This window comes from Condylostylus longicornis, unplaced genomic scaffold (genome assembly GCF_029603195.1).
Source record: "Condylostylus longicornis isolate FDR11 unplaced genomic scaffold, ASM2960319v2 ptg000040l, whole genome shotgun sequence".
Classification (NCBI taxonomy): Eukaryota; Metazoa; Arthropoda; class Insecta; order Diptera; family Dolichopodidae; genus Condylostylus; species Condylostylus longicornis.
The window spans coordinates 16,962,190-17,106,368 of NW_026578009.1; the positions used below are offsets into that span (position 1 = coordinate 16,962,190).

Here is a 144,179-nt window from a genome sequence, read left to right on the forward strand (position 1 = left end):
GCTTTAACCCAAATTCAAAAGATTGATCTATTAGAATCGGCTTCATGATTCCGATAAATTTCGAGTCATCTCAAAGAGTTTGAAACGGATTAATTCCATTATGAAGCGTCAAATAACATGATCTTATTAGAATATTTTGTTTATAACATAAATATTTTGATACTGTTGAAAATATATTGCGTATGTATCACATTATTGTTTCGCAGTATTGTAATTATGAAAAGGCCTCCTATAATGCTTTTAATATGCAAAAAAAAATTTTCATATGTGAAATAATTTTCAGATTTAATACAATTTAATATATTCAAAGACGAAAGTGCGACTGCTTGTTATAAAGTAACATTTAATTAAACTGTTAAATTCGGATTATACCGATGGCTTCTAAAAACCCAAATTTTCCTTGAACGGGTGAAAATACATTTTTGAAGAAAACAATCTCTTTCTTAGAATCTATTATATATCATTGTATAATACACGAAATTTTAGCCAGATTTTTTCAAGTCAAACCTATTCTTGATATTTTCAATAAAACAATGTAAGATAAAACTCGAGACAATTTAGACAAAACTCTACACAATTTAGACAAAACTCTGGACAATTTAGGCAAAACTTTGTTCAGTTTAGAAATTATAATTCTGGACATTTTAGAGAAAATTTTCAGGCACAAACTATTGAACCAATAGAGGTAGATAATATTAATACAGTAAATGAAACAAACAAAGAAGTAAATTTTAGAGAATAGCCTCGCACAACAACACGAAAATAAACTGCTTAATAGATTCAGGGTCAGACGCAACCCTTATGAAACTGAATTTCTTACCCTAGGCAACCCAAAAATAAGCAAATTCCAAAACCTATAACTCTTTAGGAGATCCTAACAAATTAAATCTGAAAATGGTTAAGCCCATCCCACAGATTAGAAAGTATTTCCCCTAAAGATCAAGAAATACGACGCCATTATAGGTATCAATTTTTTTATTACCTGTTGAAGCAAAAATCGATATTGCAAAACAATATTTAGAGTATGCTCTGGGAATAAATTTATTTAGAAATATAAAATACATTTGTGATATCTCTGAGGCGAATCATTTTGAACCTTTTTCTGCCACAAACAATGAAATTACCAAAACCAATTAAACAACAAAGAAAAGAATGAATAACAAGATTTTTTGAAAAAAAACTCTGACTTGCTTTTAAGGAAGGACAGAATTTGACATCTACTCATGAGATAAAACATGAGGTTAAACTCAAAACAAATACTTTGATATATTGTGAAAGTTACCGGTACTCTAAAATACACGAAGAAAAAATAAATAAACAAATCAAAGACATGTTAGAACAAAATAATTAGGGAATTAAAATGGCAATATAACTCACCAATATAACTCTGGATTGACAATTCCTCAGAAAATGGACAATTCCAACGCAAAAAAATGGGAATCATAATTGATTTTAGGAAACTTAATGACATCACCATCGTTGATAAATTTCCAATTCCCAACATTTTAGACAAGCTAGGCCTTGCTCAATACTTCATGACCTTAGACTTAGCAAAAGGTTTTCATCTGATAGAAGCAAAACCTAAAGATTAAAGAAAAACAGTTTTCTTTTAATTTTCACTACACTGGAATGCCTTTTGGATTGAAAAACTCACCAGTCATGCTCTAACGGCTGATGAATTCAGTTCTAAGAGAACATATTATGTAATCGTATTTACATTGTATGTCCCGGCGATATACTTGTTTTTAGTACATTGTTATAAGAGCACATGGTGAGCCTAGGGGAAATTTTTAATGCACTCAGAAAAGTAAATCAAAAATTTAAATAGATAAATGCAATTTTCCATGTAAAGAAACCCAGCATCTCGGACATTTTCTAACCCAATATGGCATTAAGCCAAATCCAAAAAAGATTCAAAACATAATCAATTTAAATAAAAACAGTTTAGCTATTTTTAGTTGTAACAGGTTTTTATAGAAAATTCATAAAGAATAATGCTGAAATTTTGCAACCAGTAACTAAATACTTAAAAACAGATTCAAAATACTCTAGATCCAACTTATATACCTTTGAATAATTAAAAATATTATTAACATCGCACCTTATATTGAATTATCCAGATTTTAATAAGCCATTTAAAATAAACACAGATTCCAGTTAGTTTGCTATAGGTGCAGTACTAATGCAGTAAACCATTCGGTTGAATCCCAACAGAATTCCTATCAGAACGCTAAACAATAGCGAAATTAGGTATAACACAACCGAAAGAGAATTACTTGTTTGGGGAGCTAAATATTTAAGGCCTTACGTTTACGGGAGGGAATTTGAACTACAAACAGAGCAGCAAGCTTCAAAATGGCTCATTCTATATACTTAGCAAAATGGCAATATTTACTTATATATCAAATAATGTGTATAATTCTATTCAAAAAATACTACTAAAATAATTTCCTTGTAGAATAATCACAAACAACTGTGAAATTTGCAACAAAGACAAATACAACGAAATCCTATAAAACCTAAATTTATATTCATCAAGTCGGTTATTTGACTTCGTAGCGAGTAATTGTATAGCGATCGTAAATTTAACAAGTAGAAAAAATAGAAAAATATATAAAAATAAGTCGTAAACGAACGCTCCATCTTTTATCCGATGCTGAATCACCAGCAAAAATGGATAGTAATTCTAAAAAACAACGAGGAAAAGTAAATTTAGATGTACCCACTACTAATTATTATGCTCCTCTAATGCAAATTAGCGTTTGTGATGGTATGGATAGTGAAAAGAGTGATAATTCAATTGCAAATACTAATAATCCAATAGTAGATGCTAATAATAAAAATGTGGAAAATAAATTTATACCACCAGTAACTTTAATTAAAAACAACACTAATTTCGTTCATAATTTAATGAAAGAAATTAAAATAAACAATTATTACATAAAAACAATATCTTTAGGTATAAAAATTTATTGTAAAAACACATTTGATTATACACTACTTTGTGACACACTTAAAACAAAAAAATGTGAGTTCTTTGTACATGATTTTAAAAACTGTAAACCATTTAAAGCCATTTTGTCTGGGTTGGATAAAACTGACCCAAGTGAACTTAAATCAACATTAAAAAACTTAGAGTTAAAATGCATTGATGTTAAGGAAATAACCAAAAACAATTTATATAATAAACAAATATTTTTGTACTTGGTTTACTTTGAAAATAAAAGTATTAAAATGCATGACTTAAAAACAAAATTTTGCTATATTAATCACACTAAGGTTAAATGGAATTACAAACTAAAAAATCAAAACAAATATACACAATGCCACAATTGCCAGTTGTTTGGCCATGGTGCAAAAAATTGCCATATCAAACCCTACTGTGCATACTGCGCTGAAAATCATCTTTCAACAAATTGTCCAAATAAAAATAAACCAAAATGCGCTAATTGTAAAGGCGAACATTTCTCTACCGATAACACGTGTCCGAATAGACAAGCTTATGTCAACATGAGAGCACGAAACAGTACTAAAAAGGCCGCCGGTCCAAATAAAACTAAAAATTTTAATATTGATTTATCTCAAACAAACTTTCCTGACACTCTTGGTAATAAAAATCAACAACAACCTAATATATTCTGGAGTAATTTCCAACAAATTGATAATAATATTAATAGTAACACTAATTTGAATTTAAGTAATTCTAATACTAACTTCAATAATATTACAAATACTAAAGAATCAAATATGAATTCAGGTAATAATAAAAACCTTTTTACACTTGATGAAATTATAAATCTTACAAATGAAATTCTGTCCAAGTTAAGTCTCTGCACTAATAAGCAACAACAATTTTGTGTTATTACTGAATTAGCAACCAAATATTTATATAATAATCATGTATAATAAAACAAGTCTTAAATTAACTCATATTATCGGATGTTTATTACATTCATATTTTTGTAGTTCATTTTTTGAAATTATTTTTATTTTTATAATTTTGAGCATAACTCATCAAATTTTGGTTTATAAATATGAATAATATAAATAAAAAGCTTAAAATTGTCACGTGGAATGCCAGATCATTCTACAAAAAAAGAATTGAAACTTTTAATTTCTTAAAAACATATGAAGTTGATATTGCCTTAATTAGTGAAACATGGTTAACTTCAAAAGATAAAATCAACAATGATTACTATCACATATACAGAGTTGATCGTGATTCCGAGAGGGGAGGTGGAGTAGCTATAATTATTTCAAAACGCTTAAAACACAGTTTATTAAAATCTATTCAAACTAAATGCATCGAAAATGTTGTTGTGGAAATTATCTTGGATGACAACATTCCTCTAAAAATTGTGTCGGTTTATTTTCCCGGAAATAAGGCTAAAGTTATAGGAAATGAAAATTATCCCCTTGATAATAAAGAATTAAAAAACTTGTTCAAATCTGACATTTTGAAATTTTCTAGGATAAGCGGAAGATATTTAATTGGGGGAGACCTTAACGCCAGAAATAAATTCTGGGGATGTAATAGAGCTAATGGCTGGGGAAATATTTTGAATGATCTAAATACTAGACATGACAACTTTTGTATCCTTTTCCCACCAGATCCTACATACATCCCATCTAATGATACTTGTATGCCATCTGTTATTGATTTTTTCCTTACAAATAATTCTAATTTATTTACACAGCCGGTAACCCTAAATAATTTATCGTCTGACCATCTACCTGTATGTATTGAACTAGATAGTACAGTCGCAAATGTTCATGATTATTATTTAGATTATAATAACGCTTAATGGAAAGTATACCAGAGCCATATATGTCAAAATATAGATAAAACTTTCAACAACGATTCTTTGAACAATTCTCTAGAGGTTGACAATAAATTATTCAATTTTGTTGAAATTATAAAAGATGCTATTCAAACATCGGTTCCTATTAAGACAATTAAGACATTCAATAAACCATTTCCTACATCTATACTAACTCTAATTAATAAAAGAAATGTTATTAGAAGAAAATGGATTAAATTCAGGCAATTAATATTCAAAGCTCAATTAAAATATATCAATTGTTTAATTAAAAATAAAATTTTGGAACACAGAAATATAGGCTGGAATAAAACTCTAAACTCATTGGGCACAAATAGTAAACCAATGTGGAATTTGTGCAAAATTATTAAAAACAAAAATCGAAATATTCCTGTTTTGAAAGTAAATAATGATAAATACATTACAATGAATGAAAAAGCCAATGTTCTGGCAGAGTTTTTTCATTCTAAACATAATAAAACCTTGAATTTTAAAAATTCTGAATTAGAAAACACAATTAATACAACGTTACATAATTTTAATAATAATCCTATTAACACTTTTGACATTGAAAATTCTATAACAGTTGATGAAGTAGTTCATCATATTAAAAATCTAAAAAATGGAAAATCTCCTGGCGTTGACAATATCCCTTCAATATGTATTAAAAAATTGCCCAAAGAAGCTACAATAGTTTTTACTGCAATTCTTAATAACTGTTTAAGATTAGGGTACTTTTCCGCTAGTTGGAAAATTGCGAAAGTCATAGCTATAGCTAAACCAAATAAGCCACCTGACGATCCACAATCATATAGGCCAATCAGTTTGCTAAATATATTCAGCAAAATTCTAGAGAAAATAATCAAGGTCAGATTAACAAACTTTCTTGATGCAAATAATGTACTGCCAAATGAACAATTCGGGTTTCGTACAAAACTTTCCACGGTACACCCATTATTAAGAGTTAAAAGGTACATTAGAAATAATCTTGAAAATAAAAAATCCGTAGGGATGTTAGTGCTGGACATTGAGTCTGCATTTGACACGGTTTGGCACAACGGTTTATTGTACAAACTAAAAACTATTGGTGTCTATGATTATTTAATTAAAATTGTCGAAAGTTTTATAAAAGACAGGGAATTTAGAGTTCATATAAAAAAAATCACCTCAGAATCATATTCCATACCAGCAGGAGTACCACAGGGCTCTGTCTTGGGGCCGATTTTATACAATATTTTTACCCATGACATTCCGATTACCAGAAACGTTAATATGTCCATTTTCGCAGATGACACTGCTATATATACATCTGGCATCTCAATTCCGTTTCAACATACTTTTATAATTGGAAAATTTTAATCAATCCTGAAAAAACCAATTCAATATTTTTCACTAAAAGGAAAAAGATTTGTTATCTTCCACTCACCAATTTAAAACTTAATGATGTGTCTATACCTTGGGTTGATAATATAAAATATCTGGGAATTTTTTTCGATAAAAAACTAACATTTAAAGAACATGTACACAAAACGATTGATAAACTTAACCGAACAACCCGAATATTATACCCTTTTATTAACAGAAGGTCCTTACTTTCGAAAGATAATAAATTGACCATCATGAGGGTAATTTTCTTACCAATATTATTGTATGGATGTCCTCTTATTAGTGATATAGCTAATACTCATATTCAAAAACTACAGGTAGCTCAAAATAAATTACTTAAGTTAATACTCAACCTCCCTTTTTACTATTCTACAAGAAAACTTCATACTCAAGCAAATTTCGAACTATTGCCAATTAAAATTAATAATATAACAGAAAAAGTACTAGAAAAATGTTTAATATCCGAAAATATTCTAATTAGAAATCTAGATTATTAAAATGATTATTAAAAGTTTCTTTTCTTTCATTAATGAAATATATTTTTAATAGTAATGTAAGTTAGTTCTAAGTAGTTATAAGTAAAAAAAAAATCAAAGGTAAGGTTTTCTCGTTTTCCTTACAAAAATTTCTTTTATATTCTAAAATCTAACTGTAATTAACTATTGTAATGAAAATATTCCAGTTGTGTAGATTTAAGTAATCTGATCTCTGTAAAGTTATAAATATGCATGTAAGCAGATCCATATATTAATAATAAAATAATAAAATAAAAAAAAAAAAAAAAAAAAAAAAAAAAATTTATATTCATTGATAAGTTTAAGAAATTTGCAACTTCCTATCCATTAGAACAAAAAAAAAATGCAGAAATAATAGAAAAATTAAGAATTTACTTTAACCGTGGAAAACCGAAAAGCTGATAACGAGTTTAAAAAGTTTTAAGTTTATATACATATGTGCAAATAGATCTTTACCAGAAACTTTCCTTTCTAGAGGAAAGTTTTCTCTACATACACTCTCTAAACAACGTTTTTCTCTTCACAAGTCTAAAAATTAGTGCCCCCTAATAATCTGAAATATACCTTTTTTAATAAAATTATTACAACAAAAGTACAAATATATTTTAAATTTCGCGAACGCGGGAAAATAGCAACTTGTTTGATTCCGTTTTTCGAAGTGTTTGACATCGTTTTCCTCTTATAGATGATAAATTTTAGATATCAATGATTTTAACAGTTTATAAAAATTAATAAATGTTTTATTTTATCGGAACAAAATTTTGTTACACCGCCTTCATGTCCAAGTTATCGCCACGGAATCAGCAAAATTAAATTTTTATGTTCTTTATTTTATACAACTTTAAATTAAATTTTTGTAAGGACAACTGGCTAACGCTAGAGTCACACAGACAGAAATGCAATTTTTAATTTCGTACCCGTTTGATTGCTTATTTGTATCTCGTTCTTTCTTTTCCTTTTTTATTAAATTAACAAAATGTTTTATTTTATTGATTTTCTTTTTCATAATTTTCACATCTTTTTTTAGGTGTGAAAAAGGTTTAATTTAAAAAAAACAAGGTTTAATTTATTTCGCAAAAGGTTTATTTCAATTCGAAAATGGTTTAATTCAATTCGCAAAGAGTTTCATTTATTTCGCAAAATGATTAATTTAATCTGAAAATGCTATATATACTCGTAAGTCTCCCTTCGTTAAAGTTAAGATTCTCCTAAATCTTTTTGTTGAAATTTGATGGATCACAGTTGCTTTTACAATAAAACAAGATCATTATAATAGTTATATAATATGTAATCAACATCGTCATTATTATTGCTGTGAGTATAATCAGGTAAACTGATAATGATTTCTTATTTCCTTTTAATTCATTAATTTTATTTATATTTTTTTTTGTTTCTAATACAATATCATTGAATGATAAGCTTGTTTTAAAGGTTTATAACCTAAATTTTTAATTATAAAGTTATTTTTTATTTTTTAATATCATTATAAAATGTTTAATTATTTGTATTTATTGTACAACTATAAAATTTTATGAAGTAATTTCCATTTAAAACAATCTTTCTTTAGTCACAATTTAATGTTAAAATTACGTCTTTTTCAAGTGGGACTTTTATACCATGTCATTGATATTAATTATTTTAAAGTTACAATTTTTGTTCTGTACACAATGGTCCAATTCGTTCAGTTGGTGAAGCGCTTTAGTTTCCTCATATTGGTAAAGTTCATTTTACAAATTTTTTCTGTTTGTTCAGAAGTTTTGCAAACAGGCATACATAACACTGTGAACCTGTAAGCATTTTCCTGTGAACTGTGAACATTTTTTCCATTTTTGTTGGAAATATGCTGAAAGAAAACGATAAGTACAGATAAAACTAAAATTTATTCGTATACTATGGAAAGTGTCACATGTCATTTTTACTTAATTTTCAAATTTTGAGTTGGCGTCGATTCATCTTTCTTTAACAAAATTTTTATTTTTTCTGTTTTACTTCCAAACTGTTCATCAACAAGTGAAAACGTTTCAGTCGGTATAAACCGATTGAATTATACCCTGCACCTTTCGTTGTTGTATAGCAATTACTCAAACCTGTGAAACCATTCTATAGAAATTTCACGGACATGTCTGACCTATAACTGGATATAATCGGAAACACAACTGCGAAGTTTCATGAATCTGACTTTATTATTTTTTCAAATATTTAAAATAAGCTTTTGGAGTTGTATGGCAAGTACCCGAACCTGTCAAGCAATTCCATCAAAACTTCAGAAATATGTCTGACCTATAATTGGACACACGACTGCCAAAGCTCATGAATTTGACTTTATTATTTTTCCAAATATTTAAAATAAGCTTTTAGACTTGTATGGGAGCTACTCGAATCTGTTAAGCAATTCCACCAAAACTTCAGAAATATATCTGGCCTATAACTCGACACACAACTGTCAAGTTTCATGTATCTGACTATATTATTTTTCCAAATATTTAAAATTAGCTTCTGGAGTTGTATGGCAGGTACCCGAACCTGTCAAGCAATTCCTCTAAAACTTCAGAAATATATTTGACCTATAATTGAATACATGACTGCCAAGTTTTATGAATCTGACTTTATTATTTTTCCGAATATAAAAAATTTGCTGTTGGAGTTGTATGGCAGCCATCCGAACTGGTGCAGCTATCCCATTATAATTTTTAGAGCATGTGTAGAATATAATTGGACACACGTATACAAAATTTTATATTTATAGCTTTATTAGTTTTTGAAATATTTAAAATAAACTCTTTGAGTTGTATGGCAGCTACCCGAACCCGTTGTCTGAATTAGTCCAATAACAATAGGGCTCGTCCTTGGCACACAAGAAAAAACTTGTGAAAGTTTGGTGTCGATTGCATTATTCGTTTTTGAGTTATCGTGCGATCGGACGGACGGACGGACGGACGGACAGACGGACATGTCTAAATCGACGCAGAATTTTACGCTGAGCAAGAATATATATATATGTCTATACCGCAGATGACTCCTTCAAGTAGTTACAAACTCCATACCAAAGTTAATATACCCTTCACGAAGTGCAGGGTATAACTAGGCGATTATGTAAAAATGAAAAAAAAATATTTGTTTTGTGAAAAATTTTGTTTTGTGTTAGTAGATTCAAATATATGTATGTACCTCAACAAATTTTGGATTAAAAAAAAGACAGAAATTTCATAACTATAAAATAACAAATTTAGTCCATAGGGATTAGGATGATTCAATCTGACTAGTCTGAAAAAAAAAAAAAGAAATTTGTCTTAAAATTTCGTTTTTGAATTTTTGTAAACTTACCTTTTTGTTGAGTAGGCAACATAATAATTTAAAATAAATTTTTAAATTATTATGGCTTTCCACATGTTTGTCTATAGCAAACCATATGTACAAACATATACAATGTAAGTTATTTTGTTAATTTAAGCATTAGTTTTCTTGGAGTTATGGGGATTTTTTCTAAATTTACAAAAACTCTTTATTTGAGCAAAGTTTTAAAAGAAAATCCTACAACTTCCTAGACGATATTTTTTTATCTCTCTTAATTTTATGAATTGCTTGGTGGATCTTATTTTTGATTAGGATTGTATTTGAAAATGATTTTTGCTGCATACGCTGATCAATCCCTGTTAAATTAAAATATTAATTATTGAAAATTTTTCTGCAATTTTCAATAACTTTCTCGACTATCATTTATCTGAATGTACTTAATTTCCCATTATATTAAATGATTATCCTTTTATCGCAATTTATTAGTGCAGTTACCAATGCTTTATAATTGAAATAGTAAAGTCTATTATTGGCCTTTATAATACACAGATTGCAGTATGAAAAGGTGTTAATTAGATGAATTCCTATTTGGGGAATTGTACAAGGAAAATTGTTTAAAGCAATATGCATTCCAAAGTTAGTATTCATGCACACTGAATATTTAAAACAACTGTTTGAATTCATTTAGTTTACAGGAATGCAAATCTTTTGATCTCTGGTTTGTTTTGAATTTTGGAGAACTAAAAGGCTTTTGTATACAAAACTAAGCAATGATTACTGTGATTTTCAACATGTGTGCAACTACAATTATTGTAAACTACGTTTTGAATTTATTTTTAGCTTTATTAATTAATCAACATTTTTATTAATTAATTATTGCAAAAACCATTTTTCAATTCTTATTAATTATATTAATTACAGTGTGTAAGTGTTCACATTTTTTTTTCAAACATAGTTGCCAAAAATTATTTGAATTTTAAACTATTAAATTTTTGTGAAAATTATATTAATCATTTTTGATATGTACATAAATATGTATGTAGTATATATATGTGTTAACGTAAGTATACTATATGTGAATTGTGAATATATGTATACAAAAGATAGTAGATACATATATATATGCATGTTGAACATGTGTTTTTATGTATTTTTATGTGATTCGTACTTATAAAGTATGTATGTATATAGATTTCCAACTGTTATATTTGAATTTCGAAAATTGAAGCACTCTGTATAAGTCGATTCGCTTTGATCTTTTGAATTTCGAATAAATATTGATCGAAATGCATATGTATGTTATCATTTGTTTGCCTTAGTTTCCAAATCCGGTACTGATCCAATACTAATTATTCATTGAATCCGAATTTTATGAGTTTCAAAAATACTAAAAATTTTATATATTTTGCTAACACAAACTCAATTTTAATTCACGCACCGCTCCCCCACAGTTGATTGACTCATCTCATCTGAAAAACCAAAAATTTTTCGAAATTTTTATAGAAAGAGCGGTACTAACCATAAAAACACTTATCTAGGCAATAAAATGTGAAAGCAAATTAAAAAAATAGAATAATTAATTACCTACATACATACTAATTTTAAAATGACACAAAAATTTCTCAAAACAATAATAATGTATGCACAGACATACATGTGTATAAATAGCGTAATATGTACATACATATTGTATATTTATATATGAAAATTTGTATGATACTGACAAAATTACGGATCCAAATATTATAGCAAGTAGCGAATTTCTATTATTTGTATAATGCTCTCTTTACTGAGGGTGAAAACTTTTTTATCTCATTATTAAATGCTATACTTTTTCAAAAACTATTTTTGGCCGCCACTTGTCGCTTAGAATTTTTTGGCTTGATTTTGGCAACAAGGAAATGTTTGTTTTGTTTTTTTGTTGTATTTTGGCTTTTCTTTTGTAAATAATTCTAAAATACTAAAACAAATAAATTTCTTTTGTAACCTTACTACTTGAAAACGTTTGTCTATTATTAAAGAAATGTAAAATTAGTTCCTAAAAAACGTGGGATAAGAAAGATCGGAAAAATTTGCACGTAAATAAGAATATAATAATTTTTTTCTTTAATTTTCAAGGACAATAACGCTCTCCCAGCCATTTTTTCGCCACTTTCTAAAAGAACTAGATTCGGTCGGCAAAATCAGTTATAATATGAAAATAATTTAGTTTAAATTTCAGAAATATTTTTTATTTTAAATTTAATTATAATTTTATTAAAAAGAATTTAATGGAATTTTTTGCAATATTAAATCGTTTTTTTTCTTGTGAATAAAAAAGTTAATTAGATAATTTGGTGTTACGTAAAAAAGAAATTTCTAATATTTTTTCTTAAAATAAAATAGTCAAAAAAAAATTTACGAAGTTTTTTCTTGGTGATATTTTAGATAATTAAAAAATAAAAAAAATATTAAAATTTTTATACTAAAAATTATTATAATGGAAGAGGAAAAAGTGGAAAATGCGGCGCTAACGAAAGATATAAATAAAAAATTTCCAGAAAATAATGAGGAAGAGCTCGCTCGTCGTAAATTTCCGAATGCCGCTGAAACTATTTCAACGCCAAAATTACAATCTAGCTTTTCACAAAAACTCCCAACGGAACATATAGCCTCTACAGCAAAATTTCCAGTTCTGGAAAACACTGCCTCAGATATTGATTTTCGTCCAAGAAGTAGTTCAGCCCGTTTAATACCACGTCACCGTATGGAAAGTATAAATGAAAATGAATCTCAGGCATTTCAATACCAATCTTCTTCTCCTCAAACTCCAATACCACAGATATCATTGACTAGACCGCCTTTTAATCCCTCGTCATCAATTCCATTATCATCAACACCTCCATCGTTAACATCAAATCGAAGAAAATCTTCATTAATTGAAGAAATTGACAATATTAATGAAATAGTTTCAAATTTACAACAACGCCGAAAATCTTTGCAAATAATGTTGAAGGATCGTAAAGATATTTTAACGTCAACAACATTTAGAGAACGTCCATATCGTCGGAGTATATCACATGTACCTATAATTACATATGAAAGTTCAACGTCACCAAATAATTCCGATTTTTCCAAATTCAATAGAAAATTATCGCAGACATCTCAAACATCACAAACAAGTGATTTTACACCAGAAATGTTAAAAAATTTAACTGGTAAAAGACGACGTTCAATGCAACGATTAATGGATCACTTTCCAAGTGAAACATCGCTAAAAGTCGATTCAATAAATAATTTCCGGGGACGTGCTAAATCTTTGCTGGATCCAAGGAGATTAATAGGATCTAAACCTTTTGATGAACATCGTCGTAGTTCTCTACAAAATTCTGCTGGTATTTTAGATAACAGCTTAGAAAGAGTGTTTGATTTGAAGAAACGTCGAAGATCATCACAAATGTCGAATTTAGAAGAAAATAGAACAAAATCATCTTTATTATCACTTGCTAATTCTCGAAAAGATGAATATAAGTCCAAACAAACATTAAATGAGAATGGTAACATTGAGACAACTGAAAATTATTTAGAAGATTTCAAATCAAAATCACCGAACTTAGTTGAAATTAAAATTGTGCAAGTTCAAGTTGATAAAACTGGTGAGGTTAGTATTAGTTCAAAATTAAATTTTTAAATTAAAACATAGATGATAGATTTAAAACTTGGAGATGGTTGACTAAGTTTTTCGTTTGTTAGTTTTATTTGTCATCATTGTTCAATATATTGATTTGAAAAAGTTTTTGAATAGCTATAATTTCTTGGTAGAGGCTAATTTTCTTAAAATAAAATTTTTCTAAACTTACAATAAAAATTACAATAAAGTTCATAATTATCTCAATAACCAAGATGAGACAAAACTTACACCTTTAAAACAACTCCAATGAAACGTAAGAGTTGCAATTTTCTTAAAGTTATTGCTCTGAAGATCATGCGATTTTAATAATATTGAAAAATTTCTATAAGATAGATAAGATAAAAATTGGTGGGAGAAGTCATTATATTGTCAAGCGTAAACTTCAAATTGTTCACGTTTTCGCAATTATGTTAAAAGATTCAAAACAAAGAGTACATTTATGTATATATTTGATGAAAAATAGAAATTATTTTTATAAAACATTAGAATTATAACGATATATTACTTGAATTTTATGAAAAATAAAAAGTGTTGGCGAGCATGTCAAACAACATTTTCTACAACATAAATTAATTAAAATATTTGGAATTTTACTTTACTCTAAAATTTTGTCAGATTGATAAATTGCGAATGTTTATTTTATATTTCTTGCAAAATGAATTGTATTTCAATATCATGTCTCCTTAATTGTAGTTCTGTCTAGAAAGTGTAGAAAGTATACAAAATTTAGTTATACAGAGACATATATATGTAATTATTGTAAGGAATTTGTCATTATATATGCGGTGACGTAAGGCGAAAAATATCTGTGGAAATTTCTACATTGCTCCCTTTATTTAATTTTTCGGAATAAGAATTCTTGTTAGTCTAAAAATTTGAAATGTATGTATTAATTAATTATAGTAGCGTTATAAATATTTGATAAATCATTTTTATGGGTAAATATTTTTATAGTTGAAGCTGGCACAAAAATCAATTAAATATAAAATTTACAATTACATTTGCGAGTCAGTGATAGAATGTCTCGCAAATGTGATAGAACATTTTTTGTATTGTAATAACCCTTTTGCTTTGTTTATTAAAGAAGATATTTGCTAGGAATTTGGTTGAACAAAATTTGGCTCATACTAACAGAAGTATATAAAATTTATTAAAATATTTTTGGTTCTAATAGAGTTTACACTTTTTATTTTTAAAACCTTTGGCTATTATTAAATTTAGAATTAAATAACATTTCGTAAAATTAATGAATGATTTCGTTCTTCTCGATTAAATGATGTAAGAAACTTAAAGAAATTGAAAATGAATGTAAGAATTTATATTTAAACTTTTTTTGTACCATTGGCATTTAATACTGCGATATTTATGATTGACTGCCTCTTTCAGTTTATTTTTATTATACATTGAGAAATATGCAGCAGCAAATATCAAAATTATTTTCCGAAAAAGATGATTTTGTAAATGAATTGATAACTTTTCGAATCCGTAAATTCCTAAAAAATTTCTAAAATGAAAAAAAACACGTAATAAGTATGTACTTTCAATTTGAACGACAATATTAAGTCGAAAGTTATATTTTTAAGCAACCACAAAACCTCTTGTGTTAGAAATTGATTAATTTAATAAGCCTTATACTAATTTTTCTATAAACATAACTGCTACAACAAAATGGTTTAATAGCAGTGGTAACTGGTACATAGTTATATTGTTGATGTAAATATATATGGGAAAAGTATTTATTAATACTATAGAGGCGGCCATGGTGCATGTTCTCACATTTTAAAAGCATGTACTCGCAGAAATTATCTTTTCCATTTCTCACACTATTTATTCTATTTTAGAGATTTAAATTACTTACTTTCAATACCAAGTTGTACCATGGATAATATCAATAAAGGAAAATTACCATAAATTGAGTAAGTGCGTGCGGTAGAGTAATAAGTTTGTTTTCGCATAAAATTTATTTCCGAAGCATTTTGATTTACTTTGAAAATATAGGTAGGTACTTAATGTGAAAACATTAGATTTTCTCAGAGCTTTCCTAAGAAAAGAGGTTCACAAATTATACTTAACCAAGCGACTATCTGATACAGAAACAGTGTTTTAACTAAAATTTCAAAAAGTAAAAAGTTTTACCTACTCATGGGAGTCCATGCCCATGGCATTTTAAGTGCACTTAGAAAACTATAACTCTGGATAACTAAAATTAATTCCATTTGAGGTAGTTCAATACAAATAATTATGAAAATATCTTTAGTGGGGTTCAATTTCAATTGAATTATTTTGATTAAAATATTTGATTGCGTAATAACCGTAACTCCAATTTAGAGTTTGAAAGTTTTTTATAATATCAAATTATTTTAATGAAAAAATAATAATTGCTGTTAATCCAAATATATGCCAAACAGCTTTCAGTCTAAATAGTAAAACCAGTGCTCTACAGAAATAATTCTCTTGCTGCCATATGGTAATGGCTTAAAAAGCTTTAATGACGTTTGAAAAACGGTTACAACTTAGACGTAGAAAGTTGTCAAAAATATGTATTTTGAAAACTTGCGAAATGCTATGCCTTGAAAGGGCATAAAATTTAAATAAAGCTTAAAAGAAATCTCTTTTACTAAGATCTATTTACCTAAAGAATTTCACGTTTCTCTATTGAAGTGTTAAAATATATGTACAAATGATAAGCATATTATTTCTAAATTTTTAGATCCGTGTTCAATACATTGGTTATTAGAATTTCAAATTATTTTCAGTGAAAGGATTTTTCAACGTAAAGAAGAAAATTTAAATATTCAATAAAAAATTTAAAATGAAGTCCCATGGTTATTTGCAACTAATTTAATTTAAGGTACCTATGCATATATGTATAATATGTACATATATGTGGGTATTATGTTATAAATTTATACTTATATTATTTACAGTATTAAAAAATAGTGAATTTAGTCCAACAAGAATCTTAAGCAAGTTTTATTATTTTCGCAGTGATGATTGTGTGAAAAATTTTTTTCATCACTTGTTTCGTGAGTTACACATGATGTATTGCTGTGAACTTAAAGTAAAATAAGTATACTTACTTTCGTATACAAGGCGAAGAAATATAATTCGTTTACAACATATATAAAATATAAGTATATTTAATGTTTTAATTTCTTAAAAATGTTTAACACCTACATAAATAAATTCGAAAATTTGGAAAAAACGGATTTTAGATAACGGAAAATTTTAACGGTTATTTTGTTTTTTAAAGTTCAAATATAGTATGTCACGATAGAAAAAGCAAACCACTGCTTTTTTGCGTGGTTTGGTTCTTATTACAATAAATTGTTGAAAAATGTTATTTTTAAAGTTTTGGGGGGTATAACTTTTAGAGGAAGTGAGATAGGTAAAAAATTTGTTTTACGGAAGTAAGTTTCTAGTAAAGATCTATGTACATATAAAATTGCAACTTTCTATTTTCAAGAGTGTAGAAGTTTTGTAAACAGGTACACGGACAGAAGGACGCGACGAACAGAGTGAAACTAATAAGCACTTTTCTTCAAACATTTTTTGGAAAAGTGCTAAAAATGAGCAATCATATTGGAAAAATTAAAATATTTGCTTGAAATTGATTAAAAAGGGATGACGGAGGATGTGTAATTAGACTATTAATTTCCAATGCGTCATCGATTTTTCAACTTGTATTTTAGTATTCGACAATGTCCAATACAAAGCAAATGTGTGAAATAATGAATTAAGCTGGAAGATAAAAAAATAGTTTGCGCCTAGCATGAACAAAAATAGAACAAAATTTTTTTGGTAACCAACTTTTCCACTCTGTAAGAATTTTTAAAAAATTGAAAATTTTCTTCGTTAACTTAAAGTTCAAGTTCACATGTCTTAAAAACCATTTATATTGAACATGAAAATTTTACTGCATGCTCAAAATAAGTGCAAGTTATGCAGGGTATTGTTATAATAAATACCATACAACTCAAGGAAATTCATATAGGCTTTATCACATACATAAATATATTCTTTTCACATTTTATATAGGACAGGCGTCAAAGCATTGAATACTCTCATCATCAATGTATACTCAGGAGTACTTTGTGTTTGATATTTTTTGTAATAATTATAGTACGCAATTTCCTTGTGTATGCTTTTTAAAACATATACCACTATTTTGATCGCCGAAGCGAATGGCTAGGCGTGTCGAATGGAATAGGTGAATCGAATGCTATTTTAAATTATGATCAAAAATGTTGCTACCGCAAGACATCAGAACATCTACCGAATATAATAATAAGGTTAGCACCCCATATATGTACATTGTTTTTGCTCTTTTGCGAAAACAATTAAATTTTTCTATCCCTTTAGCAATTACGGGGTTGTTGTCTCTAAATTTATATAAATGGTCGACTTGTTACGCTTAAATTAGTATAAAACCATAAATATTTTTTAAAATAATTTGTAGAATTTGATGAACTTATACTTTACAGATAGTTTCCATTTACAGATTTTTCCATTATATCTCTATAAATGCTATAATATCCAACAAAAAAAAAAAAAAAACATGTATTATTTTGATTTTTGGTTTCATTCGCCAAGCTTGTCACGTAGAATTTTCATTCGACAGATTTGCCTAAAATTTAGACGAATTCGCCAATCATAATATCAAAAATTTATGTTGAATGTTTCGCCTGCATTATAAAACACAAACTTTGTGGTAAAAGTTGTCTGTAATCTTGTAATACCTAAATAAATTAAATGAACAATTTGACTTTGTATATATAGAAGTTTTTTTTTGTAAATTTTAAATGCTATTTTCTATGACTTCAGGTTCTGTCTGAGTACTTTTATTATTCTCATATCGTTACTTTTATTATACTTATTTTAATATCTCACAATATTATGAGACCAAGTGGAAATTATTATTTTCGCCGAGTTATGTTTCACAGACTAATTTGCTGTACGCGTACACGAAAATATATACTATATATACATACGTCTTCTCTCATAATTAAAGGCTATAATGAAATAGGTTTTCACCTTTGCTTAATAATATCAAATTTACTTCCATTTATTTTTTAATTTTTTAGAAGGAATAGAAAAAAGAATAATTAAATATTAAATTGTTTTATAAGAAATTTGTTACATTGTACGTTTTCGGCACGTAATAGTACATTTTCAACAAGTAGAAAGGGCTTATTAATATCATTCTGCTCCTCAATAACGTACTTGCGTTTGCTTAAAAAATTTCTGTAACTTTAGAGATAAAAACCTAAAATTTTAAAAATACAAGTAAATCTCTAATTCTTTATAAGTAAAACATATTTTATCTACGTTATTCCACCAACCTTTAGACTTTATAAAATCTGAAAGTGAAAAAGAGAGAAACCGCGATTTTCTTTTTTTTTTACAATTGAGAAATAACACGTCCCAAATGTTACAATACTAAATGGCGTGTTGATAAAATGTTCCAGTTTGTAGAAATTGATAATTTTGTTTATTTTATTTGAACGAATTTCTTTTCCCTGCTGTACTAAGGTGTCCCTCTTTTTTTTCAAATTTTAATTTTCGAGTTCTTATTCTTTCAAAATTTTATACATAATAGAGCCAACAGTAATTTGTCTTTTCATTAAAAAATATAAATTTATCTTAGCTTTCTTAATTATTTAATTAATTTTTTTAAAAATATTTTTAAAATTAAGACTTCTCCGGAATTTTATAACATAGTTTAAGCAGAGGATTGTTTTTTTTTTAAAGTATTTGCTAGTAAATAGTATAAAACTACTACTTTACAAACCATTGTATTAAAACAAATTTATTTTCATTATTATTTTGTATTGAAATATATTGTATTCAGGATTTTTCCTGAAAATGAAAATATTCAAATTCTTCTTTTAAAAGTATTTTGAATGTACTCGAATATCGAATAAACATATTTGTTATATATAAGCAAGTAAGTAAGCTTATACACATATTTATGTGTATATAATCTAAATAACTTGTTGTTGTAAACCTTAATGTTTCTTCAATATTCATATTGTGTGCTGTTTGGGTAGAGAAAATACATACATATATAAAAGTTATATATTTCGTCTTTATATACATTATAGGAGTTTATGATTTCATTAGCAACACACTAAAAAAATGAGAGTTTAACAAAATTATACAATCATGCTACATGATATACATAAGTGTGTAGTAAAAAAATTAATTTTGCATATGAAAAGGTAAAAAATTGTTGGAGGTACATTTTTAAATATGTACTTTAAAATAAAGAACTTTTTTTATTAAATTGAATTTAATAGAAAACTTTATTCAAGAAAAACATAAACAAAAATAAGTAGATTTGATCGCGTCTCTGTGATACTCGTGCGAATGAATGATTGTGAGAGTGGTGTGATAAAAACCACGCTGCTAATATAGTTCATACTCAATTTTATTATTGGAACTTTAATATTTTTTAACACGATTAAATAACTTAAAGTTATATGATAACTGCTTACTATAAGGACCTATTTAATCTCAAAAATTTAAATCGAAAAAATGTCCAAATTATATAAATAAAGTTCATGTACCTTGCACAGTACAATGTTTTGATTACACTCGTTTAAATATTTTGACATTTGCTAGTTAATCTTTGTGAAAATTTTTTAAATAAATTTAGTTGTAAGATGAAATACTTAAAAATAAAAGTAAGGAGATAAAAGGTAAGGAGATAATTATATAAAAGTAAGGATATTCGGGATACTTTTAAATCTTTCCGGAATAATATATAATTGAGGACAACAATAAAACAAAACATTTCTTAACTGCAAATACAAAAAATGAACTTTTTATTTTTTTTGTATTTATAGCTTCTAATTTGCGAGATATTTACAAATTACGAATAATTTAACTTCGTAAATTGTTGAAGTCATACTACATATTATAATACCTATATCACATTCATATAGGTAATAACGAAAAATGTGAATTAAATAATGTTTAATTTTCTTTCATTAAATATCCATTATTTTCTCACGTTTTTCACTTAATGAAAATTAAATATTTGAAATAACACAACAACAACGCGCACAATGATACATTAGGTATAAAAAAATGTCGGAAGAATATTCAATGTCTTTTTAACACAAGGATTTTTCTCTATGATAAATATATGTTAACGTATATCTGCCCTTGGAAGGTAACAAAAAAAAGGTATACGCACTTTTATTAAATGAAAAATAAATAAATAAGGAGAAAAACGCAAAAAAGCAGAAAAATTAAATTAAATTAGAAAATTAAGAGAAAACTGACCTACTAGCCATCCTTTCTCAAAAAACGGCACTTAATTAACCTGTTTTTCTTTATGACGTTATATTTTCGCAACTTTTATATACATAAGTATTTTTTTCTGTAGAAAATTTTAATACTTTATGCTATATGACAGGCACACGATTTCAACACTATACTTAATTTATGTATTTACTTTCACTCTCACTTTTATTTTTTTTTCTTTGAACACATGTACACATACATATTATACTCGTATATAAAAAATAAACGTTGTCTGCTTCACGATTTTGCTTTATAATTTTTTATTTAAATAAAAGAAACCACCGTCTTCAAGGTAATTATTAAGTACTTATACATAATATGTACATATATATAAAAATTATTCGGACAGGTATGTAATAATATGCTCTTGCCGGGCAAACTTTGTATAATATTCCCATTGGAATATTTACTAACCGGAAAAATATTTTCATTTTATTTCGTATGTATGTCCTTTAATAGTAAGAGTGGAATAATAAAAAAGTTGTAGAGCTTATAGCGACAATAAGATCACACGTCACAACAAAAACTATGTTGATATTATTAACATACATACATACATACGTAAACGTATAATTCACAATTACAATCAAGGTACATATTCCTTCATACGTATACGCTTGCCGCCTTTTTAATACACAATGAGTCAAAAAAACGAATGTCGAAAAGAATTACAGAAAAATTATTATTAAAATGGAAGCTTTGATAGCATGGATGGATAACATAACCAGAAAGCTTTCATTCAGCTGATAATAAAACATTTGGCATTCAGATTTTCATGGTATATAACATTTACTTATTTACGCACGTATGTATATGTAAGTAGATGTAACAATATGTATATAGAAAAAATACTTAATCGCTTTTCATTCTTTTCATTAAAATTATGTATGTAGTTACATATATGTATATAACATACGTATTTATATAGAAACACGTGTGTGGTTGATTTTCATAATCATGTACAACAGTTATGTATCTACATTTATATTGTTGCCTGCCACAAGAATTTTTCTATTTCCTTATAAAATTCAAATTATATAATATTCTCCTCTATGTACAGCATACATACTTGAATATTTTGTTTACAGTACACAGCAAACATGGAGTTTTAATTTTAAGTTAGTTAGAAATTTTTACTAAATTTTAGTTATTACATTTCCTTCAGACGCGCAAGGACATTATTGATAGCAAAAAAATTTAACGGGAATAGAATTTTTATTTTTCTTATTTAAAAAACAATTAAAATTTTTATTTTGATAGCATGTAATAAAAACTCTAAGACGATATAGCGGGAAAATATAAAATTTAATTTAAAATTATAAAAATTTGTGGTAAAATGTTAATTCATACATTCTAATAAGCAGTCAGCATGTATCTGCCAAAATATTATCATTTAAGCTAATTCAGTGTTGCGGAAAATTATTTATTTAAAATATTTTAGTGTTAAAGCTAAATGAAAGCCAAAACGTCTTTACAATAAGATTTAAGAAAAAAATTTGAGCAAATTAATGAAGAAGATGAAAATAATAATAACATAAAAATAAGTGAATGGTAAATTTTTTGTTGTAAAATAAATTAAACTTAATTTAATACTTACCATAGATGTAATTTTCGTTCTAAACATAATCATATATATTTAATGTTTTTCTCTTGTAGTTTAACATTAATAAAATTCACACGTAAAATATTCTTATGAATATACGTTATTAATCGGGGTATGCAATGATAAAAATACAATGATAAATTTGATCTCCATCATTCAGTTTTCATCTCAAACTCTTTTAAAGTAAAAACGAAGCAAATTTAAATATTAAATAATAAAGGATAATTTCATAAAAATGACGAAAGTTAAATAAGATATATAAATTTTTTTAGAAAAAAAAAGGAAAAAATTAAAATTTGAGAACATCCTTGAATAAGAAATTCAATTTTAAATCCCTGTCACATCATTCGTGTATAAGAAACTTAAATTGAAATATTTTTTTTTTTAAAAAAATATTAATTTACTTCTTTACTCGCTCGTTGAATCCATTAGTTGAGCTGGAGATTTTTTTTATTAATTTGTATATCTATATGTGTGCATTTTTAATGAAAGTAAAGATGTTGAAATGGGAACAAGTAAGAAATTTCATATTTGTTTTATTGTGGAAAGAAGAAGTAGATTTTTTTGTGGTGCGAGATTTGACAATAATTTTTTAAAGAGCTGAAGAAAAACACTGAAATTATAATAAAAAAAGCAGTTTTACGTTTTTGTTAGATTTTATTTAAAATTTTTTACATACATACATTTATATAAAAACATGTATTTTATTGAAATTTTTGATAAACTGCAGCGAGTGGGGTGCGATCGCAGAGTACAAAAGTTTCTGTAAAGTACTTTTTTAATAGCAAAAAATGAAAATTTTAAAAGCTTCCAAAAAATTAATATTTCTGATTCCTACAATAAATAATTTGACAATTTTCATTACGTCGTTTTTACCCCATTAAGAATTGTTGCATAAATTTTACTGAGATTTTTGTTGAGACATCACCTTACTAGAACGAGAATAAAGAAATAGAGTACTTTTTATTATTTTTTTCCTCTCATTTTGATATTTTTGCTGTATATACTTATGACAAACTCTCAGGTTCAGAATGATTATGGGAGCATTATAATGAATTATTCTAACATACTATAGCAGTGCGGAACTGTAATATGATAAATCCCAGCATTATTATAAAAGAACTACTATAAATATAAAAAAATATTGTAAATGATACAACAAGTGATTTCAAATGTTTATTGGCTGCAGAGTTTCAAGATCATATAAGTATATACGAATAATGGTGTAGATTTTTTTAGAAAAATGTTGTAGATTTTTTATCTTTCTATATCTTTTAATTTGTGAAAAATTTGTTTAAATATGAAGTAAGTGAATATATACGCATCAGCTATTTGAAAGAACGCAAAATCTTGCAGCAAATACGAACAAACTCTTTAAGTCGATCATTGCATTGATTTTGTGTTGTTTATTAATAACCTGCGAAACTTTTCAAGTGGTCTGAATGTTGTGTCGTTCAATGGTAATTTTTGTTCAATACTGCACACTTTTTACTTAGAATTTTTTTTAAAAATTGTATGTGAGCCTCTTCTGTGTTTGTCCAACTGTTATTACAAAAAGTTTGTCATATTTTAATTTTTCATTCGTATTAATATTATATAATGAATTTTTGTACCCTGTACCTTCGTGAATGAGTCGTCTACGATTTATATATATATTCTTGCTCAACGTAAAATTTTGCATTGATTTAAACAGGACCACCCGTCCTCACGATATCTCAAAAACGAATCAAGAAAATACCACCAAACTTTCATAAAGTGTTTCTTTTCGCCCATGGACGGCAGCTATTGTAATTACAGTGATTCGTACAACGAGTTCGGGTAGCTGGCATATAATTTTCTAAAGGCTAATTTTAAATATTTGCAAAAATAATAAAGTTATATTAGATTTATGAAGTTTGGCAATCATGGAACACGTCTTAAGCATAAGTTTCGTGTCCTTGACATTTTTGGGGTATCGTTTAATATTCCGGGTGAGTGCTGTATAACTTTAAAGGCTAATTCTAAATATTTCAAAAGCAAATTTTCATACTCAGATAGTCAAGGAACAATTTATAACTGAATAAGGTGCAGGTTCTGAACCGACTGACTCGTTTCCACTTTTTTGAAATAATTTTAGCAACTGAATCCTTTTTTAATTTAGGTTTGCATTCTTTTGTATACTGCGACGAGAGTATAAAGTTTAATATGATTCAAAGAGAAATATTTATAGCAAATTGTATAGAATCCTAATTGAATTTTTTTATTATATTTGAAAACTTTTTTTTTTGTTTACACTAAGTACTCAAAATTTAAGGATTGTAATCATATAAAATGCTTAAAAATTTAAAAACATTTAATATGAAAATTTTTGACTCCATTTATAATTTAAATTTTTTTTTACAAAATCTGCATTTATAATAATTATTTTCTAAAAATTTGGAATCTAAAGAGAAAAATGATTATTAATGACCTTTCAAATTTTCTCTTTACTGATTGATTCGCTTCAATGGATTTGCTATATCCATAATCAAAATATACATAAATTAAGTTTTTCCTTTACATATGAATTGGAACAAAATTTGAGGAAAAAAAGGATCCATAATTTTTGACTATTACTCGTTCATTGGTATATGTACATATTTATTTATGAAATAAAACACACACATTTTACTACGGTACGCAACAATTTTTAATAAGAAAACTACCGATTATTTGTTGAATATTTATAAATTTATTTTTTTCGTACATTTTTAATTTTCTAAATCATATAAGGAAGAGGAAAGCTGAAGTTACACTACTAAAAGTAATAACTCTACTAAATTAAAGTTATTACTTTATTTTTAAGCACTTTTCGGGAAAATTTTTGATAAAAGTGTTTATTAGTTTCACTCTGTCCGTCCGTCCATCAGTCCGTGAACATGTTTACAAAACTTCTACACTTTTAAAGATAAAAAAATCTCAATTTGTCGCCCCTCGAAATTAGCAAAATTTGAATTTTTGACACCTTATATAGGAGAAACCGCAAGCTTTTCAAAATTTTTATAAAGGCAAAATTTTTATAATTCCATGCCATTAAAAAATATAATTATTTTTCTTAACTCACGCAATTAACCCTTAAAATCGAACATTATGTTCACCCCTGTCGTTCACCCTAAATATACGAGTATGCTATCCTAGAAATAGTTTCGCATATGAATGAAAATAATAAATAGTGTAGTAGGTATATAGTATAAGTAGATTGCAGTATTTTCATTTGTTGTAGACTAGAGGAAAGTGCAACTTTACAAACCCTTGGTTTGACTCAACTTTATTTTTTTTGATTCTTGGATCAGAAACTTCGGGTACTTCAATTTTAGGTTTGAAGTCAATTCTAATATCACTAATTTCTTAATCTTACAGATAACAGGTAAGATAATTTTTATATGAATTATTACAAAAGTCGAATTAATGAGTAATTGAAATACAATTTTAAACAAGAAATTACACAAGAAACAAATTAATAGGCAAATTTTGCATTAATTATCATATTGTTTTGATATTTTCTAAGCCTATTTTAGGCTTAGAAAATATCAAAACTTAGGCTTTGCATTTTCTTGTAAATATGGAATGATTTGGAATTTAGTTGTTGGGATTTTTAGTTTTTAATTTTTAAAATATTCATAATCTTTCCAATTATTCAAAAATTTTCAAAATTACTCACTCAAATGCTCGGTAGAGTTTATTTTTTCATGATTAGAATTTTAAATACTCAATTTTAAAATTGCATTATATTTCGAAAGATTAAAACACAAAGAATTGTTGCAATATAAGCCAAAATCTTTGGTAATTTCAATCTTTGGTGAAAATAATTTTTATAATTTGTACTTTTTGATTGCTGGGTTAAAATACGCTATTAAAAATTGGATTGCTTTACAAATTATTTAAAACTAATTGAACTTAGTTGAGGTAAATAACTTTGTTTTTATATATCCCTCGTTTGTTGCAACACTGACATAATTGAAAATTTGCACATTTGACAAAATATATTTTAAAATTTTTGGGTTAATATGTTCTTCTGGTTGTAGCATTATTAAATTATTTATTATAAGCGACTATTTTCAAACTTAACTGTAAGAAGTAAAATTCACTTCAATTATTTATGAATAAATAGCTTTGAAATAGTATTTTTTGAGTTATATCACTTTTGCAACAAATGGTCGACATGTATAAGCGAATTTTTATTTATGGGATTATTTTCACTCAGTTACCTCCATTTTTTTTTTAAATATTCATACATACATATTTTGTATGTATATTTTTTTATTTTATATAAATTTTAATTATTTCATTAATTTTTGGTCAAAATTTAACACAGAAATAAAAATTGAAACTATATTTTATATATTATGAAAAATTTAAAACAGAATTTTAAGAAATTATTGTCATTCTTAAAGTCAATTTATTTAATCAGTTTATATTTAAAAAATTATATTTAATAATATTCAAAAAGGTTTAAAATTATTCTTATTTGAATAAAACTTTAATGGAAAAATTAAATTGTACAAAATTAGTTGCATACCAAATCCATGAATTTTTATGATATAAAAATAACTGGAAAAATTACGTGCTTAATATGATTAGCTTTAGGGAATATTCAAATCCTGCTGATTCAACGCATTTGGAAAATGCTGTGTTGGAAACTGCTCAAAAGGAAAATACAGACTGTTATACAGATTACATGGATGAATCTGGGCTAACGGTAATATTGATTTATTAAAAAAATATTTTTTTGTATGTTATATTTAAAAATATTTAAAAATCTTAATAAATTTGCACATATTCATATGTAATTGCAAATATAATGCACGACATGCACATATATTTTCATACTCATATAATGTATACGCTTTTATACTCATATAATGTAATTTTTCTTTAGTCTGAAGAGATCTATTTTAAGCACTTTTCCAAAAAATTTTTAGAAAAAGTGCTTATTAGTTTTACACTGACCATCCGTGGACATGTTTACAAAATTTCTATACCCTTGTAAATAGAAAGCTATTATTTTATATATATATATATATGTAGATCTGTACTAGAAACTTACTATTGCAGCGAAACATTTTTTAAATGCAGAAATGGAGTGTCTAGCTTCTTCTACCGCGGTATATCATATTTGAACTTTTAAAAAACGAAATGACGGGTAAAATTGACCGTTATGTAAAAGCCGCTTTCCCCGAAATTTTTGAAATAATAAATAGTTTTTTTTAATAATTTTTAAAAAATAGTTATTAATTTTTTAATAAATTGTTCTTTTCTTAGAAGAAAATATTTTCCACCTCCTCCTATATTTCCAAAACTGCAAACTTTTCCAAATTTCTATAAGTAGGGAAAGCTATTGAAATGCCATACCATGAAAAATATAATTACTTTTCTTAACTCACGTAATTAACTCTTAAATTCATGCATTATGTTGACGCCTTCTTAATTTATTTTGTTTTATTTCAAAGATTGCATGCATTACTTATTCTAAATTTATGCAATTTTTGAAATGAATGAAAGTAATTTTAGATTTTTGTTAGATTGTTTTTAAAAGCAGTATTTTACACTTACTGTAGGGAAAAGGGCCACATTACGCACCATTGGTTTGACCCAACTTTATATTTTATTTAAAATTAAACTATGTCGTCTAAACAGTTCTAATCATTTAAATATTAGATATAGTGGCGCTATTTTGGGCTGAAGAAATTCAATGTTTATATGTATATGTTTATCCAGGGATATACTTAAATACCATTTCTTCTTATCCTCATCAATAATAAACTATTGTTAATATGTAATGTAAAAGTTAATCATACAGGCCGATTATTTTTTATACCAAGTGAAATATTTAAAGAAAGTAAAATATTTAAGAAAGAACATGGATTTCAGAAAGCGAAACTCTACTAGGTAGCGAAATTTAGATTTTTGACGGTTGGCTTACTAAGCAGAGGTTTCGGAGGGTTGGCCTTACTCCACCACATTTTCTTGATATTTTGTTCTACATCGTTTTAAGTCTCATTTATATAAATGTTTGCAAAATCCACAACTATAGTGGAAATTCTGTTTGAAATTTCCAATTGATTCGCTTTAAAAAACTCAAGTCTGTAAGTATGTATTTTTTATTGGGTTTTGAGCAATATGAAACTAATTTCGTTTTTAATATCAGTAAAATGTAGAGAAGAAATTATTTTACGTAAACTCCTTAATAGTTTTCAAAAACGGCTTTTAGAGAAAAATTGTGAATTAGAAATTTTTCGTTACAGTACATTAGTAAAAGTCTTATGACTTTTTCCCAGAATCTTTTAATAACAAATAAGTTATATGTATACTTGGGTGACTTTAATTGCTTTATACTAATAAAAAAATAAATAGCGTAAACAATTTTTTATAAAATCTAGTTTAAATTTTCCGTGAAATTTTACTTTTTCAACGTTCATACCAACCTATTATTTAAAATTTCTCATATAGGTTATTAAAATATCTAATATTGAATTATGGAATTTTTCGGAATGATTTAAATTCTTTAAGTTAAAACAAATGATTTGTTAAACAGATTTTAGACAAATATTGCGCACATCAGAGTATCGAGAAAATTTATCATAATGACCACTCTAATATTGTTACAATAAACAATTCACAGGTAACTTTTAGTAATTCACAAGTACGTTTGCAATCTTAATTTAGGTTGCATTTCTTTTTCTAAAATCATTTAGTAATTATAACATCTTCAATGTTACAGTTGCCCGGAAAGTAAAAAAACAAATTAAATGCGGTTCACTGGTATTCTTTTATCTTTTTTAGCACTTTTCCAAAAATTTTTTGAAAAAAAGTGCTTATTAGTTTCACTCTGTCCGTCCGTCCGTCCGTGGACACTTTTTTTGTTTACAAAACTTCTACACCCTTAAAGATAGAAAGCTGAAATTTAATACGTACATAGATCTTTACTCGAAACTTATTTCCGCAGAACAAAATTTTTACCTATCTCCCCCCCTCTAGAAGTTATACCCCCCCAAAACCCTAAAAATGGCCTTTTTTAACTATTTGTTGCAATGAAACCATAAACTTTTTTGAAATTTTGCAAACGCAGAAAGGCAGTGGGTTCCTTCCTCTAGCGCGATATACTATAGTTAAACTTTAGAAAAATAAAATTGCCGTTCAAATTTACCGTTATCTAAAGTCCTTTTTTTCCAAATTTTTGATGTCATTTTTCTTCTTGACTCCAGCCTGTAGAAGCTTGAAATTTTAGACTTTTATAAATGGAGCTTTTAGATATTAATAAATGCTTCATTTCGTTAAAAGAAAATTTTTTTCCATCTCCACTCCCTCTCAAGTTATCACCTCTTGAAATTTGTAAATTTTGAATTTTTGACACCCTTTATTTCCGAAACCGCAAAATTTTTTCAATTTCTATAAAGCTAACGGTAAATTCCATGAAATTAAAAAATATAATTATTTTTCTTAACTCACACAATTAACCCTTAAAATCGAGCATTATGTTAACCCCACTTTATATTAATTTTTGCTTTAATTCAAAGACTGCATGTATGCATCATCCTAAATATATGCAATCCTAGAAATAGTTTTGTATATGAATGAAAATAATTTTAATAGTGTGATAGGTATACATAGACTGTATTGAACAGCAGAATTTTCACTTGTTGAAGGGAAAAGTGCTACAATACAAACCATTGGTTTGACCCAACTTTATTATAATTTTGAAACACTTATATATCTATTTTTCACCTTTTAAGATTTCTTTTTTGTTCTGTTTTTGTTTTGTTTTTGCCCCTTTTTGTTCTGGTTTATATAAAATAAAGTTTAAAATTTCCCTAAAGAGATAGCATAACCTTATTATAATTGGACATTGATAACAAGAATTACTGTGCATATTTATATGTAAATTATTCAAATACATACATATGTCTGTATATACACGTATATATATTATATGTATGTGATTGCGTAGAAGGGATTTCTCATATGTCGAGATACTAAAAATTCTATTTTGAATAAATTTACAATATCTACACATACTCATATAGTTCCTTTTTAGTACTTTTCAAAAAAAAAATAAAAAAAAAATAGCTTATTAGTTTTATCTATCTGTCCGTCTGTGGATATATTTACAAAACTTCCACATCCATGAAGATAAAAAGTTGAAATTTCATATGTACATAGATAATATAGTAGTATAATTCTTTTTCTTAACTCACGCAAATAACCTTTCAATTCGTGAAACATTAAGTTAAAGCCTCTTAAATTTTTTTTACTTCATCTCAAATGCATGCAATTTTTGAAATAATTTTGTATATGAACTGAAGTAATTTTTACAATGTAATTGATAGTTTTTTAAAGCAGTTTTTTAAAGCACTTGCAGAAGTGACAAGTGCTACTTTACAAACCATTGGTTTCATCTAACTTTATTTTGTTTCTGTGCAATAAGTATATGTGTATCTGTATGTAACACAATTGACAGTTCAAACATTGTGCGAATATAATATTATCCTTTTCTATTAATTCTCATAATGAAATATCGTATGTGTCGATATAAAAGACAAAAAATTAAGTCATGAATCCTTGAAAATGACATGCAAGGCCATTTGGAACTGTTTAGTTAAAAATAGTTTTATTATCTATTTATATATTCATAATTACATAAACAGTAAATATAGGTAAATGAAACCAATAAGACAAATTATTTATCACATTATGTTCACATATTCTTCCACATTTAATATTTCTATTTGAAATTAAGTTCGTTTGAGCATAAATTAACTAACCTTCAGTTGAAGCTGAGTTAAATAGTTATTCAATTGATCTGCTAAAAAAGTTAGAAAAGTGAAACTCAATAATGTCACAAAAGTGACATTAATAATGAAACTCTCTAAATCCTTTCAGACAGAAAGCTAAAATAACAACACACTGAAACATAAATTTTCTAAGTTATTAGTAAAAGTTTCGTCATTCAATCTGTTGGTCTGTGTCTTTAAATTTGAAAGAAGAGTTTGAAAGGCAGTTTATAAATTTGTGCAACACTTTGGTTGTTTATGTGTTTGGTTGGTTATGTGCTGACCATATTATATTTTTTTAGTTGTACACTGTGTTGATTGAAATATCAAATCTTTTCAAGATAATGTGGCTATTTACTTAATTGTTTTATTATGCTCTAAATAAATTTGCGTCTTAAGTTTTTGAAGGGATATGTACAATTTCATTTTGCTTTTGATTCTTTAATATAATAACAAAATTTTCATTTTAATGAGACACTCAAAGAAATATAAAATTTTTCATATATTTGGGATAATTGTACATATTATGAAATTATACATTCGTATCATATGTTAAGCCCCAAACGTTTTGTTATTATTGAGACCCAGCTTTAGTAGTTGAAATAAAGTAACGTGACACATGTCTTTAATATGTTCGTATGAAAAATAAATTTTGATTTCTTGGTAATTAAATTTATAGGTTAGTTTTTATTCCCGTATTACATAATTTATAAACTACTCTCCACAATATTGTTTCACTTTTTTCTAAATTTAACGCAAATATAAATATAAATATATGTATGAGAATAAAAATTGTTTCACTGATTGCCAATGCAAATATTTGTTTTGGATATACACTGGAACTGAAGCAAAGCTGTGCGAATTAAAGGATGTTTTTTATAGTATGAGAAAGATTTTCAATGCTTTAGGTATATCAGTTTATTTATTCTTATGAATGTTAATATGATATTACAAAGTTTGAAGTTTTTAATTTATATGTATCTTATTGATGTTATTAAAAATATTTTAAGATTTTATTTGTTACAGTGGGCGTTTTTAAAATCACGATGAAATATGGAAAATAAAAATGTTCTTACGTTAACATTTTGTAAAAAAGGCGAATTGTTTTTGAAAATTAGAATTATGTTTTTCCTTCTCAAATAAAACAGTTGTTCTCAAATATTCACATAAATATCAAATAAAGTTATGGTTCGCAAAATGGGACATTTTTCTAAAATATTACAAGTCTAGAGTTTCCATTTATGATTTTATAGAAGTTCGGTATGTTCTAGGGGTGTTAACCCTTACATCTGTGCTTAGAAGCATGCACTGTCAAAGAAACTCGGAGCCGAATATTTTCCCAAATTTGAGGATTAACATGGCAAGATGAAGAAGAGAAAAAAAGAATTTTCGTTCTAGAAAAATAAAACATTTTGAGATATCTATATCAATGGTTAAAACTTAACTCGTGTTTCTGAGTAGTATATAATGAATATTGAAAGGATTGATTCAACTACTTGACATTTATTCTCAGTTTCTCATGATAGAAAAGTGTTGTTATTTTCAACTTATTTTTCAGTAGGATTTTGTCTCAAAAAGGGAGAACTCTAGCGTACTAATTTCGCCTTAACATTAAAACAAAAAGTAAGGCATCTATATAAATTCAGCAATATTATTAAAACTTAAATTCGATTAATATTAATCTAATGTCAGTTTTTTTTCGCGGTAACGTATTAATAACTGGCTTTAAATTTAATAAGTTAAGACTTTAAATTTAATTTTTTTGTTGTATATTTTTTTATAGTAACAATACAAATAACATTTTCATAAACAAATGCAAATACTAATGACATTTTCTAGAATTAATGCAAAAAGTCAGTAAAAATGGCATTGCAGTAGTACAATAGTATAGAATACTAAAATGTAGAAAAAAAGTACAATTGTAGTAAAAATAACAACACTGTATAGCAGAACTAGAAGTCTTCCTCTATTTGTGTTTACAGAGTTTGAAAATTGCTTTTGTGTTTTTGACGGAGAAAATTGTTTTTGCAGTGTTACATATGTTATATATAGACTACATTATGGAGTGGTTTGAGTATCAGTTTTGTATTTCTTTGGACTCCTGTTTCGAGTTTTTTACCTTTAAAGTCTTTTAATTTACTCTTGTCCCAACTGTCTAATGAAATCATCTTGGCTTTATTTATTATAAAAACATAATTTCGAAAAAAATTATTGCAAGTAATAATTTTCAGTTAAACAAGCTAATTAAATAGCTTTTTACAAGTAAAATACATTTTTTTCGTTTATTTTCCTTATTCATAACAATTTCAAATTTAACTTAATTTCTTTTATTTTTTTTCTTGTTTACAAAACTTTTAGTCCTTGAAAAATTGCCTTGAAATATTTTTAAGAATTTTTTTATTAAAAAAGCATATACAAGCTATTTTCAACTGCTTTAAATAATGAACATTTTTTTTGAATACGTTAGAATTATAAATAAACTCCTTCCGCATTACTTTTCCAACTCGTCTAAATATTAAGATCTTTGTGATGTTTTATTAGACTATATAACATATACTATGTACACATACGTATATTTTGTCAATATTCTATTAAATAAATTTTTTTTTAATTTCAAAATCCTCTATAAATAACAACTTTTGCCATTTGTTATGTATTATGTATAAATACATAAATATTTCTTCATATTTTTTTATATGAAAGCTGCATAATTACGGTGGTACAGATATCAGGATCAAAGTAAAAATTGTAAACAAAAAACAAAAAATCTGATGTGGTCAGCACATAACCGACCGCAATGTATGTTGTCAATATAGTAAAAGTTTTCCAGAAGATTATGAAAACTCATTTTAAACTTCTTCACAACTTTAAGGACACTAATAAGCTTCTAATTAACATACCTAGAAAAATGTTCATTTGGCTCTTAGTACAGTTTCATTTTGTGCTACCCGAATTATACGAAAAGTTCATCAGTAACTTCTGGTAACAACAAGAACTCAAATATTAAATTTTAAGAAATTCCATCAATTCGTTCCGTAGATATGGTTAAAAATGTAAGATAAGATAAGTTTCCGAGCCAAATCTTTCCAAAAAATTTATAAATTCAATGTTTTAACTCCTCGAATTCAAATATTAAATTTCAATGAAATTGGTTAATTATTTTCTTTATATACGCAAAAATGTTTATTTGGCCCGTGGTAAACGTCCAGTTGCTGACACCCAATTTCTTCCAAAAGTCAGGAGGTTTTGCGTACGGTCGAATGAAGTTTGTATATGAAATTTCAAGTAAATCTGTTGAATATTTTCTTCAAAATGATCAATAAGGTAAAATAGGCCCGTTAAAAGGCCCAGTTCCCGAGACCTGATATATCCCAAAAATTGATCTATCCGTGACATAGCCAAAACAAACTTACATATTAAATTTCATCAAAATCGGTTCCATCGCATAACCTACCTTATTGTATACACAACGCGGTCTGTAAAAAAGTGAAACGTACCAAAAATAACTTCCTACAGATTTTGTGTGTATTTTCAATTTTAAATACATACATGTACAAATACAATAATAAAAAGAAGTAGTATTGAATTTCTTTGCTGAGAAGCAGGGTTTTTTTGGAATTGCCACATGGTAAATAACAACAAAATGTTAAATTACTAATGATAATTACACCATTGGTGGTAAATAAGAACTTAGTTCGAAATCAAAAATTGAACCAAAAGGATAATTAATTACGTATAATATTCTGTAATTTTAAAAGTTAACATGTTAAAAGATTATAAAGTTAACTTATGCATATTAAAATGTAGATTAAATTGCTTAATAAATTACACTGCGCAGATTAGCTCTCATTTAGTTTAGTTTTATTACAATACCTTTAGTTTAGTTCTATCTCAAATTTAACAGAATATTTTTGTTCGATCTTTTCTTTAATGGAATTGTACACCTGTAACAAGGAAATAAAATTCATAAGGAATCGTGGTCGTACATGCGTACAACTGCAATATTATCACTATGCTTGTGAAACGCCTCAGTTTATAAGACACACTTATCTAATTAATACTAAAATTAGAACAAATTTCCTAACATTATATTAGGAAACTAACGTATATTAGGAAAATGTTCAATATAGCATTGAAACAAAACTATATATTCAATTGAGTCAAACAGTATAGATATGTAAGGAAAACTAAAAATTTGCCATAATTGGAAAACTTCTAAAGGTGATTAAAAGCAATAAATGATGTCTTTTCTAGTTTCCAAACAAAATTAATATTTGAAATTATTTTCATTAAAAATTTTGATTTATTATAACATGCTTATATATAAGGTAGAGATATAATATGAAATGAAAATGTAATAAACGTTAAATTTGTTGACAAATATATAACCTTGTAAACAAGACAAATAACAATGAGTCATAACAAAGTAATTTGGAGAATTATAGAACATATAATTTGAATTGATATATGAAAACAGAATTTAATGGAGTCACTGAAATTTTCGCTTTACTTAGCGGAAATCACAAATGTACAAAGTGTTGTAATTCTTAGAGCGTAATTAAAGATTCGTGTGTATCTAAGTAGCCTATTCTGTTGCAGTTTGGAAAAATGAAAGATCTCATTGGTGTACAACTTTTGTTAATAGGACAGATTTAATGAAATTGATTGATGGATTTTTTCTTAAAATGAATAATTTTGACAAAAAATATAAAAATAAGCCAAAAAAATATAAAATGTGCCAAAAAAAAAATTAATTTTGGTCCTGTTAAGTTATTGCCGTTATTTCTTCTTAATTGAATATCAAGGATAGCATGCACATTTTATGTATTGATTTTTGCGTGACATTTTTGTATTTGCAAATTTGTTTTTGTCAGTAATCAGTTGTTGTGAATAAAGCAGGAGAAAAATTTGTAAGGAATTTCGACTGCACTTCATTTACATACATTCTTTTGCACTTGTTGATTTTTTGGTCATTTAATTTAATACGCTAGAAATTGTTCAAAATGTAACAGAAAAAAGAGCTGAGTAAAAGCTTCATATGGGCTGGAATCGTATAATATCATATGGCTAGTCATCGTTTAAATTGTTTGAAATTTTTTATTGTTTATCTTTGATGAATTTGAACTTTCTTTCTACTTTTGAATGCTTTATAAAAAGTTTAAGTAGGTATTAATACGATTGTACTACCGTCTCAGAGCTTTCAATACCTTTACATTGTAAAAAAAACTGCTAAAGCTTTTGATACATTTTGGAATACAATTTTTACAACATTAATGCATACTTTGACGTTTGTTCGAAATTTTAAATTTAAAGTTCTGTGCAAATGTTAATTTTTAACAAACGTTACCACATCATTAAAAACAGCATTTTTATTCAGCAATTTAGGAAAGAAACTTAATAACTAGCACTTTATTGCTAAAAAATATATGTTAGTTTATTTAATTGGCTATTTCTGGCATTTATATGATATGTATAAGAAAAGCGTGCTCGATTTTTTCGATACCTGATTTACCTTTATTTTACTTATCCACTACGCATTTAGGAAAAGTGTACAATGCCAAGAGCTTTTGCCAAACTTTTTAGAATGCGATACTTTGTAAAATTTACGTTGTAAGCGCATTATTGAAGTCATGGTCCCTGTAATCACACACGAAATATTGAGAGTATAAAGGAAACAAAACGGAATTATTTAAGTAAATAATGTTTTAATCATAATCTTCCAAAGATAGTGAAATATACATACCTGTGTGAAATTTGAAAAAGCTTGCGGTTTCGGAAATACAAGGCGACAAAAACTCAAAAATTTTCAAATTACAAGAGACGATAACTTGAGAGGGGTGAAGATGGAAAAAAATTTTCTTCTAACAAAATAAACCATTTATTAGTGTTTAAAAGTTGATAAAATTTCAGGCTGCTACAACCTGGGGTCTAAATTTGAACGGCCATTTTGTTTTTTTAAAGTTTACCTATAATATGGCGTGATAAGAGAAGCAAGCCGCTGCCTTTCTGCGTTTGCAAAATTTGAAGAATGCTTATGGTTTTACTGCAACAAATAGTTAAAAAATGACATTTTTAGGGTTTTGGTGGGGTATAACTTGTAGAGGGGGGAAGATAGGTAAAAATTTTCTTCTATGGAAATAAGTTTCTAGTAAAGATTTATGTACATATAAAATTTCAGTTTTCTATCTTCAAAAGTGTAGAAGTTTGGTCAACATATCCATGAACGGACAGAGTGAAACTAATAAGTATTTTTTTCAAAAATTTTTTGGAAAAGTGCTTAAAAATCCTTCGTTGTTCGGAACTAAGTTTAATTTTTGTTTTTACATTTGTTGCTCTTCAAATTTTTGGGTTTTATAAGAAAAAATCTCTTTTTTTTAATTTTCAATTCTAAAGAAAAGACCTTTATTGTAAAAGGAAAATTTTCTACGCCATCATCAAGGAAAATCAAATAAATCTCATTTTTATTTTTTGCACTAATGAACCAAAATAAAGAATTGCCTGTATTACATGAAACATTTTGAAAATTTTTATACGATTTCGTGTTATTTTAGGTTCAATAAATTTAAAAAAAATCGAAGAATATTAACTTTTCCGAATTGGGTGCTAAGAAACTGTTTAGAAGTTTAATTTTAACTCAGGATGTAAAAAAATTATTCCGAAATTATGATATGTTTTTTTAAATTATGAAAATATTGTGCAGTGAAGGGCTTTTTTCTTCATTTTCCAGACAGTTTTGTTCTTTAAATTTTAATGCTCTTAAGTAGTTTAATCAAGAGCACTTTGAGCTTCTGACTTAAAATTCGTGCTGGATATCTTATCCTCACATGTTACTAAGAATTGCCACAACTAAAGAACCACTTTTTTGGGCTTAAAATTTTATAATTTAAAAGCCTGTGTATAATCGGATCAAGACCAGAATTAATATCACTTTCGGTTTTGCTTGCACTTTGTTTGTTCTTCGAGTTGTTAATAACGGTTTCTACTTTTTTTATTAATTCCAAAAAAGATTCTTCTTTTTTAATTTCTTTAATTTCATTTAAAACTTGATTCTCATGTTAAGTTAATTTGTTTACACCATTTAAAATTTTTTGAAATTCTTTTTTTTTTTGATCAGTTATTGTCGACCGCATACAATAAGGGAGGTTATGTGATGGCACCAAATTTTGGATGTCGAGTTTTCGGTGGGAACACACCTCTCCATGGTATAGGGAAGCGTAAATAAACTATAACTTTAGAGAGATGTCGGTCTGTCGGCCTGGGTGAGCCAGCTTGTATCTCAAGTTCGGCTGAACCGATTTTGATGAAATTTTGTATGTGAGTGTTTTTTTTGGCTATAGCACGACGTGATTAACTTTTGGGATATATCAGACATCGGGAACTGGACGCGGGTCGATTTTACATTTTTGCGTATATAAAGAGAAATTATTAACCAATTTTCTAGAAATTTAATATATAAATGTGGGGTGCTAAAACAATGATTCTGTAATTTTTTTGGAAACATCACGGCTCGGAAACTGAACTGAAAGAAACCAATTTTACTTTTTTTACCTTATCTACGGAACTAATTGATGAAATTTGATATTTGAGTTTTGGTTGTTACCGAAAATAACTGGTGAGCTTTTCAAGGAATTCGGGTAGCACAAAGCGCCAAATTTACACTTTTCTTAAAATTGAAAGAAAGTATTCAAAAGGCATATTTATAATCTTCTGTAGCACTTTCACTAAACTGGGCAATATACACATTGCGTTTGGTTATAACTGACCATTTCAGATTTGTTTTTTATTCTCATCTATTATCACTAACACAGATTATATCTTATCTATTACAGTTTTCTATAATTGTTTACATTCATCGCATAGAAACATGATATTCGGGTTTAGAGTGATCATTGTCATATTGCAATCATTAACATTCATACACTTCGGATGACCCGCATAAACCTTCATAAAACTACATGGAAGAAAAGATTCATTTATAAAACCACTATCACATTTTTTACAGATTACTGACATTATAAATTCAATTTTAATATGATCAATAAGTTTCAATTTTTTCATGTCACAATTAGACATTTTACTTAATTTTCCAACGACTAATAAGAATGTATATTTTGTAAAAAGATATACAGCTAGGCAAAAAATCGATATTTAATAAAGTTGTTAACAAACATATTGTCTTGGCGTCTTTTTTTAAATATTTACATACATTTTACATATATTCTGAAAATATTACTGAAATGGTTGAACTGGTTCAGGTGGCTGCCATACCACTCTAAAAGCTAATTTTAAATATTCACAAAAAAATAAAATTAGATTCATGAAATTTGTCAGTCATGTGTCCAATTATAGGTCAGACATAAAATTCTTGTGAAATGGTCTGACAGGTTCTAGTAACGACCATACAACCATGAAAACTAATATTAAATATTTCAAAAACAAGTATACTGAGATTGTCAAGGTGCAGGATAATTCAGTCGATTTAGATCGATTCAACAAAACTAAAGAATTTATTTGTCTCACTCTTACACGCCCGTCCGGCCATGTGTTTTTTTTTTTTACAAAACTTTTACATTCTTTGGAATATAAACCTGAAATTTTATACACAAATGGATGTTTGCGCGAAAGTCCAGAGGTTTTTGCATAATAATCTTTTTCTCTAAAAATCATTGCCGCCCAAAATGTTAAAAATGCCATTTTTGGCAGTTTACGATATCGAAACCACTATCATTTTTATTTTAAATTTAAAATTGACGAAATTTCCCGCTATCCTAATCTTGTTTTTAAACTATAAGATAAAAGAGTCTGATATTTTAACATTTAACAAATTAATGGATGACTTATTTTACTATACTCGTAACATCATTTTTTCACATTTACTCCCTTCTGAATTATCGCTTCAAAAAACTAGGAATATATACGGCCCCTTTCTTTTACGGAATTAAAAGAAATTTAGTCTTAAAAAAATGTAATTGGCTATTTATTTTAATTCGATCTTTGAATTTGTTTTTATCTTGAAAGTATGCAACAAATATTTGTTCGCATATGTATATAATTTTGGCGTATTAACGAAAATAGTTTAAATAGAAGGTATAATTGTTTTGTTTTAAAGATAGGCATTTTCTTCTAGTCAGGAGAAATGTGGTATCTTACAATACAAACCATCGTTTTAATCCAGTTTTATTATATTATATTTTTATATTATTCTTTAGTTGTGTTGAATATTAGTTGACATTAATTTGTTTGTAAAGGTTTTAATTATTAAAGGTATATTTTTCTCAAAATACGTAAAATGAAAGAGTTGGTAATTTAATAAATATATAGGATTGCCTTTCTTAAAAAATGTAAAATAAATGTAAAATATAATAATTTAATCGGCATACAGAAGAATTTTAAATTTTTCAAGGGTCAATAATGTTTTCTGATACCTGATTGTGCTTGTTTCCTACAAAATAACCCTTACATACCAAAAAATCTAAAATTTCTGTAATACTGTTAATGCCAAATAGCAGTAAAGTTTTAGAGTTGTTTCAAACCTGTACATTGAGTTCTGAAGGACTTCATTGTAACTAAAATAAATCTGAATTTTTAAATTTGAAATAAAATGCAGACGGTTTTTTTTTGTACTCGTATATGGTCCAAGCAGAATTAAAAGTCAAGATTAATAAGTAAACAAACAAGCTGGTTTCCAGCAATTTTTAGATATAGAGTACTAAAGTTAGATTCGTTATTCAATTAACGCTTATAACAGTTAATTTGATGTAACAGTTCCCAAATTATAAAAGTTTTTGAGCAAAATTATTTAAAAACAATATTGTTCTCATTAACGCTTCCTTGAAAAGTAGACATTGCCTGAAACTGTACTAAAGTTTATATTTCCGATTTTTTTGTACTGAAAAAAATATAAAATGGATTCAACATTTCTTTTTCAGTAATTTATATTATTATATAAATTATGGAAAAGGAAATGTTTAGTCCATTATTTCAAATACTTTTCCTAAAATATAAACCTTGCAACCCCTGTGGTATGAAAAAATACAAATTAAACTTAAAAGGATTTTGTAATTTCCATTGGGTAAAAAATCACAAATTCCAATTTAATATGGCGAACAAATTGTAAAATATAGCAAAAATAAAAGACGATTCCGATAGAGCCGAAATGACGTAGAATTTCTTTTGAGTGTATTCACACAAGTGTTTACACATACTTAGATAACATGTTTATTTGCTAATCGTATAAATGAAATATACGCATAAGTGTCGTTAAAGAAAAAAAAACGTTAATCAAAAAATTGCTGGAAACAAAGTTTAATTCATGATTTTCGTAAATTTTTCTACTAAAGGATAACAAATCACTTTGGGAAATGAAGCATTGCTACAAAATACTCTTTATTTGTTCATTGAAACATTTTCTAATACTCCTTGTAAACTAGAATAAAAGATATACATTAAATCATTTAAGAGGTTAAAATAATCCTCGTTTTTAATATTTTCATTTACCCGTTGTCCTGCAGCGAATGTAATTTTAGTTTTTGTAAATTTTTCTTATATCAAAAGCAAAATTATATATTATAGTTATTAAAATGAAATATGAAACGAACAAGATACAGAAGTCCTTTGGTACTTTGAATGCACTCTGCAGAAAAACTTATCATTGTATCGTTAAAAGAATATTGTATCTCTTATACTAAACAAATTAAAGATATTTGAAACGTGTTATACATGTATACGCATTTATTTATTTAATCAATCATTAAAATTTTATTGCTTTAATATTATTAATAAAAGATCTCAAGAAAAAAAATCTGATGTGATCAGCACATAACCGACCGCAATGTGTATTGTCTGGTTAAGTGAAAGTGTTACAGAATATTATAAAAATGTCTGTTAAATACTTCTTTCCAATCTTTAGGACATTAGTAAGCTTATAGTTAACATACCTAGAAAAATGTAAATTTGGTTGGAAAAATGTAAATCTTAGTAGAGTTTCGCTTTGTGCTACCCGAATTCCCTGAAATGCTCGCCAGTTAGTTTCGGTAACAACCAGAACTTAAATATCAAATTTCAAGAAATTCCATTAATTCGTTCCGTAGATATGGCGAAAAATGTAAAATCGGCCCGCATATCAGTTTTCGAGCTCTGATCTTTCCAAAAAATTTATATGTTAATTGTTTTATTACGAAGAATTTAAATATTAAATTTCAATAAAATCGGTTGATTATTTCTCTTTATATACGCAAAAATATATATTTGGCCCGTAGTAAACGTCTAGTTGCTGACGCCTGATTTCTTCCAAAAGTTAGGAGATTTTGCGGACGGTCGAGCGAAGCTTATATGTATATGAAATTTCAAGCAAATCGGTTGAATAGTTTCTTTAAAATAGTCAAAAATGTAAAACAGGCCCGCTAAAAAGTGCAGTTCCCGAAGCTTGATATATCCCAAAAGTCGATCAATCCGTGCCAAGGTCCAAATTATCTTACATATAAAATTTCATCAAAACACTCGTGCACACACAGACCGACAGATCGACAGGTTGCTAAAAATAGTCTACTTACACTTCCCTACTATGGAGAAGTGCATTCCCACCGAAAACTCGATATGCAAAATTTGTTGCCATCATATAACCTACCTATTGTATACATAATACGGTCGGTAAAAACAATATTTAAGCTAAGTCTGTAGAACTGCCATTAAACAACTTTAATACAACTATGTGTTAGGAGATATTGGAGTTATACGTTAGTCCATTACTGAAATTTTAAAAGCCTAAAATTAAAAAATCCTTTAAAAGTTACAACATTTTCGTGACAAATCTGCATTTTATAATTGCTAAATTTCTACAATGCATACGTAATGTACTTATTTCACGATTACGGGACATTATTGAATTGGCCTAAAATATGTTAAGAAAAAGTCTCTTTGCTTAAGTTTCTATTAGTTTAATCAGTCCGTTCCAATAGGTTTTATTCATCTAGGTTTGTTTTTTTGTAAATAAGAAATTAACATTAATGTGAATTTGCGAAAATTCCATAATAATGGGAAATTTTGAATTGGTCTATTTTTTGTAAATTTTGCATACATATAAACATGATATGCCTCATTTGTTTTATGTAAAACTGGCATGTGGTTCAAATTTATATATAAATGTTTGTTCGTAAAGCATTAGAATTATTAGGTAGTCTACAAAAAGGATAAATTTATTCTCTTTTTAACAAAAAGCTTTTGTTTATTTGCTATTTTTTAAAATAAAGCTGTTATACCTACCTGTTTACATCTATCAAATATAATTGTATATGTATGTATGTCAATGGATGTATATTATACTCGTAACTTCTATCTGTTCATAAAAAATACTTATACATCGTTAATTCAGGGGATTCCTGACCCGGAAAATCTAATATTTATTAAGAATTTTTGTAAGGTTAAAAAATACAAATCAGCAATACAGAAACCAAAAAAATAAATAAAATTTTCCAGATTTGAACACAAGAAATTTGGGTAAAATAAACAGTAATACTTGCGCTATATGTTCGTAAATGTGTGGTGTAGACATGAAATTGTTCACTTGTCTTTTTTTTGTGTTCTCTGTGTTCTATTTTTTAATACATAATTATAGGTACATACGTTCCTTATATTTAAAGCTTGTAATATTCATAATAAACTTTTTAGTTTTTGTTAGCGTTGTTTGTACAAACGTAAAGCCTTAAAGAGATTTTTTAAGCATTTTTCATTTAACGGTTTTCAAATTATTCCCATATATCGGTGTGTTTGAAAGGAAACTTTTTTTCATATGATATGAGATAATGCGAGTATTATGGTAGATATTGAATACATATGTTATAATGCATATACGTAATATTCCTATTAAATTTCAGCACGTTATATAACCACAACATATAAATTTCATCTTTCTATCTTGAAAAACATATAAATTTTATAAACCTCACCTAAAAATTTAAGAAAATATATGCCCTTTAGTTAAAACAAGTCCATTTTAACTAATGGGCATATTTTTTCTAAAATTTTTTGACAAGTGAAACATACATACAGGCTATTCTCCAGGTCAAAATTTTGTAAATTTGAGGGAAATTCGGTTGTTAAGTTGAGCATTTGTATAACAGAAAAGAGACATCATTTTGAACGGTTTTTGCACTTTTTTCTAAGTCATTGAAGAAAAAAATTTCGTATAAAATAACATTTACAGTACTCTATTTTTCTCAATAACTCCTAAACCAGATCAGGAAGTGTGATGACTCATACAGCAAATTGAAGCTCAGTTGTCAAGGTTGACTTTAAGCCCCTGTAGCTCCGAACCGGTTGAGCTGTGAAAATGGTCTCCATCCAAAAGTTTCGTCTACCCATGAGGGCCTATACAATAGCATATAGCAGTGCACTTTGTTACGAGAAACCCTATATAAATAAGATGGTGTAAGCTGCCATAAAAACAGTTATTTCAAGATATGTCAAAAAGAAGAGGAAAATTTGAATCTAATAATCTAGTGCCAATATTGGAAAATAATTTTTTTATTCTTTAACAATTTAACGTTGTACATTTTCAATCTTCAATTATTATTAAATTATTCTTTCTTTAATTTAACCCCAAAAATTTAACAAATTCAAAAATAAATAAAAAAAGCTTAAGTTGTCCAATTTAATTATTTTTATTTATCAGCATAAGGTTAAAAAAAATATAAAACGAGAAAAAAAAGTGTTGGCCGTGTCAATTCTGTGATACCCGTACGAATTTATGCCATAGCCAAAATTTCAGTACTTTCAATATATTCTGAAATATGACCAAACTACTAATGAAGTTGTAAGGCAGCTACCACAATGAGTCAAGAAATTTCAACGACTTTTATCAAATGCATTGGCCCTACTAATATATTTGCTTGTGCGAAATTCCAATACCGCAACCTTTATAGTTTCAGAGATATTGGCAAATAAATTTGGAAGTTATGTGGAAGGTACCCGAACCAGTATCTCGATCATAAACAATTTAAAATTTGTTGAACTTAGCTGAATTAGTTTTTGAGTTATCGTTATGACGGATCAACAGGTAAAGCTAAATCGACTCAGAATTCGACGCTGATCAAAAAGTCTATATCTCAGACCATTATTTCCATTAGCGTTACAAACGGTAAGGCAAATTTAGTATACCCTTCGAGCATACGTTTGTATGGGTAAAATGAAAAATTTATTTTATTCCTAACATGACATTTTAGGTTTTCTGAAAAAGGATATTAGAAATTGAATTCTAGAAATTTTAAATTAATTTCTGTAACCATTTCAATTATACACGTTTTGTTTGTTGCGCAAGGTAATTGGAAAAGATTTTTTAAGTTGACGTATTATAATTGAAATTTTTTAAAAATAAAATTCAGTGTAAGGCGGATTTCTTGTAATTTTATTCACTTTTAACTCCAAACACTGAAAAGCAGTGGCTGACTTTTTCCACCACATCATAGAATATATTAGCATGGAAATGACAAAATGGCCGTTTAAATTAACTGTTATCTGAAAACTGTTTCTTTTTCAAATTTTTGATATTGTTTTCCTTCTAGGCTGTAAGTTGTGCTCATCATTTCTACAATTATCACAGTTCGAAGTTTGTGAACTTTAAATTTTAGACGTCTTATATTTATGAAATATGATCAGTACATAACCGACCGCAATATGCATTGTCTAGTTTAGCGCAAGTGTTACAGAAGATTATGAAAATGCCTTTTGAACACTTTCTTTCAATTTTAAGGAAGTTAGCAAGCTTTTAGGTAATATACCTATGAAAGCGTAATTAGAATTTCGCTTTGTGCCACCCAAATTCCCTGAAAAGCTCGCGAGTCAGTTTCGGTAACAACCAGAACTCAAATATCAAATTTTAAGAAACACCATCGTTTGATATGGTAAAAAATGCTAAAATCGACCGCAAAAGGTCCAGTTTTCGAGTCATTACTTATGCCAAAAGTTAATCAACCGTGCAATAGCCAAAATTGGAAAACATAATGGAAAAATTTAGAAACTCACATATAAAATTTCATCAAAATTGGTTCAGCTGTCTTAATTAATCTTTGAATTTGTCACTTATGTTAACGACTTCTTCAATTTTTTTTTGTGTCATCCTGAATATGTGCAAGCTTCTTAAAAATGTTGCTATATACGTATGAACAAAATTAATTTAAAATGTAATAAACTGTTTTTAGGAGCAGTATTTTCACTTGTTCGAGCGAAAAGTGCTACTTTGCAAACTCTTGCTTGGCTTGGCTCCATTATACCTTAATATACTCCATTATACTAAACTTTATTTATTATTATTGTATGATTAGTACATGATTACCCTTATGGACCAATACATAATTATTCTTATGGACCAATACATAATTATGTATTTGATATGTTTGAAGTTTGTTTTACAAATTAAATATTTAATATTCCAACTAAATGCTGGAAACATTGGAGTACTGCACAACAAGAGATCATACTTCTTCTACCGCGGCATACCATATTTGAACTTTGAAAAAATCGTCCTTCGCAATTTATAAAATTTGAATTTTTGACACATTAAATTTCCGAAACTGTAAGCTTTTCAGAATTTGTATAAATGCAGAAGGCTAAAGGTAAATTCCACGCCACTAAAAAATATAATTATTTTTCTCAATTCAAGCAATAAACCCTTTTATTTGAGCATTAACGCCGCTTTAAATTGTTTATCTCAAAGATTGAATACATAGCTTATCCCAAAAGTATGCAATTTGTGAGTATTATTCATATATGAATGAAAGTAATTTTAATAATGTAGTACAGTTCTAGATTGTTTACAAAAGCAGTATCTGCATTTGTTGAAAGAAAAAGTGTTCCCCTGTCTTGAAATTATCCTTTTCTTGTATCCTGTTGAAAAGCTCATTGCGTCCTTCTATTTTTTGCTGGCTTTATTTATTGCATGCTACAAGAAAAACGCAAACTGTTTTCCTATCAAATTTTGAAGTTGTTAACAGAAGTCAGAAGAAAAAGGCTTTTAGCTAGTCAGTTAAGGAATTTGTTTATAGATAGATATTCTAGTGCCTACTTTTTAGCACTTTGTCCGCCATTCCGTCCCTCCGTGGACAGGTTTACAAAACTTCTACAACCATGAAGATAAAAAACTGAAATTTTATACATATTTACATAACTATTTTCCAGAAACTTATTTCTGAAGAATAAAATTTTTATCTATCCCCCTCCCCTTCTAAAAGTTATAGTCTTTCAAAGTCCAAAAAATGTCGTTTTGTTGCTATTTATTGTAACGAAACCACGAATGTTTTTTAAATTCCGTAACCGCAGAAATGTAGTGGCGAGCTATATCTACACCAGCATAGCATATTTAAACTTTAAAAAAACAAAATGGCCGTTAAAGTTTACTGTTTTTAATATCGTGTTTCTTTTAGACCGCAGGCTCTAGGAGTTTGAAACTTTAGTAGCTTTTAGAAACTGATAAATAGTTCATTTCGTTGGAAAAAATTTTTTTTCCACCTCCACCCCCTATCAAGTTATCGCCTCACGAAATTTGTAAAATTCGAAATTTGGGACCTTATATTTATTTCCGAAACTGCAATCTTCTCCAAATTTCTTTAAATGCAGGAGGTTAACGCTAAATTAACATCATGCCAATGGAAAATATAATTATTTTTCTTAACTCGCGCAAATAGCCCTTAAATTTAAGCATTATGTTAAAACCTTTTCAAATTTTTTTTTCAAAGATTGCATGCAATGCTTTAAATGTACGCAATCCTTGAATAGTATATAGATGTATTGTTTTTAAAAGAAGTATTTTCACTTGTTGAAGAGAAAAGTGTAGCACTTAATACAATCTTTAATTTGAGCCAAACTTATTTATGTAATATAACACTTTCTTAAAAACATTACCCCTAATTAACTCTTAGAGAAGTGATTGGATTGGCATTCAAAAGCAACGATAGTCGTTTAAATAAAATTAGTTTCGATGACCTGAGGTTCTAATATTCACATTTGAATATATGTATATATGTTATCTATACATTCATATATTTATATGAAGTGAATGTTAGTATCAGTATATAATTATATCTCGTAATTTTACGAAAATCATAAAAACTCTTCAACAAATTACATTTTGCTGGGCCGCATATTTCATTAAAAAAACAATGCTATCGTTCCATATAAGTCCATATATATTCCAATCAAAATCTCATGCAATAGTTAGAAATTAAATAATAGCAAATAAAATACCAGTAAGCATTTGATTAATATGAAGCGAAAACGTGTCATCTTAACGTCAAATCAACACCATAATGCACAATAATTTTCGATAATTGATAATTATCAAAATTATTGTGTTATTAATTATGATTGGTTTTGAATGAAGGAAGAGAACAGTAAAAATTTTGAATAAATTTGCCGTTTATTTGGTTTAAACGTTTCTCGAATATTTAACTTAGCATCATATAACAGCATACACAGAAGGCAATATTTAATTATATAGATTGCTATAAAAAAATAAGCGCTAACATCCAGTCCTTTGTAACTTGCAAACGTTTCCCGATTAGGAAACAAAATTTTGAAATTATAGCAACGGTTTGATACAAAAAATTAAAAAAACAAAATAGATATAGTTGACTGTGTCAACTCTGTGATGTCCGTGCGAATTAATGAATTTAAATGTCGGAGATAATTAACATGCAGTCTCATACAACCTCTTGTTTTTTATGTATAGTGCTTTTCATAGATAACTTATGAGATTGTATGGCAGCTACCACAAGCAGTCGAGAAATTTCAACGGCTTTTAGTAAAAATAAACACACCAAACCTCAAAAAAAAATTTTTTTTTTCAATGGCTGATAATTTTTCCGAAATATAATTTTTTTTTTACCGACCGTATTGTGTAAACAATAGGTAGGTTATGTGATGGCAACAAATTTTGCATATCGAGTTTTCGGTGGGAACGTACTTTTCCATAGTAGGGAAGTGTAAATAAACTATTTTTAGCAACCTGTCGGTCTGTCGGTCTGTCGGTCTGTCGGTCTGTGTGTGCACGCGTGTATCTCAAGTTCGGTTGAACCGATTTTGATGAAATTTTATATGTAAGTTTGTTTCCACCATGGCACGGATCGATCAACTTTTGGTATATATCAGGCCTCGGGAACTGCACTTTTTAGCGGGCCTGTTTTACATTTTTGAACATTTTAAAGAAAATATTCAACCGATTTACTTGAAATTTTATATATAAGCTCAGCTCGACCGTCCGCGAAAATTTCTATGTTTTGGAAGAAATCAGGCATCGGCAACTAGACGTTTACTACGGGCCAAACATACACTTTTGTGTATATAAAGAGAAATAATCAACCGATTTCATTGAAATTTAATATATAAATTCCTCATACTAAAGCAATGAACATATAAATTTTTTGGAAAGATCAGGGCTCGCAAACTGATGTGCGGGCCGATTTTACATTTTTCACCATATCTACGGAACGAATTGATGGAATTTCTTGAAATTTGATATTTGAGTTCTGGTTGTTACCGAAACTTACTGGAAAGCATTTCAGGGAATTCGGATAGAACAAAGCAAAATTCTACTAAGAGCCAAATTTACATTTTTCTAGGTATATTAACTATAAGCTTACTAAAGTCCTAAAAATTGAAAAGAAGTATTTAACAGACATTTTTATAATATTCTGTAACACTTTCATTTAACTAGACAATATACAATGCGGTCGGTTATGTGCTGACCACATCAGATTTTTTTCTTTTTTGAGCTACTAAGAAAGAATTTTTCAAGCATATATCAATCGCACGATAACTCAAAAACGAATAATGAAATCGACACTAAACTTTCACAAGTTTTTTCTTTTGTGCCAAGGACGAACCCTATTGTTATTGGACTAATTCGGAAAACGGGTTCGGGTAGCTGCCATTCAACTCAAAGAGTTTATTTTAAATATTTTAAAAACTAATAAAGCTATAAATATAAAATTTTGTATACATGTGTCCAATTATATTCTACACGTGCTCTTAAAATTATAATGGAGTAGCTGCACCGGTTTGGGTGGCTGCCATACAACTCCAACAGCAAATTTTTTATATTCGGCAAAATAATAAAGTCAGATTCATGAAACTTGGCAGTTATGTGTCCAATTATAGGTCAAATATATTTCTGAAGTTTAAGAGCAATTGCTTGACAGGTTCGGGTACCTGCCATACAACTCCAGAAGCTAATTTTAAATATTTGGAAAAATAATAAAGTCAGATTCATGAAACTTGGCAGTCATGTGTCCAATTATAGGTCTAATATATTTCTAAAGTTTTGGTGGGATTGATTGACAGGTTCGAGTAGCTCCCATACAAGTCATAAAGCTTATTCTTAATATTTGGAAAAATAATAAAGTCAGATTCAAGAAACTCGGCAGTTGTGTGTCCGATTATATCCAATTATAGGTCAGACATGTTCGTGAAGTTTCTATAGAATGATTTCACAGGTAATTGTTACACAATAACGAAAGGTGTAGGGTATAATTCAATCGGTTTATACCGACTGAAACGTTTTTACTTGTTTTTTATAAATTTTTTAGATGTGATGTGAATATGGTGCGAATAACAAGCAAAATATATAAAGAATATGGAATAACTATACATATGGAACATTTTTTGTAATTATTTTGAAATATTTATCCCTAATCTAAATTAAAAAATTAGCAAAATGTAAGAATTTGAAGTCGACCAACTAATACTGTAATGGAAAATATTATATAAACAACAAAAAATTGGTTATATGTTCTTGTAAAGAGTCATTCCGTGCAGAATACCACAAAGATCGAAATAATGATAACAATCAATACAGAGTATGAAATGATTTAAAAATCTTTCAGATGCTACCATAAAGCTCTGGATATTAATACAACATTCGGGTGACGTTTTACGAAAATTTAAAAGTTTTATTTATTTTTTTTATATTGATGATTGTGGAATACTATTTCATTCAAATGACTGAAAAAATGAAAAGTGGGCAACTGTTCATCCTATATACAGGGTGTTTCGCATAAGCTGGCCAATAATTTCAGGGATGGTTCTTTGGTCAATTTCCAAATCAATACTCGTTTTTGAGCTACAGCCTGTTGAAAAATAATGGTACCGGACTTTTCCTACATATAAATAAATGCTTTTAACTTCATAGTTTTGCCAGTAAAATATTGTGCATATTTAATACGAAATTCCGAACCTTTTTTTCAACAGAGTGTAACTAAAAAACAAGTACATTTGCGACCCAAATGGGCAAACAAATATGTCATTGGTGACTATGGGATAGAGTATGATTTTGATTACGCTGGTTTTGTTTTAGAAGAAATGAAACGATTTTTTTTTTTGTTTAACTTATCTACGTGGTGTTAAATCATTGGTATCTTATTCAACTAATTAATTCAACTGGGAAATGAAGAAGAAAAATCACGAAATGATTTCAATTTATTGAACAAACATTGGTTCTTATGAGTGTTAAAATATAAGAGCTATTCAATTACTGGCAACTTATTAATTGCGATCGTTCTCTGTTTTTAGCACTTTTCCAAAAAATCTTTGAAAAAAAGTGCTTATTAGTTTCACTTTGTCCGTCCGTCCATCTGTCCGTCCGTCAGTCCGCCCGTTCGTCAGACACTTTTTTGTTTACAAAACTTCTACACCCTTGAAGATAGAAAGCTGAAACTTAATACGTACATAGATCTTTACTAGAAACTTATTTCCGTAGAACAAAAATTTTTCTATCTCTTCCCCTCTAAAAGTTATACCCCCCAAAAATCCTAAAAATGGTCGTTTTTAACTATTTGTTGCAATGAAACCGTAAGCATTTTTCAAATTTTTCAAGCGCAGAAAGGCAGTGGCTTGCTTCTCCTATCCTGGCATACTACAGTTAAACTTTAAGAAAACAAAATGGCCGTTCAAATTTACCGTTATCTAAAATCCATTTTTTCCAAATATTTAAAGTCGTTTTTCTTCTAGACCCCAGGTTGTAGGAGCCTGAAATTAGCAGGTTTAAGATACTAATAAATAGTTTATTTCGTTAGAAGAAAATTTTTTTCCATTTCCACCCCTTCTCAACTTATCGAATCTTGAAATTTGTAAAATTTGAATTTTTGACACCGCAAAGCTTTTTCAAATTTCTATAAACGTAAAGAGCTAACGATAAATTCCATGGCATTAAGAAATATAATTATTTTTCTTATCTCACACAATTAACCCTTAAAATCGAGCATTATGTTAACCCCTCTTTATATTAATTTTTGCTCTATTTCAAAGACTGCATAAATCGTTCATCCTAAATATTTGCAATCCTAGAAATAGTTTCGTATATGAACGAAAATATACATAGACTGTATTTAAAAGCAGTATTTTCACTAATTGTTGAAGGGAAAAATGCTAGAATACAAACCATTGGTTTGACCAAACTTTATTTAATTAGCATACAATTTGTTATTGCTCTATTCATTAATTGAGTGCATAGTATATATAGCGTAATATATACAAACAGGGAAAAGAAGGCAAAGCAATTTTTATATTGTTTTAAGGATATTTTGGTATATGTATATAAGTTGTCATATGGTTCTCTTTATGTTTTAATTAATTTTACGAAATTCTTGAATATCTTTTGAAATCAATTCAAAAATAATAATTAAGATATCTTTTTGAGTATAAATAAATAAAAGATTTAATATATGTTTTTCAAAAAGAAAATTTATCCCAAAAGGTATTCTTGAAATAAATGTTCACTTATCACCCCATTAAAACATTTTCTAAGCTTTTAGATGTAAACAGATATTTCTGTTCATTAATTAACATTAAATTTTTACAAAGGTCAATTAATTCTTTCATCATTTAGTTTTTTCAATATTCTTAAAAAGAAATTATACCCATTTTTTAATGCTTTTGTTAAGTCTGTAATGAAATATTTTTTAAATTCTTAAAAAGAACACTGATTTCCATCTCTTAATATTTCACTATACCTTTGCTCAAATTTATGAGTTACACAATATATTACAAGAAAAAAATACTTACCGGAAATTAAAAAAGATTTAAATTTTTTTTCTTTATAATTGACACAATGACCCTAAAAACAAAAAAAAAACGTCCCACTACGTAGTGCTTCCTTTTAAAAGAAATTATCGATTGAATATAGTAACAATAGTGAATATAGTAACAATATAGCTGATGTGGTCAGCACATAATCGACCGCAATGTGTACTGTCTAGTTAAGTGAAAATGTTACAGAATATTATAAGAATGTCTGTTAAATACTTCTTTCCAATTTTTAGGACATTAGTAAGCTTATAGTTAACATACCTAGAAAAATTTAAAATTGGCTCTTAGTAGAATTTTGCTTTGTTCTACCCGAATTCCTTGAAATGCTCACCAGTTAGTTTCGGTAACAACCAGAGCTCAAATATCAAATTTTAAGAAATTCCATCTTTGATTTTTCCAAAAAATTTATATGTTCATTATTTTCATACGAAGAATTTAAATATTAAATTTCAATGAAATCGGTTGGTTATTTCTTTTTATATACGCAAAAATGTATATTTGGCCCGTATAGTAAACGTCCAGTTGCTGACGCCTGATTTCTTCTGAAAGTTAGGAAGTTTCGCGGACGGTCGAGCGAATCTTATATATGAAATTTCAAGCAAATCGGTTGAATAGTTTCTTTAAAATGGTCAAAAATATAAAACAGGCCCGCTAAAAAGTGCAGTTCCCGAGGCCTGATATATTCCAAAAGTTGATCAATCCGTGCCATGGTCCAAATAAACTTACATATAAAATTTCATCAAAATCGGTTCAGCAGAACTCGAAATACACACGTACACACAGACCGACAGATCGACAGACCGACAGGTTGCTAAAAATAGTTTATTTACACTTCCCTATAATGGAGAAGTGCATTCCCACCGAAAACTCGATATGCAAAATTTGTTGCCATCACATAACCTACCTATTGTATACACAATACGGTCGGTAATTATTATTTTTGCATTTTTGCTGTAAAATTTTGTTCTTTTGTATCTCAAACTAAAATGGAGGAAGAAATAGAAAGAAGAAATATTGACATTGAAATGCTTAAGTGGAAATTTAATGAAATTTATTGGAGACTTTTTGTGTTTTAATAACATTAAAGTTAGCGTTAAAAAATCAAACATTTCGTTCTAATTTTCCTTTTTATATTTTCATCCTATTATCACTTGTACTTCTATTTTATAAAGTGTAAATTTGCATATACAATTGTAGCATGTTTTTTGTTGAAGCAAGAAATCAGTGTGTAGGCTAATTTTGTTCTCATTTAGTAGAAGTACTTTCAATACTTCTTAAATAACATTTAAATTAATCTTAGTTCTCGTAACTGTACGCTATAAAATTACAAAACAATATAAACAATGACGCATGAATCCAATTATAAATTACTCGTATATCAAAAATTCACCATAAATGAACATTGGGGTTATTTTTAAAGCATTCAAACGAAATTCTTGCATACTTTTTATATATCAAACTTAATAACCGGCTTCAATAAGAATGTCCAGATTTGAAAATATTAATCATATAAACTTTGTATGTCATTACAATTATTTTTCTGGTAAGTTCATCAAACAGAATTTTTGTTATTGTGCTGCAACGGTCGTTTCAAATTTGATAAAACTGTCATTATTAGAACAAATTTTAAAAATTCAAGCACTATTCAACCACAATAACAGAAAAAGTGGAAATTCTCAAGTGTCTCAAATAAGACTTTTATTTAGAAAAGTAGTGATATTAGTATGTGGAATTTAATAAGCACTTTTAATAAACTCTCCTACTTATTCGAAAGAAAAGGAGTTCCTAGATATTGAATCCAATGCAATTAAAGTGTTCTTAATGTTTATTGAAATTGGTATCTAAGTCATTAGAGGATTTTCATCAATATCTAAATAGATTGCGGAAAAAAAATCAAAGAAATTCATTTTTTTTAAATAAAGTCTGAATCAGATGCAAATTTTCATTAATTGTCTTTTTTATGTACGTAAGGGCAATAAAATTTAATGTTAAAAAATTCTGAATATCAACTTTCAATTTTCCAAAAGTATTTTAATTGCTTTTCCTTATTTTAAATAATTTTCTATTGGCTAAATTGAAATTAATTTTTAACTGATAAACAAGGATAATAAAGTAAATTCATATTCCTTTTAGAAGTGAATTTTTTTTACAATTTTTATGACTCTATCTATGCTTAAAGGTAATTAAGAACACTTCAATTAAAATTAAATATTAAATCAATCGAATCGAAATAACTTATTAAGTATTTAAAATAATGGTAAACTTGTCGTATATAATTGTAATTATAGACCCTATTCATTAAGGATATTTAGTAAATTCTATTTTGGAATCTTTACCTTTAAGACAAGATTATGAGTGGTGCGTAGTAAATAAAAATAGCCCAGGCATTTTGATATTTTAAGTATCCATCAAATTTTTCATAAGTGAAGACAAAAAATATTTTCTCCTTATAGTTTCAAAAGAATAAGTGAGTTTATAAAAACAGTTTCATAGTTTAAATGTTTTTTTTCGATTATTTTTCGGCATACCATATAAAATTTATGTGGTATGTCGAACTTGAAGAAGTATAATATGGGAATAAAATATCAGGCGGAAATATCAAAATTCTATTATTCAAAAAACTATATGCCAAACTTTTAGATTGTTTTTAAAAATACTTTGGTATACCTGATTACCTAATACGAGTAGTATGAAATACCATGTAGTAGTGACTTTTTATTTCATACGGCCATAAAATACATTATAAAAAAAATTTTACTTTTAATTTTGTTTTTGTAGGTTTATATTTCATTTTGTAGGTCTTGTATAAAAAGGTAGAAAATTTTTCTTGCGCATAAAGAAATGATTATAATTTCGGTCTTACCTGTAAATTGATCAAAGAATCATCTCTGAAATTATTTGCCACCTTATACGAAATACGCTGTATAAATATGTATTTATGTATACTCGAAAAACTGCAATGGACAAAAAATTAAATTTCTGAAGAAAATATTAAAAATTCATAAGACTTTGTAGCAAGAACAATCAGAACCGTCAATAAAATACCCTAACCATAGAAAATAATGCCATATACACAATATGGCCGTGAAAGTAATGCCAAGAGGAAAATGAAAATAATTTCCAAAATTGTATGAAAATCGCAAGAGTTGTTGGAAATTACTTATTGTGTAAAGGAAATTGTCTTTTATTTTAAGCTCTGCTGGTTCTACATATAAATCGGTTGTTATAAAATTGATATAAAATATGGATTGCACATTTAGACGTATCAAACATTTTTTCTTTTCCAAATCCAAAAGTTCCGTTGTGCAACAAATATATATAAACTTATCGTGTACACTTCAGATAAGAAAAATAAAAATTAAAACAAACGCTTATTAATTTGAGGGTTAAGTAAGTTAAAATTAAATAAAGATATGCATATACATACATAATTATATTTTCTGATGGCATTTATCATTATTTTTTTGGCTTTACAGAAACTTAGAAAAGCTTGCCGTTTCCGGAATATAAGGCGCCAAAAACCCGAATATAAATAATTTTTATAATGAAAATTTTGAACTTGAAAGGGGAGAAAGGTGGAAAAAGATTTCCTCTTACCATAATAAAATATTTTACAATTGTAAAATCTAGATACTATCTAGAACAAAACCGATATAAAAAAATAATTAAAAAAACGGCTTTAAGATAACGTTTAATTGCAACGGCATTTCGTTATTGTAATTTTTTATTATACTCTTCGGAGCTAGAAAAAGAATTTAAAACAATAGGTTTGACACAATAAATAGGCAAAAACGATATTTTTGAGAGTTTTAAGGGCTATAACTTTTAAAGGGAAGATTGGTAAAAATCTAGATAAAGGATAGATTGGTAAAAATAAGTTTCTAATAAAAATGTATCTGTATATAAATATTCAGTTTTTATCTTAAAGGCTGAGGTGTAGAATTGTAAATGGACGAAATAACAAATAAAGTGAAAATAATAAGCACTTTTTTAAATTTTTTTTTTGGAAAATGGCTAAAAAGCAAATTCGAATTCACTTGGCTTTCAATAAAAATTTATCATTATTTGTAGTTAAATATCAGGTATACAAAAATATTGAAACTGAGAATGTAATTGATCTCATTATATTTATTTGCTGAACCACCTTTTCCTTTTATAACTTCTAAAATTTCTAACTTTTTTATTTATTTCCATAAAAGTTTTGTGATTCTTGTTAAATGTACTGTGGTTGGATACTTATAGTTAAACTTAAAATTCTTTTTCCAACTTCCAAAATCTGGCAATCTTATTTTCAGCAAAATGTTAATTTCTAAAATTTCCGCTTTTGATATTTCATTGTCATTGTCATTGAAATTATTAATTTTATATAAATTATTAAAATTTACAAATACAAGATGAATAATTAAAAAGTTATATACGAAAATTAGAATCGCAGATCAGTGTCCAAATTATTCTGCGATATCTTTAAAAATTATTACAGAAAAATATTATTTATAATACTGAAAAATAAATTAAAAACGATAAAATAAAAATTCTCAATGAAAAATCGAAAAATCATTGCATACGAAAGCATTCGCATACTTTTTACTTGTGAAAAATTTACAATTTTATGTTTAAATAACAATTTTATTCTGAAAAAAAAGCTGATTTTAAAAAAATCAAAAATTAAAATTTTTTGTATGATAAGTGATTGTTCAACAGTTTTTATGTTCGAAGTCTTTTTAAACGATTACTTAAAATGACGGCACAATTATGAATCCACAATTAATAAAGGAATTAATCTTTTGTTCCAAATATTTTTAGTAAAATTTTAGAATTTTGTTCGAAATATTTTTAGTAAAATTTAAGAACACAACTTTAATCAGTAATATTTTCAAATTCATCAACACCATGAAAATAATTTGCATATAATGTCTATACAAATTAATAAACACTAATTCATTAATAATATTCTTTGAATTATATACATATATACGAGTACCTATGCTATGCACGTGCGTACATAAACCAAAACTATCTTTAATTAAAAATAAAATTTTCACAAAATATCCAAAATATATTCTATTTATAGTTCATATTTAGGAAATGTGCCTTAAAATTTGTAAGATTTTGCAGTGGTTGGAAATATTTTCTATATCTCAGTTTTATTTTAAAAGCAATATAGAATATCGCACAACTTTGAATACTTCCTAATTGATTTTAATTAATTGATTGATTTGCGTGATTTTTTTAAAGCGACAAATATGAATAAAAAATTACTAAATAAGAAAAAACAAAAAGCAAAATAATATAAAAAAATTAAAAATTTTTTAATACGCTTTCCTTCGTATCTTCACTTTTATAAAACTAAAAAAGCATTCAAAAGAAAATAATCGAGTCACAGTCCATAGAACAGAAATATGACAGTCATATTTATGTAAATTTCATTAACGGTCAGTTCTAATCTTGCAATAGAACGAAATAATTTAGACTAAACTAATATTTACTTATTGAACAAAAAAATTAACAGAACTAAGACTAAAATAATATCTATGAATAAAAGAAACTAGTTAATAACGCGTCAAGTCAATTCTAATTCAGCGTCTATATTACAATTAACAAAAGTAAAACGTGATCACTGTTATGACAATTTGCAATACATTCGTTATTATTGAAGTTAAGATGTTAATTATTAAATTTATGAAGTGAAAAGTGAATATGTGCTAATTAAATAATAAATTTTAGTAAATATTTATAGTTATTAAATAAATACACATTTGAAATTAATTATAAAAAAGATAAATAAAAATTATGAAATTATGTATCACAATTTCATTAAGGAGAAAAACTGACCAAATGCGTATACAATCAACCATTTTTATAAATACATAATTGCATGTATGTATGTATATAAAAAAGTTGGTTTTAAAAAAAAATAATAAAGCTTCCAGTTTTCAAAGTGTAAAATACTATTAAATGCAAATTTTAGATAAATTTTCTATCAGGTCATATAAAACAATATAAATTTTATGGAAAGTTTAAAATATTTTTGAATAAAATGGAGAAAAACTTCAAAATCAATTTACATTCACACACAAAGATTTCAAAAGAAAGGAATAACTCTATAAATTCAATGGTAATCATTTTCTTTTGCCTATAAAATATAAAAACTTTATACATACTCATATGTATGTACTTATGTTATTATGAATAAATAATTCAAAACATGCAAACAAATTGATTCCAATTTTCATAAAATAATTTTTGTTCTTTAAGTTGATAGAAAGTATAAACCTCTTACATAAAAATCAATTAATTTTGTAATAAAAAAATTTCTTATTGTACAATAAATAGCAAGGAATATTTGGAAGTATTGGTAGCAGTTATTAAACTTATTCAATGTAATTTTTCATATAATTTTAATCGAGTCATATAATTTATCAATTTGGGTTATTTTTGGCTTCAAAACTTGAAATTCGGTTATTTTTAGTATGCCTTGTTTAACATCGTCCTGCACCATTATATATGGAAAAATATATGTTACGGTGCAAAAAAATTTATAAGACAAGTGGAATTATGTAATTTATTTTCATAATACAACTAAAACAGAAAACCAAGTTTTCTCTTTTTCGGCAGCCTGTTCATGTATTAATATTTAAAAAATTTTTTAAACCCTTCAGAATAAAATCATTGCAACTTTACATGTACAAAATGGATCTCACATTTCTGTAGAAAATTTTTATTTTCTTCCCAACCTATAAAAGCTATGCGCAAAGCCCGAAAAATTCCATTTTTTAGGAATTAATTACGTCGAAATCTTAAATATTTTTTAAACCCCACAAAATCTAAAAAAAATAAACATTGAAAACAAACATTTCAGTTAAAATATAAATTTTAAAAAAACTGCTGTTTTAATGTCGCTTTTGTTTTTTGACATTTTTAACACCATTTTACTCGCGGTTGGTAAAGTGTAGGAATAGAAGCCTTAAGTTTTGCCAAATTCTAGCTGTCAATGAATTAATTTTAACTGAATTTTTTTTTGTTCTTTATTTTGCTCGAAGAGAGAATTGTCTCTATCGAAATTTCAATTGTAGGCAACTCATTTCGTTGAGACTATAAGCTTTATTAAATTTCTGCAAAAACAAATTCAAAAAATGAAAATTTCTTCTTACCAAAAAATTTAATTATACCTTTTAATTTTTCATTTACGAGTAAGCGTCACCAATTAGATTTTTGTGATTTGCGATCCACTCAAATTTGCACTATCTCTGAAGTTACTCGCTAATCTCAGTATTATATCCGCTGAAAACCTCTAATTGGGTCACAAAGGCCGCTCAAAGCTTTTTTTTTAATATAACATAATAAGACAGACATTAAATAAATGACGAATATTTTTTAAATAAATATAGCGCTTTTAAATAAAATATTTAGTGAAAATAAATAACCAGCTAATTAGTCTTAAGCAGAGAAGGCTTTTTTAATAAATTAGATCTAACATATACGTACTACTAACTTTCCAGCTCGTTTCCACAAATAACAAATTTGAAGCTTTTGCGGAGGCATATATTTACTGTTAAACTTAAACAGGTTACTATTTAGAAAAGCAAAACCAGAATCGCATCACGAAAAAGATCCAGCCGTTCTGCTGATTCCATTTCGTTTTAGATTGTATAAGCAGACTTCGTCATTATGAAGGGCTCATGTTGATTTAGTATACAATTAAATGCTATTATAAAAAATAATTAAAATGTAAAAATATCTATATTATGTGTTTTATATAAAAATATACAACATTTGCATTGTCGTATAGATCGAAAAAGGATAAATTTAAATTTTCCCTAAAAGAATGTCTGATAAAAATAAGACGTTAGGCAAATTCACAAATAGCTATTCTAACAAAAATTCAAAATTCTGACATTTTAAACTTACGACCATTATGGTAAAAAAGTGAAAGAAAAATTCTAACTTCCTACAATCAGTTTACCTGGAATACTTAAAAATCGCATATTTTTGGGAAAAGAATAAATTTAAAAGAAATGGGAATTTACAATTTCATTCATTTTGTTGATATAAATTGAAAAATATTTTATGGTTTTAAAAGAAACAGCCTCAGCTTTTTATAAATTTCAATTCTTATTTAACTTGTATCCCATGCATGTATTTTAAAAAAAACTATTCGATAAGTGCAATTATCATATGTGGATGTGCTCACTAACTTACTTTTAAGGCATCTGGCCGTCCATTGCTTTAATATATTTGGATTCAGCATATGTACTTAAAAACTTACAACTTTAAAGCAGATAATATTCAGTATCTCACATATTAAAGTTTCTCTCTAAGCATTATGCTTGTTAGAGTATATTAATTAGCTAATATTACAATTATATTAACTTAATTGTATGCACTTAACATTGCTAGGATTTTACTCCATTTTACTTTATCATATTAAGAATAATATTATTTAATTTTACCATTATTATTAATTATGTCATCATATTTATTTTAGTAAAATAAACTTTGTATATTTCATAACATTAGAAATATATAAAGTTAAATTAAATAATCATTCTACCTACACACATAGATCTTTTAATTTTTCTAAAACTTTTTCTATATCTTTATACTAACAATAAGATCAAAGACTACTCGTATTAACATTGGAAAGGTCATAAGTTCATTAACGTTAGGAAAGTTTCAGTTGTCCTAGATTTAGAGTATATCTTTTTTAAAACATGAAATAAAAGTTAAGGTGCTATGATCTTATACATGGACTAGCAAAATTCTTATAATATGTGATCCATATTGTAGAATAGAAAATTTATACCATGCAGCAAAATCAAATGGGCTTCAATTACGCAGTAAGAATGCAAATAACGTAGTAAAAAAATCGAGACTACAGTGCAGTTGTTTTTAAATTCTTACTATGGTACTAATAATTCAGTTAAACTATACTAAAACTTTTTTCACTGCATTTTGGATGCCACGGACACTATAGGTACTATACTTGTTAAAGTAAATGAGAACAATTGCGAAATTAATGTCATTTTATATTCTTATATTAATATTAATGAATAATATATTACATTCAATTTGAGTTATTAACACAATGTTTTTTAAATAATCAGGTCATTTTTATGTTGTCATAACTCATGCAAAGCCTAAAAACTAGAAGCCATATTCAAAAACCGGCAAAACGCTTCCACGTTAAAAATGAAATTCTTGCAAGAAAGTAAAGTACTGAAAGATGGGCCATTGTTTCCAATATATTTTGTATTTCGCTTCTATACTATTTGTTTCGCTTTATACGAGTACTAATACAGAATATTTTTAACACTGTAATAGAATATTATAGATATTATTAGAATATGGGATGAGAATATAGATTAATTGAAACTAATTCTAACCATTGAACAAAGTATAAGCAATCTTTTCATAAAATGTAGTAAAAAATTCTTGAATTTCCAAAAATAATTATAGTAAAAAATATTTCTACAATAAATAATTGCTTTTAAATCTATCAATTGCGTGAATTTTGTAAATTTCATTTTCATTTTCATAATTTTCCTCCTCACCTCTTGAATAGAACCTAGCACATATTTCAATATAGAACCATGCACATATTTATATGAACCGAAAATAAAAAAGAAAAAACTAATATTTTCGTATATATTTTAAAATTATATATAAATACATACATGTGTGCAAGGTAAAATATGAAACTGAATTTATTCTAATATACTAAAAAATATTGAAATTTATAATAGAAAATATATCTCAAAAAAATAACACATACTTCACATTCCTCGGTAGTATAGTGGTTAGTATCCCCGCCTGTCACGCGGGAGACCGGGGTTCGATTCCCCGCCGGGGAGAATTTTATTTTGAACTTAAATCAATTGTTATTTTTTTCCAATTCATTCAGCAAAATAAAAATATAACGAAAACCAAGGTTAAATTAGAGCATGTTCATAGCAGTTTTGTAACACAAAGTGTATAGTTACAAAACATTATAACACTTTACACTCGATAATTCCAAATTTATTTTCAACAACTTCATATTTAAACACTCTTGTTTTCTTCGTTTCATCGCCTTCGTTATTAAGCTTTCTATTCAATATTTTTAAAAATCTAAATTTCTAAAATATCTTTCTCTAAATAAAATGCAATTTATGCAAACGTATTTTTTTATTGCATTTTTGTAATTTGCGATGTCATTCACACGTGAAATTAATCACTGATTTTTTTAAGTTTGATTTATTTCAAAAATATTTGTTATATTTAATGGTATAGACATTAATAAGCCATTGGTATTATTTTTGTCGTCTTTAGCTACACTACATACCTTAATACAAAGAGAATAACAAAAACTTAAAATTTAACACACCAAAAAAATTTGTTTAAATTGAGATAATTCCGTAAATAAAATTATAACCTCGAGTAATTAGGTTGCACGTGAATTTTGAAGATATTTCAAAAGGATGCCAACCTCTGCTTGCAAAAATAGTTTTAATTATTTCTTAGTTTTATTCTAATATAAAAATGCTTGTTATCCCTTGAAAATTTTTAATTTTCTGTTATTTTTAAGTTATTGTTTCAATAATTTTATGTTAATTTATTATAATATACGTTTATATTAAAAGAATTACTTTTAAACATGTTAATTAAATTAATTATATTTTAATTTTTTTTTAGCCTGAAACACCGCTTATACCACCTAATGATAACAACATACCATTGCAGCTACAACATTCAAATACAACGAATAATAATAATAATAATATAAATAATAATAATTTATTGCAAAATAATAATAGGAAAAGTATTTCAAATTTATCGGTACGTCGTCGTAGCTCAATATCACATCAAGACGGTGGTACAACTATTACTCAAAGTACAACATACGTTTCACCAGATAATAAATTTTATGAAGAAACTGTTGAGACATTTCATATTGTCGATGAAGAATCGAGTAGTTCCAAATCATCATCAAGTACCAATATTAATAACAACAAAATGGCACCAAAAGTTGACGCTGTATCAAAAATTACGGGTCAGTGGGGTAAATGGCAATTACGTACTGTATTGCTGATATTTTTGTGCAAAATACCGTCATCCTGGTTTATGGCATGCATAATATGTAAGCACAAAAATAAAATTTCATATTACAAGAACTGTTAAGGAATACAAAAATATTTTTTTATACTATTTTTCATTGACAGTTACAGCACCAGCTCCTAGGCATGGAGAATTTTATTGCAAACCACCAGAGACTATTGAATCAACAAATCACACACAATGGATTAAAATTTCACATCCGGAAAAGGAAGAAGCTGATGACCATGAATTTAATATAGACTTTTGTAATGTATACCAAGATGCAAGAGCTCATGCGCATGAATATTTTCATTATGATTCAGAGACAATGGAACCAAAACCGTGGGAAAAACCAGAAAAAAACGGTGCTGTAATACCTTGCAATTCATTTGAACATAAAGCAGATTATCACTCATTAATAACTCAATTCGATTTGGTTTGCTCTAGAGATATACTTGTAGCCGTAACACAATTTTTTCATCTTTTTGGTGTTTTAACTGGTGGTATGCTAGCAACACATTTACTAAAACAGTAAGTCGAAGGATAAATATAACGATTTCCATATGAATTGTTTGGATGGAATCGATAATTTTTTTAAATACTTCAAAGTTTTGATTATAATTTTATTTTTATTTGTAAATAGAGACAATATAACATATACTATGAAAATATCAGAAAATACAAAATGTTGGAATATTAGTGAAACCCAATTGCAAAATACAGCTCCTTAGCAAGACCCATAAAATGGTTAATATGAAACTCATAATTATTTTAATTCGTACATTGTTTATATTTGCTTCCAAAATTTAACGTAAATTGCATATTATCTACATAATAATAATGCTAAAAGTAACTGTTATAATAATGATAATAAAATAGCTAATTATAATTGTTGAAAATTCATAATATATGGTTGTAATGAAAAAAATATTAATTTTATATTAAATCAAATATGGAATTCTGATATCTTTGGCTAAGCACCATTTTTAAAAAACTTAAACAAGACTCATTATCAGTATAACCCTATACGTTGAGAATGTTAATTATTAGAATATTAATTTATAGTTTAAATTTTCAATGTATAGTCTTGGTCATTGCAAGTAACTCCACACATTTTGAAATTAAAGAGCAACCAATTTTCAATCTCTAATTGTCTGTTTAAGTTTTTGTATAGAAAAAATTTTAATAAACTTTCATTTCATGGAAACATAAATTTCTATTCAACAGTTTTAGTCCCAAAAGTATCATGTTATTCGGAATGTTAACTCAGATATTCTGCGGCAATATGACGGGTCATGTTGTTTCTTATGAGTTACATGTTTTCTTTAGATGTCTTTCAGCTGTATGTTGTGCTCAAATGTATACTGCTGGTGCAATGATTTGTAAGTAATTTTTTGAAAATAATCAACAAAAAATTCTTTAATTAACTTTTTTTCCACACGTAGTTACTGACATAACGGGAGGTAAATATCGTACAACTTGCGTATGTTTATTCGAACAATTTTGGTCAATTGGTGTTATATTACTTCCGGCAGTCTCAAGCTTTTTTAAAAGTTGGACACATATTTATATGGCAATTTCATTTCCTACCATAATTTTAGTATATTTATGGAAGTAAATATATCGTTCAATTAAATAAAATTGATTATATATGTTATTTAAAATATAAAATTTCTTCATAGTAAAATTGAAAACTCTTTTTTTCATAATTCAATTCATAGATGGATTCCGGACTCACCACGTTGGTTACTGCAACGGGGGCGATTGCATGAAGCTCGAGAAATTTTAATACAATGTATTGAAATTAATGGTACACAAGATAGTCTTCCACTTGATATAGATCATCAATTAAAACAGCAATCAATCGATTTAATCAATGCACCACCACCAGCCGGTTGGTGGACTATATGGAAGGGTGAACGAGCTGTTTTGCATATGATTTGTGTTCATTTGGCTTGGTCAATTTATATTGTTATTTATTATGGAATGTTATTAAATATTAGGGCATTTTCAAGAGAACATTTAGAGGTTAATACAGTGATTGCAGGGTGCAGTGAAATTATAGGTACATTTATAGGTTTATATTTAATATTAAATACATCAATTAAGTGGCAAGCTACTGGAATATTTAATATTATTGCTGGTTGTATAGCTTATTTAGCATGGATAATACCACCTGAAAGTAAGTAACGTTCAAACCTTTTTTTCAAAAACTTATGAACAATTTGAAAAAAAAAAATTGTTCATAATTATGATAGCAATATGTATAGAAGAAATACAATATGTAATTTTTCTTTATTTTTTCTCTTTTTCAAAGTTAAAGGTAATAATAGAGTCGCATTATTGATGTTATCAGCTATGATATCAAAAATTGCTATATCATGTACTCTGTCAATATTAACAACATGTACAGTAGAATTAGTAAGTGATGAAAAGAAAAAAATATGTGCCTATTCAACAATTGTATGGGCTAGAATATGGTTACTAACAGCACCATTTGTTGGTGCTACTATTATTTTTGGTCAATTAATACCACAAACATGTTTTGCTTCATTGGCAATTGTTGGTGGAATATTAACTACATGCATAAATAGTCCAAGAACGATACCACAATCATCACCTCAAACAAAAGTACCTAATACTAAATTAAATTCAAATCTACCTCCGGAATTAATGCCAGGTATATGGACAATTAAACATCATGATGAAAAATACCGTATTTGATGGTTAATGAATGATAGCAGCAATACTAAAACATCCTACGTTTAGAAATATTGTAATAATATAAAAATTATTTTTAGTTGTTATAGATTTTAAAATTATATGGATATATTTATATATTATGCGAAAATATTCACCATAAATGAAGAGTGATTTTTAATTTGTACACCTAGGATAATTTTTAACAAAATAATTTGATATTTTTAAAATGCAATAAAAAAATTACTACTACTTATACGAGTCGGAAGTAGTTATGTACATATAAAGACAGTAAAATAATTGTACAAGAGTTATTATTATTAAAAATATTAAATAAGTTAGACAGAAAAAAAGTGATATTTATTTTGTTGAAATTACAATGTAATTATAGGAAATGTAAGTAAAATTCATTTGAACGGAAACGCTAATAAGAATATGTACATTTATTGATAATAAATAAATTATGTGACCTAAACATCATATGAAAATATAAAAAAACCCATAAAGAATAAATATTCTTAAAAATTTAGATAACACATGTAACATATTTTACTCAAAGATGTATTTGCTCCTTTCTTTCCTTTTATAAAATAGGCTTTTATAAGCTGGTTTCCTTTTATAAAAAATGTTCAACAATACTATTACAACATAAATTAAAGAGTTTTTATTCAGAAATTTTACGCTAAATACATAAACTGTGATATATATTTAAGCCAATACTTCCCAATTGTAAAATATCACATTTGATTTTGATTTACCATTGATTGTATTTGCAAAAATGCAATTATTAATAATAAAATTATTCAGTTTTTCTTTCGTTTATATTAAGTTCACATGGTTTCAAATGTAATTTTATAAAAGCAGACATAACTTGAACACGAGTACCTGGAAAAAAATGGCTATAGCTTTTATACTATATTAATTGTTGCAATAACCATAATAGAAAACATTCGTATTCTAATTTCATTGTTTTGAAAAAAAAAATATCAAAATTTTACGAAATACACATAAACGTGTGTTTAATAGTTTAAGATAGAAATTAAAAAAATTTAAAAACATTCAAATTTTGATGCCAAATATAGTAGTATTAAATAATTAAAAATTATATAAAAAAGAACTAATACTCAAATATCTGCCTTCCATGGGTTTAAATAAAAATTTAAAAATTGAGTATCATTCTATATGTATGTAATATCAGCAAGAAAAAGTGTAAATATTTGTTTATAAATAGCTATATTTTTCAAAACTTATATCAGAAATTATTCAAAAATAAAATAAAAAATTAATCTGTACAAAGTAGCTTATTGAAGAGCAAAGATACTTATACTTTTATAAAATTGCAACGCTAATAAAAAATATCCTCAAGTATATACAAGTTAATGTTAATTTTTTTTATAATAAATTATGCAATTTTCAAAAATAATGCATTATTTATACAATTATAACTTTAAGAATTTAAGGAGCAAAATATGTTCATGCAAATACATACATATGTATATATGTATTTCGAAAAAAATTAAACGTATAAAAGAATTAAAATAGCAAAAGTGTTTAAATCTTTGGTGACAATAAACAGTAACTTAGATCGATATAAGATAAAAATCAGTTTTACTAATTTCAAACTATTTTCTTTTTCTTTTTTATTTGGCATGCACTCATAATTAAAATAGCGCTAAAAGCAGTTTGACTTAGGCTACTATTTATTGTTGCCACAGAAATTATAAAAATCATTATCATATGTTAAAGAAGACTATTTGTCCAACTTACTTTTTAAAAACAATATTGGTTTGCAAATTTAAATATATGTTATTTTAAAAATAATTCTTGTAAAAATAGTTCTTTACTTTTTAATTTCGTTATGTAAATTATTAAGAAAGATAGTTTTTATATTAATTAACCTGTTTCATAAGTTTATTCAATCGTCCAGTATTGGTGTTTTCATATTTTTGAAATTTTTTGACACCTGTAACGATTATTAAATAACAACTATTATAAAATAAACGTTATTTAGTTAAATTATTTTGAACCAAGATGATAAAAGTGATTTGGCTGCGATTTAAAAATATTAAATTTCATACAAAGTTACATAAGGTAACGATCCTTTTAAATTTTTCTTAAATTTTTTTCAGATTGTTGAACAATACGCATTGCATGCAAAGGTTTGTGAGATTAATGAAAAATTTTCTCATTTACAATATACGAGTAATATTCCGAATTTACAACAAACGCGCGGTGAATTTTTCATTTAACAAAATTTTTAATAAAAAATTTACAAAATTCAGGATTCATCGCTGACGCAGAAATTTTGCCGGGGTAGGATGTACATTTTTATTAGGAAAGAATGTTGTTTTATGAGTATTTCTAAATTATAAGCAACTATATAACGTTTTTTGATCTAATGAAATAAACTGTTTATTAGTGTAAAAAAACGGATTTTAGATAACGAAAAGTTTTAGCGGCCATTTTAACGGTAGAAAAATCATCTACTACTCGTCTGCGTTTGTAAAAGTCAAAAGATCTTTGTGATTTTGCTCTAATTAACAGTTAACAAATGACATTTTTTATGTTTATGGGGGGGACTATAACTTTTAGAGAGTTTCTTGTAAAAATCTATGAAAATTTGAAATTTCAGTTTTCTATCTTCAAGGGTGTAGAAATTTTGTAAGCGAGACGTAAATAAAATAAAGTTTTTGCATTGTAAATATTTCAGCACGGTGTTTTTCGAAACATTGAAAACACATTTTTCTTAAATGTATCACAATGCTAAAAGAAAAATTTCATTATTAAAACATTTGTATGCAATGAAAAATTGCCGCAACAACAATCGAAAAAACTTAAAATCGTCCGATTTTTAGGATGTGATTACATCATCATTTAAAAAGTTTTCTAAAAGACATAAATTACAACTACAGAATATGGTGAATTGAAAATATGAACTTAAGATAAAGAACTTTTAATTGAATCTACATAACAATTGCTCACCAATTAAAATGGATTCAATGCATAACATTATACTTATGAAAGTGCACCATTTAATTATGTACAACATATTTTGTAAAAAATTTCCTATGTCCTCATAAAAAAACTGATCCTGTGAAAAGACACTAATAAAATTTTAATTTTATTAATACAACAGAAAAAAATACATACATAAGTACCTACCTACATATGTACATATACCACATTATTTGTAATATTTTAAATAAAGCAATATAATTTTTCTAGAACAAAAAATATTACGTTTTATTTAATTCTTTACTACTTACATGAAAATTATTTTGTCAATTTTGTATTTCGGAAATTTGTCTTATTTTCAAAACTTATTATAAAATAAAACATTATAAAATTTATAGCAATCATATAAGAATTATACTTTGCATCTTGTCAATCAGACTATAAAAACATGTTTTTGCAATATTTATAATTAGCTTAGATGTTAGTATGGCAGTTACTCAAACCTATCAAACCACCCTAGAAAAACTTTAAACATTGCTCCAATTACAGGTCAGAGTAGAAAATGTGTTTGGCCTGTAGTTGGACCAATGGCTGCCAAATTTCATTAACCTAATTTTATTATTTTTCCGAAAATATAAAATTACCTTTTGGAGTTGTATTTCAGTTACCTGAACCAGCGCAATCATTCTATTAAAATTTTTAGAGCATATGTAGAATGTAATTGGACACACTTGCACAAAGTTTGATATTTATACTTTTATTAGTAATATCTTTCACCAACTACGCAAACCCGCTGGCCAAATTTATCCAATTACAAAAAAATTTTTTGTGGAAACAAAATTTGTGCTAAACTTTTGAATATAATTGTTCCATTCCGTCTATTTAGACTAGCCGTTAAATTTTGTTTTCCTTATGAAATTTTCACTATACAAATAAATTTGTAGTTGTGTAGTTTACGAAATTTCTATTAAAATTATGTTGTAATAAAGAACAACAGCGATTTTCTGCAGAATACACATTCAGAACGAAATATCAGAATTCATATACAATACATACTCAAATATGGCGGTCCAAAATCAAGCGAAATTACCGCCGGCGTTAAAATAGCCTAAATTTATGTGACATTTAAAAGTAGAATACACGGATTAAACTGATACAGGTAGATGGTGTGCTTTTGCAGTTACTTTGCCATCAAATTATATTTTAAATCCCTTTTTTTTATCAAAATTAGTTTTGAACATTAAAAAAAGAAAAGCTTTATGAATACAAAAAATACAAAATAGTTATGTCAAAAAAATAAGGATTCGCTTGAAATTATCATGTGCTCTTGATGCGCAGCGATTTCAGCAGTATATGTTTAAATAGTGGTAGCCATTTTTTTGACGAGTTCAGATTTAGAACTAAGTTTTGAAAAGAATGTACGACCATAGTTTTGTTATATTTTAAAAATTTTCGTCAGTCTTCTGCGCAACTGAAATGACAAACAAATATATACTTAATTGTAAGAACTGGTTTTAAAAAAGGGCTTAAGTCTACTAAAATGACAAAAAAATTTAACAAACTCATCTACGGGCCCGAAACATCTATTTTGGTTGAATTAATTTGCTTTTTTGTGTTGAAACGTGAATACAAAGATCCATTTCAAAATTGGCTAGTTGTAAAAAAAATACGCTCCTATGTGATTAAATTGTATTACACCAAGTAAAGATTCAACTTCTAAGCAGCACTTCAAATTTGTTTTATTTTCTAATTCTGAGGTTAATGTCTATCAAAAACTACGACTTGACAGCAGATTCAAGTGTTGTTGTTGTTTTTGTTGAAACTGTCAAGTTTGGAAGTGCAGCCTTTTCATCTTGATTATGTATATATATTTCACTCAGCATAATTAACGAGATTATTAATCTCGACTTACTAGATTAATAACTTTCTTCAGATGGTGGAAAGCATCCGTTTGCAATTTTAAATAATAATAGTCTATTTTTAGCATTTAAAAAAAAAAAAAGTTGATAATGGAAAATATACGGTGTCAGTTTCATATAAGACGATTTAATCCAATAAAATCCAAAAGGTTTAGAATTTATGTCAAACTTTTGACAGTAAATGTTTTAAATCTATTACAAAATAGTGTCTGGTATAAAATTTTCACGCCAAACAAATAATAAAGTTTAAATGTCAAAATATATATCAAACATAAGCAAATATACATGTTATACAAAAAGGTGAAAATTTTTTTGTGAGAGAACATTCAATAATTATTTGTTGTGAATCCATTTTGTTTATTTTATTTTTAACTAAAAAGTTTTGAAACAGACATTTATTATTGGCAGAAAGTTTTCTGAAAATAAAATCTATTGACCAAATCAAGAAGTACATATACTTTGACAGCTTTACGATTTTAAAATCTTTTAAAATACTATATATTACTTTACAAAACTTGGAAATTTCTTAAACAATTGAAAAATGTTGAACTTTACAAAGTTTTTTCAGCTTTTATTAATTTTTCAAAAACTTTCTTAAGACAGACTTAATTGCAATAATCTGTAATTATATAATAGGTCTTTCTGTCTGGGATACAACTTGCAAAAACTTTAAAAAGAGAAACGAAATTTCTCTCAAAAAGAAAAAAAATTCTCTTTTAGAAAAGAAATGAACCAGGCAGAAAACTTGAAAAACTTTATAAAAGTTTTGCATGCAAACTGTCTGAGATAATACTTTTTTAGCAAAAATAAGACAAAATGATGACATTCTCATTTTTTCAATTATCAAAGTTTTTTCAAGTTTTGTAAAATAGAAAAGCTAAGTGGTTCTCTTTTCACAGGTGAATTGTAAATTTTACCACCAGAGCATGGAATATGGAATTACAAACTTATTTAAGAAGTTGACATTAGAATAATTTCGCTACATTATTAAATGGCAGTACTGAATTTTGACTTTTATTGGCGGTTTAAAAATGTCAGAAATATTGCCATTGTAAAAAAATTACTGTTTGAAAGGTTTAAATATAAATTTTGCTTATAACATTTATATTAAGCTAACATTTCTTGCTTTTTATATCAAGTAAGATTGAATAAATTTTCAAAAAGTATACAGCAAAAATAGAGCAATAAATAAGAATTATTTATTTAAAACGGTTAAGCATATATTCCTTTTCTAATAACTATATTATGGAGAAAACTACTGGGCGTCTAGTTTTACAGGAAAAACACGAAAACGTAATTGTGAGTTTTTTATTTTTGCAAATCAATCATATTTAAAAATTAGACTAATTAATGTTCGTTATAAAATATATAACAAATTAATTTGAACTAGAGATATATATATTTGTCAAAATGAAACTTCATATTTACGGCATATGCGCTCTGCTTTTTGCAATAAGAAAAAAGTGTATTTCGTCAGGTTAGCAAAAAATGTTAAATAAACACGTCTGGCACATAAAGTCAAACTAAATGTATTTGACAATTTATAAATAAAATAATTTTATATTAAAACTGGTGTACATGAGAAATTGAAAATTGGTATGTATAATTGTTTCAAATCAAACTTAAGAAAAAATTAAAGTGAATTGAATACGTACATATGTATGTATGTATGTACACACACATAACAGGTACCTGCTTCCTTTACTTGTTTTTACTTTTTGAAAATTGAAATAATTCCTTATTGATTCGTTTTTTTTCATAAAGAATCTTAAAACTTGGAACTGAACTAAATGTTAGCAAAGGCTTTTAAAATACGTATGAATTCTAAACATAAAGATGTGCATATAATAGGGTCTTGTGTGAACTTCAAGGTTGACACCTAAAAGAATTCAACTTTGTTTTATTTACATATCTAGGTGTCCCTACTTGCTTCAGTATCTAGTTTGAATATAGCATGGCAATTTGAAAACGATATTAAAAAAATTTGATATTCTATGAAACATGTTATGTATGTAGGTAACTATGTTACTTTTATGACATTTCGAATAATATCCTTTTTTTACTAACTTATTGTTATGTATATAAAAAAAATACAAGTATATATAAAAATATACGAGTATCTGTTTGGAAACTTGATGTTTTTAAATTTGTATAAAAGATTACGTACATACTATAGAACTTTTTGCTGTTTAAATCAATTGTTTTGCTGTTCAATTATATTTGTTAATTTCTATAATTTCTTACGTTTGAAATGAAACATTGAATGCACATATATAATCTTAATGCACATACATAATACATCAAATGCATGTACATACACATATTTAAATTAAAAATTACAAAAGAAGCAGTTCCTGTGTTTAATTTATATTATGTTTATTGCAAGACTTAATATGTTACAAGAGCAATTTTGCCTCCAAAACTTGTAGCAGCACAAATACTTTTTACACTTTAAATTATTCCTTTTGTACTTATATGATGTAGCAGTCAAAGAAATATTTATGTTCACTTTAGGAGAATAGGAGGCAATTATTTAATAGGAAAATAAAATAGCTGAATGATGAATTCTAATTGGCCTAAGAAGAGAAAAACATTTTAATAGGTCTTACATGGGTCTTACCCAGTTCGATGCTAATAATAAATACACTTTATTCTATAAATCTATTATGCTGTGATATAAAACGATTTCAGTTTCTGTTTAATATAAGCTCATTAATGATGAGAAATACTGCTAAATATTTCTCTAAAATTGGAAATGATTTCTGGTTTTGATTTTAATTTTCATTTACTGCATCTATTTGATTGACAATGAAAAGTATTCAAATTGCTTTTTTTTTATATATAGGTATATACATACTTACGTAGGTACCTACCTACTTAATCTTTATATTTTACTTTTTTTATCGTGAAATTCTGATTTTAATTATACATTTGGTCATAATTGAATAAAAATTAATTATAGTTTGTTTTTTGTTTTCTGTTACAATTGAAATTCAGTTAAAATAGAACAAAATTTTATTCTAACCATTTTCGTAATTCTACTAAACTACACAATCAATAAAGTACGTTATTACATATTAATAATATACTTATATTATAATATATTTGATTGCATATTGAATAATATATTTAAATTGCATTACTGTATAAAAAAAATGTTCTCTTCCACAATAATTATCTACATTTCGACTATTTGTAATTAAATGGTTATATTTATGAAAATAGAACAATTTTATTAACATAAATATAACAAAATGTATGTATTTGACTGCAAATAAACATATTCATATGTATATATGTATGTATACTTATAGCTACAATTTTCTACATAATATTATTATAAAATTTAATGATAGCGAATTTTATGTTTTGTTTTTTTTTTTTTTGCTTTTATACTTTTCTCTTATTTCTCTTATTTTACAATATGTTTTCATATCATCCTCTTTTTCTATTTTTTCCAAATATTTTTTTTTTATTGATCGTGCCATTTCAAAACAGAAAATTGAAATTATATTTTTATGAATACATAAGTATAGATTTCTAGAAATATACTTGACATACATGCGCACAAATATACATATGTACATATATTAATAATAACATCGAGAGCAGGCAGTCAACGTGATATTCATTTTTATTTTTATTTTTTTCTTCTCTTAATATGATTATATTTTTATTTTTGACCATAATGAAAATTTTTTGCAAAAAAAAGCAAAATATTTTCTCGTTTTTCAGTCACTAGATAAATATTTAATTGTGACTCAGTAAGGTGAAAATTTCTTTTACAAAACGTTTATTATTAAATAAAAATTTCATTCGAATATGCAGATAAAAAAAACGCGAAAATTTTAGAAACCAAATAAAACAGTTGATAATTGATATGAAACATTTTTTAAAATATTAAAAAAAGTTTTCCTCATCTTTTTAACAATATTTTCTAATTTAATAATAATACAAAAACTGTAAAGACCAGTAAAAGTAGAGACAAGCATAAAAAATATGGGAAACACTCCCCCGAATTCAAAGGTGTGAATTTATTATTAGTAATTTTTGTTTAAAAAGCATTTTCGTTTGACATTATTGATTTTTGATTTATTAAATGTAAAATGACTTAGATTTATAAAAACGCTTACTGCGTCTCGGTAAATTGGATTTCTCGTAAAAAAATTCTGATTGAGTAATTAAGAAACAACGCAAATCGATATATAAAAATGCCCAATCAAATAGATCCAATGTATTCTAAAAATATGAAAACAATTTGAGTTTTTTTTCCAGTAATTTAAATTAATAATAAAGAACAACTCAGCTTTTATGTAGAAAAGCGTAACCTCTACTATTTGATTGGGAAGATTTAAAAACTTTATGTTAAACGTTTTTTTTTAATATCTTTGTTCCTATATTATATTATATTGTAAACATTGATTTTTTGATGTTTCCATGTGCGAAACATTCAAGTAATTTAAATTTTATAGATAATTTTATAGTAGATTATAAAGGATTTGATGTATTGACGCTGTGTTCTTCTTTTTTAATTTTTGAATTTCGAACTTTTAATATGAAGAAAACGATTTTTGTAATTACTTATAATGCAATTTCTTCGTAGTTTAATTTTGGTTTCGCAATTACAAGTTTTTTTAAAATATGTTGAACGAGTGAACACAATGTGAACTTAAATTCCTGGCATTAAGATATCCAAAAAAAATACAATTTATTGTTATTTTGGAGCGATCGAAGAAAATGAAAAAATCGTTTTTCTTTTATTTTTCTGTTTTTGTTGTTTTTTTTTGCTTTTTTTTTTGTCGATCTCTTATTAAAAATAGAGGAATAACCTCACACCATGTAATGAAGATTTATAATTTCTTTTCTTTTGTTTTTTTTTTTTTGTGAATAATTACGTCTTGTTTTTCGAAATGCACTTTTTATATTCATATGTTGTAAGAGATTCATATTTAATAAGAACTTTTCTCCAAATGCGAACGACAAAACAGATACGAGTATTATCTAATAATCGACTATTAGCAGAAATAAGGAAGAGATATTGAATTGAAACATTTTTGTAAGATGTCGCTACGTACACTGAAATCAAATTTTTCCGAAACCGAGAATTAACAAGTAAAAACGTTTCAGTCGGTATAAACCGATTGAATAATACCCTGCACCTTTCGTTATTGTGTAGCAATTACTCGAACCTGTGAAGTCATTCTATAGAAACTTCACGGATATGTCTGACCTATAATTGGACATTCGACTGCCAAGTTTCATAAATCTGACTTTATAATTTTTCCAAATATTTAAAATTAGCTTTTGGAGTTGTATGGCAAGTACCTGAACCTGTCAAACAATTCCATCAAAACTTCACAAATATATCTGATCTACAATCGGACACACAACTGCCAAGTATCATGAATCTGACTTTATTATTTTTCCAAATATTTAAAATATGCTTTTGGAGTTGTTTGGCAAGTCCCCGAACCTGTCAAGCAATTCCACTAAAACTTCACAAATATATATGATCTATAATCGGACACACAACTGCCAAGTTTCATGGATCTGACTTTATTATTTTTCCAAATATTAAGAATAAGCTTTAAGACTTGTATGGGAGCTACTCGAACCTGTCAAGCAATCCCATTAAAACTTTAGAAATATGTCTGACCTATAATTGGACACACAACTGCCAAGTTTCATCAATCTGACTTTATTATTTCTCCAAATATTTAAAATTAGCTTCTGGAGTTGTATGGCAGGTACCCGAACCTGTCTAGCAATTCCTCTAAAACTTCACAAATATATCTGATCTATAATCGGACATCCAACTGCCAAGTTTCATGAATCTGACTTTATTATTTTTCCAAATATTTAAAATTAGCTTCTGGAGTTGTATGGCAGGTAACCTGTAAAGCAATTCCTCTAAAACTTCAGAAGTATATTTGACCTATAATTGGACACATGACTGCCAAGTTTCATGAATCGGACTTTATTATTTTGCCGAATATAAAAAATTTGCTGTTGGAGTTGTATGGCAGCCACCCGAACCGGTGCAGCTATCCCATTATAATTTTTAGAGCATGTGTAGAATATAATTGGACACATGTGTACAAAGTTTTATATTTACAGCTTTATTAGTTTTTGAAATATTCAAAATAAACTCTTTGAGTTGTATGGCAGCTACCCGAACCCGTTGTCCGAATTAGTCCAATAACAATAGGGCTCGTCCTTGGCACAAAAGAAAAAACTTGTGAAAGTTTGGTGTCGATTGCATTATTCGTTTTTGAGTTATCGTGCGAACGGACGGACGGACGGACGGACGGACAGACGGACATGTCTAAATCGACGCAGAATTTTACGCTGAGCAAGAATATATATATATGTCCATACCGCAGATGACTCCTTCAAGTAGTTACAAACTCCATACCAAAGTTAATATACCCTTCACGAAGTGCAGGGTATAAAAAGGGACTGTTTTTTCTTTTAAGCACAAAATAAACACAAAAACAATAAAAACAAAACGTTAAAAAAAATTTAAAAAAATTGAAATTTTATAATTTTGAGGACTTTAAAAGATATTTAAATATTTTAAAAATGATCTTGATAAATTTGATGCTAATGATGTTGATTATTTCGTCTTTCATTTAATTTTTTTAAGACTCTTCAAAAATTCTGAAAACAAGTGTTTATAGTTTCCCTCTGTCCGTCCATACCTCCGCGGACCTATTTGCAAAACTTCTACACACTTGAAGATAGAAAGTTGAAATTTCATAATATATCAATGGATCTTTACTAGAAACTTACTTTTGTAGAAGAAAAGTTTTAGTTTTCTCTTCTTTTCCTCTAAAAGTTATAACCTCTCAAAGAGCCATTTTAAAGAAACCATAAAAATTCAAATGAAAAAAAGTTGCGGCTGGTATTTTTTACAGCGGCGCAGCATAACCGATTATTTAAAAGAAATGTCTGCTAAAAGTAACCGTTACCTAAAGGCCATTCGTTTTCAAGTTTTTGATATTGGATTTCTTCTCTGAAATGGGCTGTAGAAGTCTGAAACTTTTCTAGCTTTCAGATACTAATAAAAAAAATTTCCCAACTTCACCCCCTCGCAAGTTTTCGCCTCTCCAAATTTGTAAAAGTCGCTTTTTTGGCAGCATATATTTCCGAAACTTCAAGTTTTTTCAAATTTCTATGAATGAAAGCTAACAATAAATGACGCAATCAACCCTTGAATTCGAGTATTATAGTAAAGCCTCTAGTTTTTTTAAAAGCAGTGTTCTCACTTGCAAACTAGCTACTTTACAAACCCTTTAGTGTCCTTTTAAAAAAAAATGTTGAAAATCAAATAATATGAAGTATGAACTGAATAATATGGTTTCAAGATTTTAAAACATTTTCAATGTTTGGAAAATTTTTGAGTTATATCTACATATATTTATAAGTATGTGGTGATGTGTATTTCTAACAAAAATATTTGTATTTGTATTTTCCATAAAATTTTCCATATTAAGTTTTTAAGGGAAATTTCTATTTTTCAGTTTTTTTTTAAAGAATATTGGTTCACGTCAGAAATTATAATTTTAATATTTGGTTTTTGTAACTACTTGAGTATTCTCATATATTTTGTAATTTTCAGTATATTTAAAAAAAAACTGAAAAGTAGAATTTAACAAGCTGAAAAGGATATAATTTTTTTTTTGTATAAATTTTTAAGTCTATAAAATAGTCTCTGCTATTAGTGAATGAATTCAAATTAATGCACCACTATTATAATGTTATTCAAAATTACTTTGTAGAAAAGAATCTTGAAAGGAAACGGAAAATAATTAAAAATTACTAGATATTTTGCATGTACTCGAAAATTGAAAAAAAAGTGAAGTGATGAAGTATCACAAAAATTGGTCACGGTTTTTTCGTAAACAATTAATAATGTATCTCGAATATCCGTAGCAAAAATAAAAGTTTACATAAGAAATTCGCAAAATGGAATTAGTAAGTGGAAATTGAAAATGTGCTAATTTGGCTTTTTTGTAATTTTTTTAGATATTTTAATAATTTTAGATATTTTATTAATTAGATTGTACTATTACATAGTTTTAAAAGCAATTTAACATCAAAGTATATTTAAGGAAATTCCTAAGTATACTCGTAATTGTTAATGTGCACATATTGTTAACTAAAATATTTCAAATTCATTTAAAATATTTTTTTAGTATTTTGTTTGCACAAATATTATGTCTTGATAGTAAGTGTTGCATTATATAAATACAGGATGAAATATACAATAAAAATCATCTTTGTATATCAGGAAAATCAAACTTTATTTTCAAGTTATAAAAATACCATATGAAAAATGTTTATACTTTTAGAACCAGAAACACAATGGTGTTAATTGTTTTTTTTTATAATTTATACTAAAACTGGTCTTAAAGGATCAACCTTTAGTATTATTCTGTTGATTTTATAAACTACGTAATGTAAACTTTAGATAACCCAGTGGTCCCCCCGAATTGAATCTGGTGCATCAGGCGTGCCCGTATGTGGCAACGTGCCAGCTATCAGAAGTTGGTAAACTTCTTGTGTCATGAGACTCGTAAAAAAGCCGTTTGACTTCAGCGTTGACGTGATTTCATAATCCGTTGTTATGCTTGTTGGCCACAATTTCAATTTAATCTTTGACAAAATTCATTTTTAGATCTCTGTAAAGGTCGAAGTTACGAACGTACCAAGGTGCGTTGACTATGTTTCTCAAAAGCGTTGTTTTAGAAGCGTTGTATTTTCTGAATATGCGTCTGCTTGGCGCATGCCCAATAGCCAATAAAGTTTACTGCACTCCAGATTCAGCTCGGCTTTTTTTATTTTGACGTGCTCTTTCCACCTTAGTTTTGTGTCTAGAGTCATCCCTAGATACTTCACGGTTGTCTGGAATGGGACAATTGTGCCGTTTATGTAGACAGGTACGTGTTGGTTTATATGTTTATTTGTAAAGTTATTTCCATCATCATCTCGTTTAGTTTAATGTTCCATTTTTTCGTCCGATTTTTTGTTGCTTTATTTGGATCGGAAGCGGTTGTTAACAATCCCGTATCGTCAGCAAAGGTGGCCACTACCACATCCTCAGGCATGTATACAATGGTCACTTCCTGGACGGAATGTCACTTCCTGGAAAGGATGGGGCCCAGGACACTATCCTGTGGAATTCCCACTTCGATGTTGTACAGATTTGAATATTCGTCTAACTCTAAATACTCCGTTAGACAGGTATAATTTTAAAAGATTCACTGGTGCCAAGTTTGTCTACAACGCCTGCATGCCACACCTTGTGAAATGTTAGGACTACGTCAAGAAATATGGCAATTGTATTATATTAGTAAAACTTGTATTTTCGCTATTTTTTATCGTTAAAAGAAATTTTTCATTTCAATTTATTTTCTAAACACCTAATCCTGGAATTTTAATTGCGGCGCAACAGTTGTTTAGACTATTGAAACCATTAATGACAAAATCTTTCATAGCACTTCCATGATGAGGTTTCGAATAAAAAAAACATATTAATGTACTTAATTATTGTAACGAACTCATCACGTTGATGTTTATTCACATTGTTTTTCAAAATTCTATATTATTTAATCCTAAAAAACAGTAAAAATAAAATATATGTATATATTCACACAATATGTATACGGTGTATACAATTGTATTTTTAAGAAAGAAAATTCAAACATATTATACGTAATTAAATTATTCAGCGAAAATTTGTTTGTGTGTTCATTTTTTTTATTATTCAAATTTTCTCTTATCGAAAAACATTTGAAATGTTTTCATTCCTTTTGTTGTATATTTTCACTTTATTTTTATATCTGAAATTTCTCACCCTAATCGTCACTTCGCTTAAAATCAAAACTTTTCCCATACACACAAAATCACAAAAAGAAAAACTGATTGAGTGATGCAGAAAAAGAGTTTTCCCCAATTATCTTTCTCCTTTTCTATTTTCTTTTTCTTATTAACACTCTCCCAAACAATACCAATATGTATTTAGTGGTGCGCAATATATTCAATCATTGTTGGCTTTTTTTATAATCATTTGTTTTACTTATTCAATATAAAATTTTTCCACAAAATTTTGTGAGTTTAAATTAAAATCATCTCTTGCGATATTTCTTGTTTTTTGTGAATTTTTAATTTCTATTAAGAAATTTCTACGAATACACCTCATTTGTATAACGCCGGTGAAATAAGAGAAAGAGAAGCGCGCAGTAAATTTTTAAGAACTATTTAAATCTTTTATTTAATTAAAGTACAAAAAAAACTTTTTGTTCCCGTTTGCTGTTTATTGTATTTTTAAAATAAGTTGCTTTTCGGTTGAACGCTTTCCAAATATTACAGTATATATGTAAATACAGTATGTACATATAAATATACATACATATATGTATGTAGATACATGGTTAATTGATCGAATTCCGCTGCTATACTTGTAGAATTTTGTTTAAATTCTAATTTTAAATGAAAAAATACAGACAAGGAATACAAAAAATATATCATAAAATAACTTTGAAAACGTAATGGATTTTTTTTTATCGAAATTTATTAATCGTTCCTCGCCAAGTAACGGAACAGAATTAACGAATGAGGAAAGCTATTGTAACCAAATTGAAGATGAGACAATTAAAAATTCAAATAATCATTCAAGTGAGGGTCGCGATCAAGGATTGCAGGTGAATCAAAATTTACCGGACATTAATTTCATTACGAACAACGCAAGTACATGTGAGGAACAAATAAATTACAACTCAAACGGTAGTAAAATTGTATTAGACGAATCCTCTAAGCTAAATTTAAATGGAATTAATGCTGAACACAAAGCAATGGAAATTTTACTTTCAGGAAGCCCTAAAGAAGAATCAGGAGTATATCCATTAAGCGCAGCAAGCTTATTTTCGGAGGAAATTATTCCGTCTACCAGTAATGATTCACAAGTAAATAAAACGGTTATTACACAAACAAATATCCTTCCTAATTCTAATATTAAGATTCATCAGAAATCAACAGATAAAACTGACAATATAAAGAAAAACAGTGAAATAGAAATCGAAATGACTGAAAATCGTACTAAAATCTCGAAGAAAAGCATTCAATCAAATCCGAAGGAATTTTCTGCAATGCAAGAAACATTAATCCAGGGGCCAAATATTGACAATATTGCAAAGATAGATCCAGATTTTACAAATAATACCGTTGAAAATCAATTATATAATTTCAACCAAAAAAAAATGGGAATACAAGATCCACCTGACATTGAAAACTTTAATGAAATTTTGGAACTACTAGCTCAAGAAGATCTTTTAGATGAATTTTCAATAGCCACTGCTATACAATATTTAAAAAATTCAAATCAAGAATCAGAATTATGTGAAATAAATTCAGACTTAGTCATCAAAGACGAAACTGAATTGAATCAATCTAGCATAGTAAATAATAATGATAACCCTTTTATTCAAGAAAACTGTTCTAATATAATTAACTTGACGAATTACGTTGCCGAGTCAAAAACAGCAGATAAAATATTTGCAACTAAGATTGATGAAAATAAAGACCAATCCGTTTCAAATAAAACGGACAGTTTAAATGATGAAATTCTAAATATTACAAATAATAAAGTTGAAGTACCGCTTGAAATTTTGCATGAAAAATGTGATACTACTGTAGCAAAGAAGGAACAATATGAAATTTTAGGCACCAAATTTTCAAAATATGATATTAATTCTTTTACTGACATTAACTCGAATAAGTCTCTCCTATTAAACGAAAATTTAAATCCAAATACAATATCCACTGTAAACACAGAACTTTTGAAAGAGCAGCAAGAACAAAAATCAAGTGCATCGACAAATATTTTAAATTCCAAAAAAATAGCACCACTAGACGACATTAAGATAAAAGAAAATGTCAAGGTGGGAAGCCCTATAAATATAAAAATTAAAAAGAAAAAACGGACATACATACATACATACATATGTACATTCATATGGATTATAAATTTTTAATTTTACTTTTGCTTAAAAATAAACATATGTACACAACATCAAACACATGCAATATAGTTACGTAAATGCACATCTATGCACACATGTATATATTTTAAACATGTATTTACACATACACACATATTCTCAAATTTTTTATATTTTATGAATTGTGTTAAAAATTTAAATAAAAAAATTTTTTTATAATTTTTGGCATTCATTATTGGAAGCCAACGTAAAAACAGAATTGCTTTTTTCACTCATTCATAATTGTAATGTGCATATGTTAATGTTAAAAATAAATTTTTATATATGTATGTACATCGTTAATCCATTATCTCGTGCCAAAAAATGTCAAATACTTTAAATTTGTAATAAAGAAAAAAGTTATCTAGAATATTAGAGTTCCTCAGAAAGCTAAAAGCAAAATGACGAACCGATGAACGAACAGCTAAAACATATGTTAATATGCACTTGAATTTTATTTTTAATTGCCCTACATTTTCATAGATTGTCATTATAATTAAAACCTTTGAATTTGTGCATTTTTATAATAGTTTTCCCTTTTTCCCTACTAAGAAACATAATTTTTTTTTTAAATGGATTTGTCGGTATGGAAAATCAAAAAGTTATTGTTTAATTTAATTGAATTTATTTGAATTTAAAAAAAATAAAAAAATTAGTTTTTGTCTAATTTTAATTTGTATTTTCTAATTTTTTTTGATTTATAAATAGCCTGATCATAAATACTTTGATAACTTAATAATTATTATATGATGCTTAGAAGCATATTTGATTATTAAAATTCATTTTTATAATTATAAATATGTATAATGTTAAAAAAAAATGTTTTCCAAAGAATTGAAGTTTTTAAAAGATGCATATGTGTGTATATATGTATATGTAATTATAATTTATAATTTGTAATATACTAATTAGTATATATGTATATTAAAAAAATTTTTTGAATAAATTTTTATGTACTATAGCTATGCAAAGGCAATAAAAAAAAGACAATTTTTATCTGTAGCATATATTATTATACAGTATAGACTTTTTTGAATTATTGTAATATTTACCAATTCTTATCAACACAAAAGATCAAGCACGGAGCTGTTAACAAATATATTATAAATGCTGATTTTATTTCTGAATAATAATACCTACATATGTGTAATCCATTAATTCTTAATGTTGTATTTTGTAATTAGTTCTTAATTAATTTCGGCTAAAAATTTTAATAGGAAATACATATAAAAAATATAAACAGAATATGTTTTTAAAAAGTATACTATTTCTGTCATAATTACAATTTTGCTATATTTTACATAAAAAAAAATTAAAATTTCTTGTATTTATCGTGTTTACATATGTATGTATGTACATATCGTGTCTTTGCAATAAACTTATGCAATATATAAATTTTAAATGTGAAATTGAAGTCATGTTTCAAACTATAATATTTGTTTTAATAGAAATTATTATTAATTTAAATTCTATATCTAATATTTTCATGTTCCATAATTATAATCATCATCCATATCAACATTACTGTGGAAATTTGCAGCAACCAGCTAGTGTAGCAGCAACAGCTAGCGATACAGTCAATGTAAAACCGGTGGAGAATTCTGCAATAGCTAACAAACAAACTCAATTTCAATCAAACAAAAATATTTCAAAAGTAAAAGAATCTGAGGAAAATATCGATCCAATCGAAACTAGAAGATTTGGTGACGTTTCCAGTAAGTTTTATCAATTTCGTTTTTCAAGAATGTATTTGAAAGAAGAAAGCAAAAATAAACCGTTTTAAATCTTAGGTTTGTTTTCAACACCCGATTCGGTATCGCCAAACGGAACATTTTCAGAAGCTACTTTGCCAGATATTATAAATACGTTACCAACTATAAGTGAGTCAATTTAATTTTTTTTTTGGAAAAAAAGATTTGTTTAACATTTAATGTATGCTTTTAGCTATAGATACTCAAGGAAACGATATTTTAAATATTTCGTCATTAACCAGTCATTTAGATGCCTTACATGTTCATAATTCAGGTACGTTTTCTAGAAGCATTTACTTTCTTAAATCCGTCGTCAATTTATAGTTCACATAATTTTTTTTATTTGATTTATTTTGTTTCAATATTATTTATATTATTATTTTTCTAAATCATAATTTTAAAGAAAAAAGTCCAAACACTCTAAATGCGACTATTACCAAATCAAACGTTTCACCAAGTAATATCTCGTCAGATGATGAATTATTTGCCGAATGTGAATCGTTTCCAGCAAGCGCAAATAATTCAACAACTGATTTTAATGCTACTAATAAGATTGAAACTGAACAGCCAATCAATTTGGATACCAATTTGAAATTGAATATGCAATTTGTTGAAAATTGTAAGAGCGATTCAAGTACTTTTTCTGAAGTAAATATTGTCCAAAATGTTTCTCAAAATGATATTGAAATTGATTTAAATCAAAATTTAAAAGAAGAGCCAAATTGCAGTATAACAAGTAAAGCACAAGATGCAATATCTCAACGGCCTGAGATTGATACAATTAACAATAATCAGGATTTAAATGCAAAAAATTTAAATAAAGGTAGCGAAGTGAAAACTGATTATGATGCAGAAAAAGGTAGTGTTTTCGAAATTTTGGATGAAAAGACTCCTGAAGATAGTTTGGAATATATACCAACCGAGCAAAACATAAAACAAAAACAAAGCTCAAATTCATCTATTGATATTGATAGCATGTCTGACTCCCTAAATGACACAAATAGGAAAACAAGTGAGTCAGCTAATTTTAACCACCAACTAAACATTAGTGCGCAATGGTCTGATATTGTTTCATCAATTAATTCTATTGAGCAAGAAAATTTAGAAAATTCACAACTTGATTTATTGAATACCACTCCACAAGTAATAGTACAGGCAGCTTCCACTGCACCAATTGTTGATAAAAAATCTTCTAAATACAATACCCCCAATCTTGTGGAGGAAGAAACTCTTTTATATAAAAAACAGGATAAAATCTGTATTTTCGAACATACGAATGAGAATATAGAAAAACAAACCAACGCGCAAAATGAGCAATTTAAATTAAATGTGATTGAAGTTCCCTTATCAAAAGATGATACTTCTGAAAAAGAAACTACTATGAATATTACTTCTGAAATAAAGTCAGCTTTTCAATCCCTTAATATTGCGGGACAAGAAAATAATTTATCCAATTCATTAGATTGTAGAAACTGTCTTAATGATGTCGAAAATTTAAACATAATTCAAAGTGTATCAGAAAGCGTTCAACCAAGTTATTCTAATGATGCAACAATTGCAGTCTGTAGCGAAAAAACGGATAAAACACATGATATTGTCATAGAAAATGACTCAAAATTATCCCCTGATAGATCTTTTTCGTCAAATTCAAGAGATTCCCTGAATGATATTGAAATTATGAACATAACTCAAAATGTATCAGCAAACATTCAACCGAGTTACTCTAATGATGTAACAATTGAAGTCTGTGACGAAGCGATGAACAAAACACATAATGTTGCCATAAAAAATAATTCACAATTACTACTTGACAGAACACAAGAGTCCCCGAAACTCACAAATATAACAAAGGAGAGAGCCTTAAATGAAATGAGAAATGAACCCGATATTAATAAAGAAATTGTAAAAAAATTAGATAATGCATCACCGTCTGCTTTGGAGAATAATTTCAACAACTATTTTTGCAAAGTGCAAGATGAAAAATTTGATTGTGTTACTTCTACTTTGAATTTAGGAAAGGCAAACAACGATTTAAAATTCAATAGCGTTCAAGTTAGCAATTTGAATTTACCAGATGGGTGTAACCTAACGGATAAAAATGATAATTCAGAACACATTGTAAATGCAAAACGAAATTTGTCGAATATACCCAATTGCAATAATGATTTTGAGTATATGGATGTAGATATAAGTTTTGAAAATGAAAATCAAGAGATATTTACAAAAATTAATGATAATATTGAAAAAACTGAAACCGCTCCGTTTAGCATACTACCTCAAAATTTTGAAATATGTAAGAATATGGACGAATTTAAGAGCATTGGAAATGATAATAATGTAGATTGTGAGTTTTTGTTTGAATTTTTATTTTATTTTTTTATATTTTTTTTAATTAATTTTTGGTTTAAGGTAACTTTGAACAAAAATTTAATATTATTTTCAATATTTTAATATTATTAACATGATAAGATAAATGCGGTAAAGTGAAGTCTAAGCATAAAATTTGGTATATTGAAAAGTGTGCCACAACTTATTCAATTTTTTTTTTAAATTTAGTTTTCATAAGTCTTTTTAAACTTATTTATTTAAAAATTTTATCAAAATATTTAATCATCTTTTAAGTGTATGATTTAATTATCATAATGTTAAATCATACACTTAAAAGCGCAGGGAAAAATTTTTATTGTATTCCGCTAATCAAGAATTGTATTTTTCATCGTTGGTGACTTGCGCTTATTCTGACTTTAATTTTCTTTCAATTAACTCAAGAATTCTGAAATTCTTCATACAGCTGTTCTACGAAAAATTATTGTTTTATTAGAAAAGGAAAATTAAAAATAAAAGAAAATCGTTATAAAACTATATGCCAATATTGGAATAATTTTTATTATTACACAATTTAGATGCAGTCGATATTTTTAAATGTAGATTTAAATAAAATCTTAAAGATGTTTTTAAAATATCCGTAAGAAAATTGAAAAAATAGGAAATAGTCCCTAGAAAAACTCATTGCAAATAAAAATTCAGGTATAAGAATACGTTTTCTTAAGTGCAAGAAATTATTTTCATACATACTAACAAAATTCTAAAGTAGAGTTTTCACATTAGGGTGAAGAACTTAAAAATATTGGTAAAGAGCTTACAAATAAATTAATTTAATTTTTTAATCAAAATTACTATTACGTGCTATCGGAATTCTAATTTTTATAGATAGGTATCTATGAAAATTAAAATTCCAGTAGGGATTAATTCGCTTTAACTACATTTCTCCGCCGACATGTTACTTTAAAAAACTCAAATACAAATTATATATTTTATATTTTTTCAACTTCTTTATTGTTTTTAATCATTTTTCATATTTGAGATTTTTAATCTGACTTCACTTTTTATAGTTTTGAAAATAATTTGTATTGTGAAAAACATAAGTTCGGAGGAAAATTTCTTGAAGTTACAGAGATTGTAACAGAAAATGATTGTAAGATATTTCTTCATTATCTTGTGGTATTATTTCTCTTTCCTCTTTCCTGTAAATGACATTGCTTGCTGCTCGATAAATTATTAACTGCTCGTTTGTGAATATATGATGTTTATTGCGCATTTTTCGGTGATATATTTAATGTTTTATCTAAGCAACAGTTTTCTGATATACATATACAAATGAGTTAAGATTTAATTTTATCTGTGAAGGAATTATTTTATTTTTCTAGCCGATGAGCTCAGGGGTCTGACTGTTTTCAGACGTCTTTACACTTTATGAGCTTCAGATATAAGATTTGTAAAGTAGTTTTGAGACATTTCCCCTTAACGAAACCTACATTTCACTGTAGCTTCCCTACACTTTCCAGTCGTTGCTTTTCAGTCAGATATACATACATATGTACATATGTATATGTACCTATATTGTGACAAATTATACATATGTATGTGAATAACTTCTCAATTGTTGTTAACTTGTCAAATATTGTAACTTGAACTTTTGAATGTTTCTGATACCGTATGAGGGAAGGGGATTTTAAAAGTTTGGTTTATGTATTTATTTATGAATTTATTTATTTATAAATTTTTTAATGGCTTTAATAACCATTTAGGATTTAATCAGACAACAAAAAGATTAGTTTAAACCAGGCATGGGGAACCTGCGGCCTTTTAACTGTTTTTTAGTGGCCTTTGTCCTTAAAAAAATTTATTTCTTATATTTCTTAAAAATTAAAATTTTGCTGCCAAATTTTCGAAAACAAATCAAACATTTAGAAAAATAAACCGTGCACATAAACTTTCAAATTTGAAAACTAAAAATTGGAAAATTCAAAGCCATGAAATTTCTAACAACGTTTGAATTCAAAATTTACATACATATTTGTTTGAAAACAAACCCATATTAATATTTGAATCCTATGTCCGGGCTTCTTTCAGAATAATTGTATGCCATGCTAGTAAACTTTTTCAATAATTTTAAAAAAAATGCTTTCACACATTTGTTTGAGTTCAAAATTTATTTATTGTTTGAAAACAAACACATATTGATATTTGAATCCTATCAAAATCAAAAATTTAAAAGAAGCTCAAACTTAAAATTATTATAAAAAACAAAAAACAAAAAAAAAATTATTCTCATTTTTTAAATTGTTTTATGTTATTTTTTATATTCTGACATAATTTTGTTTTCATCAACCTACACAAAGCAAAAATTTATAACCTTTGGACTTTTTTTAAACTTTGCGGCCTGATTGACTTTGCATTGACTAAAATTTGGCCTTATATAGAGAAAAGGTTCCCCATCCCTGGTTTAAACAATTCAAATGAAAGAAATTTTTAAACAATATCTTACTTGTATAACATTTAAACATAAGCATAAAATTGTTTTTCTACAGAATAACCCACAAATTAAAACGTTAATCTCCAGTTCAATAAAATTGCTGTATATGTGTATAAATATGCCAACGTCTCCAACATTAATTTTTTCCTTTCTTTTAAACATACTGTTACAAACATATTACGCGTATCAGTATAAATACAACATTAAAGCTCGTTTTATATACATACATATATACATATTTATTTATTCACTTGTTTCTTCAATGTATTATAAACATTTTTTATGCCATATAAGAATATGAAATACAATAAATATATTTTAATATTTCTAGGGTTTTCTATGAGAACATGATATCTAGAATTTTGACAAAAAAAAGTTCTGAATGCAAAATTACTTAAAATTTTAAGCGTTTTCTAATGTAAGAGAAAACATTTAATTTTTTCAGTAGTTTTAAAAAGAAATCCTTAAAGAACATTATAACTAACCAATTGTTCCGCAAATTTTTCTGACAAAATTAAATATCAACAATTATTCACTTCTCGCGATCAAAAAATTTTCTAAGAAGGCATTCAAATATAGATATTTCATGTTAGACACTTCAAGTTGAAAATGAAATATCTGCACATATTTATTTCTACATTTCATATTTAAATGTTCATATTGGTTACTTTCACATAAGTGAAACACACTTAAAATTTAAAACTAGATAAGTGAACAGTCCTGATTGATACTAATTGCAATTGAAAAAAGTGTTTATCTTATTTGAAAATTTTAACATATTTGAAAAATATGTTAAAATTTCAATACTATGTAATATTTAGTAGCAAAATTTTAAAATACTAACTTTTTAAACCATCTTCACTATATTTTCATTAGTTGATGTTTTAGTAAAACAAAAACAATACAAAAATATTTTCAATGGTGTTTTACCCGAAATGGCAAAAATAAAGATATCATGTTCTGATAGAAAACCTTAGATTTAGTTTGGTAGCTTTAGATAGAGATGGATTTATAGTTGTTTATGCTCATATAGATGTAACCAACACATATTTAAAGATTATCTGTCATTCTTAGTTGTCATTTCTTCAGTAAAAAAATCCATTGAAATAACATGTACTATAGTTTTTCTTGTATTTTTTTTTTTTGTAAAGAGACACAGAATGACAAAAAATATTGTGAAGAAATAAATTTCCATTACTAGATAGTTTTATAAAAATCGTTAAAGTGAAACTTTCTTAACAGATAAATATATGTATATTGGATATTTTCTAAACTAATTAATAACAGAAAAACGCAATTTTTAATTGCAAGGTTTTAGTTTTTGAGTTCTTTTAAATGTGCAACAAAATAAAAACGTAAGTAAAAAATGGGAAACTTCATTAAATATTTTTCGGAAACATTCTAATAAATCTTTGTTCTTATCGCACAATTATTTGTAAAAAAAATTATTTAACAACAATATGATATTTTTCTATTGGAAGCGATATAGCTGTTAGTGTACACATACATATCTATATTGTATATGTAAATATATATCAGCAAAGAATAAAACTTCATTACTGAAGTGACTAATTAATGAAAAAAAGTATATTTATGTGAGTTTTTTTTTTCTAATTTTTTGTCAAAATTTTTAGTTTTCTTGATGACAAAATTGTGCTGCAAATATTATTGAAACAAGTATCTACTTATGTATGTATGTACGTGCATTAACAAGTATTTCAATTTCAACAAAATATTGATTAGTTTCCAATTAGATTGCAAAAACGTCTTATACTAATAATTAAAGTAGAATAAAATTATTGCTCGCATAAAGTGTAGGTTGGAAGATATTAAAGTTTATCTTGATATACATTTGTTTATTTTCTATAAAGTATTTAATAAGACGTCTTTATAATTACCCACTTTTTATTAATTATAAAATATTGCCAACTAGTTTTACTTTGAAAATGACGTACCTACTTATTCTCAACATACTTAATCATCACCACCTACATATAAGTTGAATAAAGTTTCAGAGTTTTTAAATAAATTTATCGATAAACAAACATGTAATTGAAAATGATACGTGTACAAACAAACCTATTCTTATTTTGAAACTAATTTTAAATATAAATATGTATAAAATTCATATTAATAAATAAATTACTAGGTTACACGATTATACTTGAAGTTGTTGTCTAGATTTGCAAATTTCATACAATGTAATTAATTAACCTTGAACTTTTTTGTAATGAAATATTTTGGTTAGAAATAATTATGATATCAAGAATCTGTTTTGTTTTCTGCTCCTTTTCCATTTTGATTTTAACTACCTATGTAAATGAAATTTTCTATGTAGAGAAATGTTTATAGCCTTGTGTATGATTGTTTTAGCATAGAGGGAATATTTTATATATACTAGAAGATTAAATAAAAACATATTATCGTTTTTTGTAAAAATTATAAACTTTTTATGACATGAAATATTTATTTTAATAGGAGATTTAATATCTCTCCCTTGTATAATGCTAAAACTATAGTTAAAATTAATTTTTCGAGGCATTTATAATAACTTAAAATTTTTATTTTTCATTTAAGTGATATTTCAATCCTGCGATTTTGAATATCTTTCGAAGCGGGGTAGTAATACAGTCAGAGATACACGTAAAGATTCTATATTATTAAAATTTGATCCACTGTTGGGAAAACCAGTACCAGCCCCAACAAACTTATTTAATCGTTCTACCATACATGAGGAAGAGGATACAATTTCACCAGAAACATCAATAGGCAACAGAATAAGAAACAGAGAAAAAGAATTTCAAATTGAAAGTAATAATATATTAATAAATGTGCCAACAACGAACGTAGAAAGTCAAAGTAAAAAACAAAAATCTCCAATCAAATTATCAATTAATAAAAAAGATATAACAAGATCGTCTAATACATTTGATTCACCTTTATTAGAAGAATTTGAAAATTTAGAAAGAAGATTAGAACTTGAAGAAAGGGTAATTAGTATAATTAACAAATACACTTTTCAAATATATTAGAATATTCAAAAGCAAATTTACTTTTGATCCGTTTTCAATTAAAATCATATGTTTGTTTCACTCCAGTTCAAGTGACTGGCTGTTTTGTAGATTTATAAATTGAACACATTTAGAAAACATATAAAATCAATTTTAGTCATTGCTGTTCAATATTACCTATTTAAGAAATTAGAAACTTCAACATACACAGTGGTTGATAATGAGAATATAATCTTACAGAAAATTAAAAATGATTTTCAATGTAATTTTCTTTCTTACCTTAGTCATTTTTATAAAATTTTGCATAAAAAAAGGAGTTTATATTGTCAAACGAAAATTAAACTTTCTTTGTTATAATACAACTAAAAATAAGAAACAAGATATTCCCCAAGTGAATTGCATTTCTGCAAAAGGATCCTCGATTGCATATAAAAGAACTAGCTTTAAATTTTGAATCAATAATTTTGATTACAACTTATATTTATCACCTTCAAGGCTTTTGTTTAACGCAGACGATATTGTTTCAATTATGTTAAAATTTTATTGTTTATTATAAATTAAACATAATGCTTATACATATATAAGTCAATATTTATAGTTTATATTCACTTGTATTGCATGTATTGTACACATTGTGATGTCGAACCTATGTAAAATATATAAAGAATTCGAACTTATCATGATAAATATCAGTTTCAAACATTATTCTATTTATTTTATCAGGAGGCTGTCGTTAATAAAATGAGTGTTGATGTTATTTCAAATAACCTAAAAATTGAAAATGATGTTCAACCAAATGAAAATATAAATAGGTAAGTAATTTCTTTGATAAAGATACCTAAGAAAAGCAAATTAAAAATTTTAAAATTACATTTTAGTGAAATAAATTCAATTGAAAAACAAGATCTAAAGATGGAGGACTTAGAAAAGAAGATAAAAAACGAAGTGTAAGTCTCAATAAACATACATTATGAACATTCTTAAGAAAATAGAAAAATTTTCAATTTTCTTTTCAAGTTAAAAAACTTTGAAGAATGTTTTGTGCTCATAACTGAAGCACGGACATGTAGCAATTGTGCTTATAAATATGTAACCAACTCTAAACATTTTTAACATTGATTAAATATCAATTTAAACTTTTGAAATCACACTTTTGAATTAATATTTTTCAAAAACTCTATTATAAATAACTTTATTTGTAAGATGAACCATAGAAAAATGATTTCTTGTGAGATAGCGTAGTTAATTATTTTAATTCTTATGTTAATTAATATTAAGAATAAATTCTTTTAAGTTTTTAATAAAACTTAATCAAAAGTGAACTTTATGATATGTTTTACGATTTTAAGTATTTTATGATATATTTTACGATTTTATGTATTCGCTTATCTCCTATTCACCCTACATGTTAATAAGTGCTAGGAATAACATATTATTCTCGAATAGGGTTTTTTTTTAAATCAAAGGATTAATCTTCCTAAAATTTATAGTTAAACACTATGCATATCATGTTGTTCGTTGTTGTATGAATAGGGTATAAAACATGTTTTCCTATTGTGAATAATTTATTTTTGGAGTTTTTTCCTCAAATCAAAGGAAATTTTGAAGGAATACAAAAATTTTTTTAAACTACATATGTATGTATGTATATAATTTTTAGTAAATTGAAATCCAAAAATATTTCAAAATACAGAAATGACACAAATACAAAATACAAAGATATTTTTTCAAAATTTTTAAATAAGCAAAATGTCAAAAGTAAGCAGCTTATGTAGTGTGAAATCAATTTTCTACAACATGTTAATCGATCAGTATGATATATTATTCTCCTGTATTTTGAATAGGGCATTACTAATAAAAAATTTCTAAAAGTACCAGGAAAAAAAGCTTTTGATAATTCTAAACAAGTTATTTCCTTTCTTATTGTGTTTGGGACAGTTGTAACATGGATACTTATTGCATTATTTTTTTAATGGTTGCAGGTTAAAAACGGAAGACGTGGAAAAAAAATTAAAAGATGCTGAACAACGTGAAGAAGCTTTGCTTAAACGGATAACTGATAAAGATAAAACGATCGCTAAAATGGGGTACAGGAATATAACTAAATAAACTAACAAAAATAAAAATTTTGTTTTATATCATTTAGTGGTGTAATTGAGGCTTATGAAAAAGCAATTGCTGAATTAATAGCTGAAAAAGAACAAATTACACAGAATTATGAAAAGCAAATGGAAGAAATCAAAGCGGAAAGAGATTTAAACAAACAACATTTAGAATCATTGGAATCTACTTTTACAGACTTACATGTGTAAGCATATAGTGTCTACTAAAAGATTTTGGCTAGTTTATTTATTAATCTTGTAGAAAATATGAAAGAAGTAAACAATTGTTGGCCAAGTTGAAAGCAAGCGAAGAAGAATTGCAGGCTGAAAAGAAAAGGAATTTAGAAAACTTAGGATTGCAAGAACAACGATATGAAAAAATGAAAAATCATGCCATGCAGCAATTAGAAATGTAAATGATTTAAAAATTATTTTTCATATTTATTAAGTTATTATATCTCTTCTAGTCTTTGTTAAGTTTATTTCAGATTTGCATCCTGCATAATTAAACAATCTTTAGTCAAAAATTTGTTTCCACACAATTAGTTTCAAAATATAAAATTTTAAATAACATTAATTTTTTCCTCATATTAAACTTTAGGGCTTAATTCACTAGAAAAAGAATTTTGTGATAAATTTTTCGCTTGAAACTACGTAAATTTGATTTGAAAAAACGATCTTTAAAATGAAATAGAGAATTCCATTTTGTTACAATTTGTTTTCTTACCAGGTTTTAAGCAATACAATGCAATTCAAAAGTGGAAGAAATCTCAATAATGAGTTTTTTTTTTTTTTTTTTTCAAATATTTTCCCAATTTTTATGATTTTTCATCACAATTTAGAACCACATACAATTCAATTATAGAATACTTACAAACTAACCACCTTCCATTAAAATATGATTAGGGTAATAAATACAGTAGTAAATGTTTATGTAACATTGCATATGATAAAGAAAATTTATTTGAGAAATTTACAAAAAATAATTAATGTTAAAACATACCTATTTTGTAGTGCCAACAATAAATTAGAGCATTTAACAAAAAATCATCAACTTGAAATTACAAAACTTAAAGCGTTATTGAAAAAGGAGGAAATAGCAAAATCATCTGTTAATGAGCAATTAATACAAAAGTCAAAAGAAAATGAAGAACTTGTGAAAATATGTGAAGAATTGATCAACGGTGGTTCAGCAAGTTAAAAAACATAATATTTTATATTAATTTCATTTTTTAAATTATTACATACTTTAATTTAACATAACAAGTAAAATTAATAAAAAGAAAAAAACGGATTTGATAAATTTTGTAAAAATGATTATCAATAATTGTTTTTGTTTTTATTTAATAACTCTATAGTTATAGAACCGCTTCTATACAAATATTAATTAATTTACAATTGTTATATTGGTTTGTCACTTTAAAAAACAAAGGAAAAAAATTACAAAAACTAATATTAATTACATTCACTAATTTTAAATTACATTCAAAAGAGAAATAATAAATTTTATTTTTTCATTAAAATCCATAAATTTACATTTAAAGTAAGTAAAGAAAATAATATATAAGGACATAAAATATAATAAAATAATCATTAAAAAAAAAGCCATTTTTAAATACAGGCTTAGTAATAATTTGTAAAAAAATACACATATACATACATATATATAAATTTAAATAGGGAATACATATAAAAAAAATAGCTAAAAAAATACAAAAAATTAAATGAATTAATTAAAATTCTTAGGAAACAGAATGAAAAAAAGTAATTTATACTTGAAATGTCTGTTTTTTTATATTTATGTCAGTTATTTGATTTTAAGAAAGTTTTTGAACTTTTTTTATTCATAAAAATAATTTATATAAAACGTTTTATGATCCTGCCTTGTAACAGTTTTTTTAGACTATTTTCAATTATGTTTTGTTAATTTTTTTCTAATGTTAGTTTAAATTTAAGAACTCTCACATTAAAGTTATATTATAAAAATGCACCTACATTCTCTTATGATAACACCCCATCACTTCAACTGATGCATCTAAGCGAATATGGGTGAACAAAATGCTTAAAAAATTCACACAGAAGTAATCCATTATAAATAATGTTTTAAATTTTAAATAAAAAACTTCGAAGAGAAAATTTATAGACTACATTTAATAGGCAAAATGAAGCAAAGTAGTCAAAGAACATTCAATATATTTTAAGTTTGAACACAAAAATTAAAAGAATGATTTATAAAATATTATAGCTATTTAAAGTAACAAAAATTGTTCCAAAAATATAAAAATTTAGTATTAAAAAATTTTGCAACCATAATATATTCTTTCAGTTAATTTTTATTGAAATCTTTAAGGAAAATAAAAATTAGTTTAATTAAAGATTTTTCTGAATTAAATTATTAAGATTAAAAGGTAAAAAATATATTTTATGCTTCTTCAGCTGTATACACACTCTGATTATTATTATTACTAACAATTAGTTATTAATATTATACAACTTAAATATAGATAATTATGAAAATAATTAAAAAAGAAAAAATGAATTATATTTATAAAAAAAATTATTAACTTAACAAAATAATTCTTTTATTCCATTAAAATAATATAAATAGATATGCGTAAATCTTTTTACATTGAATAATTTCTTGTACAAACTCAATTTTCTTTTTTTTTATCATTTTTGTAAACCATTTAATGAAGCACAATTAGTTTCAAATATCCTACTCAAATACTTAATGAAATAAGTATTGTAAACCGATGCGACTTAATACGTTAAATACATTAAAAATGTATGTATTTCGAAATACATATGTTGCATGCTGATAAGGCCATATTAAAATTGCTTCGAGTCAAAAGTTCCCAAAAAATTTTCAAATCCAACTCCTTTGACAATTCCAGGAGTATAAAAGTTTCCACCTTTTGCCACTATTCGATTTTTGATGGTTAGACTTTTAATAAAATAAAAGTGCTGAAGCAGACGTACTTACGGAATTTCACTATATAAATAAAAATTCAAAATTATTATTTTTATTATGTATATGTATAAAATTCTAGATGTTCGGAACATACTCTGAGTTCGAAAAGGCAGTGCTACGGAATACAAAATATTATTGAGTCTTGTGATTGTAATTTTTAAATTGTGTAACAATGAATTTTTTCGATTAATATAAACTGCAAAATAACGTGATAAGAATTCTAAAGTAATTTTAAGTTTTTTATAACTACTATAAAAATATGAATTAGAAGTGCAGTTTCTGCGGATTTATAAGCATGTACGTATGAAAATATTTAAAGCTTAAGATTTAATCAAAACTTTCAGTGCAGGTTTTAGTTTTCGAAAAACCGAACACCATCTATTATTGCAATTGGGAAGTCAATGACAACCCTCCAGACACTCCAAAAAATAAAGTGATTTATGTATGTGTACATAATTACATATACATACATCATTTTATTCAATGGAGAAGTAATTGCTCTGTAAAATTTACATTTGCTTTGTGTCGCAAGGTGTTTGCCTTATATACTACGAATTTTTGTTTGGCTCATTAGGACAGGTATTTGTTTGAACTACGTGAAGATACAATTTAATATTAAGACCTTTTGAATGTTGAAGATAGTAAATATTTCCTGCGTTTTTAATATTTCAGTTCTAACTTAGTTTCTAATGTGTCCTGTTTCACAATAAAGTATTGCACGTGCTGTTAAAATAATGTGTTTGATAACGCGGCTTATTTTTTCAACTTATTTCATAACTACAATGCCAAGATTATTAAGATACACATACACGCAATACTTTCAGTTTTTATTTTACAGTTTGTTTTGTAGTTAAAATCAATATCTGATTTAAATGATTTATTAGAACAATTTTCTTTTAAATTTTGTTATTACTTTAATAAAATATTTAAATTTATATTTCAGTTAACTGGAAATAATAAAATATCGCAGCTGCGTCTTTCTATTGTCTAAACTATTTAAGTTCTAATTTCGAAAACATGTTGCATTATAAAAACATCCTTCTTTAAAATTTTTATGAAGAAACATTTTTTGGACTTTATTTGTACAGATATCTAATTTCTAATTATCAATATCTGCTAAGGGCGGAATGAAAAACTGTATATAAATTTGAGCAATTTCATCTTGTTGTATCATAAACTGCATTTCTAACATACCAGTATCGTCAGTTTTTAATGCGACCTGACCAGATGCTAACAAAGATTTCATAAACATCTTTATATGAGAATACTTATAACAGTTATCGATTGATTTTTTACATAAAAATTGTAATATGATGTCACTATTACGAGCAATCTCAAAACATGATTCAGATTGCATTACACCAAATGTCTCAATTTTGAAATGAGGTTCTTTGTCAGATATAAATATCTGTAACTTTTCTGCACTTTTATCAATATCATTTATAAAACTCGCAAAATCTGGTCCCCTTAATAATATACAATTATATGTTGAACTATCCTCATTTAAAGCATACCCAATCGGCTCTTCATATGTTTTTGTTTTGATAGAACATTCTGTTAACCAATCCTCATCCCCGTGATGTTCGAAAACTAATATCATTGGTGTTGCTTCACCTTTGTACACCATTTTCATACTACAATCTACTGTCGAGAAAATGCTTAGACATTCTGTTATAATATTTAAATTAATTTTTAATCGAATAACAGTATTTGTTGGTAGTAAATATTGTGAAAAACACTCTTTAGTAATATAAACATTAGCTTGAATTAAATTTGAATTTTCAACAATAACACGCAAACCTTCTCTTGTAAATTGAAATAAAGCATCCTGAAATATATAAAGATATATATAATATAAAAATAAAATTTAGAAACATTTTCTTATATTACGTAGATTTTTACCTCAGTAAAATTAATTGATTTTAAAGCTGTAAACAAGCCTCTGATACTATCCAATTTTCCAACAAATTCTAATTGTGAAATTTGAGACTGCGTCAACATTTTTAAATCCTTCAACAATCCTTTCCTATATAAAATTTTGGAATGTTGCATCAACCACTTCTTCTAATAATCTTTAACTTGTAATAACATGTAATTAAATTGTTCTTTGTTTAAGGTGATTACCCTATATTTTCCCAAGATTTTTGCTAATTTTAAAGCAAGTACATGCTTACAAGTGAAACTTGATCTATTATCTGCTAACACTTGATATTCAAATGCTGGACAACGGCAAAAATTTATTTCTGGGAATAGAAGATAAGTCACACTCTTTTGATTTCCTTGAATTTCACAAAGTTCTGCTGCTTTTGAAGTTTTTAAAATATTGGGTAATTGGTAAAGAGTTATGGTTCTTGTATCCAGTATATGAAAAGCACTCTCTAAAAGATTTTCTCCAAAGACTGCTGTTAATTCTAATAAATTTTGCGAGCTGAAAACTAAATATTTTACATTAATAAAAGGCATGCAGTTCTTTGAATTTAACCTACACTTATTTGGACAAGTTTTATTTGATGATTCAAATTCTTCCTCAATTTTTAAAAGCGCCTTATCAAGTAAATTTGAAAATCCTATATTTTCTGTTGCAGACATTAAATTAAAATATGTATGTTGAAATAATTAAAGTAAAAAATACTTCTTTGGCCGATTATCGTGAAAAGTTGTTTACATTCAATGATTTTTACCGGTTCTGTCATATGAGTCATTTGTCAAGCATACAAATATTTTTAATTAACTTGTCATTTCTTAAACACAATTTACATACATTTTTTGACAACAAAACGTATTACAAACCAAAAATGTTTTTCGCCCAAAAATTAAAAAGAGCTGAATTCCCACGTTTAGAATCTGTCGAATACTTTATTGCCATAAGAAATTTTTTCGCTAAAACTTAAATGTAGTATGTAGAATAATTTCAAAATTTCGGTTATTTTACCAAAATACAATAGAATATAATTTACTTAAATTTCTTTAATACTTTAAAATAATTAAAGAACTAATTAAAATAATTAAATATTGACATTTTTTCTATAAAATTAATTTGATATTTGAACTTTCTGTTCAAATAAACTTTATTTTAAAATTTTTTATTTTATTTGGAAAAAAAATGATTAATTTGCCGCCTTTTTAAAATGTGTATATGTATAATTTGAAAGAGAAAGATGAATAAATAATTATTTTGAATGTAATAATGCATAAGGCATTTGATTTTCGTAATACAAATGAATATCGGTGTGCAAATGTTGCGGTTCTTTTGGAAAATGAAAAAAATATGAAAATAAAGAGCATTAAGACCTTGACACTTGACATTACAAAAGGCCTGGACCTAGATCCTGCTATTTTTGTAAATGTTTCTTCAGAAATGACATTTCTGAAGAATTTTTTTTTTGTTTTTTTGGAAAAATTATGTATGTTTTTGGCCTATTTTAATTTCTAGTTTCTGTACGAAAAATTGACTAAAACCTAAAAGTTTTTATACAGAAATGAAATTTGGACTTTTCTGAATAACATATCAAAAACTCAAATTTCTGCTCAAAATTTTAACTATAATTTTGATGAAATATATTTTCGATTTTTGTCTGCAATTTTTTCTACCGCTATGTCAGGCAACATATCTGAGAGAATTGAGAGTAAAAAAATGATAATATACTGAATAAAAAAAAATTTAGTGCTACATATATTCTTTTAGGCTGGAATACACGATTGAAATATAGTTAATAAAATTTAATTAGATTTCAATTTAGAATTTAAACCAAAGATTGTAAATTTCTAAGGGAACCGAGTGGAGAAGGAGTATCCCCCGGGTCACCGCAGGCATTCGTGACTCATTATAGCCTCCTCACACCTCCACCTACAATATCCCGTTCCAAGTAGTAAACCGGATACATCCATAAGGAAGTTGCACGCTTAGCTCACGAATGCTTAGGAAACCTTGTCATAAACAATTGCACCGCCGGACAGCCAGTACCGGGCAGTCGCAAATAATGTGCACGGCAGTGTCATCACTGTCCCCGCGAAATCTGCACTGGGCAGAGCCCGATTTTCCAGCCTATGCAAGTGATATCTTACCGGGCAATGGCCCGTGAAAGACTTTGCGAGTCCGGCTCTTGTCCATCCCCAACAGCTCCGAGGAGAACCCCGGGAATGTTGGAAGAAACATCTTCGCCTGACGGCACCCTTTCGTGTTCCATCGCAGAAGACCGCGTACAGGTAGCGGCTGCACAAAATCAGTCCCAGATCCCCCCGGCGCCAGCTCGTCGGCAACTTCGTTGCGCCATTGTTACTCTGTTTACCGATGTCAATTCCACAAGTGCAGTAAGGCAGCTGCAGATCAGTATACTTCCACTAGACCCTGCAAAGCTAGCGTAGTAGACTTTCCTGATTAATAGGCATACCACGACTCATGCAAGGGATTGGTGCCCAGTGCGTCGTCCCTTATAAACCTATCAAAGACCTTTTCCATTGCTGAAAAGATCTTGCGTGGTTTCTTGGCCGCTTACCTCCCTTCGGAATATACGTCAGCTTGGCCACCCTCCATGCTTGTGTGATGTAACCCTACGCATAGCTGGCACAAAAAAATTCCAACAATGTTCCAGCGATATATCGGAAACCTCTCTGCAAAAACACAAGATATATCCCGTCATCACCTGCAGATTTTAAGGGCTTGAAAGTAAACACAGCCCACCTAATGCCACCCATTGTAAAGATCGTACGGGACCGTTGCCAGTTATCTCTCCTGGGCCAAGATGAGTGATTCTTTCCGCTTCATGAGCTTTTTTTCGCTTTCCTTATTTCCCTATTGTATATCGTTAGTGAGCTTTTGTACTCCTCCCATGAACCCGACGCCTGGCCCTTATTGAAGAACTTTTTGGTCCTTTGTCTAAGTCTTGAAAGCTCTTCATTCCTTTACCGGCACCTTCTATTACTTCGCTCGGTTTGGCGCGGCAGCTCCCATGATAGGCACCAGTAATAACCGTCGCCAGGGCCTTGTTCGCCAGTTCGATATCCACCGTTGCACTGACAGAAGCAGGAACGGAGCCAACCCCCTCCATGAGGAGCGTTTCAAAATGACTCGAATCCGTGTACTCAAGCACCCGATACATTTCTTCTGCCAGCCCCCCCCCCCCATCCTTCACAATGTAAAGCTCTTGGATTAGGGCGATGTCAAGGTCATCCTTCACAAATCTATGAGCCAGAACGTCCGCAGATGCCCTACCATGCTGTAGATTTGTTTGCATATACCTAACAGCCATATCATTTCTTTCGGCTCTTGTCTATGGGCTTTAGCTTTTAGACAAAGGCCCTATATGGGACCCTTTTCCGCTTTTGACTTGCGTATCTGTGAGTTTTTCCTTTTCCGGCCCGCCCCCATTTTTTGCCGTCGCAGTCTCGGCACTCTTTGTTCCAGCTGCATCCTTTAAAGCCGTTTCATTCAGGCGTTGGGCTTGTCGGCTCTTTAGAGCCTGCTCTGATGCCAGCATACTGAAGTGACTTTCTGCCTTTCACCCTGACGGTTATTCGAGAGAAATTAAGAAAACATTGAACTTCGCTTTCCGTAGATTCGCCAATCCATACGGAGCACCCTCCAAGAGCTCATCTTCAGGCTGCGATTTTGTTTCACTATCCTATCGATGAACTTCTTCCTGGAGAGACCAATGGTTGTTTCATCTTTAGGACATCCAACGTAGGACAGCTATGTTACAGCCGTCCCAAGGTTTAATCCTGTTGCAGACACTGGTAATACAATCCTTCGTGTCCCTGTTGTTGCATGTGACGGATATCCATCTGTCCTTTTGCGACGACTCAGTAAATTGGAAATGCATGTCGGAGACCTTGTCCATTTCGTTCACGGTGTTTATTTTTATTTTCTCGATCTGAACGTCGGATAGCCTCTCATTGGGGTGCCAACCGTGAGCCATAGCTACTTTGATCTGCACCACTGCACCCCGGTGAGAGGTTTTTTTCGGGCTTTGTTGAGAAATGTTTCTAGGTGCCTTTTATCATCATTGCCCTTCATCAACCTCTTCTTTGAACGTCCTGCGTCAGGAGTGTTACTCTCTGAATTTACCCTCTTCTGGCTATGGTTGGTTGTAACAACCGTTTCACAGACCCTCAGCTTTTCCAGCCTTTTCCTTTCGTATTCGCGGGGTTCTTATAGGGACATACCATCCCTGATGTTTGCCGCGATACGTCTTTCGGAGGCACCGAGAAATGATGACTTTCCCCTGATCTCCAACCTCTTCATTTCCTCTTCGCCTTCTTCGATAAGAGGTCCCATAAGATCCTGCTTATCCGTTTCTCTAGCTACTGCTGCATCCTTCACCGACGTGAGAAGAAGCTCTTTCTCTGCGTCGGTCGAAATGAGCTCTGGTTCCGCGGACCCTGAAGCACCGATCATGGTATTACCGGTCACTTTATTGTTATCCTTGTTGTCCTTGGTGTCTTTGTTGTCTTTATTGCCCTTTTAGCCGTTTTTATCGTTGTTATTCTTATTATCGTTGTTGTTTTTGTACCGACTCCGGATCTGTTAATAGAACAAAAAGACACACCCCAAACACCATACTACTACATTATTTTTAATCAAAGGTTGTTATACTTAACACTATGGTAATACTGTAAGCCGAAATGAAAAATAATAAATGAAAAAAAAAATGTCCCGGGTAAGTTGAGCTACAGTAGTATCGCTTCGATTAGTGGCACGGAGTCTGTCACGTTGCTCAGCAAGCCTAGTGGCCTCGGGCGGAAAATTGGGAATGGCCTTTTTGATTCTTTCCATAGGGATGAATCTTTTTGTTTTGTTGAAACACTTTCTCACCTGCAAATGCCGATGGAGGCGGAGAAAGTACACTGATAGCTCCATCCGTTACTGTTTTCAGGTGGGATGTTAACATTTGTGAGCGTTAGCTCGCAGCCTCTAGTTTTACAGCGATGCTCAATGCCTCCAGATGAGGATCTGGAGTGGGAACTTTTGTTACATATCTGAATTTTACGTCACCGTGGATGATGCAAACCAATCCCTAAAAGAGTTATTGGTGTTACGGGAACACGAGAGTTGTCTGAGAAGAGGGTTTGCTCTCTGGAAGCAGCAGCCATCCGTGAACGTGTTGTTGTAATCTACGGTCACCCATGACTAATAATTCGCATATTAACAACGAAGCTCGACAGCTAAGCGAGACATGACAACGACGCGAATGTAACTTTGCTCATTTTAATCACCTATCTATCTTGCGCCATTACTAGGACCCACCGCTTGGAGGTGACAGTGCGATTTTGAGCCCCAAATTTAGAATTTAAGTTTGTAATTATTTGATTTTAAGTTTTATAACTATGATAGTGACTTTAAAATTTTATAATCATTATAAAAAATGCATAGTTTCCAGTTGTCGCCTGTATAAAAACAAACATAATAAAAATATCATAAAGAAACTTTTATAAATTTTAAAAATCCTGATGCGGTCGTTTAAGGAAATGAGTGAATTAGACTTACTTGCAATATAAAAATATTTCTTAATATAATTAAAATAACATGCATACCTAAAAAGAATTATATGGATATTTATATTTCTAATAACATCATGTCTAGAGCCTCAATTCACATGTTTGGCATTAAAGTCACCTTCCAGTAAGAATCTATTTTCGTCAGCATATAGGAGATCGTTAAAAATATCCTCGATTAGTAGCAGATTGAGTTAATTGTTTATATTAATTTGCACATTCAACATATATTTTTAGTTGATCATTGTTCATGATGTTTACCTTATTACCAAAGATTATGCCGACTGGGGTAGATCTTGCAAAGTCGGCATAGACTTTGGAGACACTTTGGTAGATATCCTTACCGTATTTATGTTCTTAATATTGGACAGTTCATATTTAGTTATGAGGCATATATGGCTATGTCAGGTTTCAGGTTTACAGTTTTAAAGGGTTGTATAATTTTTTAAAGAATACGTTTTAAAAAAATACCAAAAGTAAATAAAATGAATGAAATTAAATTTGAAAATCTTATTTAATCAGATTTATTGGTAATGGCCAAAAAATTTAATAAATATTTTCAGGAAAGCATAACTCAAATTAGTAGAAGCATTCAAAATATAGCATTTGTCAACAGAGTTGCACCTGTTTAAATATAATTTAAATTCAGGCAAATAAATAAAAACGAACTAAAACAAATTCTAAAATCTATAAAAAAACAGATATAAATTAGGTCTGCCTGGTATAAGTACATTTTTAAACACATTCAAAAACTTCATAAAGTTTTTGGATACAAAACGTCTGGGATATTACTTTTGGAACAAAAATGAGAGAAAATGATGACATTCTCATTATTTCAATGTTTAAAGTTTTTTCAAGTTTTGTAAAGTAAAATTGAGTGTTTTGAAAACTTAAAAAAATTTTTCGTCAACAAAAACTTTTTTTTTCAAAACTTTTCAATTTAAAATAAAATAACCAAAATGGGTTCACAAATAGTTTTTTAAAAGCTTCAAACTTTTATAATCAAAATTTTCGGTTTTTGGTATAACGAAAAAAATAATTGCTTATCTTTGATAAAAACTTTGAAATTTGACGTTTATCACATATTTATGAAGTTTTCCGTCTTAAATAATAATTTTCTTATTTCTTTTTTAAATAATAATTTTTTCCTTTTTGCGAGAAAATTCGTCATTGCTTCTCTTTTTAAAGTTTTTTCAAGTTTTATCCCAGACAGATCTATTACGTGAATGTTCAAGTTATTTTAGATTGTTGTAGTAACATTGATGATACTGTTACCGGATTGCTAAACGAATCGAAATATTGTGGCAGTTAAAAAAATAAAAAATTCCATTGAATGCTGTGATTTTTGATCAGTGAACATGATAATAACAGAGGTTAAAATATTAGAAAAGGTTATTTATAACCAGTTCTTTGAGCTTTTAGATAAAAATGATTTGATTTCTAAGTACCAAACCGTGTTTCGGAAGCAGCATAGTTGCAAAAGACTTTTGAAATTAGTTATTGCTACGAGTAATTGGAGAGTGGAATTAAAATAGTATGATTTTAAATTATTTAAAAGGAAAATAATTGAATATGTAAAAATTAATTTTGAGTAGTACTCGTAGTATCTGATTTATTTTTACTTTATTTAATTTAACTATAGAAAATACATTTTTTTAAAATTTTTATAGATACACACTACACTTCTATTTGTTGTCAATTAGTATTAAACCAAATAAATAAAAAATAAATAATAAAATAATATAACGGATTGTCAAAACTAACTTTTGAAAACATTCGTTAAAATAAAAAAATTGCTGCAGCAAAATAGTACTAATTTTTTTTTACGGACGAAGAACTACAAATTAAAACACACTTCTTTAGGCATTAAAGTAACAAAAAGTGATTTGATATAAAATTGTACTACAAATACCGGACTTTCGATAATATTGATAATAATTAATTAAACATTGTTTCTTGGCGGTTTGTTTCCCTTTCAATCGCATAATAGCTTGTTATATCACCAAGCTATCATTCGATTGAAACTATTCGATTGAACTTCGATTGAACTACTAAGCTATAAGAATAATAGCTTGGTATATAGCATTTCACGTATTATAATTTAAAATTTACTGACAGTTTATCAGCTTAAAATATATTTTTTAATTTTCGTATAGTATATTGAATTTTTTCATTTTTTTTATATTGAAAAGTTATTATTTCATATTAAAATCTTTAAATATCAAACGAAAATTGGATTAACTAAAAACAAAACGGGTTTTTTTCGAATATTTACATATGTATGCATGCATATGTACATTAAAAACAATTCTATTTTTTAAACAGTGCGACGAGACAAATATGAAGCGGTGTTCAAACAAGAGGAAAACGACCAGTGTGGTACGCATTCCAAGGTACGTATAAAAGCTGCCATTGTTTATTTTTGGTGTCAAAGCAAAGTAATGGCCAAAGAGGACAGTAAAGTAAAAATAAAATTGCTCTGCAGTGACTTCTGGATAAATTGTGAAAGCTACATTTTATATTGAAAATTCACAATGAGAATTTTCATTCATACATTGTTGAGCATGCCAAAAAGTGTTTTTTGCTAAATTTATAACTAAAATTAAGATTTAAATTTGAATTTTTGATATAGAAATGTTAAAAAATTATTTTCTATTCAAAATGGATGTGGATTTGAATCAACTTTTAGATTGAAAGTAAATAAAATAAGTAAAAATTTGCCACTTAAAAAAAACAATAGCATTCGGCCCCACAATACCTAATATTTAAGCAACTTAAAGAGATTAATGTGACCATGGCTGAAGAACTAAAAAGCTTTTTTTATGATGTAAAAATTTTATGCTAGTGCATGAAATTTTAAAAGTAATGATTTTGGAGATGATCTACCAGTTTCAGAAGCTTTACTAAAATTTGTTCTTCAAAAAGGTTTCAAGTAATAGTTTTGGTTCATATCAGAATGGAATCTATACTTTATATCCCTTACAGATAAAGTGCAAGGTCAAAAATTTTACATTTCATACAATCTAATGCTAGTGCGATTTCATTAATCTATTAACCCAATTTTCAGCAATTTTTTATTATTAAAATAAAATTATAAACTAAATCTTCTGTATTCTTTCAGCGACGTGCATACGTAAAAATTTTAAGGTTTTTTATAATTTTTAAGAATTTTAAGGTCGCCAAAATGGTATGATGGTTCACGAGGCGAATAAAATAGTTTCGAGAAATGTCAAAACTAGGCGAAATAAATTGTATGCGACTAAAAGGATTATCAAACCTTTTTTGTTATTTTCGGTTGATAGTTTATATTATTTTAAGACTTCATCATAAGGTAAAAATAGGTAAAATATTAGAGTAAAATAAATTTAAATTTTTATATATATATATATATATATATATATATATTATATATATTACATTATATTATATATATATTATGTTATAGAACAAGATAAATTTAATTAAAAAAAACTTTTTAATAATTAATATCTATGTAGCATCTATTGCATGTAATAAAAATATTTGTTATTTATGGCAAAACAAAAGCAGCGTTTGTGTATACATAACATACTAATTCATAATTTTGAACTAAAAAAAACAAATGGAAAGCAATATGAAGATAGCTCGGTGGAGTTGAGTTCGAATTCAATAAAGGTATATTGAAGGAAATGTGGACGAACTTTGTAGTGGAGTTAAACGCTCTGGCACCTCCAATGAAAAATCAACTATGCTGACTCAGCTTCTGGTAACTCCAGTGGAGTTGATTGAACCCTTATACATCTTTTTTTTCGTCATCACTACTATTACTGGTGCACTCATCATAAGAAAATAAATTGGCATCCGATGAAAACATAATCTTATTTATTTCATAAAGTAAAAATGTTGAAAAACTGATTAAGCATAAGGTTTTCGAAAAATGTTTTTATTTTTTAATTCACGTTATTTATTTTCTTTTGTTCACTTTGTTTTTAATACTATTCACTTTGTTAATTCAGCTGTTCGCGGACGATAACAACGTGTCGGCGAATATTCGAGTAAGTTATTCGCTTCGAGTACATACTCGCTTCGCGAACTATATGAACCCTATAAGATTGATATGTAATTCATATTAAAGATATTTCTTAAATGACACTTAAGATTATTGTGAATTTTTCATTTTAAAATAATACGAATGTAATTCAGTAATCATTTGTCTTTTTCATACATATTTGGTAAAGTTTAATGAATTTTTCTCTATTACACTTTATTGTATTGTATTTAAAATTTTGTTAAAAAGACTTCGCCAGTTGTTCTATCCATCATAAAAAACGTTGTTTGAAAGTTTCTCCATAAATTTAAGATATTTTTTAACTGCGAATTTTTCATTTCTAGTTATTATTCAATTAAGTTTTTATTTAATGGCTGAACCACAATCATCCCTTTTATTGAAAAAGCAATTAGCAGGTGGGTAATTTAAGTTTAATAATGTGATATTTGTTAAAAATAGAAACAAAGACGTCTCGTCGGTAAAAAAAAAGCCAGTACCACAATTCATCGTACTCCACAATATGAAAACGATTGAGAAAAAAAAATGGGGTGCCGCAGTGCGTCCGACATTACATATTGCTCTTTACAAATTGATATTTTAATTTTAACTGACTAATAATTTGAAGTTCTAATGTAATAAAAGCAATTAAATTGAAATATACGAATATTTAAAATTATATCTGTTTGATCAAAAAATTAGAAATTTATTGAAAATCGATACAATGCTGCAGCTTGCTCGTTTCTTTTTAATTTACCAAAAAACTATATTTGATTTGAACGTTAAGTCAGAAATTATTAAACAACACCTTCAACTTAGTCATTTAAATATGTGTATATGCACGTATATATTTAAATTTCTTATTATAATCAAACAGCCTTGATTTTAACTTATTAAATTTTCACAATTTTCTTTGTCTATATTATGCAAAATTTTCTTTTCATTGTAGAATTAAACAAAAATCCGGTTGAAGGGTTTTCAGCTGGTCTAATTGATGAAAATGATATTTTTCGTTGGGAAGTTTTAATTATTGGCCCTCCAGACACTTTATAGTAAGTATCAATACACATATATGTACATATGTATATTAAGGAATATATTTTTAACTCGTGTTAAGATGTTTTTTTTTTTTAGAAAAATTTGTGTAGACATGTTGAGTTTAACCTCACTTTTTGTTTCAGTGTTAAATATTTTTTTTATAATGAATTTTCTCGAATTGATAAGAAAATGTTTATGATTCACTCAATGAAAATGTATCTTTATACGTGCATACATTTACTTATACGAAAAACTTTGAAAATCAGATATACTTGAGATTGAGTAGGTAGGCTTGGGTCATAGACATTGCTTTACATATTTTTTTGTCTTAAGCAAATCTGCAATTTTTGAATTAAATTATCGTTTTTTATGTGAGATGAATTTAGATAAAAATAAAAAATTAGTCACTCATTTTACCATGTACCTATCAATATGTAAGTAGGTAGCATGTGCCTACATACCTACGTTTTTAAAATTATATTTTACGAGCTATATTACCTGATCTTAGAGCATATTTTCTTAAATAAGAAAGTATTTTTTATCAATGTTTTATATATAAGTGAAGAAAACACTACTAATCTTATGATCAAGTTATTTATTTTTTAAAACATTGGGTTCTTTTGTCGAAATTCTTCTGTGTTATTGAATTAAATTGAATCATAATGAGATCTAAGTTTATTCAGTAATACGTTTTATTAATAGGTTACCTAATTTTTAATGTTCGGAATCCAGTAAAAATTTTCTAATTCAAACTCAATAAACAATGAACTATGTTTAGATGTAGGAACATATTTATATAAATACTAAAAATATAAGGGAAAATAAATCCCAAATCGAGTTCTACAGTTTTAAAACTATTTAGTAACGCTTGCTTTACAACTAAACCACGTGCAGAACACAAAAATGTGTAGATCATAGTGAATCACAGAAACTGTCAAATCAATTTGTTTTAAAGAAAACATATTTTTCAAATTATTTAATGTTTAGTGTTCATTCCATCACAAGAGCTCACATGTTGATCCTCAAGTTTTTTTCTCGTGTGGAAGCAACAGAAATAATAATCTGGTTATTTATTTATTGACAATTCAATTGCATACATATAAAATTTTCATGTAAAATAGCAGCAAAAAATCTTATTTTATATTTTTAAAAAGAATAACAGTGGTTGTAATATATTCAAAACACAATATTCTAATATAGCAGTTTGAGATCAATGACCAAAGCGATTTAGTCGTGAGAGCTTTGACGCGTTTGATATTCCTTGTAGAAGGTACCTACATATGTATATTATTTTCTAACAAAGTTCAAGATACTAAAATAATGATTTTAAATTAAACTTACATTGTAGACATAAATAAAATATGTAATGATTTAATATTAATATTATAAACAAAAGAGAATTTGAGTTAATTTAAAAAGGAAAACAAATAATTTTTTGAAATAAGAACAACGTTACATATATAAAACTATATTGCAGTGCTCAATTTTTCAATTTGTTTATTGTAACATACTTACACTTTTATCATAATATACATAGGTTTCACCATATGTTGTTTTCTTTATAAATTAATGTTAACTTACTTCAAATAATTAAGCGCAAGATTAAAAAAGATAAAATTCAATCAATGAGATGCTAGATTTTTTTAAAAAATCACTGTAGTAACATTTTCCTACTGTGTTCATTTATTTTATTTTAGAAAAATTTGCAACTGAATTTAATAGTATAATAAATATTAATCTTGTAATCAACGTGAAAATAAATATCTTTTCCTCAAGTTCAAGCATAAAATTCGAGTTCATAAAATTAATATTATTACACCCATATTTAGTTTCTTTTATAAACTAAACGTCAATCAGATTCCTATACAAAATTAAAACTCGATTTTTAAAGTTTTAGAATTTAAACATTCAGCATTTTGTTATTGATTGCACCAAAGCACAATAACTGGATTTAAGAAAACATTATTATATCGATTTAGAAAAGTTTAGTCTAACAATTTCAGTAACAAGATAAAAAATATCATTTAAAAAATTTATATATAATTTTAATTTTTTAATTTTAGTGAAGGCGGTTTTTTCAAAGCACATTTACATTTTCCAAAGGAATATCCATTGAGGCCGCCACGTATGAAATTTGTTACAGAAATATGGCATCCAAATATTGAAAAAAATGGTGATGTATGCATTAGTATTCTTCATGAACCTGGTGATGATAAATGGGGCTATGAGAAAGCATCTGAACGCTGGCTACCAGTTCACACAGTTGAAACAATTCTAATATCGGTGATATCAATGTTAGCTGATCCAAATGACGAATCACCAGCAAATGTAGATGCAGCTAAAGAGTGGCGAGAAGCTTATCCAGAATTTAAAAGAAAAGTTGCACGCTGTGTTCGAAAAAGTCAGGAGGAATGTTAATAGGATTCTATCTAATAATTATTAATAATTAAATATTAAAATATAATTTTTTTTTGTAATATTATGAAAAAAATCAGCAGGAAATTTCTTAATACGCAAGATAACAAAAAAAGAAGAAATTAAAAAAAAATCCCAAAAAAGCAAAAAATTTATCAACATATTTAAAAATCAAAAAAAAATATTAAAAAAAAATAATAATCAAACGGCAAGACGAATCAACAAAAAATTAAAAAATAAAGTAAAATTTTTTATATCGCAAAAATAGCGAAAAGAACTGTAAAACCCAACAGCTTATTTAAAAAGGAGATTATTGAGATAAATTATCGAAAAGCTGTTGCTAAATAAGTTCTGAAAACGCTGAGTAATAATTATAAATTGATTCCAGTTTGAAGTTGTGACACTATTCGATTTTCCATTTAAATCTTTTTATTTTTCTAAATTAAATCTAAATTTCATTATTGACAAAAAAATATTTAGAAGTACTAGACTTTTTTTAAATTGCAAACACTGTGAATTTCCGAGATTTGTTCAATTGTGCATATTGTATAATTTTTCAAGAAAGTATTTTAAAAATCATATGTATGTGTATCATTTCCAATTTCACAGTAGTAAGAAAACATTTTGTTAAATAGATATTATTAATTGTATAGAGTTTGAAATATAAAAAAAATATCTTTCCCAACAATTTTATGTAAAAAATAAAAAAAAATTTAATCGATAAATAAAATTTTACAGTGTCAAACTATGCTATGAAAACTGTAAGTAATTTTTGTAAATTTTCAATTAAACTCATTCTTTTTTATTAATTTTAATGTCTTTATTAAAATTTAGATGATTTTGATTTTAATAGCTAACATATTTTAAGTTATTTATATACTCATTCAATGATGTAATTTAATAATGAGCAAAATTTATTTTAATTTAGAATACATTTTTAATATAAAAATGTCTACTTTTCTTTTATGAACTACTATATTCATTTATAAAATAAAAAAAAGATACTTACGAAAATGAAGGGGATTCTATTCTGAATTCAATTTTCATTTTTATTAACTTAAAAGGAAAATTAGCTAATTCATTTTTATTAAAACATAATTTGGTTTTTGGTTCTTTCTTCATACAAAGGAACAAATAAAAATGGTTACTTTTATAAAAAGAGAGATAAAAGTCTTAACTTAAAATAATTTTTTTAAAATATAAATTTAGAAAATTTTAAACATTGATGTCATTTTAATTTTATTTTATAAAAATATAACTAATTAGGTAAATTAAATATTGATTTATTCCGTAAGTCACATTAAGTCAACTTTGTAGTACTGATAGTCCAATACCTTAACTCGGAAAGTATCGAAATTCCATTTAAATTTATTTTATTCATATTACATCATTAAACAAAATATTAACATTTTAAATATTTATTACAAGGTGTTGAGCATTCAAAATACGAATTAAGATTTTAAATTTAGCTCAATATAAATGAATTAATATTAAAATCAATTCATTTTGTTTTTTTATTCAAAATCGAAATTTGTCATTATAGAATGAATCAATATATATTTGGTTGACCAATGTATTTATCAATATTAAATAAATGAAAACTATGGAGCCCTAAAACTTCATAAAAGATACGAAAATAATTTGAAATGAGTGGAAATGTAAACAAGTAGACGTATTGTTTGATAATTTCTAAATAAAACATGTAAATGAAATTTTCTAATTATCACATCGTATTCAAAATTTATTTATTTGAATATGTATGTACATGCATGTTTGCGTTTTGTTGCTAACAGTTTAATCTTTAAAAATCATGATCTTATATATCAAAGATATTTATTGGATTTGTTTATCAATTTTGTTGCAATATATATTTCCTTTTTTTGAGACGATTTTTTTTTTTGTTTTGGGAAAATATTAAATCTAGAACACAATTCAACAAACTTGCTTTCGGACTGTCCAATTTCAGAATACAAAAATTCTTCTACCAAATGTCATTTTCACACGCTATAAAGTCAGGAAAATATTGCATCTGAAATTATTTTATTTACTGATAATATATATAAATGACATCATTATTTTAAAAAATTTAATGAAACATTGAAATAATCAAAAACAGACATTTTTGAATAAAATCCACAGTTTAAAAATACAAAACCAATTTAAATTACTAAAAAAATTAACAAAAAAAAAACAATAAAAAAAGATAGAACATAGAAAAAAAATTTTGTACATTTACTATTTAAGAATAATGATAAAAGAGTTATAATTTACATTTTAGTTAGAAAAAAAACAATTATGAATATTTTGCCCTTTTCTAACTAAAAGTTTGAAAAAAAAATTGAAATTTTTTTCATTCTTAATTATTTGAAGCTTTTTGAACACACTTACCTAAATCTCTTAGAAGCATGGCTTGAGATAATGGGTTATAATTTAAAAGTTAAGTTTTCATTACATATAGATTTTCAACTTCGAAATTTTCAAATTTTTCAAATAACACTCTGTAGCTTCAAGAGATGTATCTAATATAAGTGGTTTAAAATTCTGTAGAATGTGGTACGGGTACAGTTGAAAATGGTAGAAGTGCGAGTAATAATACTTATTATATATTTTTCAGATGCCCTTAGTTCAAAATATTGTAGAACTAATTTTAATATTGAAATTTAACTTTGCCAAAATCGAAAATTGAATCTATTTCAAACTTTTTGATTTAGTTTATCTGAACAAAAACATAAATCATCATAGTTCTGCAAAATATTAGTTTTTTTGTCTTTTTACTTAAAGAAATTTTGCGAAAAGAAAATAAAAAAGCGAAAAGAATTAAGAGGGTTTAAAAACTAACTCTCGAAAACTTTTTAAGCTGCAATTGCATGTAGAAATAATAAGAAGTAGAAACAACAAATTTACATCCTAAACTAGTTACATATGTTCATAATTGAAAAATTTTTTTTTTTTTTTTCGGAAAATTAGTTTTCAAAGTTAGAACTCAGCCTCAAAAGATCTATTTTAATTAGTATATAAAGCTTATAAACTTTGCAAATCTAACTTTAAAAACTAGATTTTCCAAAAACGTTTTTACTTTTCAAATATGCACGTTAATTTAAATTATTTGGAGACTACGCGGTGTTAAGAATATTTACTTGTAAGTAATGAAAAATCCTTACAAATATAAACGAAATATTATCTGAGATAAAATGCTAAATTAATTTTTTTGACATTAAAAGTTAATAGATTTTCTTAGTTAAATGTAACATTTAAATATATTTTTGTTGTTCAAAAATTAAACGAAAACTTTAGTTTAGTAAATTTTCAAGTTTGTGCAGTTTAGTGGAAAGAATTTTATGTTTTGCATTTTTTTATAGAATACATCAAATTATTTGTAATTGATTTAGCTTATAAAACATTTAGCTACTGATCTTAGTATTGCACAACACAAGCAAAAATAAGTGTGACACAGATATTATGTATTTAATTTCTGAAATATTAATATTTTCATATAATGATTTCTTCACTTTATTAATATATTCTTTTTTATTGTATTAATCAAGTTTTGAATAACAGAATGTGACAAAACTATCGAAACTAGTTTTTATACAGAATAAATTATATGTCGAGGTATAGTTTCATATGATCTACAAATTTTACTCGTACTTTTCATTCTACCAAGCACACCTTTGAATCCCATGTCTTAATAGCGACAATTAAAAACAGAAACCTATTTTAAATTATGAAGTATAAAAAGGTAAAAGCTGAACAATCAATTAAAGTTTTGTGTAGGTTTAGATTTATTAGTTAAGTAACAATTATTTATTTAAACAAAAATTCGTTCTTTAAAAAAAATGAGGTTCAATACTTAATTCAGGAAAATTGAAGTAAGATATATGTATGTATGTATAAAAATGCATAACTCTAATATGTATATGTATATAAGAAATACATCGTATCTACACGCATATTATACATATGTTAACTTTCTTCAAATAAGAAGAATACAAGTTAAAAAAAACTGAAAAAACTCTGTATCATTATTTTATTATTATTTAAGTTTTTTTTTCCATTTTTAGCATTTTCAATCATACATTGATGTAAAAACGATAGTTAAACAATAACCAACAATTAATTAAATAATTTCTATAAATTAAAATAAAAATATAACAAAAAAATTTTTTGTATGTATATATACATATATAAATTTCTTTTTAAAAAGTTTCCTGATGTTTTTATATTATTAAATTAAATTATACCATACATATTAAAAATATACCTTTTTAATTATTGTAATAATTATAATTAAATTTTTATTATAATTCTAGATCTTTTATAATTTTTCGGTTTCAATATATATATATTTTTTTCCATTTTATTTTAGTTTTGTGTATGTGCATTTTTTTAATTTTAATTGAAAATAAAATTGCTTTAAAAAAACTCAAATATGAAATATAAAATATGCTTTTGATTGCAAAAATCCTTTTTTTTTTTAAGTAGAAAATTACATTTGTTTCAATCTAATTTTGTTTGTTGTAGTTGAATATGTGCTTACTTCGACTAATATAAATCGATTACTGAAGCAAGCCAAAAATATTTTAAGTTTTTTAATATTGGTTAAATTATTAATGATTGTAATAAAATTTAAAATACGCCTCGTGTAAAATATACAGGGTGTTTCGTATAAGGTGGCAAATAATTTCAGGCATGATTCTTTGATCAACTTCTTGGAAGAAATTGTGGAGTGGGGGGGGAGGGGTGCAGATAAACGCTACAGCCTGTTGAAAAAAAGTGTACCAAATTTTTTCAGCATATAAATAAATGCCTATAATTTTCGAACCATGTGACATAGAGTAACCATCAAAAGCTTGTTTTGCAGGCGATTGATTGCTCTTTATTATAGATTAATCTCGTCAAAGTCAGAATTTTTTTTTAAATTGTTTTAAAAAACTTAAAAATTTTTGAAAACTTATTATTTTTTTATTTGTTCTTTCAATTTGTAAACTAAAAAGGAATCGTCTCTTCAAAAGTTACAAAATTTAACAAAATTGGCATGACAGGAATAAGCTTCAAACACTATAAGATAACACGAGATAATTTTTGTTTATGCCGTGTTAAAAAGGTTTTTGTGTAAATATTTTCCAATAAATGACATTCTTGACTTCCATATTGTAAAAAACCAGTTTTCAAACACTACCTTTAAACTTGAGTTTTTAAGCTTTTTTACTAGATTGCTAAAATAATGTTTCAATATTTAATAAACTCCTGTTTAGATTTTAATTTTAATAAATTTTAAATGTAGTGGTAGCACCGCTTAAACAAACTTTACAAAAGGCATCGAGAAATTTTTCGAGACGTCCTTTGTTTTTTACTGTGAGTAAAAAGAGTTAGAGTTTACTGTGAGTAAAAATTTAAAAGAGTTCCCAAAGAATTTGAATAATGCCATATAAGTATGTATATATATCAGGCCACCAAGCTCAGGGAGTAAATCAAAAATAAATTCCAAATTTATATGGAGTTTAAATGGAAGAGGTGTCGGAATTTATTTGTGTGAACGAAATTGATCAATATTTTTGGCTCTACTGATTCTACATATTTTTTTAAACTTAAAATTTAAATTTCAAAAAAATCGGTTTATAAATTCCATCTGCAAAATGCATTTAAAAGAAAAATTGCAATTTTTAGCGCAGACAACCTTTCTCGTCTTCCAAATGTAGGGGTACTGAATTACAGAGTAAAATTTTTGAATAAGAAATAGAATTTAAGAATAAATTGAAAAAAGCGAAAAAAAATAATTGAAAGGGTTAGAAGAATAAGAAGTTAAGTGACATTGTTCTCAAAAATCGTTTTTTGGCAGATTTAGTCTTTTCAAAACATTGCGCATTTTTTACAAAACCCGTTTTTCGAAATATCAAATTTTACGGTATTTAGACAATAAAAAAAAGAGTTAAGTACACATTTTAATCTTTTGTTTATTAAATTAAAGATCACTTAACATACAACATATTCAATAAAATGAGAAAAAAGTTTATTTCATAAAAAAATTAAGTACGCACTTGACACTTTCATCCACAAATAATTCAATAAAAAAAAAAAACAAAATATTAGCAAACCCGTTATGATATTTTAGAAGTTTAAAGTGTTACTAGTGTTTGTTAATTGTTATAAGGGCTAAAATTTTGCTATTATTGTAAAAATTCTACTATTATTGTTTAATTAAGAAAGCGTAAGTCAAATTTCTTATAATATGGGAACAATAGAATCAAGAGGAAAGCAAATGGTAAAACCGGTTTTGGACCAAGAAAAAGGAAAGAAGAAATCTATGGACAACGTTCATACCGAAGAAGCTCAATTTAGTATGTACTCCGGTCAAGGTAAGTAATTAATTAGTTAATTTTATCATTAATATAAGGCTAACTTTATTTAAAATTGAAATTAATTGCGTTACTTTTTACAGATGAACGTTTTGACTTCCCGTCCTCCGAAAGCGAGAAATATTGGTTTTATTTGTATAAAAATACCTACAATCCAAATACATTATTTCTACAAACCGACATTTTTTGAACCAACGTAATATTCTTGAAATTGAGAGTTTATTACCATGAAAAAAATAATAAAATCTATTAGTGAAGAAAAAATAAAAATTTAAAAGAACAGCTTATTTTCATTCCTATAATGAACATAAATAGTTCTATCAAAGTATAATCGAAAGGAAACCTGAACTATAAATATTGGTGGGATATTTGATGATATTAACGAATTAACAAAGAATTATTTCACATATTTGTTTTTGTTTATTAAATTGAGTACCCACATGCACAGGTAGATATTATATCTGAATTGAAAAAGTGCTTTATTTAGTAATTTAATAAATATTATGTATGGATATTATATATAATATTTTTATACCTAGTATCAATATATTGTAAAACATATATTATTTTTTTCTTTTTCCATTAATTTAAAAGAAAATTACATATTTTATTAAGCTTGTAAGGTTTGTTATGAATAAATATGACTTACTTTTTTGAAAGTTATAAAACAAAAATTCAATTAACGCTTGTCAACTCTTCAACAGTTAGCTTTTTGTAAATTTTATTGGTGTAAAAAGGGGTTAATTGCATATTTTTCTAAATTCGACTTTTACCGTAACATTCACAAAAATTTGAAATACCCTATTTGAAAGTATTTTAAGAACAATATAAGATCTAAAAAATAAAAATTCTATATGTTTCCAATAGGTAAAAAGTTGTAACGTTATTAAAATCAGCAAATAAAAATGTGTTTTCTCGAAATATTGAAAATGTTACTTAACTCCTTCTTCTTCTAACCCCTTCAATTTTTACAATCTAGATGATTTTTAAAACTATACTAAATAAAATGAAAATTAAGAATTGTTACATAAAACATTAAGAATTGTTTTTGTATTTTTTTCGACTCAAAATTTCGGAAAATATTTTCAGCTTGGATGGCCTGATAGATATATATGGCATTAATTTGAACCTTTCTATGTACATTGTCGAAAGCTTTTGAAATACAATATGAATAGAACATAAAATATTGCAGGAAAAAGGTTTTTTTACAATATGAAAGCTAGAGAACACAATCTTTTTTTTTTTAACTGAACCTGATTTATTAAATTAACTGAAACCTGATAACTTTCAAATGAAAATAAAGTTCAGCGCGTTATGAAAAACATATCAAAAATTCAAACATCAACTATAATTTTAATTAAATATAAGTATGTATGTATGTATTTTTCTTTTTCAGAAGATCCTTCACTTTTTTTGCATGTGTCACCTTTTTTTTAAATCTACTTTTTTTGCATAAACGTATACGAACTAATGCATATAACTTCAATACTCGTATGTAAATATAAAGAGTCAAGAAATTATTTAGAAGATATTTAGAATGATTCTTTATTTCTCTTTGCAATTTCATTGTCTTTTTGAAATTGCACTTGAGCTTTATACCATAAACCTTTTTCATATTCGTTACTAACGTTATTCTCTGCAAAGAATAAACTTTAAAATGTCTTTGATTTTAAACAAACTTAAATGTTTTACTAAAAATTTTACTTGTTGCGTTACATATACAGAAATCCCTCCTATAACTTAATTTTTGGGACCGAAAAATTTTTACGTTAAGTGAAATTACATTATAGGAGGTCCAACTAAACTAATATGACTAATATGTATGTACATACATAGTATGTATGTACTTGATATTTGCCTAAACTAGTAAGTTGTCTGTTGGTAAAGAAAGAAATTTAAATGAAAAAAAAAATAGATTATTGCATATTAAATTATTTTAAAATTACGTAAAACGAGGTAAAAATTACATTAAGTGAAAATAGGTAGGAAAAATAAAATTTACATACATATATCGAAATTATATAGTAAGAGGTTACGTTATAGGAGGGATTGCTGTACCTATTTACTTCGCAATCAACTTGTAAGAAATACATTTAAATATTTTACGGGTTACGAAAAAGTTGAAGTGAAATTCATGTAGCCTAACACAGAACTAGAATACCCCTTAAGATGCGATTTTATTTTTAAATTTTTGGGCGAAATTTGCTGCAAAAGAAATAATATATGTATGTAGGTACTCGCCAAATAATTTAGTCTTACTTCAACTGAATTAATTAATATTAATTTACACGAAAAGTAAAAAAAAACATAAATTCAAAATATTTTCAAAATCTAGCAGGAAGTTATTTCAGAGAAAAAAAGAGATATTGCATTATAATGTTGCAGTGTCTTCCAGTAAAGGATTCCACCTTTTACTTTTACCTTAAGGTTTAATTTTTAAAAAACTAGTGAGTAAATTAATAAAATAAATTGATTTTTGAAGTTTTATTGATTGTTGCTTTTTTTTAAATAACTATCAAAGTTAAAAATTCGTTTCTTGTAAAATTTAGTTTATGGTGAATTGAAAACTGAGATGCAGCTGATGAATTGTAATTAACAGTTTTATCATGAATTCCGTTCGTAAATCGTAACTCTAAAATTATGAATTTCATATTATCAATTCGGAATCACTCTCGGAATCTTCGTAATAGAGTGATCATAAATTACGTTCGTAGTAAAAATAATCCTCAAAAAATCTACGAGAGAATTAATCACACCACACGTAACAAGCAATTTAAAGAGAGTGGTTGTTTTAAGTTTTCAAGATTTGCTGGTTTTTTCTGTTTCTCCAACATGAAGGGAAAAGAATTCATATTTGCTAAAAAATTTTTTTTCTCACTTTTCGAAAATATTCAAAAACTAAAAAATTACAAAACTTTAATTCAAAAGCATAATACGAGTATGTATTCAAAAAATATCAAAAACCTAAAATACTTGACAGTTGGAATAAAATATGGGGGTCTGCTATGAAACAAATTCGGATACGAAAAGTTTTCAGAAAGTGCTATCCGAATGTGAAATTGATTGGTACCATCTATTAAATTCGGGCGTCACTTAGTAAAGATTTCGAAAGTTCAGCTGTCATTTTCAACTTTTTTTGTTTTCGTTTAATTGAAGTTTGTTTTGAAATAATTTATTTGTATTTTTATTTAAAAAAAATAATTTTGTAATGGATACCGTGGCTGTTTACTTCAGCAGTAGTGATAGTGAGGAAGAAAATCGGTTTTACAACGCCATTCAACGGAAGGTACTAAAGGGCAAAACGAATAAACTTTAAAAAATTTGATAAATTTCTTTTTTAGATTTATTAAAAACTACCGGCTATCAAAAGAAGCTTTATTCAGGAATCAAGAATTCTATGAAAGGCGAGTCAAAGACATCAAGACGGTCTACTTCCGCACTGGAACTTATAAAATTATCGGGAACACTAAGATTTCTGGCAGAAGAAAACTACCAACATAAAATCAGGTAAGGTATGAACATAGAACTCCCACAATAAACGATGTCCAATGTTATCACAGAAGTGTGCAGTGCCTAATATATACATATATTCATAAAAATATTACGTATGCCCAATACAAATAAAATTAAAGATACCAGATGTTTCTAAACAAAGGAAAGCGAAACAACTTTTTTATCAAAAAGGAAAATTTCCAGGAGTTATAGGTGATATAGATGGAACACATATCAAAATAATTCGATGGTATCCTTTGACAATTTTCTTATGGTTGTTCAGAAATTCAACCATTATTTTAAATTGGGAGGGTTTTGTTTTTTATTTACTTCTGTACATAGAATTTCGTGGCATAAAAAAAATTCAACCCATTATTTGTAAAATAGTAAATAAAATTTTAAATATTAAATATTTCAAAACTCAATAATTTTTGAAATGCTCATATATTAATATTTTCATTGAAATTTTATACCTTCCGACAACAAAATAGCACTCGAATAGAAAATGTCAAAAACTACACGAAAGTACATATACATAGTAAGAAAAATGCATAATCGAATAGACAAAAGTAGTTGTATTCGATTTTCGAAAATGAAATATTTCGATTTTCGAATTACATAGTATCATTTTTACGAATACCAAAATAGCTTTATGAAAATTGAATTACATGATAGGGGCCCTGATTTTGAAACTCCGAAAAATTATGCTGCCATTGCTGATTCATAATCTCCATGAAAGAAATTTGTATTCTTTAAAAAATCTAAGTTCGTAATTCGTAGGATTCTACGAGTAGAGTTCATGATAGAGCTGTTTATGTAAATGATCATGATGAATCAGTTTAATTAATTAATATTAATTTACACGAAAAGTAAATTGATTTTTGAAATTTTATTACACGTTACATTTTTTTCAAATAACTATCAAAGTTAAAAATTCGTTTCTTGTAAAATTTAGTTTATGGTGAATTGAACACTTCGGCACACCTTATGAACTTTAATATACAGCTCTATCATGAATTACATCCGTAGCGACGTAGGAAAATTACGAATTTCAAATTATCGATTCCGAATTACTAAGATTCTTCTTCGAATATTCGTAATGACTAATCATAAATTTCGTTCGCAGTTAAAGAATCCTGAAAGTCTATGATTCAAATAATTTAAAGAGAATGGTTGCTTTAAGTTTTGAATTTTTTGCTTGAATTTGAGTTCCCCCAACACATCATAAAGGGAAATTAATTCATATTTGGTAAAAATTTTTTTTCTCCATTTTCCAAAAATATTCAAAAACTAAAAAAATTGCAAAACTCCACTTTTAAAATATATATTTTTGTATGAAAGTTGTTTATTCAAATAGCAACAAAAAAATATGTATAAATATTGACAATTGAAATAAAATACTGGTTTAGGAACTTTGGGAAATGGTGCTGCTGTTGCTGATTCATAGTTTCTGCGAAAGGAATTTGTCATCTTCTAAAAGTCTACGTCGTAGCTAAGTTTATAATTAGTAAGATTCTACGAGTGCAATTCATGATAAGGCTGATAATGTTTGCTTTCACTTGTTGTTGGTTACCGTTTTATAATAAAAATTTAAAGAAAAATAAAAAATTGGCTAATGGTTTTTCAATTTGGGAAGAGCAATCGTTAAATGGTAACCAACATAAATAGTATGCAAACAGATGTTGCCTGCGTTGTTAATGAGAATCAGTTACATTACATTAAAATTTGTAATATGCACTATACTGCAATATACAGCTTGCTTTATTGCCTGTAATATGATCGGCGAAACGAATGGTTAGGCGAATTAAAAGGACCAGGCGAATCGAATGATATTTTAAATTATGATCGGCGAATGTTTTCATTCGTCAGATCCAAAATGTTGCTACCGCAAGACATCACAAAACCTATCGAAAATAATAAGGTTAACACCACTCATAAGTATATTGTTTTTTGCAAAAACAATTGAACTTTTCTATCCTTTAGCAATCACGGGATTTTTGTCCATTAAATTATTTAAATGCTCGACTTGTTTTTGGTTCGTTTTTTCACACTTAAATTAATATTAAACAATCAATATTTTTTACAATAATTTGTAGAATATTATGAACTTACTTTGCATAGTTTAGATTTTTCCATTATATTACTATAAATGCTATAATATCAAATAAAAAAAAACACATGATTATTTTGATTTTCGGTTTCATTCGCTAAGTTTGTCACACAGAATTTTCATTCGACAGATTTGGCAGCTCATTCGCCTAAAATTTAGGCGAATTCGCTAATCATAATACCAAAAATTCATATTCACCAAAAATTTTATTCGCTTCGCGATAAAATGATTTATACTTGCGATAAATTTTTCCACAGTTTGCATCAAAATATACGTATCTATCAAGAAGTAGTTCGACTCGTTCCATTCTGTTATTTTTCGTTTGCTTGCCACTTCCAAAATCTTAAAATATTCCATTTTTATTTAGAAATAAATGGTAATCAAAGTATATCTATAAAGAAGAAGTTCGACTCTCCGTTTACATCATTAGTGTGAAAAGATGAAGTTAAGAAATATGAATTCTTAATATTTTTTCCTGTACTTTATATACGAAAAAATAAATAACTCCCGCTTTTAAAAATACAATATAAAAAAACAGGTAGACATCTATTGCGTACTCTTTCCCTCTCCCGAAAATTCTTATGGGTCGTCTTCATATATTTTTTGGGTGACCAAATCTTCGCTCTATAAAGGGAAATATATCTCATTTCATAATTTTTAGGAAAACTGTAATTATACAAAAAAAAATTATTTAAAATATTTGTTAGTAATCAAACAAAAACAAATGTTTTCTTTGCCAAATTAAAAAGTTAATAAAAAAACAAATTAACAATTAATTAAAGCACTTTTGAATAAAAAATTATTTTAATTATTGATATGAATAATGTTCAAATGTATATGGTGTAAAAAAACTATTTGTTTTTGCAAATGGGAATAACAATTTAGAACTATACACCTTTTTAATTTAAGCAAATTTTTTTCTTTTTCTGACTTGCTATAAGTTTTTATAAAATAATACTCTTTTTTAACACTTATTATTAAATATTTTACGATTTTTTATTTACAAACTGCACTAATTTTATGAAATTTCTTTCTTTACTTTTTTATTTATCTTTGTTTACTTTTTATATAGCGATCCGTAATTTTCTAAGAAAAAAAAACATTTGGCATTCAATGTTAATTTCAGTTTGACAATGCTTGAAGCAAAGAAAGAGATTTACCTGAAGCTTTTGGCTTCACCAAGTTTTTCTTCAAGACACGATATTTTAGGCAGTGTAAGCGAGATGGAAACAAAGACGCCCCTTTCTTTAGTATTTCTAACTCGTTGTGTGTTTTTGTGCATTGTGCAAACATGTATTGTAAAATTTGTGTGTTAATATGTATGCCATTTTGAGGCATTGTGGCAAATATTAGGTCTGCCTCGGATACAACTTGAAAAAATTTTAAAAAGAGAAACAATGACGAAATTTCTCGCAAAAAGAGAAAAAATTCTCATTTAAAAACAATAAACCAGACGTTTAACTTGAAAAAACTTTTAAAAACTTTATAAATATATGTATAATAAACATAAAATTTCAAAGTATACATATATCAAACATAAAAAAATATTTTTGGTTATACCAAAAGCTGAATATTTTGATTTTGGATTATAAAAGTGTAAAATTTAGAAAAAACCATTTGGACTATTTTGGTTATTTTATTTTTAATTGAAAAGTTTTGAAAAAAATGTTTTTGCTGATGAAAATTTTTTTTTTCAAAAATAAAACCTTCTAACCAAGAAAAATATATGTTTCGATAGCTGTAAGATTTTAAAAGTTTAAACACTAAATTTTACTTTCAAAAACGTGAAAAACCTTTAAACATTGAGAAAATGCGATCTTCTCTCAATTTTGTTCAAAAAGTATTATCCCACACGCTTTGCATGCAAAAACTTTATAGAGTTTTTAAAGTTTTTAAAAACTTATGCCAGACAGACCTATTTTAATGCTTACATACAAAAATTCTTATGAAATTCTTTGGCAGCAGTATACTAGTATGCTAGAAACTTTAACTTTAAAAAAATACAACTATAGTTAAAAATATAACGCTGTTCTGTAATGTAAAGATAATATACAAATTTTTATTTCAATTTTTTTTTACTCTATATTGTTTGGTGGAACACAACGCATGTTCATTGAGAGTTTCTCTTCTCATCATATAAAATATACTATACGTTTCATCCAAAAAGAGAGTGAAAAATGTACAGAAATTAATCCCTTATCACAGTGTTATTTAAAAGAAAGAGAGCATACATATGTAAGTATAACGTATGTTATAATTTTATAAACAAAACAAAGCGCTAGATCAGCAGTCAACACCTTTCAGTTTGCGGACCTAGTAGTTTTATTATAACAAAACAATATAGGATTAGAGTGATACGAAAAAAAAAACATTTTATGTAAAAGTATTTATCACATATTTATTTATTTTATATATTTTATATTATTTTATATATCGCATACGGTGTGATACGAGTTGCCACAGAGAGTTTGAGAAAAACGGTGCTAAATTAGCTTTACGCATGTTTTTGTTTAAAACATATTCATAATTGATATACAATACATACATACATGTGCGTATATGCGTGTGAAATTCATATTCATATACATACATATGTACATACATAATGTATAGATAAGTGTTACATAAAGAAAAACAAATTCAATAAACATTGAATTCCACGATTCAGCATGTAGTTTACTTAAACTTTTACTCAAACGTAAGGCACTAGAAATAAAGTTTTAAACAAAAGCTTTTACTCTCTTTTATTTTTTTATCACAAATATATGTTATATAATACATAACATACATAATGTGTGATGTAAACTCTTATTTTACAATAAGATCATCACCATAAATAACTGTTTTTTGAATTACACAAAAATGAGGATCACTATAACCTTCCCGGAATACAAACATATGTATGTATGTATATCACATCACACATTTTTTCAAATTTTTTGGTGACTTATATTATTTTTTGATGTGTAAACCTTGTGTTTGTAACGTATTTAATAAGAATGTTAAAGATAATATGTCATTAAATGCATTAAGAAGAATTCCGATTTTGGCACGAAACGGAAGTAATTTAAAGAAATGGTTGATGATGAAAACTGTTGTCAAAAGATGTGATAAAATATACAATAATTTAACCTTTAACACCCATTGTTTTTTTAAATATGTACAATTGAATACATATTAAATATGTACATGTAAATATGTACATTTAAGTACATCAAAGTATTTAAGCACAACACTCTGTATTAAGAGTATACTGCCGCAGTAATTACATTTTTTTTAACGATAGATAACTCAACATTTTGATATAGAAAATAAACATCAAATGCACAATATTATAGGTTAGTGGAACATAAAAGTACCCCTGGAACGTAACATAAGCGTTCCAATTACTAACTACGTCCCACTACGCCCATTTGCGATTTTTCTTAATTGGCAGACAGTTAAGATTCTAAATTATAATACAGATATGCATGTACATACTCATCATTGACGAATGACCAATAAGTTAATAAGATCTCATAAGCACGTTCTGTTTAAAATATTTTAAATAAAAGAATGAAAATGTCTTAAAAATAAATAAAAACATACATACATACATATATTTTTATGTTTTTGCTTATTAACATATGAGAAAAATATAAAGTATAAAACAAACGCGAGAAAGTAAAGTTAACAACAAACGTTGTCAATTTTTGAATGAACGCACATTGTATTGATAACAATATGAAAATTTAAGGGGGAGCATTTTATTTAATATTAATGTATGTATACAGGTTTACATTATTTATACATTATTTTATTACATTATTTATATACCGTATTTTAATTATACATGCATATGTGTGTTCAACAGAATGGAAGAACAAAATGACAATAACATTATAAGTTTTATTCGTTTTGTGTACATATACAGGGTGTTTTACTTTAGGTGTCAAATATTTGCGTCAGGTGGCAAATAATTTTAGGGATGATTCTTTGATCAATTTCCAGGGAAAAATTTTATGGGGGGAAGTGTGCAGATGTGCTCGTTTTCGATCTACAAAAAAAGGTACTAGATTTTTCTTGTATATAAATAACTCCTCCCAAGCGAGGAACCATGCGAAGTAGAGTAACATGACAGCTTGTTTCACAGGCGATTTATTGTTCTCTATTTTCGGTCTTACAATCAGTTTAAAATCAGAGATAAAGTATTCTAACGAGCTTTTGTTTTCTTTTTTGAAATTTTTCGAGCCTTCTTCAACATTTTTAATAAAATATACAATATAAATTCTATTCCTTTTGGTATTCAAAAGACAAAAAAAAATAGGTTAGAATTTTTTTTCATTTTGCTATTACTTTTTTTATTATTATTTGTGATGCACTACAATGATATCTAAAAGATAATCCATATAACATTTTCTTTTATCTCTCATAAATTTGCCAGTAGAACGTGATGTGTTTAAAAAACACAAAATTTCATACATTTTATGCAAATTCCTTATTATACATACCATGTCTGACAGAAATACAGGCGTGAACGCTAAGAGAGAGTGACAGTTCACAGCTGACGAATTTACATGTATTCTTATGGGAACTACAGAAGGCCATTTTTAATATCATAAATCTCCCACAAGATCAACTTTTTTCAAAATTTTAATTAGAAAAAGTTAAAATTTAATCTTTTAAGTAAGGTTAATTCACTAATTCTAAAAATCTAATAAAATTTTTATTAACTTTATATTAAGTCATCTATTCTAGACTAAAAAATATAGCACCAATTTTTTTTTTTTGTTCACTGTATTCTCATTTTTTACCCTCAATTCTCTCAGATATGTTGTTTGACATGACGGTACAAAAAAATGCGAAAAAAACTCGAAAATATATTTAATCGAAATTATAGAAGAAAAAACTACAATAAAAAAAAATAATTCTTCACAAACGTCATTTCGCCAGAAAATACATATGCAATTTTACAAACACATTCACAAAAGAAGCAGGGTCCTGGTCTTGATTTTTTGTAATGTCAAGATACATACTAAACTAATAAAATATTTAAAGTATGTTATGTTTGTGTCAAATGTGTGAATTCTTCGTACAATTTTGTGCTGGAAATTCATCAAAGAATCATCCCTGAAATTACTTGCCACCTTATTTGACGCACCCTGTATCATTGTTGTTGGTTTGATGATAATTTCTGGAATGTACTTACATATTAAAATATAATAATATGTACGATGTTCTTGTTGAATCCTCTTTACTTTCCTGTTAATTTTGGCTCAAATACATATTTATGTGTTACATGCACATGTAAAATCTCTGTAAATACATTTCGTTGAGGAATTTCTGTTAGCGCTGCTGTAAAATGATAACAAATTTATATGAAATATAAACCGAATATAATACAAAAGGCGAAATGGTGTGTTGTGTTGTATAGTATATCAAAATACATAAAATTGTGCATACATACATATACATATAACATATTTTTACATTCCTATATCCATATATTTTTACTGGAAATTGCGTATTATTACATATGTATATTTATGATTTAGTATACATATTGTTTTATATTATTTATGTGCAGCATTACATTACAGTCGTGTTCGTGTATATGCGTATACCTAGCTAGTTATTATTAATCTGTTTTTCGTACTCTTCACTCATCAGTTGGAGCCAAATAATATTCCGGTAAGGTTGACTATTAAACTAACGGTTGTTTTTTGTTTCTTAATTTTTCCTTACATTTTTATAATTGTCTTAATTGTTCTATATTAAGTTGATTCTATATTAATATAAGAACATGCAATGTATATATTCAAATTGTTAAGGATTTTTTTTATATTTTTGGGTATGAAATTAAAACACATTATGTACATATGTACCTATGTATGTAGCTATTGAAATATGTGCATATTTACGTAGCTATTAAATATGTACATACATATTATTGAAGAGGCACTTGCTCCTCTATAAAATATGAAAAAAAATATGATTGTGTTTTTGCTTTAGCTTTAATATTTTATTATTTTTGTTTTGTGGTTTTAACAAAAATCTCATGAATACGAATGTGTATAAAAGAAAAACAACTGTTTAAAATGATTTTTAGTCTTACAGATTTTGTCGTGGCGTAAACATAAGATCGCTGTTGGTATTTTGTTCGTATAGATAAATTGAATATGTTTTGGAATTAAAAAAAAATAGTGAATATTTTTTGATAAAAATTAGTAATAAAAAAAATTGAAATATTAAAATATAAAAAGCAAAAAACAAATATTTGATAATATATCAAAAATAAGAAAATAACGGTATGAAAGAAAATCGTGTTTCGATTGATTTTTGGACAAATGAAAAATAGGCTCTTTATTTTAACACTTGTAAATAAAAAATAAAAATTCGCATATTTTCGCTTTAATTTTTTTATAACAGTTTTATTTTCGTTTGTCGTATATGTGTGTGTGTATCAATGATTGCACATACTATGTATTTGTACAAACATCATAATAAGTATGTATATAAGTATGTACATACATATATATATTCATAAATACATTTTTGTTTATATGTTTATTAACAGCGCGGTATGATGTGTAAATTTTGTGTACAAGTTTAAATTTGTAAACAAACTTACAAAATTTTTATATTATGGATAGATATGCAAAGATAGAACATTAATTTCCTATATATTTGTGTTTATCCTAAAATTAATTTAAATAATCAAAAATTTTGCATTTTATTTTGCACTACGAAATAAACAAGCATGTACTACTTAATATGAGTATATGCATAAATTAAAATGAAGTAATGTTCCATTTAAGAAAATATGAAATATAGGTCAGTATATTATAAATACGCATATTACTTACATACATATATTATAAATACGCATGCAGTTGGGCACATACTAAATACCTACCATGCTAATAAAATCTTTTTTGTACTGAAATAATTCTGTTACAATACAAGTAATATTTCGAACTAAGTAATTCATCCTTTATTTTTTAATAACTAAACTTTGGGAATATTTAATTTTATGCCCGAACTTCAATCAAGTTTACTAACGACGTTAACAACTTATACTAAGGGAATACTTATAAGGGAAGTGCCTAACTGGTTTGAATTACACATTCTTGAAAGGCAGCATTTTTTCTAAGACTTCCAAAATATGTACATTACAAAAAGTTGTAACACTGCCTAAATATAGTTTTATAGCTTTTCTAGAATAACAACTTTCAGTTTAATGTTAGTAGATTCTTGTACGTAAACGAGTTTTAACAAAAGCTTTTCGATCATAGGCAATTAAGTAATTTTCAATTTCGAATTTTTGATGTCCTTTGTTGTTTAAGCTGAAAAAGAAAAAATTATAAATAAAGTTACAAAAACATCCGTGACTTCTAAAACAAAGTATAAAAAATCTTAATGCGATTTGAATATCGTCTAAATAAAGTATTACAACAACTAAAAGTCTTTTAATCGGCTGCATTATATGAAAGCCTGCGCTACATTTTGAAATAATACATTTGGCTGACAGAAATACTTTATGTTATGTCAAGAATAATATCAATGTGGCTATAAAAAAAACATTACACATACACACATATTATATGTTGTTCGTTTTTTAAAATTGCTTCTAATAAAGCTTTGTTCCAAAAAACATTTTTTTCCATTTAAAATTTTTGAAAAAAATTTCCATGCAAATAAATTTTTATAATAAAAAAGAAATAATAAAAGATTTTCTAAAGACTTAGTAATTTAATCTTAATAATTTGCTGTTCTTGCCTTTGAGTTTTCTCAAATTTCTTTGTTGTTTTAGGAAATATTTTAAAAATTTATTAAATATTTTTCTAAAACAATATCCTTAATGAATTTTTTAAAGAATATTATGATTATAAGCAACACAATCGTTTTCAATTTTAATAAAATGGAAAACAAGTTAAAAATAATAAAAAATATATTAAATAAAAATCAAAGAAGAGAATAAAAGAAATAGACAAAAGATTATTGCGACAGATTTCAAAAACTCTGAACTTCTAACATTTAATACAAAAATACCCAGATGTTTAGCTTTCATTTTGCGTTTCGACTGCGTATTCGACATACTAGAATAGTGTACAATGTCAAGAGCTTTTAATACATATATAAATTTATCAAGGAATGTTATCAATTATAGTGGAAAATTAGGAAAAGGAAAAATATTTATTTTTTAAAGTTTAGTTTTTAGCACTTTTCCAAAAAAAATTTGAAAAAAGTGCTTAATAGTTTTACACTGTTCACAACACAAAACTTCTACACCCTTAGAAGCTGAAATTATATGTATATATGTAGATCTTCACTTCCGTGAAAAAAAAATAAAATTTTTTCCCTCTATTTATTGTAATGAAGCCGCAAACATTTTTTAAATTCTGTAAAAGGAGAAAAGTATTGGTGAGCTTTTTCTACCGCAACATAACGTATTTGAACTTTAAAAAAATAGAACTTAAATTTGTACTTGTATTTTTAATGTCGTTTTTCTTCTAGACTTCAAGTTGCAGGAGTCTGAAATTTTAGCGGTTTTTAGACACTAATAAATAGTTTATTTCGGGAGAATGAAATTTTTTTCCATCCCAACTCCCTATCAAAATTTGTAAAATTCGAATTTTTATGACAACTTATATTTCCGAAACTGCGAGCTTTTCCAAATTTCTATAAGCGCGAGAGGTTACGGTAATTGTCATGCAATTAAAAAACGTAATTATTTTTCTAAACTCCCGCAATTAACCCTGAAATTCGGGCATTGTGCTAGCGCCTCTTTAAATTGTTTTATTTCAAAGATTACTTACATTGATCATCTTAAATGCGTGTCATAAATCTTTAAAATATATTCGTGTATGAATGAAAGTAAGTTTAATAATGTTGTAAATGTGGATTGTTTTTAAAAGCAGTATTTTGACTTGTTGAAGGGAAAAGTGCTACATTACAAACCATTAGTTTGACCCAACTTTATTTTTTAAATTTTCAATGGTGCCTCGGTTTTGCCCCAATGGCGCCTTTTAATGCATGAAATATCCAAGTTTGTTTTTATGAACAAAATAAATTAAAAGTATTGACTGCTCTACGCTAATATGTTTGTACACATTTTTTCATAATATGTGTAGACCCTCACACATAGATACTTGCTTGTTTTTATGAGCAAAATAAATTATTTAGAAATCAAAAAGATTTCTTATTACAAGTAGTTAACAAACTTAATAAAGTTGGTAAACTTTAATTGGTTTGTAAAGTAGCAATTTTCCAAGAGAGAACATTGCTTTTAAAAAAAATAGAGGCTTTAATATAGTGCTCGAATTCAAGGGTTGTTTGCGTCATTTGTTGTTAGCTTTCATTCTTAGAAATTTGAAAAAGCTTGCAATTTCGGAAATATATGCTGTCAAAAATTCGACTTTTACAAATTTGGAGAGGCGCAAACTCGCGAGAGGGTAGAGTTGGAAAAAAATTATTATTAGTATCTGAAAGCTACAAAAGTTTTAGGCTTTTACAACCTATTTTATAGAAGAAAAATATCAAAAACTTGAAAATGAGTGGGCTTTAGGTTAATTTTAGCAGACATTAGCTGTGCCGCTGTAAGGCGCAATTTTTTTGCATTATTGTTTCTTTAAAGAGAAGAAGAAAGAGGGAGATAACAAAAACTTTTCTGCTACTGAAGTAAGTTTCTAGTAAAGATCCATATATATATTATGAAATTTCAGCTTTATATTTTTAAGGGTGTTTCAAGTAGTTCTGCAAACGGTTCCACAGATGGATGAACGGACAGAGGGGAACTATAAGCACTTAACGTATTTTCAATATTTTTGAAGAATTCTAAGGAAGTGAAATAGAAATAAATGAGAGACTAAATAATCAACATCATTAACATCAAATTTATCAACATCATTTTGAAAATTATATACTTATATATTTTTTAAAATCCTCAAAATATTAAAATTAAATTTTTTTTTTATTTTTTTTTATGTTTTTTTTTAATTGTTTTACTTTATATGTTTATTTTGTGCCCAAAAGAAAAATTGTCCCTTTTCAATTTTCAGTTTAAAAAATTTGATTTCGATATACGTAGCGCCATCTAACCAATAAATGTTTCAATTCCGTATCTCTTAGTTATTTCCGGTAATACATAGTTTAAAGTATGGTTTCCAAAAATGTCAAAAATACACATCGTATGCGGATCATATTAAATTAACTGTTAATTAATTTTTCTTTTGTGATTTTGTATTGATGCAAAGTTTTTTAAATGGAAGTCGAGAAGTAAATAATTTATTATTTTCACTTAATAACTAATAAAGTGAATTATTTCTTTATGCACGGTATTTATATTTTTAAATGCTCTATTATATTAAAATCTGCAAAACTTAATTGAAATTAAAAATTTTTTTGACAGATTTTCGGTTGTTAATAATTTTAATACTATTACACAAAATCTTTTCAAAATAACTGCCAAAAAATATATGATTTAGAAAGTGTCCAATAATGTCAAAATAATATAATAAATGACAAAATAATAGAGCAAGGTACATGCCTCACATCGGTATAGCATCAGCAATATTTCTTTGCATCGACGCTGCATTGATGCACATTTTTGATTACTTTCTGATTATACTTATTTTCATTACTTTTAAATGAAGAGCTTTGTTCCTCACAGGATACATTGGTTCGAGATAGGGGAAGTAATTGTAGTATCAAGTGGAAAAATTAATTAATGAAACAATAATTATTATAATATTGATATGCTTGAACACCTCGAGTTTAAATATTAAATTTCAATTAAATCGGTTGATTACTTTATATACGCAAAAATGTATATTTGGTCCGTAGTAACATCCTGTTGCTGACACCTGATTTCTTCCAAAAGTTACGAGGTTTCGCGTAGGGTCGAATGAAGCTTATTTGTGAAATTTCACGCAAATCTGTTGAATATTTTTTTCTAAATGATCAAATATTTAAAACAGGCCCGCTAAAAGTCCAGTTCCCGGATCCTGAGATATCCCAAAAGTTGATCAATCCGTCCCATAGCCAAAATAAACTAACATATAAAATTTTATTAAAATCGGTTCAGATGAGCTTAAGATACACGCGTGCATGCACAGACCGACAGGTTGCTAAAAATAGTTTATTTATGCTTCCTTACTTTGGAGAAGTGCGTTCCCATCGAAAACTCGATATCTAAAATTTGGTGCCATCACATAACCTAGTTTGTTGTATACACAATACTGTCGGTGAAATACTAGTTAATGGTAGGTACATGATAGAAGAATATGGAAAATTATGAGCAAGTATTGGTAACGAGTATGCTTGATCTATGAGGAACCATTTATTTCGAATCCTCGAAGTAACGAGTAGTTAGTATTCGCTCATCATTAATATAAAACAATTATGCGTATACTTATGTATACGTTACGTATGTGAAAGTATTTCAATATAAGGATATTTATGACCACCTTTTTTCGAAATTTCTTTCAGTAGTGTTACATATTTTATTTTAATATATGTACATACATATTTTTTTTGTTTTGCCGTGTTTGTATTTTGAATTTTATTTTATTTTGATAGTTTTCTTGTTTTTTATTGTAAGAAATCTATAAATAAGTTAGATCATATGTTTTATAAACTTTAATAATTATTCCGTGGCTTCAATAATGCGCTTACGACGTAAATTTTACAAAGTATCAAGTTCCAAAAAGTTTACTAAAAATTCTTGACGTTGTACACTTTTTCTAAATGCGTTTTATACGTATTGGAGATGTAAAATAAAAGTAAATCGGGTATCGAAAAAATCGAGCACGCTTTTCTTATACCTTGTCATATAAATGTTGCCAGAAATAACCGATAAAATAAACAAGCATATATTTCCAGCAATAAAGTTCTAGTTATCAATTTTTTTCCTAAAATGCAGCATAAAAATGCTATATTTTTAATGATATGGTAACGTTTGTTGAAAATAAACATTTGCACAGAACTTTAAATTGAAATTTTCAAATAAACGTCAAAGTTTTATTGATATGGTAAAAATTGTATTCCAAAATTGTACGAAAAGGTTTAGTAGTTTTTTTTTACAATGTAAAAGTATTGAAAGCTCTGAGACGGTACTACAACCCTATTAATACCGTACTTAAATTTTTTTTAAAGCATTATTGAAGTCACGGACTGTTGAAGCCAGCCATCAAGGGTTTTCTTTAATTTATAACTACAAATCAATCTGCAGATTTTAAAAGACGTTAAGTTAAGTAACTGAAAAAATTTATTTTGGAAATCATTATAAATTCATATAAAGTTTGGATAGAATTGTTTTTAGAATAAAGAAAATTTAGAAAATACTTAATGAATTGAGAGAATATTATCTAAATTTTGAAAATAGTTTTTACATTATGCATTTCATGAACTTGTGAGTGGACATTTTCGATGTTCAACATTGACACTGCTCCTTAAACACAAAGTATCCTTTTTGCATATATGTATATGCAGCTCTGTTTCTCTTCATGTCATTTTCCAAATACATAATTACGCATAAATATAAACCACATTAAATGTACATAATATATATTTCCTAAATCAACTCACTGAGATACAATATTATTTTATCCATTTGGAATTGAGGATAAGCGCGTCTTATTCAATTCTGATATTAAGCTGAATATTGAATTTGCTTATTTTTCTTCTATTTTTAAGAATTATTTTTAGTGTTCTTTTAAAATAATTCTTAAAAATAGCTTTCGAAAAGTTCGTTTTTTAATAAAAGAGCTTCTTTTTCAAAGCGTTACCTTAATAAACTGAAAGTTAAACGTCTTTTTATTTACACATATGTATGTACGCATATGATATATTTTTACCGACCGTATTGTGTAAACAATAGGTAGGTTATGTGATGGCAACAAATTTTGCATATCGAGTTTTCGGTGGGAATGCACTTCTCCATATTAGGGAAGTGTAAGTAAACTATTTTTAGCAACCTGTCGGTCCGTCGGTCTGTCGGTCTGTCGGTCTGTGTGTGCACGCGTGTATCTCAAGTTCGGCTGAACGGATTTTGACGAAATTTTATATGTAAGTTTATTTCCACCATGGCCTGTTTAGCGGACCTGTTTTACATTTTTGAACATTTTGAAAAAAGTATTCAACCGATTTACTTGAAATTTCAGATATAAGCTTTGCTCGATCGTCCGCGAAAATTCCTATGTTTTGGAAGAAATGAGGCATCGGCAAATAGGCGTTTACTACGGGCCAAATACTCATTTTTGTGTATGAAAAGAGAAATAAAAAACCGATTTCATTGAAATTTAATATATGAATTCCTCGTATCAAAACAATGAACATATAAATTTTTTGGAAAGATCAGGGCTCGAAAACTAATTTGCGGGCCGATTTCACATTTTCCACCATTTTGAAGAAAATATTTCACCGATTTACTTGAAATTTCATATATAAGCTCAGCTCGACCGTCCGCGAAAATTCCTGTGTTTTGGAACAAATCAGGCATCAGCAACTGGACGTTTACTACGGGCCAAATATACATTTTTGTGTATATAAAGAGAAATAATCAACCGATTTCATTGAAATCTAATATTTGAATTGCTCGTATTAAAGCAATGAACATGTAAATTTTTTGGAAAGATCAGGTATTGGCAACTAGACGTTTACTACGGGCCAAATATACATTTTTGTGAATATAAAGAGAAATAATCAACCGATTTCATTCAAATTTAATATATGAATTCTTCGTATTAAAACAATGAACATGTAAATTTTTTGGAAAGATCAGACCTCGAAAACTGATCTGCGGGCCAATTTTACATTTTTCAGCATATCTACGGAACGAATTGATGGAATTTCTTGAAATTTGATATTTGAGTTCTGGCTGTTACCGAAACTAACTGGCGAGCATTTCAGGAAATTCGGGAAGCGCAAAGCGAAACTCTACTAAGAGCCAAATTTACATTTTTCTAGGTATGTTAACTATAAGCTTACTACTGTCCTAAAAATTCGAAAGAAGTATTTACAGACTTTTTTATAATATTCTGTAACACTTTCACTTAACTAGGCAATACACATTGCGGTCGGTTATGTGCTGACCAGATCAGATTTTTTTCCTATAGTCTTCCTTTTTAACCAACGTGTATTTTTTTATCCCGATATGTATATGCGTGTAGCCTGTTCATATGCACATAAGTACAGGAATTTCACAAATTATAAATAATGTACATATTAAACTTGAACTCATATAAGGATCTTGATGTTCCTTCTAAATATTTATAATATAATTTTGAGTACAAGGACTTAGTTATCGCTATGCGTAGATACATATATATATGTATTTATTATACCCGTACGAACGTATGTTCGAAGGGTATACTAAATTTGCCTTACCGTTTGTGACGCTAAGAAATAACGGTGTTAGATATAGACTCAAGTGTATGTTTTTGATCAGCGTCAAATTCTGAGTTGATTTAGCTTTGTCTGTCCGTCCATCCGTCCGTCCGTCCGAACGATAACTCAAAAACTAATTGAGCTAAGTTCACTAAATTTTCACAAAAGATTAATTGTAGTAAGTGCCAGAACCCTATTTAAATTGGACATGATTGGGGTACCGGTTCGGGTAGCTGCCATACAACTTCAAAATTTATTTGGCTATATCTCAAAAACTATAAAAGTTGTGGTATTGAAATTTCACACAAACGAATATATAAATAGGGCCAATGTGTCTCATAAAAGTCGTTGAAATTACTTGGCTGCTTCTGGTACCTGCCATACAACTTCAAAAGTTATTTGACTATATTTCAGAAACTATTAAAGCTATGGTATTGAAATTTCACACAAACGAATATATTAGTAGGGCCAATGTGTCTCATAAAAGTCGTTGAAATTACTTGGCTCCTTCTGGTACCTGCCATACAACTTCAAAAGTTATTTGGCTATATCTCAGAAACTATAAAAGCTGTGATATTGAGATTTCACACAAGTGAATATATTAGTTGGGCCGATGTGCTTGATAAAATTCGCTAAAGTTTTCTTGGTTCTTTCTGGTAGCTGCCATACAACTTCAATAGTAGTTTGGCACAACCAGTATTTTGAAAAACACATAGTACTGAAATTTTAATTTAATTGAACACATAGTACATAAATTAATATGGTAATACGGCAACTTAAAGTCATAGTTAGTTATGGCACATTAGTTATTCGCACATAGGATAACAAATTCGTACGGGTATCACAGAGTTGACAAGGTCAACTCAATTTTTTTTCTCGTTTTTAAATAAATTTTTATTTTATTATTATTTTCTTCCCGTTTTTTAAGCCTATGCTCGTAAGCACACATATACTTACACTTATGTTTATAGGTACATAATCATTTCAATGTTGTTGAGACGAAAAAAAAATACAAAGTTGTATACCAGAAAGAAAGAGGAAAAATAAGGATATGATCTGAAATTGAAGAAAATTATTTGTGATTTCAAAGATTTAAAGTGCGTTATTTACCAAAAAAAAAAGAGAAAAGAGAAAAAAAAGAGATTTATATATTGAATTTTCTTCCCTCTTCTTTAAAAAAAAATTGATAAATAAAAGGACATTTTAATAGTTAATGTGTAATGGTTCGTTTATTTTTGGAAAATTGAAAAAAGTTATTGGAAAATTAAATATTTTAAACTAATTCCGTTATGGATATTCAATTTAAATATTTTCAGCAGAATATTTCAACCTAAAATGTAGGTTACTTTTAAAAAAATATTTCTTGTTTACTTTGAATAAAAATATTTCTTGTTTTTATAAATAATTTATTATTTATATGTATAAGTATAGAATTTATTTTTACACAGTATCATACAGCATGTATGAAATTAAAATATACTCAATGATTCTTCCTTGTTTATTGTCTATACTTTTAAAGTCGAAAAAATTTTTCTTTGAAACTAAATATAAGATAGAAGTGTTTAATCCAATGATATAATTTATAAGGGGTTTCAAATAGGGTTTTAAAACTGTTCGAAGATGCTAAACATACAAAATTTTTTTGAGTTTTCAACACATGCAAATTTTTGGATACTTATATAATTTTATAAAAAAAGTTCTTTCCTAGGTAGATGCCTCCTGTAAATAATGTGATTATTTAATTTACTTTTCTATTGTTTGAAAAAGTTTTGGATATTGAAAAGCATAAATATAATATATGTACAAACATAGATACATTAACGTATGTATCCGGGTATAAACGAATGCATTTGTGTAAGTACGTTCAATTTAATAGTATTTGCTAATTCTAAACTTATTGGTCTGTGAACGTTGTCCTGTATAATGTTGTTGTGCTATAGCATAAAAATGTTTTTTTGTATTTAATTCAATTTAATATTTTCCTAATGATAAGAACGTCATGAATGTGAATTTTTGAAAATTACATTAATTGTTTAATTTTAAGCAGTTCTGCTGATTATTTTCTTAAATACAGTCAGCAATGCAAAATTAAGTCGTAGTGAAAATTTGCTTTTCATACCCATTTGAGCGTTTGTTCGAAGGGTGTACTAAATTTGCCTTACCGTTTGCTACGCTAAGAAATAATGGTCTGACATATAGACTCAAGCATATGTTTTTGATTATCGTTGAATTCTAAGTATATTTAATTTTGTCTGTCCATCTGTCCATTCGTCCCAACGATAACTCAAAAACTAATTGAGCTAAGTTCACCAAATTTTTAAAAATGATTTATTATAGCAAATGTCAGAACCCTATTTAAATTGGATATGATCGAGGTATTGGTTCGGGGAACTGCAATACAACATGAAATGCTATTTGGCTATATCTTAAAAACTGTTTAAGCTACAGTACTGCAATTTTGCAATATAAAATATGGTAAAATGGCAGCTATATTTATTAAAAGTTGCTGAGATCAAATGAGCACTTGTGGTAGGTGTCATACAACTCATTTGACATTTTCTCAGAAATTATTTTAGCTATAATATTGAAATTTCTTGAAAACAAGTGTATAATTAAGGCTTTCATGTGTGACAAAAATCGTTGAAATTTTTTGACTCATTGTGGTAGACGCTATACAACTTCAATAGCAGTTTGGCCATACCTTAGAAAGTAATGAAATCACAATACTGAAATTTTGCATTTTTTAATATGGTAATACGGCGACTTAAAATCTTAACCTATCTAATAGTCAGCTATGGCGTATTTACTGTCAGGATAAGAAATTCATATACGGGTATCACCGAAATGACATGGTTAACTCTATTTTTCCTCGTTAAATTTTGATATTCTTAAAAAAATTTGTTTATTCTTCGTTTTAACGACAAAGACTGAAATGTAAATCAGAAAGTTTTTGCACTTGGTTTCTGCAAAAACTTTCTCATTTTCTATATAGAGTCTAACAGATATCAGAGAACTTTAAAAAATCTGAAAATCCCTTTTATATGGTTAAAAAAGTAAAATTGAATCAAAATAAAGGTAAAATTGATATAAAAAAAAATTAATTAATTTTCTGACGAAAATCCAATGAAAAAAGAGCATATCTTAAGTGGTCATACACCACTTCGAAGATCATAATTCTGCTTTGTAAATAAATTATTAGATAACTCGTAATATTTTTAGTTCAAGTAGAAATAATTTTTATCTTTATATAATATAAATATATTTCAACGCTTCTTATAGTTAAACGTGCTAGAATTATTTCAAATATACATATATAGATAAAATAAAGCTAAAGCTAAGTGCATATCAATTTCGTAAATAATCCAAGACAAATTGTAATAAAGATATAATAACAGCTCTTTCGGTAATAGTGCTTTTTGTTTTTTAAAATAAAATGTAGCTGAATAAAGGACACAAGTTTATCGGTATTCAAATAAAAACATTAGCAAATGAAAAAGAATTTATTTGTAATGTGACACGAAAATGATGTAAATTTTTTCCAATATACCAATACGTCCATATATGTAAATATTAGCTTTCGACATATTTTATAGCGGAATTACAAGTCACGTTACACAAGTCACAAGTCGCAGCAATATTATAAGCCTTATAATATAAATATATGAATACTCGTATGTGCGTACATAACGTACATATGTCATAAATTTATATGATACGTTAATATATAAAAATATAAATTAAGTACAGCTAAGTAAATACTAATTATCCCAAAAGGGTTATTGTAAATATTGCAAAGAGCTACTTATATATTACTTTTTATACTAAAACATATATCACATTAATAACGTATTAAAAGTAACATTAATGTGGGAATACATATATATAAAGTAATGTTAAAATATGAAATAAAATATACACTTTTGAGATACACTTTTATATTTAAAAACGACATTATTGTAGCCCATTCAGAAATAATTTTTACTCTAATTAGATAATTTATTTTCATAAAGTGCTCAAAAGTATAACTAATTTGAAAACATTATATTTCTAAATTGCTTTGAATTATATTCAAAATAAAAATAGGTGGT

At 26.9% G+C, this 144,179-nt stretch overlaps 4 protein-coding genes, 1 long non-coding RNA gene and 1 other non-coding gene across 18 annotated transcripts; 4 read left to right on the top strand and 2 right to left on the bottom strand.

The window, feature by feature from the left end:
- Nucleotides 1-12,017: 12,017 nt before the first annotated feature.
- LOC129609595 (solute carrier family 22 member 3) lies at nt 12,018-70,458 on the top strand. 3 transcript variants are annotated; one of them, XM_055521609.1, is made up of 7 exons: nt 12,018-13,655; nt 64,131-64,575; nt 64,658-65,063; nt 65,760-65,914; nt 65,978-66,146; nt 66,254-66,714; nt 66,850-70,458. In XM_055521609.1, exons 1-7 carry the CDS (start codon nt 12,495-12,497, stop codon nt 67,254-67,256), a joined length of 3,204 nt encoding a protein of 1,067 aa, XP_055377584.1. In that variant the 5' UTR covers nt 12,018-12,494; the 3' UTR covers nt 67,257-70,458. The 3 variants fall into 3 exon arrangements, with proteins under 3 accessions (XP_055377584.1, XP_055377585.1, XP_055377586.1); XM_055521610.1 differs by lacking the exon at nt 12,018-13,655 and adding an exon at nt 27,108-27,316; XM_055521611.1 differs by lacking the exon at nt 12,018-13,655 and adding an exon at nt 59,439-59,574.
- Trnad-guc (transfer RNA aspartic acid (anticodon GUC)) lies at nt 63,239-63,310 on the top strand. Its single transcript has one exon. It is a non-coding gene; the product is annotated as a tRNA-Asp (tRNA).
- An 893-nt stretch (nt 70,459-71,351) lies between the features above and the next one.
- On the bottom strand, nt 71,352-72,141 carry LOC129609802 (uncharacterized). Its single transcript, XR_008697035.1, has 2 exons — nt 71,750-72,141; nt 71,352-71,658 (listed from the first exon to the last, which is right to left on the bottom strand). It is a non-coding gene; the product is annotated as an uncharacterized LOC129609802 (long non-coding RNA).
- Nucleotides 72,142-73,252: 1,111 nt separating this feature from the next.
- Nucleotides 73,253-97,141, top strand: LOC129609861 (transforming acidic coiled-coil-containing protein 1). 9 transcript variants are annotated; one of them, XM_055522002.1, is made up of 13 exons: nt 82,219-82,894; nt 82,982-84,048; nt 85,688-85,862; nt 85,938-86,027; nt 86,092-86,172; nt 86,302-88,242; nt 93,292-93,704; nt 94,449-94,537; nt 94,604-94,672; nt 95,708-95,812; nt 95,872-96,033; nt 96,090-96,239; nt 96,842-97,141. In XM_055522002.1, exons 1-13 carry the CDS (start codon nt 82,660-82,662, stop codon nt 97,026-97,028), a joined length of 4,764 nt encoding a protein of 1,587 aa, XP_055377977.1. In that variant the 5' UTR covers nt 82,219-82,659; the 3' UTR covers nt 97,029-97,141. The 9 variants fall into 9 exon arrangements, with proteins under 9 accessions (XP_055377981.1, XP_055377982.1, XP_055377977.1 ...); XM_055522004.1 differs by having other exon boundaries at nt 82,230-82,894; nt 82,982-83,073; XM_055522006.1 differs by lacking the exons at nt 82,219-82,894; nt 82,982-84,048 and adding an exon at nt 73,253-73,405.
- Nucleotides 97,140-101,458, bottom strand: LOC129609862 (cell cycle checkpoint protein RAD1). 3 transcript variants are annotated; one of them, XR_008697041.1, is made up of 4 exons: nt 101,285-101,458; nt 100,701-101,233; nt 98,893-100,626; nt 97,140-98,819 (listed from the first exon to the last, which is right to left on the bottom strand). XR_008697041.1 is itself a non-coding variant. In XM_055522012.1 (4 exons), exons 3-4 carry the CDS (start codon nt 100,797-100,799, stop codon nt 99,898-99,900), a joined length of 828 nt encoding a protein of 275 aa, XP_055377987.1. In that variant the 5' UTR covers nt 100,800-100,824; nt 100,923-101,233; nt 101,285-101,458; the 3' UTR covers nt 97,140-99,897. The 3 variants fall into 3 exon arrangements, 2 of the variants coding, with proteins under 2 accessions (XP_055377987.1, XP_055377986.1); XM_055522012.1 differs by having other exon boundaries at nt 97,140-100,626; nt 100,701-100,824; nt 100,923-101,233; XM_055522011.1 differs by having other exon boundaries at nt 97,140-100,626.
- A 9,114-nt stretch (nt 101,459-110,572) lies between these two features.
- LOC129609639 (ubiquitin-conjugating enzyme E2 G1) lies at nt 110,573-114,679 on the top strand. Its single transcript, XM_055521693.1, has 3 exons — nt 110,573-110,732; nt 111,263-111,365; nt 113,415-114,679. Exons 1-3 carry the CDS (start codon nt 110,687-110,689, stop codon nt 113,767-113,769), a joined length of 504 nt encoding a protein of 167 aa, XP_055377668.1. The 5' UTR covers nt 110,573-110,686; the 3' UTR covers nt 113,770-114,679.
- Nucleotides 114,680-144,179: the final 29,500 nt, after the last annotated feature.

What these genes read in the sequence shown, in the direction of transcription:
- LOC129609861 (XM_055522001.1), top strand. Translation starts at nt 82,660, where the DNA reads ATGGATTTTTTTTTATCGAAATTTATTAATCGTTCCTCGCCAAGTAAC. An exon ending in ACTTTTACAGACTTACATGT is followed by an intron (nt 96,034 to 96,089) that starts GTAAGCATATAG and finishes TTAATCTTGTAG; the next exon opens with AAAATATGAAAGAAGTAAAC. An exon ending in GCCATGCAGCAATTAGAAAT is followed by an intron (nt 96,240 to 96,841) that starts GTAAATGATTTA and finishes CCTATTTTGTAG; the next exon opens with TGCCAACAATAAATTAGAGC.
- LOC129609862 (XM_055522011.1), bottom strand. Translation starts at nt 100,850, where the DNA reads ATGCAACATTCCAAAATTTTATATAGGAAAGGATTGTTGAAGGATTTA. An exon ending in AATCAATTAATTTTACTGAG is followed by an intron (nt 100,627 to 100,700) that starts GTAAAAATCTAC and finishes TATATATTTCAG; the next exon opens with GATGCTTTATTTCAATTTAC.
- LOC129609639 (XM_055521693.1), top strand. Translation starts at nt 110,687, where the DNA reads ATGGCTGAACCACAATCATCCCTTTTATTGAAAAAGCAATTAGCAG. An exon ending in ATTGAAAAAGCAATTAGCAG is followed by an intron (nt 110,733 to 111,262) that starts GTGGGTAATTTA and finishes TTTTCATTGTAG; the next exon opens with AATTAAACAAAAATCCGGTT. An exon ending in GGCCCTCCAGACACTTTATA is followed by an intron (nt 111,366 to 113,414) that starts GTAAGTATCAAT and finishes TTTTAATTTTAG; the next exon opens with TGAAGGCGGTTTTTTCAAAG.
- LOC129609595 (XM_055521609.1), top strand. Translation starts at nt 12,495, where the DNA reads ATGGAAGAGGAAAAAGTGGAAAATGCGGCGCTAACGAAAGATATAAAT. An exon ending in AAGTTGATAAAACTGGTGAG is followed by an intron (nt 13,656 to 64,130) that starts GTTAGTATTAGT and finishes ATTTTTTTTTAG; the next exon opens with CCTGAAACACCGCTTATACC. An exon ending in ATTTTAGTATATTTATGGAA is followed by an intron (nt 66,147 to 66,253) that starts GTAAATATATCG and finishes TTCAATTCATAG; the next exon opens with ATGGATTCCGGACTCACCAC.